General features: G+C 38.2%; 4 protein-coding genes and 2 long non-coding RNA genes across 7 annotated transcripts; 3 read left to right on the top strand and 3 right to left on the bottom strand.

Annotated features, from left to right (window-relative positions):
- The first annotated feature begins 26039 nt into the window (after positions 1 to 26039).
- LOC149922953 (uncharacterized) lies at positions 26040 to 26780 on the top strand. Its single transcript, XR_016477339.1, has 2 exons — positions 26040 to 26176; positions 26251 to 26780. It is a non-coding gene; the product is annotated as an uncharacterized LOC149922953 (long non-coding RNA).
- On the bottom strand, positions 26664 to 27791 carry LOC149922952 (uncharacterized). Its single transcript, XR_016477338.1, has 3 exons — positions 27566 to 27791; positions 27374 to 27492; positions 26664 to 27298 (listed from the first exon to the last, which is right to left on the bottom strand). It is a non-coding gene; the product is annotated as an uncharacterized LOC149922952 (long non-coding RNA).
- Positions 27792 to 32252: 4461 nt separating this feature from the next.
- LOC149922951 (uncharacterized) lies at positions 32253 to 33752 on the bottom strand. 2 transcript variants are annotated; one of them, XM_090163607.1, is made up of 7 exons: positions 33621 to 33752; positions 33115 to 33537; positions 32966 to 33053; positions 32809 to 32888; positions 32658 to 32746; positions 32499 to 32595; positions 32253 to 32441 (listed from the first exon to the last, which is right to left on the bottom strand). In XM_090163607.1, the coding sequence occupies exons 2-7, from the start codon at positions 33286 to 33288 to the stop codon at positions 32292 to 32294; spliced, it is 678 nt and encodes a 225-aa protein (XP_090019733.1). In that variant the 5' UTR covers positions 33289 to 33537; positions 33621 to 33752; the 3' UTR covers positions 32253 to 32291. The 2 variants fall into 2 exon arrangements, with proteins under 2 accessions (XP_090019733.1, XP_090019734.1); XM_090163608.1 differs by lacking the exon at positions 33621 to 33752 and having other exon boundaries at positions 33115 to 33541.
- A 57712-nt stretch (positions 33753 to 91464) lies between these two features.
- On the top strand, positions 91465 to 137077 carry LOC149922950 (uncharacterized). Its single transcript, XM_090162723.1, has 6 exons — positions 91465 to 91732; positions 134607 to 135293; positions 135815 to 136084; positions 136152 to 136332; positions 136395 to 136534; positions 136666 to 137077. Exons 2-6 carry the CDS (start codon positions 134669 to 134671, stop codon positions 136932 to 136934), a joined length of 1485 nt encoding a protein of 494 aa, XP_090018849.1. The 5' UTR covers positions 91465 to 91732; positions 134607 to 134668; the 3' UTR covers positions 136935 to 137077.
- A 444-nt stretch (positions 137078 to 137521) lies between these two features.
- LOC149922949 (uncharacterized) lies at positions 137522 to 138894 on the top strand. Its single transcript, XM_090163560.1, has 2 exons — positions 137522 to 137764; positions 137841 to 138894. Exons 1-2 carry the CDS (start codon positions 137762 to 137764, stop codon positions 138789 to 138791), a joined length of 954 nt encoding a protein of 317 aa, XP_090019686.1. The 5' UTR covers positions 137522 to 137761; the 3' UTR covers positions 138792 to 138894.
- Positions 138895 to 139401: 507 nt separating this feature from the next.
- Positions 139402 to 142404, bottom strand: LOC149922948 (uncharacterized). Its single transcript, XM_090163208.1, has 3 exons — positions 142321 to 142404; positions 141117 to 142257; positions 139402 to 141055 (listed from the first exon to the last, which is right to left on the bottom strand). Exons 1-3 carry the CDS (start codon positions 142321 to 142323, stop codon positions 139617 to 139619), a joined length of 2583 nt encoding a protein of 860 aa, XP_090019334.1. The 5' UTR covers positions 142324 to 142404; the 3' UTR covers positions 139402 to 139616.
- Positions 142405 to 144179: the final 1775 nt, after the last annotated feature.

Raw genomic sequence — 144179 nt, 5'->3', positions numbered from 1 at the left:
ATTATTGGTAACATGGATAAATTATTGGTAACTTGGGAAATTATTGGTAACTCAGGAAATGATTGATAACTCGGGAAATTATTGGTAACTCAAGAAATTATTGATAACTTGGGAAATTATTGATAACTCAGTAAATTATTGATAACTCGGGAAATTATTGGTAACTCGGGAAATTATTTATAACTCGGGAAATTATTGATAATTCAGGAAATTATTGATAACTCGGGAAATTATTTATAACTCGGGAAATTATTGATAAACGATAACTTTTCTAATAACAATCAAGAGATATATTGTTATGCGCTATTTTGCATACGGCAGATTTCAAATTAATGTACAAAAAATTTCGGCAGTTATCGCATCATAAGTTATATTTATATCCACCATTTTTCAAAATGGCGTCGAATTATTATTGGAAAACCCATAGGTCTAATTAACTCGGGCAGATAATGAAACGTAGAAAATTTCTGATTAATCAACGAATATTTACGGAACTTATCGCACGATGAGTTTTATTGATATCCGCCATTTTATAAAATGGCGTCGTTTTTCTATCGAAATCTAAAAATCTGTTTACATCGTTCAGATAATGTAATGTAGAAATTTTAAGATTTATCGGCGAAAATATATGGCAGTTATCACGGCATAAGTTTTACAAATATTATGTATTATACCTAAAATTTCGACGTATTTATTTAAATTCACTCGAGTTCACACAAAAAGGTTTTTATTCCCCCCTATTTGTCCAAAGTAATCCAAAAATATTAAATTTACAATTTTTTTTTTAAATAATTTTTTTTTTTATTAATTGAAGTTTTGCACAGGGGGGGGGGGGACCCTTAGGATTTGTCGTTTTCGCATGTTATTTTACATTGACTTTTTCTTATTTTATGTTGTCAAAAACATTTTTGGTTGCCATGGCAAAACGGAAGCCCAGCGTAACTTTTCCCTTTAACGGGTTTCATGTTACATCTAGGTCTAACAATCCCCCAACTTTGAACCAAATCGGTGAGAACCACCCTGGGGTCTCCTTGTAAGTCATGATATGTATTGGCCTATCGTTCCAGAAATACTACTGGTTAGATATTTAAAGGGAATATAACCTCTGGTATTTCTGTCGCCCTCCGAGGATTCCAATATTGTCCGCTATCTCCCATAGCTTTTCACACTTGCGGCGCTGATAATCGCTGATTGTGAAGGGAATAAAGGAAATTGATGGGGTCTTCCATAAAGAACGCGTTGGAGATTCTATTCCGGCTATTCCCTTTAATACATACATATTTTCTTTTGGTTGAGTTTTTTGGGAAATCTTTTATTTTACATGGAAGCTCGTATCGCATTCGACGCTGTCGGTTTAGCGTGGATTTTCTCATATATTTATTTTCAAGCATCAACGGAAAGATTGCCAAACGCTTTAGGCTTATGCATATATATGTTTCGCGATGCTGTGAAACACTTTGTGGAAAATCCTCTGGACCTCACGTGATCGGTGTGAGATGGACAAGCCGTTAACTGCCGTCTCTTCAGCCTAGTGCCATGGGGCCCACGAGGGGTCGAAGTGTGCAATAACTGGTGGCTTTACCGGGGAGTCGGGGTCCGGCTCTTGTAACCCAGCACGGGCGGTGGCGCACTGGGAGATGTTAGTTCCGTCCAAATGGTCCTATATCCACCTCCGACTTCGGTCCGGTGTGGGCTGGTAACTGGGCTTCGGCCCAGGCTAACGGAGAGGGGCCGGGCAAACTGGCCGTCTCGGCGGATTGAGTTGCCTGCTGTGGGGTTGCGGGCCTCCGTAAGAGGGCACGGCAGACCCATCTCCCGGCCTTTTGGAGTTCCACCGGGATATCCGGTGCCAGCTGTGCCGGGTTATGCGGGCTGCTGTGTGCCCGCCGTTCCCCTTTAGGCGCTCCTTCCAAAAGGCTTGGCTGTCTACCTTTCTAGGTAGGGTGTCGGCTGGCGTTGCCAGAGCATCCACTCTTATTCCCACTGCTGTGTGCGAAGTGGGGGCTGGTCGACCCATTGCTGCACCTTCTGCTGGGTTGAGTGGCTTGCGTCAAGGGCGCGACCATCAGTAGTGGCTTTAATCGTTTACGTTTTAAAAGTCGAATGTTGAAGAATACAGTGAGATATGGTTTCTAGAGCGAATTATGGTGTCAAAATGTGTACCACGCGCAAAACAATGGACTGGCCCGACAAGACCATGTAGCGCAAAACAGTTGGCCCGACTGCAGCGATTTTCGTCAGGGTGACCGGCAGGGCCGGACTTAGAGATCCTGGGCCCATAGGCAGATAAGGAGTCTGGGCCCACTTTTCACGCGCTGCATTTACTCTTATCTCCGGAACTAGGCAGCTAGGCTGTGCCTGAATTTCCAACAATCGTCGACTAAATGCGCGATAATTATGCAACATTGCGATTTAGGGCTGCGTCCGTAAACTGCCAGGCAGAAATTTTGGTAATTTTAAAACAAAGTCTTCTACCTAGGAATTTCAGCAATATAAATTACGATGTATATTATAGATTTATGCCTTGAATACAGTAATTACGGTCACTGGAGGGCCCCTTCCAAGGATGGACCCATAGGCCACAGCCTAGGTTGGCCTAGGTGGAAATACGGCACTGGTGACCGGGTTGGAAAACGGTTATATTTAGTCAAACAGCTGGCCGACTGATAAATTTAATCTCGCCCGACTTATAATTTGCCTGTTGGCCAATCACAAAAATTTCAGAGATTTTATAGTCAGCCCTATAAGATGTTTCAGTTTGCCGACCTTAAAACATCACTTTTCACGTCGGGTTAGAGTCGGCACAGTAGGGACTTAGCAGTGCTACGTCACAGTTTTTTTTCAATAGTTTTTATCGTGGGGAGAAAAATATGACCACAATGGCGGCCATGGCCAAAGATACGGAGTGCCAAGTCTCTGTTGGGAAAGCCGTCATGACTCTTAACCGACTATCAGTCCCTTAACCGACTACAAACCGACTTTGCTTTGCTACATGGGGAGAGGGGGAAGCCGGTACAAATTACCGGGGCCCGTGCAACATAGGGGTCCTGGTTTGAACAAACGGAGTATACTTATCCCGCGTTTGAACAAATGGGGTTTACTTATCCCGCGTTTGAACAAACGGAGTATACTTATCCCGCGTTTGAACAAATGGGGTTTACTTATCCCGCGTTTGAACAAACGGGGTATACTTATCCCGCGTTTGAACAAACGGGGTATACTTATCCCGCGTTTGAACAAATGGGGTTTGCTTATCCCACTTTTGAACAAATGGGGTTTGCTTATCCCGCGTTTGAACAAATGGGGTTTACTTATCCCGGGTTTGAACAAACGGGGTTTACTTATCCCGGGTTTGAACAAATGGGGTTTACTTATCCCGCGTTTGAACAAACGGAGTATACTTATCCCGCGTTTGAACAAATGGGGTTTACTTATCCCGCGTTTGAACAAACGGGGTATACTTATCCCGCGTTTGAACAAATGGGGTTTGCTTATCCCACTTTTGAACAAATGGGGTTTGCTTATCCCGGGTTTGAACAAATGGGGTTTACTTATCCCGCGTTTGAACAAACGGAGTATACTTATCCCGCGTTTGAACAAATATGGTTTACTTATCCCGCGTTTGAACAAATGGGGTTTACTTATCCCGCGTTTGAACAAACGGAGTATACTTATCCCGCGTTTGAACAAATGGGGTTTACTTATCCCGCGTTTGAACAAACGGGGTTTACTTATCCCGAGATTATCTCCGAAAACGTATAACTACACTCCAAATAGAAATTGTTCAAAGCTGAACAAAAACATTTGCTTAGGCCTTCCACAATGAGAGCACACATTTTCGTGCAACTTTGAACGGAATAGGAAGGATACAACAATACACACCAAAATGGTGTTCAAACTAGTATCAAAAGTATTAATATGAAAGAAGTAAGCTACATGTAGAAATGCGTTTTAATAATAACAAGGTGTTTCTAAGTGACTACGCCTATTAAAAAAGGGAATTATTGAATTGATTTTTTTATTCTTCTAATGCCATAAGAAATTACAAATTTAACACCTTGTGAGGCGTTTGGGAACGTATCTAGCTCATCTCCGTGGTTTTTTTTCCGAATTGTATCAGAACACTTTCCTCAAAGACAGCTTCCAAATCGACAAACGTCCACGGTGGTTGACATACGCTTAAGAGAAACTGGAAAAATACAACCCACGGGACCTGTTACTTCAGAAGGAGACGTTCCAGAATACGTGGAGGAACAAGTAATTACTATCTTCGAGGATAATCCTACGACAAGTACGAGGCAAGTTGGAGGTCAATTGCGAGTCGACCATGTAATTGTCTGGCGTATCCTTCGAGGACACCAGTACAACCCATTCCATTTACAAAAGGTTCAATCTTTAATAGAGGTCGATTATCCAAGACGAGTACAATTTTTTCAGTGGATTCAGGAGCAGACTAACGACGTCAATTGGTTAAGTACGCTCCTGGTTTCTGACGAGGCTAATTTTTCCCGTGACGGCACACCACTATTCCTTATTCCCAGTTTCTCCGTTTACGTAGAATTTGCTCTTCAGCTGACGACTTTAATAAAATGGCTGCCGACATGAGGGACTCTTTCTCGGCAAGGGGTTTCTCTGATACTGTCTCGCTGTCGGCCCTTAACAGGGTGTCCACTGTCTCCCGGAATGAGGCCCTTGCCATCAACTAAAAGAAGTCTACCAATGAGAGGCCATCGGTAGTTCTAACATACCATCCTCAGATGTGTCGAATCGAGACATTCATTCGGAAACATTACCGCCTTCTACAACTGGACCCCAACACGAGCAATATTTTTACTGAAGCTCCAAGATTTGTCTTTAGCTCGTTGCCAGGCCAAGATTCTCGCGTGACTGAGGAGGGTACTAAAGAATGAAATCGTCCCCGGTGCAACACTTGCGCGTTTTTGTCGTCTGACCTTACCGTCCATGGTCCAAGGCGTGATTTCAACATCAAGGGGGTCTTTAAGCTGCACGACTGCCAATCTAATCTACGCTCTCAGCTGCAAGGTTTGCGATATTCTTTACATTGGTGAGACTAAGAGGGGGCTCGCTGATCGATTCAGAGAACATCTCAACGACATTAGAAAGCCTGCAGGCTAAGAACTACATCACTAATCACTTTAACACCACGCATACCATCAATGCCGTCTCCATTCGCGTCTTGCGTACAACTAATTTACCCACCAAGCAGAGGCGTGCTGAAGAAAATTTTTCATTTGGGTACTGAGTTTCCCTCCGGTTTAAATGATAAGTTGGTTTTTAGGTAGTTCGTTTTTCCTGTTTGGTTTTTCGCGTGTGGTCATCCCGGTGGGCGTGTTTTTCCCGCTAGCATTCGAAATTGTTACGTTTCCGTCTCTATCAATCGACAGTGGTTTTTTGTCGCTGGTTTGGAGTTTTGTTTGCAAGCATTTGATGTTTTTTTTTTTGCCTCTCCCTTTTTGGTATTTGCTTCCCCCCTTCAGTTTCTCCCCGTTTCCCCTTTTTTTACATCAAACTTATTGTGATCATCCTCCTTTTTGACAGTCCTTTTTAGTAGGTTTATTTTTGTGGGTCACGTGGTAATTTTCGCGTTTTTCTTGTACTTTCACCTTGAAGGCCTATCGACCGAAGTACCACGTACCGGTAAAATTTAATAAATAAATATATTTTAGTTTCCCCAAACGTTGTTGGTCTTTTTTAGCTCTTCGACCGTGTTCCTTGTTACCTTTAGACCAACGGTGGTTCTCATTTTGTAACAATACATGTAACCTCTGAGAAACCATATCTGCACATTAGCGTGTTTTTCAGGCCGATTTTTAACGGCCAATTACTTGTAATTGTTAAAACGCATTTCTACAAGTAGCTTACTTCTTTGATATTAATAACACACTTTTGATACTAGATTGGTTTTTTATCGAAAAAAATAAGAAACCAATACTTAGTAAAAGGAAACAATTGGGTCCCAGGAATAATAGACACAGCACATTTGCGCGTTTTTCGACGTTTTGTAGGCCGATTTTTGACGGCCAATTACTCGGATACGGTCCTTGTTACACGCCTGAAAATTTGTGCCAGACTTCTCTGAAACACCCTGTATAGAGGCGACCACGAGTTTAGTAAATATGTATTTAAAAGGATTACTATAGAAAATTACCAAAAAAAATTAGGCCATATGTAATACTCGTACAAATATGGTAACACCAAAATACGGGCCTGCGCACGAAGCCTATACTGCACACCTCCTTTTCATTGTCAGAGCGTACAACTACCAACACAGGTGTTCAAATTTGCACACCCTTCGAACGCTATTTTCGGAGAGTCTATCTCCAGTAGTAACGGCGCTCTTGGATCGGAATTTATATTTTACCTAGGCCGTGACACCTAGGAGCAACAAACACAGCACCCCCCAAACCCCCCCCCCTCAAAAGTCGTGGATTTTCTGGTGTATAATTTTCATTGGTTAGACGCTTTAGCGCCTGCTGCCGTCGGAAGGGAAAAATTCGGAAATTGTCTTCCCCCTTTCCGTAAAACGTTCAGTGTAAAGGCTCGTCCAATGAAATTTGTACACAACCTTTCGTTAGCGTGTTTAAAAGCTAGTTGCGCCCTCCTTGTGTTTGTTGCCCCTAGCTGACACTGGCTACAGACGAGTCTTTCCCATACATTAGAGCTCGGCTGGAAAACGTGTAGGGAAAACTTGTAGAAGGTGTAGGCTGTACGCATAAAGGTACGTCTACAATCCTACAAGTTCCCCCGTTCACGTTTTCGGGTGCTGGCTTAACCTGTCTTTTTCTTTTTTCAAGTTTCTAAAGGATAAAGATCGGTGGATACGCGTTTATATTATTAAGACTAAAAGCGCTTTAGTTAAGACCTATATTAAAAAGTAGGTTGCAAATTATTCGTTACCGCCTTAATTTTGTTATTACGCGCTTACGTTTAAAGTATCCAAATATAAAGTTTCGTTACTTTCGGTTTCGTAGTTAATTAGAAACAATTAGTAAAACGCCGAAACAATTTGAATTTTGGTGTGGCGATTGACGTCATAGACTACACGTTATTTCTCATTGGCCGCTTTCCCCAACATAGAGCTGAGGCTTGCGTATAAAATGTAGATGCTACTGATTCTGTGGTCAAATACGAAAAATCACCAATAGAATGGGATTCTACTACTGAATTTTGTACGTTGGTGCTTACACGGTTTTAAAAACACGCGCTCACGCTTACCCTTTAGAGCGCGAGATAAATTGGAATCGCCATATTATCTAGCAAGGATATTACAAGAATCATCGTGGTAGGATAGTGGGGACTATATAATCTTCCAGATGCAGTGGGAAAAATTCAAACAGAACCACTTTTTTATTCCTATTTTGTGGCTCAAAAATTTAAAAACCACAAACTTAAGAATAAATCAACAGTATACAATACATACATGTTAATCATAGAATTTACTCTATTCATTTCACCAATGTATGTTTTATGAAACTTAAAACTAAAAATAGGCTAACAACATATTCATCTGTGAAAACAATTTTTTCGTTAATGAATATAAAAAAAACACTTCCAGAAGCACTTAAAATTACATCTTAATATTTACTGGAAATTAGAAAATACAAAATATAGTTATATATCAGGTTATCTAATCCACAAGCGCTTTTTCAACCATCAATGTTTTGTACTTTTAAGGTAAAAAACAGCGAAAGACTTCTTTTGATAATATAATTGTACCAACCAATTCCACCTAGGCGTTTTATGTATTATCCTATGCCGTATCTATGCCACCTAGGCGTTTTATGTATTATCCTATGCCGTATCTATGCCACCTAGGCGTTTTATGTATTATCCTATGCCGTATCTATGCCACCTAGGCGTTTTATGTATTATCCTATGCCGTATCTATGCCACCTAGGCGTTTTATGTATTATCCTATGCCGTATCTATGCCACCTAGGCGTTTTATGTATTATCCTATGCCGTATCTATGCCACCTAGGCGTTTTATGTATTATCCTATGCCGTATCTATGCCACCTAGGCGTTTTATGTATTATCCTATGCCGTATCTATGCCACCTAGGCGTTTTATGTATTATCCTATGCCGTATCTATGCCACCTAGGCGTTTTATGTATTATCCTATGCCGTATCTATGCCACCTAGGCGTTTTATGTATTATCCTATGCCGTATCTATGCCACCTAGGCGTTTTATGTATTATCCTATGCCGTATCTATGCCACCTAGGCGTTTTATGTATTATCCTATGCCGTATCTATGCCATCTAGGCGTTTTATGTATTATCCTATGCCGTATCTATGCCACCTAGGCGTTTTATGTATTATCCTATGCCGTATCTATGCCACCTAGGCGTTTTATGTATTATCCTATGCCGTATCTATGCCACCTAGGCGTTTTATGTATTATCCTATGCCGTATCTATGCCACCTAGGCGTTTTATGTATTATCCTATGCCGTATCTATGCCACCTAGGCGTTTTATGTATTATCCTATGCCGTATCTATGCCACCTAGGCGTTTTATGTATTATCCTATGCCGTATCTATGCCACCTAGGCGTTTTATGTATTATCCTATGCCGTATCTATGCCACCTAGGCGTTTTATGTATTATATCCTATGCCGTATCTATGCCACCTAGGCGTTTTATGTATTATCCTATGCCGTATCTATGCCACCTAGGCGTTTTATGTATTATCCTATGCCGTATCTATGCCACCTAGGCGTTTTATGTATTATCCTATGCCGTATCTATGCCACCTAGGCGTTTTATGTATTATCCTATGCCGTATCTATGCCACCTAGGCGTTTTATGTATTATCCTATGCCGTATCTATGCCACCTAGGCGTTTTATGTATTATCCTATGCCGTATCTATGCCACCTAGGCGTTTTATGTATTATCCTATGCCGTATCTATGCCACCTAGGCGTTTTATGTATTATCCTATGCCGTATCTATGCCACCTAGGCGTTTTATGTATTATCCTATGCCGTATCTATGCCACCTAGGCGTTTTATGTATTATCCTATGCCGTATCTATGCCACCTAGGCGTTTTATGTATTATCCTATGCCGTATATCTATGCCACCTAGGCGTTTTATGTATTATCCTATGCCGTATCTATGCCACCTAGGCGTTTTATGTATTATCCTATGCCGTATCTATGCCACCTAGGCGTTTTATGTATTATCCTATGCCGTATCTATGCCACCTAGGCGTTTTATGTATTATCCTATGCCGTATCTATGCCACCTAGGCGTTTTATGTATTATCCTATGCCGTATCTATGCCACCTAGGCGTTTTATGTATTATCCTATGCCGTATCTATGCCACCTAGGCGTTTTATGTATTATCCTATGCCGTATCTATGCCACCTAGGCGTTTTATGTATTATCCTATGCCGTATCTATGCCACCTAGGCGTTTTATGTATTATCCTATGCCGTATCTATGCCACCTAGGCGTTTTATGTATTATCCTATGCCGTATCTATGCCACCTAGGCGTTTTATGTATTATCCTATGCCGTATCTATGCCACCTAGGCGTTTTATGTATTATCCTATGCCGTATCTATGCCACCTAGGCGTTTTATGTATTATCCTATGCCGTATCTATGCCACCTAGGCGTTTTATGTATTATCCTATGCCGTATCTATGCCACCTAGGCGTTTTATGTATTATCCTATGCCGTATCTATGCCACCTAGGCGTTTTATGTATTATCCTATGCCGTATCTATGCCACCTAGGCGTTTTATGTATTATATCCTATGCCGTATCTATGCCACCTAGGCGTTTTATGTATTATCCTATGCCGTATCTATGCCACCTAGGCGTTTTATGTATTATCCTATGCCGTATCTATGCCACCTAGGCGTTTTATGTATTATCCTATGCCGTATCTATGCCACCTAGGCGTTTTATGTATTATCCTATGCCGTATCTATGCCACCTAGGCGTTTTATGTATTATCCTATGCCGTATCTATGCCACCTAGGCGTTTTATGTATTATCCTATGCCGTATCTATGCCACCTAGGCGTTTTATGTATTATCCTATGCCGTATCTATGCCACCTAGGCGTTTTATGTATTATCCTATGCCGTATCTATGCCACCTAGGCGTTTTATGTATTATCCTATGCCGTATCTATGCCACCTAGGCGTTTTATGTATTATCCTATGCCGTATCTATGCCACCTAGGCGTTTTATGTATTATCCTATGCCGTATCTATGCCACCTAGGCGTTTTATGTATTATCCTATGCCGTATATCTATGCCACCTAGGCGTTTTATGTATTATCCTATGCCGTATCTATGCCACCTAGGCGTTTTATGTATTATCCTATGCCGTATCTATGCCACCTAGGCGTTTTATGTATTATCCTATGCCGTATCTATGCCACCTAGGCGTTTTATGTATTATCCTATGCCGTATCTATGCCACCTAGGCGTTTTATGTATTATCCTATGCCGTATCTATGCCACCTAGGCGTTTTATGTATTATCCTATGCCGTATCTATGCCACCTAGGCGTTTTATGTATTATCCTATGCCGTATCTATGCCACCTAGGCGTTTTATGTATTATCCTATGCCGTATCTATGCCACCTAGGCGTTTTATGTATTATCCTATGCCGTATATCTATGCCACCTAGGCGTTTTATGTATTATCCTATGCCGTATCTATGCCACCTAGGCGTTTTATGTATTATCCTATGCCGTATCTATGCCACCTAGGCGTTTTATGTATTATCCTATGCCGTATCTATGCCACCTAGGCGTTTTATGTATTATCCTATGCCGTATCTATGCCACCTAGGCGTTTTATGTATTATCCTATGCCGTATCTATGCCACCTAGGCGTTTTATGTATTATCCTATGCCGTATCTATGCCACCTAGGCGTTTTATGTATTATCCTATGCCGTATCTATGCCACCTAGGCGTTTTATGTATTATCCTATGCCGTATCTATGCCACCTAGGCGTTTTATGTATTATCCTATGCCGTATCTATGCCACCTAGGCGTTTTATGTATTATCCTATGCCGTATCTATGCCACCTAGGCGTTTTATGTATTATCCTATGCCGTATCTATGCCACCTAGGCGTTTTATGTATTATCCTATGCCGTATCTATGCCACCTAGGCGTTTTATGTATTATCCTATGCCGTATATCTATGCCACCTAGGCGTTTTATGTATTATCCTATGCCGTATCTATGCCACCTAGGCGTTTTATGTATTATCCTATGCCGTATCTATGCCACCTAGGCGTTTTATGTATTATCCTATGCCGTATCTATGCCACCTAGGCGTTTTATGTATTATCCTATGCCGTATCTATGCCACCTAGGCGTTTTATGTATTATCCTATGCCGTATCTATGCCACCTAGGCGTTTTATGTATTATCCTATGCCGTATCTATGCCACCTAGGCGTTTTATGTATTATCCTATGCCGTATCTATGCCACCTAGGCGTTTTATGTATTATCCTATGCCGTATCTATGCCACCTAGGCGTTTTATGTATTATCCTATGCCGTATCTATGCCACCTAGGCGTTTTATGTATTATCCTATGCCGTATCTATGCCACCTAGGCGTTTTATGTATTATCCTATGCCGTATCTATGCCACCTAGGCGTTTTATGTATTATCCTATGCCGTATCTATGCCACCTAGGCGTTTTATGTATTATCCTATGCCGTATCTATGCCACCTAGGCGTTTTATGTATTATCCTATGCCGTATCTATGCCACCTAGGCGTTTTATGTATTATCCTATGCCGTATCTATGCCACCTAGGCGTTTTATGTATTATCCTATGCCGTATCTATGCCACCTAGGCGTTTTATGTATTATCCTATGCCGTATCTATGCCACCTAGGCGTTTTATGTATTATCCTATGCCGTATCTATGCCACCTAGGCGTTTTATGTATTATCCTATGCCGTATCTATGCCACCTAGGCGTTTTATGTATTATCCTATGCCGTATCTATGCCACCTAGGCGTTTTATGTATTATCCTATGCCGTATCTATGCCACCTAGGCGTTTTATGTATTATCCTATGCCGTATCTATGCCACCTAGGCGTTTTATGTATTATCCTATGCCGTATCTATGCCACCTAGGCGTTTTATGTATTATCCTATGCCGTATCTATGCCACCTAGGCGTTTTATGTATTATCCTATGCCGTATCTATGCCACCTAGGCGTTTTATGTATTATCCTATGCCGTATCTATGCCACCTAGGCGTTTTATGTATTATCCTATGCCGTATCTATGCCACCTAGGCGTTTTATGTATTATCCTATGCCGTATCTATGCCACCTAGGCGTTTTATGTATTATCCTATGCCGTATCTATGCCACCTAGGCGTTTTATGTATTATCCTATGCCGTATCTATGCCACCTAGGCGTTTTATGTATTATCCTATGCCGTATCTATGCCACCTAGGCGTTTTATGTATTATCCTATGCCGTATCTATGCCACCTAGGCGTTTTATGTATTATCCTATGCCGTATCTATGCCACCTAGGCGTTTTATGTATTATCCTATGCCGTATCTATGCCACCTAGGCGTTTTATGTATTATCCTATGCCGTATCTATGCCACCTAGGCGTTTTATGTATTATCCTATGCCGTATCTATGCCACCTAGGCGTTTTATGTATTATCCTATGCCGTATCTATGCCACCTAGGCGTTTTATGTATTATCCTATGCCGTATCTATGCCACCTAGGCGTTTTATGTATTATCCTATGCCGTATCTATGCCACCTAGGCGTTTTATGTATTATCCTATGCCGTATCTATGCCACCTAGGCGTTTTATGTATTATCCTATGCCGTATCTATGCCACCTAGGCGTTTTATGTATTATCCTATGCCGTATCTATGCCACCTAGGCGTTTTATGTATTATCCTATGCCGTATCTATGCCACCTAGGCGTTTTATGTATTATCCTATGCCGTATCTATGCAACCTAGGCGTTTTATGTATTATCCTATGCCGTATCTATGCCACCTAGGCGTTTTATTTATTATCCTATGCCGTATCTATGCCACCTAGGCGTTTTATTTATTATCCTATGCCGTATCTATGCCACCTAGGCGTTTTATGTATTATCCTATGCCGTATCTATGCCACCTAGGCGTTTTATGTATTATCCTATGCCGTATCTATGCCACCTAGGCGTTTTATGTATTATCCTATGCCGTATCTATGCCACCTAGGCGTTTTATGTATTATCCTATGCCGTATCTATGCCATATGGGTTTCTCCATTTTTTCATGGCTTTCGCGAATAAGGGATAATAGTTATTAAGTCCCTCATTCAGCTATAACTACACACTAGCATATGACGGAAGCATCTACCATTTCAAGGCTTACAAAACATATTACGTCCGTATTGATCGAGTAGTGATTTCTCTAATTATATACTTCCAATCTCTATTAGTGCATTCAGAGCCCCTTTGGTCACCTTGTGGGTTTTTAACAGAGGCGAAACGGTTAATTATAACTTTCCGGTAATAATTAGTTTGCTTCCGACGTTCATTTCTCAGGAAATATTAGGTTGTGTTTTCGAATATAGTTTCCATTACCAACAGTTATCTGAAAATCGTGAATAATTATGTGTAAATAAAATAAAGAACTAAATTAGTTAGAAAACCTGGAAACCAAACATGTCCCGATCGAGTGATAGCTTTTGTCTTAGGTCGAATTAATCAACAATTTTCGACGAGCCGCCAGACGAACTAAAAAAACGCGTCTGAATCTTGTAGACAGATTGCCGTAACGTTTTCCGCGAGTTGATCCCGACCCAGTTGATGAATGATCGTATTCAGTTTTTTCGTTCTTAATTAAGCGCGTGCGAGCGGACAAGTGGCGTAGTTTGACTCCTATACTTCAACCCGCAAATCACGCGTTATCCTATCGGAGGTTTTTTGCCTTGTATTTCACGGTACGGCGAAAATTCCCCAAAACTGGCAACGGAATATTTGGGAACACAAACCAAATAAATAAATAACACGTAATAAGATATCCCTGGTAAATTATCTAGGCTCGACCCCTTTGCCGTAACTCTCGTTCCGATTCGCGCTCGTAAAAGTACTGTCGAAAAGGGTTCGGCCAACAGCGCCGTATCTTCGCGAAGACAAGGGCTGAAGTGGCCTAACGACCGAGCCAAAGTCACAAATGTCCGTATATTGGGGAGCGAAACTGCGCCGTTGTTTGTCCGTACGTGCTTTTGCCTAACAAAATTGCTTCTCGAATTTGTTATACTTCGCTCTGGCCGCAATTTTTTTCTCTCTCATCGTCCGAACGTACGAGTACCACGCGGGTTGTTTCGCCCCCGCATCTATCCTACGTTAAAAAGAAAGCCGCGTTCACACATGCCAGGTTGCGACTGCTCCCGCAACGTTTGTATCCCGCGAGGGGCAGGTCACTTTCATTTTGGGTGCGTCTTAATCCACAGATAGTGTATTCTAAATTATAAACAGTCCGTGCTTAATCATAGTAAAATGATTAAATCAGGGTAATCGTGATTAAATCAGGGTAATCAAGATTAAAAAAATTTAATCGAGATTATAAAATCTAATCACGATTTAATCAATCTAATCACAATTTAAACGTGATTTAATTATTCTAATCATGATCTAATATTTTTAATCAGGATTTAATAATTTTAATCCGATTGAATCATTTAAACATGATTAAATCAAATTTAAACATTCTAAATATGATTTAAAGTTATGTAATCAACATAATCGTGACTAAAACGAATTTAATCAAAGTAATCACGGTTAAATTGGATTTAATTTTTCGAGGAGTGCGTCGTTAATCAAGGAAGTGACCTGCCCCTCGGTATCCCGTAGCGTGTCCCAGCGTTCTTTAGTTCTTTATTAGCTCAACAAAAGGTCAGAGACCCATCACGTCCAGACAGTGGGAAATGAGATATGTACAGTCAATAAGCAAAAACAATATACATACAACGAAAAAGGGTAATAAAATTGTGAAATAAAATAGCTTGAGAGATTATGGACACTTAGTCATAGAGTTCGAGATAGTTCGCCAACTCCTTTCGGAATTGAGTTTGCACGGGAAAGCCCTTAAGATGATCTGGCAAGGAATTCCAGTCCCGAATGAACGAGGGAAGGAATGAGTGCTTGCGGCACGCAATACGGAATCCCGGAGGCACCACAGACACCGTGCGGAGACCGCGGGGTTTACGAAACCACTGAGAGGCCACCACGGAAAGAGGCGCAAGGGCACCTCCGTGGCGGTGAATGACAGAGTTTACCAGAACTAGGCGCCTAAAACGACCCCGCGAAGCGAGCGTGTTCCATTTGAAATTAGTTAGAACGTTTGTCATACAAGTGTCCCACGAAAAGCCAACGCTCGCCACGAAACGAAGAGCACGACACTGGATAGACTCAATAGAATGGATCCCGCTTGCCAAGTTGGGGGCCTAGACCGCCGAGCAGTACTCCAAGATAGGAAGGACATAAGTTTTTATACCCAGAGACTTAGTGGCAAAAGAGCAATTAATGGGCCAGATGGTGCTTAATGAAGCCCAGCGCGCCCGTGCAACGTGTCGGTGATGGTGACGCCCAAATATTTCTGAGAAGTGACAACCTTGAGCGCGACATCATCGATGTGATAGACGGGCACCACGGGTGGTTGACCGGAGCGACGAAGGCAGAGCATGGCGCATTTTGCAGTGTTCAGAGGGAGCTTCCATTGTTTGCTCCATGTAGTGATGGCGTCGAGATCCCCTTGCAGGAGTTGATCGTCATGGGACGAAAAGATCGCCCGGGATAGGGCCACATCATCAGCGAAAATGTAGAGGGTTGAGACAACATTATCCCCAATGTCGTTGATGTAAATTATGAAGAGGAGCGGCCCAAGGACCGATCCCTGAGGGACCCCGGAGGAAGCAGGGAGCCAAGCAGAAGCAGCTCCAGGGAGAACTACGCGGAACTTCCGGTCACTAAGATAGGCCGACAGCCAGTTGAGAGTTTTGCCACGGACCCCATAAGAGTGCAGCTTGGCTTTCAGAAGTTCATGTGGAACCGAGTCGAAAGCTTTCCGGAAGTCGAGGAATATAACGTCAACCCGACCCGCTGCCTCCAGACCGGCGGTCCAGTCCTCAAGGCAACAGAGAAGCTGAGTCTCAGTGCTAAAACTACTGCGGAAACCATGCTGATACGGCATGAGGACATCGTTAGTAGTAAGATGTGTAGTAATCTGGGAGGCAGTAACGTGCTCGTCCAGCTTGAGGACCTGGGACAGAAGGGCTATCGGGCGATACTCAGACGGGTCAGAGGGATCACCTCCCTTCGGAACCGGGGTAACGTTAGCTGTGCTCCACGACTGTTGGAAGAGGGCAGTCAGGAGAGCAGCGAGAGCGTCCGCACAGTTTCGCAACAGGATAGAGGGAATCCCGTCAGGGCCGGGGGCGTTGAAGGGCTTGACTGATTTAAGCAGTTTCAGAATACCCTGTCTGAACCGCTTCGTCGATCAGTTTAGCAGCGATTCGTGACGTCATCGAGTCTGTTTTTGCGAACCACGAGCCTTTTTTTTACATCGTGAATTTTTTTGCGCCTAATAAACTTTTTATGCCTTTTTTAGAAGAAAATGTCTCGCAACTTTTTGTCTATTTGTTTTAAAAATTAGAATGTTTTGAAACGTCACGCGTCACTCAAATGCGTGAGCAGACGAACTTCTAATTATATTTCTATACTAGGCGTGCCCAATTTTCTTCAAAACTCGCTGGAAATCAAATGTGTAAACAAAAAGATTTCCAACGCTAAGAACCGCGGCGAAATCGAAACGTTTCCGAGGGTACGTGTGAACGTGGCTAAATTCCCTATCGTTGTCTTCGCGGCGCTAGATCCCGTATTCCGATCGGGTTGCGTGGGGTCAAAGGGGAGGAGGGAGGGCGGAAAACAAATTTCTGTTTAGCCCGCTAAGATTGCTTTTGAGAATCGGCGATTCCGCGCGGCCGTGTGTGGGAAGGAAGCGAGATATACGGGGGTAGCAAACGAGGAAAAGGGGGGCCGAGAAACGTCGTTTTGAATAAGTCGGAATGACGCCATTTGTGGCTCGAATCGCCGAATGTCTGTTTCAACAGCCCGAAAAGAAAGATTGAATTCTGAAATAACAATTTGGGGGAGCATTCGCCGCGAAATAGGCAACGTGGACAAAAAAAACACGCTCTAGCTAGTTTGAAAAGGATTAGGCTTGCGGAGTTGGGGATAAACAAGTGGTACGTGTTAAAGTTACGCTTTTAGAAATCTGGTGATTGTTATTTAAAAGGGCGGCTTATCTTCACCGGTTTTTTTAGAATCTTTATTTTATAAGAAAACTACCTCAGCACTCCGGTGTTTAACTAACCGCGTTCAAATTTTTTTTTCAGTTTGTTACTTGTAGTTTCTTTAAATACATTTTCGGGTGGGTGGGGATTAGAAATTTTCATTTGTTACACAATTTCATCTATTAGTTTTCCGTTCGTTAAAATAAAATAAAAAACAAGAAAAAATTATTATGTTTCGCGGTTTCCAGATAATTTTAAATTTCTACGATTAGGACTGCTGGCGCCATCTGGTAGGACTCCCGGTATTTAAAAAATAGACTTCTAATGGCGTTACCTCGTGAAAGACGGGCGTCTATATCGCACACCCTGTTTCACTTTTTATTGGCTGGTTCAATTCGTCTGCTTAAATTAGATATCGTCCCACATTTATCATTTTCAAACTATATTCAACAAAGGTAACTAGAGATAAGTTTTTCTACAAAATGTTTTGAGTTTATATTGGTTTTGCGCTGGTTGCAGCCTACTTCCACTTTGAAGCTCTCTGGCGCTCTTTAAACTCATCGTAGGGAAATTGGAAAAAAACAGGCATACTTCTCAACTCACCCCCTACAACTCCTTCAACTATTTGCATAACCTTTTGAAACACCCTGTATAACCCCTAATAGATAAAAGAATTTGCAAAATGTTAAAAAATGAAATGTAGGGCGCTAAAAATCATCTCCACATATAATCGATTTGGGTACATTTGTTCGAATTTCATTCGTCCGAACGGTGGTACAAATGTCCGAATGATCATTTGTCCGAATGCCGGAAAACAGGATCGTATGTCCGAAAACGTATTTCATTTGCCCAAAAAATTTATCACAACTTTTGTTGGTGATTTAGTCGTTCAATTTATGTTAACTTTACTGGCGAATTTCATTTGTTCGAATAATCGTTTGTCCGTTTTTTCGAACATTAGGAATTAGTTGTTTTTTTTAAATATTGTTAATATAAGAAAATAGTAACATTAACGTGAACCTAACCTAACCTAACCTAATAGCAGCAATTAAGAAAAAACAACTTGAACAAACAACGATATTTACAATGTAGTTTTTTATTTTTTATTCTTGCACTAAAAAAAATCCGGACAAAAAAAACAGCAATAAGAAATACTAATTTAGCGACAGAATTCGGACAAGTGATGCTACCGATTCGGACGAATGAAATAAACAAGTTGTCCAATTCGAACAATTGAAACATTTGTTATTTCGGCGATTCGGACGAATGAAATTCGAACATTTGTTCCACCGTTCGGACGATTGAAATTCGAACATTTGTTCCACCGTTCGGACGATTGAAATTCGAACAAATGTACCTACCCCATATAATCATTCTCCCGACAGTAGAAATAATAAAATTGTAGTCATGTCCGACTTAAAAGAACATTAAATCACTGTATAAAACAAGTCGTAATTACTCGTACAAAGTAAAATCGTAAATCGTATAATCTAAGTGGAAATTATCTTCGAAAGAATAATATTTTTTGTTGGAAATATTTTTTGTTAATTTTCGTGGACCATCTTTATCTTGGGGTTCCATAAAGACGTTTTATTTTTAGCAGGCTTAAGGAATGAAAGAAGTGGCCTTCTGGTGCGCGTCGGCTCCCGCGTGTCTTCATTATTTTAAAAGACCAAAAGAAAAACACTTTTCGGTGTAGTCGAGTTTCTCGCGGACGTTAGAACAAAAGATGAAAAGAGGCTTTAGCGAAGAAGGAGAATATCTTTTTACCCCAAATTGTTTTTCTTGAATAGAAACCAGGAGCTTCGCTAGCCTGTACGAACCTCGTAAGTTGTTTCCTCCTCGAACAAAATGTTGAGAATTGCGTTTCTTTCGTAAAGATACTCTTCGGCCAGACGATCTGGCATTTCTTTATTATGAACCCGCAAAAGTTTTTAACTCGACCACTGAGTTTTTACTCACTCCCCTTCCCCCTTTTTTTGGTGGACTTAAAATTGAGATCTTTTTCCCTTTAATTTTTATCAAAACGATCTTCTATTTTCGGCTCAAATTTTGGTTTGTATGGCAGTACGAAGTAAGTTTCAAAATAGCATTCGTTGTAAAACTACGAGTTATAAATATTCTTTATTAAGCTTATTAGGTTTTAAATTTGATAATAAGCGTACGATTGGGTGGTATCAGAAGTACATAAGATGGTAAAAAATGTGCCATTAGATCGTATCAGGAGTACATAATATGACAATAAATGTGCCATTATGTGGTATCAGTATTACATAATAAGATAATAAATGTGCCATTAGATCTTATCAGAAGTACATAATATGAAAATAAATGTTCCATTAGATCGTATATATGAAAATAAATGTGCCATTATGTGGTATCAGAAGTACATAATATGAAAATAAATGTGCCATTATGTGGTATCAGTATTACATAATAAGATAATAAATGTGCCATTAGATCTTACCAGAAGTACATAATATGAAAATAAATGTTCCATTAGATCGTATATATGAAAATAAATGTGCCATTATGTGGTATCAGAAGTACATAATATGAAAATAAATGTGCCATTATGTGGTATCAGTATTACATAATAAGATAATAAATGTGCCATTAGATCTTACCAGAAGTACATAATATGAAAATAAATGTTCCATTAGATCGTATATATGAAAATAAATGTGCCATTATGTGGTATCAGAAGTACATAATATGAAAATAAATGTGCCATTATGTGGTATCAGTATTACATAATAAGATAATAAATGTGCCATTAGATCTTACCAGAAGTACATAATATGAAAATAAATGTTCCATTAGATCGTATATATGAAAATAAATGTGCCATTATGTGGTATCAGAAGTACATAATATGAAAATAAATGCGCCATTATGTGGTATCAGAAGTACATACTATGTTAATAAATGTATCATTACGTGGTATCAGAAGTACATACTATGTTAATAAATGTATCATTACGTGGTATCAGAAGTACATTATATATTTTACGATTTTAAATATTAATCTACAACGTAAAAATGACACCTCCAACCTTCACGTCATAGAGGAAGTTTTCAATGAGAGTAATTGTCATGACAAAACAAAATTTATCGCGTGTATTACTTCGCCTGACGACGTAAAATGTAGAAATTACACTCCGTAGCGATATTTACTTATTTATGAAGCATATTTTCCCGATGAAATATTTTTATGAAAAACACTATACGATATATTTCCACTCGCATTATTTTTGTTTCAAGCTTAGGAAGACCAATAAGAATATATTACAAATTAACAGGTTAATGTATACAATTAAGTTATTTTTTCTTATATTACATGGTATATTTTGTTAAGTTACAGAGTTCATAATTTAGAACAGTGGTTCCCAAACTTTTTAAATGGAGGAACCCTTTTTTATCGGAAAAAATTCCACGGAACCCCTAATGGGTTAAATCAAAATATTTAATTAAAAATGAACAAGAATTAGAACTTTATATTTTTTTCCCAAAAGGGTCTACGGAACCTTTGTAACCATTACGCGGAAACCTTGGTTTTTATTATTAAACCAATGGCATTTATTGAAATTGCTCAAAATTTTTAAAGCCAGGAAGATAAACATGTTAACAGTCAAAATTACCGTTTATTCCCATTCGACCGAAATCCCATTCGACCGAAAGAATTTTAAAATGTAGCCCAATTGGCGGGGTGATTTGGTATTTTATTTATAAGGTATGTACTATCGAAGATCGATGTTTAGGTTAGGTTAGGTTAGGTTAGGTTAGAGTTGGTTAAGTTTACTATTTCAGTTTTGGTTCAGTTACTTTTCTTGACTAGGTGAAGATAAAAATATAATACATGCTCATTCCATTTTATTTTCAAATAAATGCATAGTACAAATATATTAAAAAGGCTTATTATTGATGTATAAATACCCTCCTTTATTAGCTACCCGCTCCATTGCAAACGACTTCAGTAACTAAATTGAAAACATAGCAAAAGCCAATTTATATAGCAGCGTTCGGTCGAATGGACATGTTGTCAGAATTTATAGCCCGCTGTACCGGTAAAATCAAGAAACCACACCAGCGGAGGCCTATCATCAGAATGCTCTACGCCAGCGTCCACAAGCCCGGACAGGTGACAAAACCAGCATGGGTAGCAGAACCCCACTACTGATGGTCGCACCCTCGACGCAAGCCGCTCAACCCAGCAGAAGGTGCAACAATGGGACGACCAGCCCGCCACTTCGCACACAGCAGTGGGATAGAGAACGGATGCTCTAGCAACTCCGGCCGACACCCCACCTACAAAGGCAGGGAGCCAAGCCCTTTGGAGAGAGCGCCTAAAGGGGAACGGCAGGCACGCAGCAGCCCGCATAACCCGGCACAGCTGGCACCGGAGAATGGGACACATAAAAGCGTTTGGTCGAATGGGACACATAAAAACCGCACGTTTCGGCGGAATTCGGTCAAATGGGACACCTCAAAAACCGCCTTCGGTCGAATGGGATTTCGGTCGAATGGGACTAAAGCAAAATTACAGTCAGAGATTCCAGCAGTATAGACCGGTTTCGTCTTTTTGGGGCCCATCAAAACCGTGTAAGAACTCTGGCTTTTCTCGGAAATCTGCCAAATATCCAGTATGCATAGGGTACGTTCAGTAACTCATTTTTAAAACAAGCGCGCTTACAATCGTGACGTCAGAAGTTGTTGAACGACCTCGGTGAACCGAGATTTTGGTTTCATTTTAATATGGCGGAAGAAAGGGAAGAAATAAACAAAGGCTAAACTTTAACTTACTATTTAATAGTAAAACCAATTTATAAATAATTATAAATGAAAAAAATTTCATAATCAGTCATTAATAAACAAACTGAGTAACTCTTCCCATCGCTGTCAGTTAATTTTGCCATAACAACCTAATTTGACGCCATTCACCAAAATCGTAGCAGAATTTATAGCAAAAGCAATATAATAAGAAAAACAGCGCACTTTACGGAATTCATCGGGCTTCTGAGCCGATGACTTCGATTCGTAAGCGCTGATAATCATTACGTCACAACCGGGGGTTCGAAAAGTCGTTCAACAACTTCAATCGGCTCAACGCTGGCTTAGATGACTAGTTATTGAACGTAGCCAAATAGTTGTATATTTTTATTAAAAAAAATAAACTTTGATGTAAATATTGTAGGTATTTATTTACTGTTGATGTTCACACTAATACGCAGATAAGAAGGGATAAGACCGTTTTACAGGGGTACCGCCATTGTGTGTACATTTTTAATAATCTACTTGTTACTAGATGGCGCCATCAGTTTACAATCCGAAATAACAAAAATGATAATATCCGCGAAAGTCTAATTTAAATTGTGGTTATTTAAAAGCTGAAATTTTGTATAACTATATTTTCTAAAATATTTTATATAAACTTTCAGCTTGAAATAGCACTTAAATTATATAATAAATATAAAAATTTAATTCTTTTTTTTTTTTAATTTTGCGCCAAAATATCCACGCTGGCGTCATCTAGTGTAGAAATACGAAATTAAAATTTTATACTCGATGGCGGTTTCTAAAAGTTTGTTTCCCTGTATGTAATATGCGAATTGGTGTATTCCATTTCATTTCATATACTTCCAGTGTTATTGAAGCGCAACAGAAACAAAACAATCGTGTAGACTAGAATATGGGTTAATTTTAGCCAACCGGGAATCGAACGAAAGTACATAGCCGTGACTTGTATACAATTCTTCAAAACATTCTAGGAATGTTTCCCACCGATTCTCGCTGCTTGTAATTCGGCGGCAATTAATGCGCGAAGCAGTTTCTTAGGAATGGGGGGATCTCATTCCACACCTCGCGGGTCTGTCAAAATTCCTGTTTCCCCAAATCCAATGAAGACTCACTCGTGGGAACCAAAGCCTCGCCTACGAGACTGGGATAAAAAGGAAGCCCAAAAAATGCGTCTAATTCCATACGTGTCCAAGAGGGTAACTCGAGTTCTTTCGGAGTTTTCAAAGAATTAGGAAAGTTCCTTCTAATGAAGTCCCGAGGGAATATTTCGATACCCTGACTTAAAAATGCCTTTCAAATGATGATGATGATGACTGGCGAGAAAAGGGGAACAGTCCAGGAGGGCGTATAACGTTGCCCCATAAAAATGAAAGAAATGAACGCTAGCCCTTACTTACCTTTCACGCCAGTCGGAAATTGGAATGACTAAGGAGTGAAAAAGAACGGCCATTTTTAAGAGTGTCCTTATTAGCTAGCTATCAAATGATCCCCTGAGAAACTGACTCTGTCTTCGGGAATGGCTTTCCTGTCGACATCTAGCGGATTCTGGCACCTCTATGCGTTTAATCGTGCGAATGCTATAATTTGGAGAGAAAAAATTCGATTGTTAGTTACTGGTGCGGTTGTCAGGGCCGCTGAACCACGCTAAAACAATCATTCGGGAGCCCCGAGAGAACCGATATTACTCTAAATAACTTCACGTTTTCGGGCGAAAGGGTTTATTTGAGCCTGTTAATTTTATTCAGTGAGCCTACCTTTGACGGCGGTAATAAGGAGCTGAAACTCGATGAAAAGTGTTATGAAAAATAGATAAAATATAGACTAAAATTAACAAATCCTTTCAGCATAGCTGAAAGTAAAAATGAGTTAATTTTCGTTAGGCTAAAAATTTATAATTTTATTACTTCCGTGCGCGTATAGAAACCAAGACAGTGCTGAATATGAGGAATTAAACAGGGCTGCGTACAGCAACTATCAACGGAGAAAAACCGTTGAGTTATCGTTGAGTTCTTTTAATCAACGCTACGTCACAAAAATCTAAAAGTTGTTGTACGATTTATAGTTCGCTGACTTAACGAACAAAATATCGTCTGCTACCCCTCCTTTAACTTTGTCGAATGACGTCACGACACCGATGAGCAACGGAAAAACCATCTTGCTCAGCCGATGTTTCCGCTGAGTCTCCGATGATCAACGTGACGTCAAAACCGGCAAGTCAAAAAACCCGTTCAGCAAAAAACCGCTGACCGTTGAGCTCAGCGCTGAGCTTTTTTAGTGTTGTTGAACGCAGCCCAGGTTAAGTCACCCCTTGAAAACGGGTACAGGGAACTTGCAAGAACATAATAGGCTACGAGCTATCTGTCAACTAAATATGTGAACGACTTTTGAATTTCTATGTTTGTAGGTTGAAACTTTCGGCTGTTGCGCGGAGAGAATTTTGAACGAGCAGACAGCTTTCATATATTACATTTAAAACTCGATCGGTAGGCGGCGATACCTTTGACCAAAATTTAAACTACGCACGAGCCCTATAAAGCTACTTTTACACTCCTGCTCATTAGTGCAGGAACATTTTTTTGACAAGTATTTATTTACTTATGTATTTATTTCATCTTGATGCTATATCAATCTTATATTAACAGAAAAAATAATTAAATATATAAAAAAATTGTGCAATAAGCAAGCCAATTTATCTTCAATTAAGGCTCGGGTATAAGTCGCTACCCGAGAACTTGCTACATTATCTCGAACTAGAATGAAGCCGATTTTACCCCTTGTATTTCAATAACTATAGGGCGTATCAAAAATAATACTAAATAGTGATGTATCGTTTACAAGGTTACAGGCAGGGTTGGACATAAGGCACTAGTTACGGCATTTGACTACTAAAATAAATGCTCTGACTACTAAAATTAATCGAAATCTAGATATTCATAAATAATGGCGAATATGGCGTATCATAAATTCATCATTCATCAACGAGGGGTAAGACACTCTTCGAACTCGGTGTACACTGCCGTACCTTTGACAGTGCTAAATGGAACTCGCGAACTCTTGAAAATATATACCTTTAACAGTGCTAAATGGAACTCGCGAACTCTTGAAAATATATACCTTTAACAGTGCTAAATGCGCGAGCTCGGTGTACAGATTATCAGAGACTGTCTTGCCCCTCGTTCATCAACCCCATTTTATTTCAAAAAAATGTGATCGGCGAAAGTCATGTAACTCAAGTGATAATAATAAACTATTTTTATTCTGGCGGGTAAAGCAAAATATTGGCTGTCCTTCTTGTTTTTATACCCCCGTCAGTGGCTACTAACGTAAATTAAAGGGGCTGGAAAGTGGGGTTTTGAAAAACGTCATCCGTGACGTCATTAACGAAATTTAGAGCGTAGAACTACTTTTTCTCAAGTTCGCTAAGACGTAAACAGGCACCGCTGTGTTGGGAGTTTTGTATGACGAAATCCAGCGTGGTCTTGGTTAGTGTTAGCTGAGCTCGTAGGAAGTTTTCAAATTTCATTAATCTTTATTGAGATTTAGTTTAGTGAACAACAAATGTTTAACGAAAAATTCATTTGAGTGATAAGGTCTTTTGGTAGTAGTGTGTTCGTAATTTTTTTTAATTATTATTTACGAGTTTCATCGAATTTTGTAAAAAAACGCTAGATGAATCGAAGCCAATTTCTTAGGGCCTTGGTTTAACTGGAGCATTTTGATAAACCTTAGAACTCAACCACAGTTCTTTTGCCTTTTCCCACTTATCTAATACACGAATGAGTTTACGGGGGGGGCTGGAAATTTTTCTGCCATTTTATAGTTTTGAGTCACTTCCGCTTCGTACTTCCGGAATAGAAAGCTGCTCAGTCCAGGTATATTTTTAGTCTTTGGTAAATTCTTGGCGCCTTAACACTACGTGCTTGTTCTTTTAATATCCTAACAAAAATTGATGTAAAAATCGCTTTTTTTAAAATGTCGAGGGTATGTTTTGTTGCGCGTTGTCGTCAAAGATCCAGTTTTAATCACGATGGCAAAAAAGTAAGTGTTTCGATTAAAATAAATAAAATTTTCGTATGGAAAGACTTTTCTAACTTAAGCCTTGGTTTTTTTAGGTTACCTTTCATTCTTTACCTAAAGACGAGATACTGAAGACTAAATAGCTAAGAAATATTCACAGAGATTTGCAATACTGTAGAATAACTAAATCTAGTAAAATCTGCTCAAGACATTTTATCGTTAGACTCTGAAAGACCACATTTAAAAGCTAACGCCATTCCATCAGTTTTTGATTGGGATAGCTCCATTAATGTTTCACCTATTCATAACAAATCCTCAAGCAATTTTCAGCCTAAGTCTAATTTATCACCTGGAAAAGTCTCTATAAGCGTTGAGTGTTCAAAATCAGCTTCAACGGCTAAATTCTCTTAAGAGCGTTGAGTGTTCAAAATCAGCTTCACCCGCTAACATCTCTACGAGAGTGAATTCTTCTAAATTAGTTTCACCCTTTAATGACTTTACATGCGTGAATACTTCCATAGTGGTATTTTATTATTTTACACGTGCTTTATTTTCTCTAAATTTATATTTTTACCGTGTCAAAAACTATTGATCTAATATATATTTATTATTTTAAAAATGGAAATACATTTCAATTTAAATTTACTTGAATTATTTGATATTCATCCTCGGGAAGTGGTAAATAGTAACTCGTTAACTCCCAAATTGAGCTGTTTCTCTGGCTAGGTATAAAAAAATTAATATTGTCTTTGGCATATGAATCTGTACGCATTACATCCACAGAGAACTTGAAATCAACACCATATCCGACTAATGGTATTTGTAAACCTAAGGTAGACCCGCTAGGAGCCCTACCAAACTGTTTTTTTCCATCCTAAAGTGGTATAATTTTGTTCTAAACTATCGGAGAATGAACTATGACCACAAAGGCCTGATTAAAGCTTTTTCACTGCGTCGTTCAATTCAGTTTCAGTTCTTTCTCCGTATCTACGAGCTTCAAATCGACTTTTAATATTGGGCGTGGTGTTATTTTCTTTAGGCGCTCCCCAATTGACATCCCGTAGCTTTAGTGGCTTTACGCTTTTTCCTCTGGACCTATTCCATTTCTGTGGTAACTCAGTGCATGCAAGCGCTGGTGGTTTTCTTTTAAAAGACACAAAAGTCTTAATAGAGCTACTATATGGTTACACGTTCCAAGCTTTCCGGCTTTGCACTCACATGCTCCATCAACTATGCGTCTGGGCTGAGTTGACATCGCAACCATCGGAGTGTAAGGTTCTAGCCTTTTGCGTTGGCTTCTAAAGCATTTTGCTTTGACATAAGCGACATTGGTAACACTAAAATAATGATATTTCAAATAAATGTAACGCAAATGAAATTTCTTTAAAATGATATACACATGATACACACCTGTTAAATGAGGATTCAACAGTTTCACTGTTCACATAACTTTCGATGGCAAACTTGTAACTCCTCTCGAACTACCATTTGGTGATATTTATTTTCGTAATATGCTAAAACATTTTCTACCGAAAGCTTTGGTATCTTTTCTAGCGATTTCGAATAACCGGTAATTGGAAAAATTAAGCGATTTTCAATAAATTCAGGTACTTGCTCATTTAAAACGTTCCCTAAGCCTTTGCTAGAAGTAATAGTAGAACACAAACTCACGCCCGCCGCCATTTTGTATATTACCGGATTTTCGTTGTTGCCAGGCAAATTTTTTGAAACGGAAATGGGTCAAAACTTTAAAATGGCGTGCTAAAAATTTTGGCCCCATTCTCTCATTCGTGTATTCACCAACACGTATCATCACGTTTCCGTTTTTTATTTGAATTAAACTCGTTCATTAACTTCATTATAATTAAATAAATATGAAAATACTAGAACCAAAATCACGTCTACGAAGGCCCGAATATCTTAGATCGCGTATGAATACCTGTCACTAGTCTCTCTCGGGTCGCTCCTCACTATTTTCAAAACATATCCGCCAGAGCCAAATTCCTCAAGCGGGGAAAAAAGAAAATAAAGAAGGGTCCGGATTTTTTTGGAGATACCACGTGACGTCACTAGACGATTTCAAAACCCCACTTTCCAGCCCCTTTAAGATAAGGAGGCTCACTAGTCAGGCTGACTACAAAAAAAATATCCTCATGTCACAATTATATGATTTTATTAAAGGTAGAATTTCGGTATCGATGTCGCATTAGTGTTCACCATAAAGGAGTTAAAATGATTTTGTTAAATCTCAAAGTTATGCTTAAAGGGAATATAACCTTAGGTATTGAGTGTGGAACACCAACGTTTGCAGCTCTGGCCGCTCTAGCCTTTCACTTTAAAAATGTTTGGCGCCACTGTACAGGGATATTTGAAAAATTGAAGGGGTCTTCCATAAAGATTGCTTTGCAGGTTACATTCCCTTTAAAGGGAGTATTACCTCTAGAGGAATTTAAGGGTGAAATTCCTTCCCCCTACTCTTCCGAGTGAGGGGGGGGGGATATAGGAGGATTTTTGGGATGATACATACATACATTTTATTACAAATGGTAGGATATTTCCTAACGACTTCGGAGTTTTTGTAGGCGATTTCATTCTGTTGTGCAACGCGTGGTCTTTTTCTTCGCGCGCCACGTAGTGTTTTAAGCCTTATTTTGCTGAAACTTTAAGTTGACCAACTTTTTTTAATAATTAATTAATCGGAGATTATGGACTTTGACATAAGTGAGGGAGGTTGCGTCTGTAAAAAAACTGCTTTGGTAAAAAAAAAAGTAAAAATCCATGCTCCTGTAAAATAAAATAAAAAATGTGCACAAACACGTGGCATGCAAATTCATGGAAAAATAAGGCATAGGCCTAACCATCTCTTCTCTAATCCAAACCTTTTTCGGACAGTTAAATTCATCCAAAGCGGACAATAAATGAATTCGGGAATTGCCACGAGCTTTACACAATTTATCGCGCTTTAGTTTCTTCTAAGATTAGTATTTTCCGATCGCCGTTTCCAATTAGGAACGTCGTTACACGGAGAGACGCCATTTTAAAATCTTGCAGCCGGGCGGTCGAATTCCAACTGTGTCCCCAAAAATCCGACCCGAGTAGGGGCGAAAGTCGAGGTTTTATTGGGAAATCATTCTACTCTTGGACTGCAGAGCCTCTGGTGTATTTTTTAATAAAGCTTGGTAGACCCTACTAAACACCAGAGGTAATACTCCCTTTAAGATATTATTAGCTTAGGTTTGAGAAAATTTTCTTTTGCTATTTTCTCTCTAAACATTATCTCTCGGCTCGCTCTAGTAGCAACCAATATAAAAATCTGCCGGCAAATGACGTCAATAATAGGCACACAAGAAACGCAGTGAAGCCTACCCTTAAATATAAAAACTTCAATTTACCAGTGAATATTTATTTTTCAATCAAAATCATTATTACCATTATTATTATCATTATATATTTATATACCTCATGCAAAAATCTAATACACCAAAAATATTCTGACACTATCCCTGTAAAAGAATTGGGTACAAAAAAAAGAAACACAAAATGAAGAGAGTGGCTATTAAAGGAAGTGCCTAGTTCCTTACATAAAATTGATGTGTAAAGTTTACCGATAATATATATTATAACGATGTAAACCATTTTTGGTTCAAAATTCATAAATATCAACAGCTAACACAGTATAAGTTCCACCATTTATTTCTTTAAAATCCGCGGATAAAAATAGAATACCAAACATCATTTCCCCTAATTTTTATGTTGTCATAAAAAAGCTCAAGAAGAGTATATAAACTGTTATTATATTATTAAGTATTGGAAGACCGACTAAAGAGAGTCAACGGGCGGCCGGCGTGGTTCTGTGTGATCGACCTGTGAAGGTGATAAACTGAATAAAAAGAAGTGATCCTGAAGATTAAGAGACGTAAGACTACCCTAATGCTCAAACCTCTGGGCTGCATAGTAATCGCAGCTACAGAGTACATGTGAGGCAGTTTCCTCCTCAGCTAGACAAGCTCTGCAAATCGGGTCATCGCTGACCCCAATAAGAGTTAAATGTCTGTTTAGATGGCAATGGCCTGAAAGTAGGCCAATAACAATCCTAATACTAGCCCTAGAGAGCGAGAGTAATTCTCTGGCTCTCTCCCTAGAAGGGCCAAGAGCAAACTCTTTGGCCTGCCTTTGACCCTCAATCTCAGACCATTGTCTGAGTTGACGATCTGACATAAACTTGGAGATCAAGCCGCGTACAAGTCCCCGGGAGATGGGGAGAGCAGGTTCTGGCCCAATGAATCCAGCCCTCGGATATATGCCCAGTAGATTATCAGCAGCAGAGGGCAGAGAATATCATTGCCCTCCTGTAAAAGGATAGGAAAAATCCCATCCGGTCCCGGGGACTTAAAGGGTTTAAATGACTTTACCGCCCATATAAGTCTAGAATGCGTGACGACCTTATTCGCCACAGCCCAATCTTCCCTTTTGGTTCGATTGATCCTCAAAGGGAGAGTGTCAGTGCCACCATTACTGGTGACCTTAGAGTCCGGATCTAACATATGTGTCAGAGTGTCCTTACCGGACGTGGAAAAACTACCATCTTTCAACCTAATGGTGTCAAGATGCTTAGTATTATCGTGTGCCAAAATTTTCATTAGTTTGGCCGTACTGGGAACATCCACTATGTTCTCACAGAAGTCCCTCCACGAAGCCTTCCTGGCATCGCGGATAGACTTGTGGTAGGTGGTGAGGGTGCGTTTATAGGCATCCCAGTCACCCCTTTGCCCTATTAAAGAGTCTACGAGTTTCTTTGCGCAGCCTGCCAATCTCGTTGTTCCACCAAGGAACTAACCTTGACCGGTTGGCAGGCTTTGCCCGACAATTGCGGTGATAGAAGTCGATAATGGACTGTTGCACGCGATCAACAGCCAAATCAAAATCCAACACCGATGACAGCCGTGGCTTATCACCCTTAAGGAAGAAGCTTAAGTCTTCCCTGTAACCGGACCAATCTGTGCCCCTAGGGTTACGAATAGCGGTACAAGCCCATACAGGTTTGACCAGAATATTAAAGCAAATGTGTCTGTGATCCAACAAAGACGGTTCGTTAGACACATGCCAGTTCTTAATTTTGTCTGCGACATTCGCTGTACACAGTATAAGATCAATGACCTCACTTCTGTTAGAAGTAACAAAAGTTGGTACATTGTTCCTATTCAGAATGTGAAGTCTGGTACTATCCAGATATTCCATTAAGTCATTACCACGCTGGTTGCAGTCTGAGCTGCCCCAGATTTCATGGTGAGCATTAGCATCACATACGATGAGCAGCTTTCACCCGAACTCACACAGTAGTTGACCAAACTGGCCATCCCCTGCCTCCCCACCACCGTCCAACGAGGTGATGAGTTTTACCGTGGCAATATCCCTAGAAGTGTACGTTGAGAGCGGAAGGGCATGAAGGCCCTTGTGTATCAATGCACAAGCCCTGGGTGTAGCAGAGTTATAATCATAGAATATATTACCTGCATTTTGGAGGCCAAGTATCTTCCCATTGGCAGTCCATGGCTCCGGTATCAGAGCGACATCAAAGCTCTCCTTGGTAAACCAGCAGAGTACAGCAGAGGCTGCCTTGCAAAGGTGCAGATTAATCTGCAGCACCTTCAAATTCATGTTTAGGTGGGGTTAACTTCGTTGCAGACCAGTTCTGCCAAGCCGTACCGAGGGGTAGATGTGGAGGCCACATCACTCCCACCGGCCCGACTAGCGTCCCCAGCCTGCCCCCCTGTTACTCCCTACATATGAGCAGCCTCCTTGATCTCGTCGATATCCGACAAGTCAATAGCCTTAAGGTCCTCTGCGAGAGTTTCCTCCCCAGATTCCCCAGTGGCTAGAATCTCGTCTTCCATCTCCGAGACCTCAGATTATTCCAAATCCGGCGATGGGCCCTCCAGGTTGGTCGGGTCTTTTGAGTTGTCCGTGCTAGGATCTAAGAGTAGCTTGAAGAAATCCCTGTCCAAGCCGGTCTCAGCTCTAAGACCTGCTTCCCTGACGGCCTTGACCGACTCTCCATCCATCTTTAATATGTACTTTAAACAAATAATAATTGAATAAATGTTTTTCAACAAGCTGACTTAAAAGCAATTTTATTTTAAAAATATATGGGATTAAACTGGTTCTTCTTGAGCTTTTTACGACAAGTGGGGCAACATTTTTGTCTCTTGAAACAATTTTTCAAACACATATCACAAAACAAATGGCCGCAAACAGTAGTAACCATTTGTCGACTTGAGTTTTTAACCTAAAAGGAAAAATAATTTGCAACATCACGATGTGGGTAAATGTTTTAAAAATTTACATCTCTCGAGTCATCTAAGCAAACTGCACACTCGATTGAATCCATTGACTTAGGATTTTTGACATTGGTCTCTTTGGTTTGTTCCTTCCTATTTGCCCTAAAATATGAATTATAAATGAGTTTTTTGATCAGATTAGTTTATCAAATATAAAGAAATACCCTTTCAGTGAAGTTTCTATGCAAACCTCTGGCAAATCTTCATCAGATTCTGGTGATAAAGTAACCACATTTGTACTCTCACTGGCTACCTGAAATAACAATACCATTAAAATTTGCACAAGTCCTAAAATCTAGACCCAATGAAATTTACCATCACCACTTTAGTAGAAGGGTTGGGAGTTTGTATTTCGAGGACTTCATCATCTTCTTTTAGGTCAATGCATGATGGTTCTATCAATAAGTAAAATTATATTGTAAGCCATGATAGCAACAGCATTCCAAAGATGGAAAGATAACTCTTAATTTACCATTTGTTTCACCCACATCAGCGTTATTATTGGTCTGTCTAGTCCTAGCAACCTCTCTTCCAGTTGACCTATGCGTTACAACTGTTGCCTACGTATTTAAATTTGATTTTGCAATTGTTAAACATTAGGCGTATTAAGAAATAACATACAATACACTTTTGTGTTATAGAATCTCCCACCATTAATTCCCTAAAGGACCATGTTATGGTAGGGGAGTAATTATTCGGTACACTGCGTTCGCTGGTCCCGGCAGATGTTGAAACATCAGTAGCAAGAGATCGAGTTCTAATCATACCTGTGGTAGTAGGCGCGGTACGTTTCATTTTATAATGTATCAAAAATCATTAACTTTTCATTAAACTTCTGTAGCCTATTAGTTGCTTTCTCTAGCCAACTTAAACCAAAGGATGATGATACTGATAGTGATGAGACTCAATCTGACAACGGACTCAACATCGAATGGAGATTTGTTTTCCATTCATAGCATGGAGGAACAAACTACTATGCCGGAGAAGAAAAGCAGGCGCGAACAGCGGTACAATTGACCTTTGTGTGTAGTAGAGTGTCGACACCTATGTATGAACGGAAAAACTATAGCTTTATAAAAAATCCGTAATGGCTGTCCTAAAATATGAGTCGTTAAAAGCCTACGAACCTGGCGCCTCTAGCGGATTTTCGTGTCGTACTTCGAACAATCGGCCGATGCTAGAGGTATCGCATTTAAATTACCTCTCCAGAAGTAGTTTTTTATTCCATACTAACACGTTGTGATTAATTAACCTACACCTGCATATCACGTCTGTCACATTGACTATTGAAGAAATTTCAGGAATACTTTTCGGACTATTGACGGATTTTGAAATGACGTTTTAGCGCGCGACACTACAGGTACATGTCTTGGGCACATAGCCTTCTTTGCGTACTTTTTTGACCATAACATGTAGAGGTATTTTCACGCGCAAAATGAATTTTAAAAGCCGTCAATTGTGGCTAAAATAGACGTTTTGAAATATTTGTCTGTAATTCTGTAGATAGGGTCAATCCATGTCAAATCACCCCAAACCGCAGTCCACCTCCTCCAATTTTAGTGAAACTTTCACCAAATTTAATTCCCGCCTATATATTAAGAAATCTAAATTTCAGATCCGTATTCGAAATAGCTCTAGAGATACGGGCTTTGAAATTTTCCCCTGGACGCGGTCGTAATTTCAAACCTTTAAAAAAATCCCGTTTTTTTACGAATTATATCGGAAGTAAACAGTGACGGCGATCCCGTGGGGGCTCTGGGGCTCGTGCCCTAATAGGGAAAAACAAGAGCCCCCACAGACTAGACCCGTATTAAGGCATGGGCCCCCAAAAGGTCGCCAATACGGTACCTATATAAGAAATGCGTTGGAACGTTTTATCTAGAAAATAATCAGTATCTCAATTTGGCGGTTAAATTTTGAATTGCGTGGCTCTAGCGGCAATTAAAGGAACTAAGCAGGTGCGAATGAAATGCATTTCACCATTCCGCAAGGCCTATACTGCGGTTACGAGTTTTCACATTTCACGCATGCTCTAAATCGGGTCTACGTGACAAATGAGGACAAGGTGAGAGCATGTAACCCTTCAGGTTCATTTTCCCCCGTATACTTATTTTTTTTTACTTTTTCTGTATTTTATTTACTTTTGTTTTTACGTTTTCCCCGCACTCTTGACCCTCTAAATTTACAGTATTTGTTAAGTATTCGTAAAGCCCCATACGTCAAATTTCTTAGAATTCCGAGCTCTATTTAATGAAACTAATCCCCGTGTTAAATATAAATTTAATTTAATGATAAACTAAAAACTTAAATAACTTTTGAACCATACATACAAATTAATTATTGTTTATACGCCTTATAGAACTCGATCAACCCCACGATAAAATATAAAATTAAGATAATTAATTAAACCATTCTCTCAATATAAATTATAAACTAAATCCCTGCCTTCGGCAACGTTAATATTAATCCCTCGCTAATGAAAGTGTTTTCTCTCGGTCACAAGACCGTGTTGCAATACATTCAGCGAACTTTCCCAGCCCAGATTTTCCCTAAAACTTTCCGAACTAAACCAGTAAAGCTCCCTCAGCTTACAGCGATCCCATGAAATCATTTCAAGTCCACAGGCTTCATATTAACTACCAGGTAGCGATAACCCAACAAAAGCGCTCGTTTTCCAAGGCCGTCGCCACAGGGTCAAGAGGGCGCCCAGACGTTTCCGCTTGGAGACAGAAAATCGGGAACCTCGAGACTCTCTGGCATTTCCCAAGCGACCTTTCGTAAATCGGACAACGTCACCACCGCATGACTAGACACGAGTCTTAAATACACCAATGACCTAAGTAAAATGGGAGGTCACCAGCTGCTTTTTGTTTCAACCCCGCCCCCCAATAATCGGAACAAAACCAAGAGAGAGAACGGACAGAACGGTAGAGAACTGGAGAGAACTCTGCTTTTGGCAGAACTCGACAGAACTCAACTTTTACCAGGAAGGAAGTCCACCTGCATTATCCGGAGAAACCATGTCGAAATAAATATAAAATAATGTGCGATGAAGTCGCGCTTAAATATTAATTAACCCTCAATGCAAACCACATGATCGGAACAACCCTCCATGATTGCCTAGAAGACCCACAGCCAGGACATTCCGACCGGAAGAGTATGAATCCGGGAAGTGTAATGCCCTCAGCACCCTCGAATCACCTGTTGATCACCCAAAATCTAGACGTTCCAAGGGAAGAAAACCAGATGACCGAGACCGATTCCCTAGCCTAGCCGGACATTTCAGACCGAAACCCGAAGTACCTACGCCCCCGTCAGCTTGTGAAGTAAAAGAATATAGGAAGAAACCCGCAATCCGGCCGCCAAACCGTAGACGAGTAAATATAGAGAATTAAAGAAAAGTGTGAATAAAGAAACGCGTAAACAAGCAGCCCCCAAAGACGTCCCGTTCTGTGAAGTGCTTGTGTCGGGCATCTTACGTAAACCGAGGAACGAGAAAACCCGTAAACGGAGAGACGACAACGTAGCGGAGGACACCGAAATAGATGATGAGTAGAATTTCCATCATAACCCCACCCCCCATTGTAGAGTACCCAGGGTCGAAATATGAAGTAGCCAGTGAAAGTAGAGAAAAGTTTTAGAAAGAAAGTTTAACCCCACGCTATTGTTCGAGAAAAAGGTTTAAAGCAAGCCCCCTCGAGGTTGAGAGTTTATTTTGCTTCGTGTATTTATACAGTTCGGAATATATTTTTTAGTTCGCATTGTACCCTTGTTGTAGCCATTTTTGTTTAGTTTTATTGTGAGTTAATATTGCTATTGTGTAATTGTCGAATATCTAATTGTAGTAGTTTAATTGTAGTGTTTATTATTTAGTGTAAGTGTATATTAATTTCTGTTCCCTCCGTCCTTCGAGCCCAAGATGCCTGAGAGTAGGGATATAGGAACCGATCCCATAGAAAATAGTAAGATATAGTTTCATTAACAAATTTAAGGTCAAAGAGTGTATTTTTAGTGTTTAAATTCCCCTCGTATATTGGAAAAAGCTAAAAGAACCATAGTAGAAATGGCCTAACCATCACTAGAAGCAAACTAAAATTATCCCCTCAGTTCCTCCCCGCAATTTTGTTAATTTGTTTTGTATTTTAGTGTTATTTATAAATTTGAGTGTTAAATAAAGATTTTGTGATTGATTAACGACAAAGGGTTTCCATTCTGAATTCGAATCTCAGATTTAATTCACTCCACGATAAGGCCACAACTCGCATTTTGTCGCCATCTTCCCCCCCGCCTTGGTGAATTAATATCTTTGAGCAAGGGCTAGGAATATTTCTGTGAACAATCAATACTCACGATTCATTAAAATTTCCTTAAAAACCTTACAAGCACTCCGCCCACAGCTTTGTTTATATTATTTCCATCTTGTTCGAGGTTTTCATTGAATTTTTTTATTTTAAGTTTATTTTTGTGTAATTTAGGACTGTGAATAAGAAAAAATCAACCTGCTTTGCTAGCATCGTTGAAAGGTAAAGTATCTTCTATTTATTTTTATTGAAAATTTGAAACTTACAGCTAAGTGTTAGTATTGACGGACCTAGGAATTTCAAGCAAGCTGAGTTTTATTTAGCTGTCCTAAATTAAACTAGAGATTAACGTGATTTTATGTGTTTGGCAGGAAACGAAAATGAAGAGAACGTATCCAAGTGGACACGAAAAAAGGAAAAAACTCCAGCTTTTCAAGAAAGCCTCGCTAAATGCAAAAAGCTTACAACTTTTTTCACATCGTCAGGACATTCTGAAACATCCCAATCATCATGCTCTTGTGAATCATAAATTGGAGAAGAGCCTCTTCTCCTCTCTTTCGAATATGGTAGGTCTAGTGGCTAGGTATTGAATTGGCCCTAACATGTACATGTTATTTAGCAACAAAATGAAACATCGTCAACCAAATTAAACCTCATTCATAGCAGTTTATTCTGCTAACTTACCCACTGTAAGTAGGCAGCCTGCCTAAGGCAGGTACCTAAGTTCATACACAGGGGCTGGCAATTTTGACTCAATACAACTTATAGTTTTCGACTAGTCGAAACTTTTATACACGTCAAAAATTCGAGTCACGTTAAGAATTCGGCATTAGTTCGGAATTGTGTCGCTTAAAAACGTTTTTGACTAGTCTCGATATGTCACGACTAAATCTGCGATGCCCTACAACCAATCACAATAGTGGAAATTCAAACTACCCAATCGCGAGCGATGTAAATTTCGGTCGCTTAGCTCGCCAAATGAATCACAATACAACGGAACGAGACATGTCAAAAACCTTTTCACCATAGGCTCGATCTCAACGATTAAATCTGCGACGAATGTATTGTTCCTTTATTAGTTCCGTTTTTTCGCCTATAAATCTACTACTGCATCTTCTGCTGGGACGTCAGTATGATATCGTTTTTGGTAGCAGACGATTCCTTTAATTTATAGAAAGAGTAACATAAATAATAGTGATAGGATTGGCAACTTCATAGACAAAAAGATTTGAGACGTAGGCTTCGAATGATATTGCAAAGTAAACAATATTGATATTCATTATTTTTTTATTGAAACTGGAAATAGAAAGGGTACGTCAAATCTCAATGGGTTGTTTTCAATAACTATCGATATTTTACCAAAAGATTCTTTCAACATGTTAGATTTTAGAAAGCGAGCTTTATAAACAGCTGCATGTTTAAATTATTTCCACGGTGTTTGTAAGACCGGCAAAATAAATGCTGCTTTCCAATTTCTGTTAGATTTTTTGAAGACCAGAGGTAGTGTGTGTAAAAACAAACGAGTATAAATCGTCTAGCGATGTTTTGGACTCGGGCATTATAAGCAAAGAGTATACGAAGTGCGTGAGCTAGATATCACAGTTGGGATCGGCCAATGAATTGGTCGCCACAGAGAATGGCACTCCGAGGATCGATGAGACGGGCATGTACTTTACGACTTACGGAATCGTATTACCAATCTTACCTTACTTGGAGTACCGAGGAGGTAAGTGTCTTCGGTACGGGAGTATTTGATTCCTAGGTAAAGTTATACGCGCTGCCGAAGAATAACACGCCGCGAAAGATCAGAATTGCTAGCAGACGAATTGTACATTGAAATTCTAAATATTATTTTTATTAAATTACGAGAGACCAGAAGAAAATAGGGGAAGTACGTATCTGTAGCTTTGAGCTGTAGAAGGCGTCGTGTGACCCACGAAAACACCTTTTTACGCATAATTAACCAAAATGAAAAAGTAGTTCCACTTTTGTTTTGTTTCAACACGGCGATAAACGACGAGAGTAAAGACGCCTTAGCTCATTTAGCAGATAATGAAAAGGACAATATGTTACGATTGTTCAATTTGATAAAAATTTATTATTTAAACGATGTATTCATCCGCGATTTCCCGCCAAACCGTTCTGGCGCGAAAATTCGTGAAAAGTGACGCCTTTCCAATGCTGACTAGAAGCGTACTTCCCCCTATTTTCTTCTGGAGAGACGCATTTGATGGGAACCGGGAATATTGGCTAACTCAGGTAATCCCTTGCGTCTGGGAGGCAGAGTTTGGGTATGGCCGTATGAGGAGAACCACCAATCCCTCAACGGGTGATCGGAATACTTCCGCCACGGGTGTCCCCACCCGGGCCACCGCTGTCCCCACGTATCGGCCCTTAATGGGTCGCAGTGTGAAATAACTGGTGGCAACAGAAATTTAAATCACTCCCTCTACCCTCCTCCCAGAATTTTGGAAATTGGCGAGCCCTTTCACAGCGCAACGTAAGAATAACTATAGGTACCTAAGTAATTTATGATATTTTATGTATTTCTTTTAGCTGCCACACATTCATCTAAGTTATAGAGGCGAGCTCAATGGATACCCCATCGTGATCGCTGCTTGAACCTAGTGAGGAGGATGTAGCCAGTATTGCCCTGGAAAGTGTAGATCCTGGAGTCCAAGTAGCTAAGATACACGTATATTTAATAACTTTTAAGCCATATACGTATAGCACCTCTCTGACTTGTTCCGTTGAGCTAAAATATTAATTTAATTTAATATTTTTCCAGATTCACCATCACCAGATCCCGGAACTTATGAAGGAGATTCACTTTCCGAAGAAGTTCGTGAGATATAGATTCCGAAGGGGCCATCATTTTTTCAGAACAAAAACAGCCACAAAATTTGCTGATTCTGAGAAAAAGATTTAAACTGAGAGCCTTCGGTCACAATTGAGTTCTTTTCGGTTTCATTTTAGTTTTTCGGTGTAGTGGATTATTGAAGATACATTTTTCAATCAGAATCATTAAAGGTTCTAAAAAATATAAAGAATTGAAGAACTTTTTGGTTTTTTTACTTACCATTTTTAAATGCAATAAGGGAAAGTCTTTTTTTAGTGCTGAGACAGACATATACAAACGCAATGCCTTGGAAAACGTTACTTTAAATGGTATACTTCATACCAAATTAGGTATGAAAAGGAAAAATTAAAGTGTTGTTGGCTATTCATCTGATGAAAAGATGTTTTTTGTAATGTTAAAAGTTGTTAAATGTTGTTAATTTTCCGGAAAAATAAAATGCGTAAAAATTTCCAGAAAATATACCGGAAAATTTTCCGATTTGCGGAAAATTTTCCGCAAATAGGAAAAATAAAAAATTGAAACATAAATTACTTTTAAGGGTTTTTTTAATTTTTTAAACTTTTTATCGATATAAAATGTCTAATATCAGGTCTCGGTCATTTTCCGGAAAATTTTCCGACTTACAACTAATGCAAGCGCTTCTGTTGCACTATCCAGAGTATACGAGACGTTGATTACTCAGGATGGTGCAATTGAATCAAATGCAAATTTATAGATATTGCTAATATCAAAAATCTTCACTAACGGTTTGTTTCACCACGAACCAGTAAAAAGGTGAATTACGTTAAATTTTAACCTTTTTAGTCCAGCGCGCCATCTATGGGCGATACCGGACATTGTTATTCATCCTAGTAATTTTGGGAGTGGCACTATTAGCTACTTAAATATGGAAATCTCTAAATTGATAAGTAATTTTTTGTGTCGAAATTTTAGTCAGCTAAATCAATGTAGCTTTTTTGAAATTTATAGATCGGTTTACAATTTTTAACGGGCAAAGACGACTTTAAAGGGGTAAAATTCATCCGAGGTAACGTGGTGATGGCGTTATTTGTTAGTAGATGGCACTCTGGTAGCAACATGACGTCATAATTTTGATTTTCAACAATTGGTTGAAAGTTTTCAGTTTTTAGTGGAGAACGGTTTTGTCAAGATTTAAAATACAAAATTCCCTTCCCTGATTGGATAGATTAAAATTGTATTATAGCGCCATCTATGGCGGAGAGTTTTAACTACTGTTAAAATTAATTGTTAATTTAAATTACAAAAATTATATATTTTTAATAAGAATTTAAAGTACTATAATTTAGTAATTAATTAATAACTTTTTAGAACAGTTAATTTTTCATAAACTTTATAGTGTCGCCGTCTACCTCAAACATTATTAAATAGGAAGGTACCTCGTGTGGATTTCGCCCCTTTTTGCATATTTTCCTGTAGGCAATATGTGAATGCGTCTATAAACACGCACGGTTTGTGCGGATGAAGTTAAATTATGAAAAAGAAAAGGTTGGGGAAAATGACCAATACGGTTCGATTCAGTGATCGCTTTCCGAAAATGGAACAAATCGTCGAAGTGGGATATTCCACCAGCGTTATTAAAACCCGTACCAAGATTAGAAGAATTAAAAGAATCTGCTAAAACTCCAAAGTTGATGGTAGCTGCCTCAACATGCCCATCAAACATTCAAACGCAATCTCCCATTCGGTATTAGAGGTTCTTTTTTGTTTTAATCTTTATTATTTTTTATTTATATTTTTGAAATTAGATAAATTTAACTGAGCAAAAAAGTATTTCAGTACGAAACGAAGAGGTTGATGATGTAATCGTTTTTTTATTCATTAAAATTTCATGTTTTTCAAGAAAGTTTCGTTTCTCTAAAAAAAAATTATTTGTAGAAACTGTTGGGGAAAATGATCAATACGGTTCAGTGATCAGTACAAGTGGTCAAAGTAGGATATTTCACCTGCATTATCAGAACCCGTACCAAGCCTAGAAGAATCTGTAAAGACATCTAATGTAGTGGCCTCAATTTTTTCAATTTTTTTTTTTAATTTTCCATTATTTTTGACAAAGTTCCTTCCTCAAGCCATTATCTCCTTTAGTATTCTCTTCTCGTGCAGTTTAAAAATTCATTAGTAAACGCGTCTGTAAATTTTATTTGCAGTTCTTTAAACAATTTTGTAGCTTCTTCTACATAAAGTAAATCCTTGGTGCACCTTAAGAAAGTCTCTTTCAATGTAATTTCATTTACTCTCTCTTCTACGCATCTGAAATGTTTAGACAACTTTTGAAAGTTAGGGAAACTATCACAAATTTTTTGGTACCATTCGAATATAGTCTGATTACTCTGGAGCTTTGAGTCCTTAGTTTTTCTGGGTAAAACCTCTATGAACCCGCGATAGTCGACTTCCACTCTGGCGGGGAAATAGTATTCATCCGCCTATGAGTCTATAATAATAATAAAATAAATTTATTTCAAAATATTTCTTGACTTAAATATTAGGTGAAAATATTATATTTATGTTAGGGAAATTTGGAGGGAATTTCTAACATTAAGATGGGGGATTGGGGAACAAGGGCGTATCCAGGATTTTATTTCAGGGGGGGTTTTGAGGGACAATTTCAAGGGGGGGGGGTGCTGACGCAAGTTTTACTGATGTTTATTAGGCACCCACCCCCCAGTCATCAGCATTTCGGTGGGGGGTTTGAACCCCCAACCCCCCCCTTAAATACGCCCTTGTTGGGGAATCTTTTGGTTACTTAATATAGAAAACGGAAATTTCAAATTTATCAGCTCTAGTGAAAGAGGATTTCCTAGTCGGATTTTCCAAGCGCCAGTATTCTCTCATCGATTACGGCAGACTTTTTGTCCTCGGAAATCCGCGTCATCTCGCGGTAACACTTTCTAGGGTTTTGTGATTTTAAAGTTTAAAATATATTCAGAATATTCATTTCTAAATTGTCGCATTATTACGATTTTCTATTTTTGGAGTATTTCGCGGTGTTTTATATCTATTATATATTATGTCTTTTTACATAGATGTCGCTGCGGACGGTTTAAAAATCTTGATTACGCCGCTAATAAGGTGAAGCACGGACAGGCCCGTAGCCAAAAAAATTTCGTTAAGGGGGCAGTAGCGTATTGTGAGGGGGCACATTTTTTTTCGTTACCTAATTTCGAAAATTAACATAAGTGGCGCCGTGAAATGTTTTTGGTGTTCAACAAAAACACTTTTTATTAAGAAATAAAATAACGATCTAAACCTTAGACAAAGACAAGTGGTCCAAAAGCAAAATTTCTACGAATAGAAGTTTAAAAAACTAATAAAGATGAAGGGGCAAATAACATTTTTTAAGTGGGAATGGACTAAATTGAGGGGGCAGGTGGGGGCAAATTAAAATTTCATCTGAGGGGGGCGACATTTATGCCCACCCCCGGCTACGGGCCTGAGCACGGACCAAGTAATCCAAGAGGACTTACTGAGCTGGTTTAAAAATAGGACGCGGGACATCACGGCATCTATAAACTTTCTGTCACTGAGTCAGACTCAGTTTCTGTCCACCTAGCCATAGTTGAACGAAATTCTTAACGCGTTTCCAAGTGACTCACGTACAACAGGCCACTTTTCTCTTAAGGCCACACCTACCCTGTCAAAAACTGCGAGTCCCATTTGAATCTTGGTCCATGCTTAAGTTGGAGAATCCCATACAATCGCCGAATTACAAAATTAATATTTAACTGGGCGGTTTTAGGATTTAAATTTTAATCAATAGTTGAAAGCCACACTAAATAATATATTAGCGCGCATTTTGAATTAATTAGGAAACGATTGCGAACGTGAAATCCAACTAAGCGAGTGAAATTGGCCGATTAGAAATTAAACCATTCCCGTCTCAACGTGAGCGTGTAGGCTTACAAGTCTCGACAATGCGTCTGGAAAAGCCGTGTCGAAGTTCATTCGCGAGGAACTTAATTTCCCATTATAGTTATTTCTTTAAAATAAAATTTATAAAAAGTAAAAATTATACTATGTGGTTCTTACGTCACAAGACACAGCTTTATTAGTATATTTTTCGCGCGATCGATTAAAAATGTTTTTATTTGGTTTTTAAATAAAATTAGTACCATCTAGGGGTGCTGTGCTTGTTGCTCCTAAAGGTACCATGAAGTATCCGTAGTTGTAAGATTTTATATTTTAATTAATTACTAACCATGGTCAAGAAATTAAACTTGTACGAGAATCCATCTTTAAATTTCTAAAATAATTATTAGAAAGTGGTTAGCGCTTTCGCCTCGCAGCAAGAGGAGCCGGGTTCGATCCCAACTTGTGGCACTGGGTGAAAACTCGGAACTTCTCCTTCGGCGTTGAGTTTGCAAGTTCTCTCACCACTGGTTTAAGAAAATATTTTTCCGCAAACGGCGCTGAAAGCCAATTCCGCTGTTTTTTAGCCCAGTGAAAACCAGGCTTTACAACACTAGTTCAAAATAAATGCCGCAGCGGGGCTGCACGTAGATTTCATATTAATATTAAATAAACTTAACGACGCGTATTTTATCAACGGAGTTACATTTTCGGAGAGCCAATGATCAAATGAACAAGGGAAATATAAAGTAATTTAGTTTCTATTCCGAAAATCTATTGGCAACTTAAGCTTGTTTTCGACTAGCGCGCGTCATAATGTTATTTTCTTTTCGCGCGTAAGAACGTTTGAACGTTTCAAAGCTGAGAAACGCGCCAGTGGAAAACAAGCTTTAAGGCTCATTTTCATGCTCGCTGGTAGCGGATAAAAATCATCAAAATTCGCATCCGCCACTCGCAAGCGTGAAAATAAAGCTAAAATATCTGTTTGAAACAGATCGACGCGGAAAGTCAAAAAGTGTGTAGCGGAAGCGGATTTTGTCGATTTTAACTCGCTACCAGCGAGCATGAAAATGGAGCTTTACTCTTTAATATCGCGCTAGAAAGCGAATAGGGATAAAGCGTTGTACGTTTAGTCTACGCGTAACATTTCTACACCTTCTCCATATCTTCAAGAAATTCTTAGAAATCTTATATCAATGCTTAGAAGTTTAGATATAAGTAGATTTTCAAAAATTACCAAAAGATAGAAAGACAGCGGTAACAATGATGAACGCGTTTCCGAAAGCAGATTTTTCAATCTGATCAAATCTCACCCGTACCATCCATCCGAAAATCCGTCTACAATCATGTAAAATATCGTATATTTTGGAGCGCGATGATGCGATCGTAGAAGAGAAATATGCCACTAGCAGAAAGCTCTCCCATTCTGCACGATAGGCGCCCGGATCTCCAAAAAGCACCGGTTACGTTATCTTCGTTGATGTAATATATCTATAGACTTTTATATTCCTCTTGGCGAGTGAATATCTCGGGTTTGGTCGATATTACGTAGCTTAGACCCGGTATTATTTCGTCTCTTCTAGTGCCGGTTCTTCGGGGTTTAGCTTAAATCAATAGCATCGATCGAGTTCGAAGTAAAAACTTTTCGGATAATATTCTAATATATTTTTCCTCGTCTGTTTCTTGAAAATAATACCCGCTGAATTCCATAACAACCTATTTCAATATCTTACTTCACAAACGTATCGTATATTTGGAGTTTTAACTCTCGCATATATTGCTTTTGTTGCATCTTTATTTGATTCGACTTTTCAAGTTATTACTTTTTGGAAAACGTAGTTTTCGCTGATTAATTTATACTTTTATAACGTACATAGGATTATTAAAAATATTGATTTAATGTCGATTTACAGGAAATTTATTATTTTAAACGGGTCATTCCTAGAGCATAATCTAAAACCTTTGAAAAACGTTTGTTCTTTAAAAAAAATTCACCTCCCGGATATTTGCACATTTTTTTATAAAAATTCACTATCTTTTAACCAAACACGTTTGTTATTTTTAACTTAATTAATTTAAAAAAAATTCTGCAACAGTAGAAGAGCACCTAGAAACGACACAAAAATTGTTTTCTTCCTAAAAGGTATCAATAGGTCTTTCTATAAAATAAGCTATGCTTGCTAAACTTGTTTTTATGTAGCTCATTCGTCACGAAATACGTAGAAGTTCAGTTCAGTTCATACTTAAAAACAGGGTGCCTCGTCGAATTAACTCTTTGATCCAGGACTCTTCGTAGTGAAACGTCATCGATACGTCACCCGTGACGTAGTAGCAACATCAAAACAAGAAGGCCAATGTTACTTTATAGAAAGGCCTATTAATTTTCTTGCAAAACATTTGGTCAAGCACCTAGAAAATATATTTTTTTCTTTGAAAATTGTCATTTCCTTTCCAAAATTTATTGGTAAAAATTTTCAATTAATTTTCTTCTTACACTTACATAGAAGCGAAATTATTATTTTTAATTAATTTGATTAATTTGCTGTCTACACTAGTAATATACCCTCAAAGTTTTCAAAGAAATTTCCCTGATTGAGCAAATTGAGATACCCAATACCAAAGGTATTACGATCCAGCTTTTAATTTACACTCCGTTCTAAGAACCCAAGAGACTCTTTAATTTAATCTTCCTAGTCTATTTGAAAATATGATCCTTTATCCAACTGCCTCGTAAGGAGGGGGGAGAGAATGTGTTGCGGGGAATCATTTTTCAATCCGTTTCCGTGTATCGATTAATCGGGCGGAGAGAGAGATACCAGTGAGTCCAAAACGAACTGGAAAGTAGATCCCCGAAATGAAAAAATCTTTTTCTTATTTCAATTATCGTAATCCTCGTCCCTTCCAGCCCAACCAAAAAATAATACTCTTGTAGATAAAAAAAATATATATAACAGCTCGAAATTCAATTATTTCGTTTTTGGAGCATCAAACTTTTCAGTCTTTTTAGTCTTTTTATAAACCACGGGGTTCTTATATTTTCCGATTTTTTCGTCTCGAGAGGATGTATTTGGATTGAGGAAAGATTCGAAGATATTAAGTTTTTAGTTTTCTTCTTGAAGTTATCGATGATGAGGACATACTGTCACTGTCATTCGTCGAATTGCAATTTCTTCTTTTCCGAAATGTAAATATACCGTTTACCATATCAAAGGTCACCACCGAGGAGCTGATCATCCTTTGACTATACTATAAAGAAATTACGTAACTGTTTATACAGGGTTGCCACAAAATTTTCAGATTCAAATTCCCTGTTTTCCCTGACCATTTTAACAGATTTTCCCTGACTTATTAAGGCCAAAATATTTCTTTTATATTTTACTTTTATCAGAAGTTAATAAATTTTTTCCCTGATTTCCCTGTTTTCCCTGACGTGTAGCAACCACGTATAGATTTATCATTAACAATGTCTGTGTACTCAATTTTATATACCTGTGTACAGATTTTTAATACGTGTTTAGCCATTCGGTCATGGCGAGTCCTGGAAGGCAATTCTGTAAAAATCAAAATTGACAAAAAAATCCTGATCCGTCATAAATGAGAATGCGCGTGTGCGGAAGAGGCTGCTATCGAAATATCAAACCATCGATAGTATTGGTCGAGTTCAAAATCGTGGCGGTCTGTAATGCCGACGTTTGTGATTTTAATGATATGTTTCGACATACGGTCGATGGTGCCAATTTAAGTCTTGGGCACCAAAAATAAACAGGTATTTTACGTCCACTTAAGCATTTAGTTTATGATTGGACTCAAATACCGGATTAAGCGTGACATACTGCCACCTAGGAGCAACAAACACTAGGAGAACGCAGCTAGCCTTTAAACACGCTAGCGCAGTGTTGTGTACAAATTTCATTGGACGAACCTTTACGCTGAACGTATTACGATCGGGGGGAAGACAATTTCCGAATAGTATAGTTTGACATTTCGATTGCATTGCCATTTTTTATGGATCGAGATTTTTTTGGTCATTTTTGATTTTTACAGAATAGCAATTAAATTTTCAAAAGGTCAATCATGACCGCTCATTTATTGTTATTTAGTAGGTTTAATTTCCGTTTTAAATTAATACTTATCGCTTCTGTTGCAAAATTCTGGTAGTGTAGGGCCAACTTATAGCTTTGATCAAATTAATTATAATATTTTAAATTATTACAACTTAACTATTTCAAAATATCATAACTTTATATACTGTTTTAGATAAATGTTTCAAAATATCACAATTTCAGTTAACGTGTGGCTTTGTAAAAATATCAACTTCTTTTATAAGTTTATAAATTCAATAAAAAGTGATATAAACCACATTGACCATGTATGAAAAAAACACGTTAGTTTTCTATCTTTGTAGTATTTTTCAATGTTTATGTTAATTTTCTTGGTATTATCGTCCTTGGTATAGTAGTGGTAGATTTCGCCTTGGGCACTAAGGGGCTGAATATATATCTCGGAAAATCAGTTCGGTGATCATTTTTGCTATACTTATTGTCACTATGTTACTTATGGTAACATATATTTTTAGTCTCGTTATAAAAGAAGTAAGTTCCTGATAGCGGAAGTGAAATTTTAACTCGGAAATGACCCTTTATGGTGCGTGTTGCTAGAAATGCTATTAGTGCTTGATCGTGTCGTATTTTTAGCTGACGTAAGTAAAAGTGTCTCTGCCGAAAGATCAAAATGTTCAATTTCCTTCGTTCTGTTCGTCTTACGCGGCTAAATACGTGGTGTATTGCCTCGACAGTTTTGCGTCCAGAAATGATATCAACTTTTTTCTGTTCTACTTTTTTTGCAAGCCGTCGTGTATACAAACCTGTAAAGTCTCGAAATATCAGGAATTAGTGGGTTGACGAAAACATCTAGAGAATATCAAGGAAACTTCAAAAACATAAATAAGAATATTTTGTTGCGAGGATTGAAAACGAGTGTGCTAATGCAGAGGTGCCCAAAATTGCAATTTAAAAAATAGCTATTTTGAAGGTACTGCCTTATACAAATTCGATTCTGCTGGCCTGGCTCTAGGCTCAGTGGAAGTTGATTCGTTCAGGAGATTGTCCTCAGTAACACATTGTGTAAGGTTGGTATGAAGCGTGGGCATCATTTTGGCACCAACCTCCTACTCATTGTAACCCGGCTACCTGAATTAATTGCTTTAAAAGTAGCTTGATGACTTCTATAGGTGGTGTCTTGTGTATTAGCCTAGCTGATTATTATAACTTGATCGAATACTCAGGGCAGTGCAGATGGGGAGCAGGTGGGTCCAAATCCCTGGGGACCGATGGAAAAAGGCCCACAAACACGCTTTAGGGTCCAATACGATAGGGGCCCGTCACATTGACCTTCACCACCACCCTTCCCTCTTCGAAATATCAGTTAGAAGGGCTCTCAACGATATAATTTGCCCCGAGGGCCCAAAATGTCTCTACACTCTACAAGGCCCTGCGAATACTAAATCGAATATTTCATTTGTCGAATCGAATAGACATTGAAAATGTCCGCTAATATTCGTTTTTCCGGATCCAATAGTTGAATATCTGAAAAGGGCGGTGGAAAATATTTGGTATTTCAAAAACTTTGCAAAACATATGTGGTAAAGGCTTAACTTAATTACTTGGGTATTTTTCGTCCCTTTGATCTGCATATAAGTCAAACCCCGTTTTAGAGCGCCAAGTCTATAAGTATAGGCAAGAACACGTAATCATAGCTTTGGCCCGTCGTGGAGCCTCCTAATCTATATTTTCAAAATAAGCCCCGCCTTTTTATATTTTCCGCCTGTAGTAACTTAAGTAACCAAAATAATAAGCGGTCTAAGAACTACTTAAACTAACTAAAAACCTACTTAAAAACCACTTAAAACCAACTCTAATTTCGTTTAATGGAGGACACTTAAATCCAACTTAAAGCCAACTTAGAGTCAACTTGAAACTTAATAACGACAACTTAAAGCCAACTTGAATGTAATTTTCTGTATATGTAAGGGTTCGCGCCTTCTTATAGAAGTAACAATAGTGGAAGAAGACTCAATAGCTCCGCCTCTTTAAAAAAAATCGATTAGGAGGCGATCCAGCAAAATTTCCTTTCCTCTGTTCTTGGTACGTCTATGGGTTCTTGGTATAGGTGCGCTGCAGCTGGTAGAGACCACGAAAGGGCTCGCTGAGTTAGTCTACAAGTAGAATTATTGATAATTATGATTTAAATCCTTAAAATTTCATAATGATAAGTAACTTTGGCGTTTCAACTTTATATTTTTAGTTTAAAATTTGTAATCCTAACAAGATCTTTGAAGTAAGCAATGGAAAATATTAATTTTAAACTTCGATCTGAAATAATAATACTTTGATTTCGGTCTCTAAATTTATATAGATGACTGTGCTTGGAGAAGCCATTTTGATGTTAAAGGGAGTATGAACTATGATCAACGAATTTTACACAAGGTTTAACTTAGGCTAGGAGTAATTGGCGCTAATTACGTTAAAAACCAGTCCTATCGCGTGTTAGGAGAAGATTTTTCTATTTAGTTCATACTCCCTTTAAAGAGATATTTGTAAAAAAGAAAATTAAAATATTAATATTAAATATTAAAATATTAAAGTGATTAAATGACAACATCGATTTTCTTTCGCAATAACAATTTGGAGTCGATTATTTTATAACATTGTTTAATACTTTCAGTATTTAATTAAAATATAGTGAATATTGTAATTTTTCATCTCAACAAACCCAGAGATTATTGCTAAGTTGTTTAATTTCAAGTGTCGGGCGTGTTAGTACTATCCGAGGGGCAGATCACTAGCATGATTATTAGGTAACCCTCAAATGATTAAATCGGATTTAATCACGATTGAAATGATATTATCGTGATTGAAATGGTTTTATCGTGATTGAAAGGATTAATTCGTGATTAAAATGATTAAATCGTGATTAAAATGATTAAATCGTGATTAAAATGATTAAATCTAGATTAAAATGATTAAATCGTGATTTAAATGATTAAATCGTGTATAAATGAATAAATCGTGATTAAAATGACTAAACCGTGATTAAAATGATAACATCGTGATTAAAATTATTCAATCGTGATTAAATTGATTAAATCGTGATTAAAATGATTTAATTGTGACTTAAATGATTTAATCGTGACTAAAATAATTTAATCGTGACTAAAATGATTTAATAGTGATTAAAATGATTTAATAGCGATTAAAATGATTTCATCGTGACTAAAATGATTTAATAGTGATTAAAATGATCCATTAGTGATTAAAATGATTTAATCATAATTAAAATGATTAAATCGTGACTAAAATGATTAAATCGTGACTAAAATGATTAAATCGTGATGAAATTTTTAATAATTGAATCATGATTATTAGGCCCCTCTAAAGCTTGGTGATTTGCCCCTCGGTACTATCAGAGATCGACGTGTTAAGGTTTGTAAAGAACAAAGTGTGTTCTTCGTTAGATTTATCCGTGTAGCTAGCGTATTTAACTGTGAATAAATGAGGTAGTAAGCTATATTTTTCTCGCTTCGAGTGCCGGAAGCCCTAATTATATAAGTTAAGCTGCAGTGCACTAAATAAACCCCAAGTCTCACCTTCCCACTCTGTAGCTTTGCATTTATTTTTAAAGAGTGTAGATTTAGTTGTAGTGGAGTGGCAGAATACGCCTGTGGCTTTTAGAGGATATTACGCAAAATCCCAAGCGCCCCGTCAGGTTTTAAAATTTAAATGCGTCTAAGCTTTGAATAAATAAGGTGAAATCGGTACGAGAACGCAAGGATAGTCATATTCGATGAACCAAGTTCTCAATAACCATCTTACTTTATTAGATTCGTTAATGCATAACGCGGGTCCTCCGCGCAGGAAGCTACTAATTAGGTCACAAAAAGCAGATGATCTCAAAAAATTATAAAGAGCTCCGAGTTAACGTGAATATCTTTAATGCGGCTGGGGTGGCCGTTTCGGAGGAACAAAATTCAGCGTATACATCAGCCTCAAAAACTGCGAAGTGTTAAAAGAGAAAATATAGCGCCGAGGATGTCAAAAACCAAACTGACAAGGAGTCTAGGATTAAAGTGACCATCTTCTAATGCGACAGCTGTGTCAGCTTGTAAAGACCAAAATTCTACTTTTATATCACCCGAGAGACAAAAGACCAAAACACGAAGGATGGAGGATGAAAAGATGGAGGAGATAACAGAAGGGGAAGAAGGAAGGATAGGATAGGGTAGGACAAGATAGCATAGGATTGGGTAGGGTGAAGTAGGGTACACTGAGAGAAAAAACCGTAGTTTTAACAGGACATTTTTACATGAAAATATGATGCAACACGTTGACAGAATAGTCCTGTAAATATTACCGGGTTTTGGTATTTTTTAAAGAGAATATTTGCAGGAATAACGTGTATTCTTTAAGAAAGGTATTTACCGTAAAAAGTACCGAAGAGGTACGTAAAAACCTTTAGCACACTTTAAATCTGTATAAATTACAAGGAAAATGTCTGTGAAATGGTCAGTGCATATTGCAAAATTAACATAAATATAATGCTCTCGCTAAGTAAGTTAGCTTACGTTAAAAGTACAGTTTGATGTCGTAAATACGTTTTATGTAATTGAAAACTGTATGTTTTACATATATGGGAAGCTGAAATATACATGTTTGAAGGGAAAAATTCATTAGAACTTTTAATGAAAAATCAATTTTAAATATTTTAGACCACATTTATTACATAACACCATAAGTTTATTTTCGCAACGCTATTTTTTAATGACAGTATGTTTTTCTCATAAAATATATTTTAAAGGTAAAAGTATACTCTTACTTTTACCAAATAATAATAAAATATTCAGTTGGAACCAGTGGCGTAGTTAGGGGGGCACAGGTGGCACGTGTATATACAATTTATGTATTTTATTTGTTTCCATTGTGTGCCCCCTCCGAAATTAAATCCCGGCTACGCTACTGGTTTTAACGTTTCATTTATTATTATAAGCGCTCACTTAAATCCCAAAATCGTCTGCTAAAACTCGTTCTTAGGTAACTAGCATCAAACACTCCTAGCTTTGTTAAACCTGGTGGTAGAAATGCGAAACTCGTTGATCCACCATAAACATGGAAATACGTACTCCCTTTAAGGTACTAATTTTTATCTCTCCGAGGGTACCTTCCTGTTACGCAGTATAAAAAAATCTCTAATATTTTATTCAATGACGTTTTCGTCACTCTTTAATCATCAATATTTGAATTATTGCTGTGATACGCTAATGTTTTAAGTTGCTGAATTCCAGGCAAAAGAAGGAACTTATTGTACTTTTGTTGACCTTTTTGTACTGATCGACATAACGATTAATTTTACCGCATACGATGGTCGACGTTTGTTCTGCACTTCAGCAGTACTACTACTGGAGCCTCTAACGGCTGGTCAGAAGCTTCTCCCGTGTTTCTAATGGGGTAACAATTTTTTTGTAGGGTGACGTCTGTCTAGTTAGCGAAGCGTATTAATAGTCTTTGCAGGAAAAATGTAGATTCTTAGATCGTAGAACTTCGTTTCTTCAAACTCTCTAACAATGTTGCCACTTCTTGGCATTTATCCAGGATCTTGGCATTTTGAGGTCGATCTTGGCATCAGGGTATATATTTTCAACACTTTGGCATTTCACCTAAGGGGTTTTTTTTGGCCCAAAGATCTTATATTATCCGTAGGATTTTCCTTTCGAAAACGTTACAAATTGGGATTTTACTAGAATTTATCCTATTTAAGTTGGGCTTCTAAGTCACTACGAGGCTGTGCGAACAGGGTTGGCAACCTTGCGTACGAAGTATAAGTCAAACTATAACCATAGAAATCAAAACGTAACTTCATGTAGAACGATTTTTGCAAAGGCGGAATGCCCGCCGATTAGAACCGTAGCTTTGTCTTTACTAAAACAGTACTTCCAACTGTATATTTTACACATTCTTCAATATAATAAACATGAGTACCCGTAAATTATACAATACTTCCAACTGTATATTTCACACATTCTGAAATATAATAAACATGACTACCCGTCAAATATGCAGTACTTCCAACTGTATATTTTATATATTGTTAAGATAAAAATAACATTTAGACCTTTTACCTTTAAATATAAATAACCTTTGTAAATATATTTTTTAATAAATTGTGTGCCCTGTTCCGAACCCCCCGCTGCGCTCTCACTCGATATAAATAGCCAGTGTAAATGGCGATAGGGCGGAGAGTACCGACGCCTTCGTGCTCAAACGATTCAATCCCTAGAGACAGGGCCTGATGTCCATGTTAGTTTCACGGGTACGAATGCGGTTGGTAACAAGATCACAGGGTTCTTCACAGTTAAACTTAGACACCATCTCATAATTTCTTAACAATATTCTGCAATGTAATAAACGTGACTACCCGTCAAATATGCAGTACTTCAAACTGTATATTTTACATATTCTTCTATGTATTAAACGTGACTACCCGTAAATTATACAGCACTTCCAACTGTATATTTTACACATTCTTCAATATAATACACATACGAACCCGTAAATTATACAATACTTAAAACTGTATATTTCACACATTCTGCAATGTAATAAACATGACTACCCGTCAAATATGCAGTATTTCAAACTGTATATTTTACATATTCTTCAATGTAATAAACGTGACTACCCGTAAATTATACAATACTTCCAACTGTATATTTTACACATTCTTCAATATAATACACATACGTACCCGTAAAATGTACAGTACCTCAGACTGTATATTTCACATATTCCTCAATATATTAAATATATCTTCCTGTACAATATACGGTAATTTGAGCTGTATATTTTACAAATTCATCAATGTAATAAACATAACTTACGGTAAAATATACAGTACTTCAGACTGTATATTTCACATATTTTTCCATAAAATACAAATAACTGTAAAATATACTGAGGGGCGAACTGTAGTTTAAACATTTTTAGCTAGAAACTGTACTATAGTGTATGTAAAATGTATAGAGTTACCTACTGTTATGTTTACATATTGTCCTGTAACAACAAAAACCTCTACCGTAAACTTTTAAATGTAAAATCTACATTTTGTTTATGTACATAAATTTCACGAAAAGATCCAGTTCAATCTACAGTAACGACATGGACACCCGTGGGTCCAAAATATACCTGTAAATTCGACAGCATATTTTTCTCTCAGTGTAGGTTAAGATACTATAGGGTTTAATTAATTTGTACAATAAGGTTAACTTTGCAAAATATATTTAAGTAGATTGTTTTAAACAATTTTTGTATTTCTGGTTAAATATTTCTTTAATCGTTTTAGATGGATCCGGATACAGTCCAGATATCCCTTAAAAATCTAAGCGAATCTAAGCTCAAATGTCTAATAAATAAAGCATTGCCCAACATATCATCAGACGATATTGAGAAAGTGTCAGCCGTTATTATGCATTTGGAGCAGAGTGTGTTACTGATGTTTAATTAGAGTTGTTAATTTTCCGGAAACGTTTCCAGAAAATTTTCCGGAAAATGTCGATTTATTTAAATTTGCAAACAATATTAGACTAATCATGGAATTAAATATTTTTTTCAAAAAAATACGGAAAATTTTCCGGAAAAAAAGGCATCGGTCATTTTCCGACTTGCAACACTAAATGTTTTACATATAATATAATCATATTTAGAGAGTAACGGTAATAGTTCTTAGGTTTGTGGAGCTATAAAGTCAACATAACATCAACAACGAAGGCACCATTCTCGCCTACTTTATTGCGTCTCCGCAAGTGAAGACCAGGTTCTGTCGAGAGATCCCTCCAGCATCATCACTTCCATCCTTATCGAGCAACGCTTCATCAAGCACTCCACGATGGCGATATGGAACGACGCTTGGAATTTTGCAATTGGCTTAGTATTATCTACGACGATAATCCTGCTTTATCAATAAACTGTTGGTGTCCGATGAGTGCTCATTTTCCAGAGATGGACCATTCAACCGACAAAATAACCACGGCTGGAGCGATAGGATTTCCTCATACCCATGAAGCCCAATTTCGTCAAAGCGTTTGGGCCGGCCTGATTGGAAATCGATTAGTTGAACCACTTTTCTGCCACATCTTATGAACAGACAGACTTACCTAGCCTTGTTGCAGAACGAACTAGCCGACGCATTATACGACATTCCATTGGCAGCGTAAGATACGCTTGGTTCCAACAGGACGGAGCACCCCCACATCAACCTCGAACGGTTGTGGATTATCTAGACGCGGAGTTTCCTAAACGATGGATTGGATGGAATGGTCCCATTCGATGGCCTCCAAGGTCCCCTGATTTAACGCCGATGGACTTTTTCCTGTGGGGTTTTATCAAGGAGAAAGTATACCAGAGGGCAGTGACATGCCTTGATGACTTACGGCGGAGAATAGCTGGAGCGTTCCCGATATGATCCAGCGCTCATTTCGGGATATGATTCATTGAGCTCTCATATGTATTCCAACGGAGATGTCATTGAAATTTACTTGTAATTTTCCAACTCTTTTCTAAATAAAATTATTATCCTATGGTAGAAAAAATACGTTTTGGAATTTTTGAACATAAAAACAAGTGAAACTCATTCGAGTTATTTGGTTATTAAAAAGGTATTGCTTCCTCCTACCAACTTGTTTTTCTTCACGACCTCGTATCTTAGTGAAAAATAGGCTAATTTTCACAGATAAAATGTTATTGTAGGTTTTAGAGTATGCGCTACAAGTTTATCATTGAAACTTTTCCTCTACCACTTAACGTTAAAAAAAAATTAAAACCTTGAAAAATGTTTTGATTTTTCTGAAATTTACAAACTAAAGTGTTTGCTGTTTAGTACATGATTGTACATCTTCCCTGATAATTTTGAAATTTTAAGAGAAATAGTTTTTGACAAAAATGCACTGTCCGAGCAATTTCAGACACAATGTATTTATCTTGTAAATGTTTCGTAATTGGGTCTTGTTGATGGTACATACTGAAAACTGTAAATTTTACAAGGAACCAAATATAATATAATATATACAAGTTGTTTAACGGTTTTTACAGACATGTTTTGTGCTATTTATACATAAACAAACAGTAAAACGTACAAGAATTTTTAGAAGTTTTATAATTTACTGAATTGTATAATATACAATTTTTAATTGATTACATTACATGTAACGTATTCGTATAAACTACAGTATAAATTTGCGCACATTCCTGTAAATATTACATGGCATTCCTGGCTACTATACGTCCAGGAAAATCCTGTAAATTCTACAGAACATTTTTCTTTCAGTGTACTAGGTAGGATAGGATACAGACAGTATATGATAGATTAGGATACAGTGGGATACGATAGAATAGAACAGAATAAGATAGGGTAGTACAGAAAAGGATTGGTAAGGTAAGGTTAGCCTAGTTTAGGGTAGGGTATGTGCCATTCGAAATAAATGTTTATACATTGTTTTTAATATTATTATTTCAAAATATTTTTAAGTTTAACCGTATTAGGGGCCCCAAATTCTACTCTGCACAGGGCTCCGAATAGTGTTAATCCGTCCCTGTTTATGTAGGATGAGGTGCGATGCAACTAGAGTACGGTATGATAGGATAAGGTAGGATGTCCTAGGATAGGTTAGACTAAAATAGGATAGGGTAGGTAGGATATAATGGGTTAGAATAGATTAGGGTAGATTAGGGTAGGGTAGGGTATGTTAGAGTGGCATAGGATAGGGCAGAAAATGATTGGATTGGTTATGTAGGACAGGGCAGGAGAGTGAGGTGTCATAGAATAGGGTGGGTTAGGATATGTTATTGTAGGTAGAGTAGTATTTGATAGGTTAAGGAAAGGTAAAAGGGATAAGGTATGATAGGCTAGGCTCATGCCCAAAATTGAATTTTGAGATTGACCGACTGAAAACTGAATTTTGGAATAATTTAATCTTTAAAGAGTAAGTGAATACATAAACTATAATATTGTTCCATAAGTGTGTCACTTTTGGGAATATTTTACTGAGAGTTAGTAACGGAGTGACGTCATCACAAGAAGAAAATCTCCCCCTAGCGAGGCGCTGTCAAAGGTTACGTGTGACGCGTTAGCAAGCGGACGCAAAACGGCGACGTAGCCCGTAATGCAGTCTGTCTTGTGAATAGCTCCCAGTAAAACTTTTGCATGCGAAGAATAGGAAGTGTCACACTTATGTAACAATATTATACTCTTAAGGTGAATACCATATTCCTCATCTTTCATAAAGCATCATCCGTGAAAGAAATGCCACAATAAAGGGGAGGTTTAAAAGATATTTGCTTACACTTAATAATTCGATTGAACACCAAATCGAATATTTATTTAATCGAATCGAATAGACCTTGAAAATGTTTGCGAATGTCGATGATGACACATGGTGTGATGCTGCTAAGTCCGTTTTTAGGTCACTTATTGCAGAGATTATTAGGCCCTAGCGTGTTTTGGAATTTCCTAAAACAGTAAACTAAGACCAAAAGTAGCATAAAACCCAAAAGTGTGTCAGAACGGTATATTAGTTAATGAGAGTTTGTCGCAAAGTAAACAAGTTGGCAAGCCAAAATATACCTCTCCTCGGAAGAATTGTCCCTAGTGGTATTAATTTCTCGAGATAACCCTTAAAGATATATCTCCGCAATTTAGAGTTATTTGTTAAAAATGTTATCCCCGTTCTATCCCGCCCGGTATAAAATTTTAATTATAATTAAAATAATTGAGACGAAACGACCAATTTTAATTTATTCAGAATATCATAAGTTAAGTAGTTACAACAGTGAGTTAGACGTACTATAACAATGCACAATTGAATTAAACCCTTTTTACAGTACAAGTTTATCAGTTGAATATAATACGAAGCAAATTTTAATGAAAGAAATATCTAACGATTGTTCGCTTTTTGAATTATAATTTTAACGGAATCGGGCCGATTTTAATTAAACGATAGTTTATCGAAACTTTGTTAAAAGAATATTCCCTAAGGCCGCGCGACAAATTTACGAGAATAATTTCCCGTCGCCGTTATATCGCAAATTTAGTTGATTCGGGATTGCCAGAACTTTAATGTTGTGGGCGAGTGATTAGAAATATAAAATGGCAACCAGAATTATGCAAAATTATAAATGTTTATTTTTATTCAGAACAGTCTATGGAACGTTCTAGATTTAACTTTCATCAATAACCCAACAATATATATCCCTCCTACGTAATTGTACAGAACTGGTACTCAAGTGTCTAAGACTAGATTTGTCTTAGTTCATCGTGATTGAAAAATAAACCAAATCATACTTACACTTAAGTAAATATCATAAATTATACTGAGTAATTCTAACTAAATTCAAACTACCTTGTCTTAATTAACAGCTGAGAGCTGTTCGCTACTAAATACTTCCAATATACTTAATTAGCCTCACAGGTTGAGTTGATAATTTCAAGGGTATAATTAGGTTATTCCAATTCAAAAAATAAAAACAATCAATTTTATCTTACAGCTGACTTGAGTTAGTTCACAATTACTTTAACACTTTCAGTCTTAAACACGCACTGTTCATACACTTAAGTCCATTCACTCACGTTCCAAACGCGAAACACAATTTAACTCTTTTCTTGACCGAAGACCGAACATACTAATTAAAACCGCAAAGTGACCTCATAACTTTTGACCGACACCAGGACCCCGTCCTGTAGTAGTTCGTCTGACAGCCAAGAACTAAGAAAGACTAAATCTTCTTTAGTGACGGCAACGGCTTTATATACGTTTATTTGGCGTTTTATAGACCCGTCAAGATTTGACTAAAGTTCGAAAAATTGAAGCGATTATATTTTTTAAACGGTTTGATTGATAGTTCTCCACACGGTGGCGCTATATTATTACTTTGATATAGTTTCCGCGGGAGTTTTGAATAATTATCATTCAATAAACAATATATATAGATATTGTATTAATCCGTTTAGTTCATAATCATAATTTTTCCTTTACTTGAATATTTTCCCTAAGGAAGTCAATGGCTCGGCGGTGAACTATCCGCATTGTAACAATGCGACCCGAGTTCAATTCCTGATCGCTATCAAATTTTACATTAAAATACTAAAATATTTAATTAAATATAAGATTAATATAATCTATAAATATTTCATTAAATATAAGATTAATATAATCTATAAATATTTAATTAAATATAAGATTAATATAATCTATAAATATTTAATTAAATATAAGATTAATATAATTTATAAATATTTAATTAAATATAAGATTAATTTAATTTATAAATATTTAATTAAATATAAGATTAATTTAATTTATAAATATTTAATTAAATATAAGATTAATTTAATTTATAAATATTTCAAATGATGTAGAATAAATTTTAGTACCTAACGTTATAACTTTGTAAAGGACATTCGCCAAAGCTGTTTTTTAGAAAAACACCGTAAATTAACAAGTGTTGGTGGCTGAGTGGTTAGAGTACATCTCTTGCACGAGGCAGACCCGGGTTCGATTCCCGGCCGGCGCCCAAAAATCGCAAATTGATACTAAGACGAATACCGTGTACAACTGGTGGAAACCCTGCCATTGGACGTTGAGAGGTAGCATTACACTCAGCACTCGGTCCGTCCCAAAGTCAGTAAGAAGAAGTTGGAGAGAAAACGCCCATACAAACACAACAGCCTCAACAATCATGACACAAACTCAACACCCACAACAGTCGCAACACGAACTCAACATTCACGACCTACAACATAACAATAACGTAATATCCGGTGAGCGTTGATGAAGAAAGACTAACCAAACCACATCCAACCGCAAATTTATCCGTTAACGCTCACCGTCACACGGTGGTTTTGCCAACCCTTCGAGGAACTGCGAACGCAAAAATATCGAGAAATTGCGTACACAATGATTAACCTTTGCACGGATAATGCGAACGCGTTCGCAGGACAGACACACAGACAGACAAACGGACAGACACGGTGATTGTATAACCCCTCCTAGGGGACTTTGTCCCCTCGGAGAGGTAAAAAGGGGGGTCGGCAAATACGTAATCAAAATCGAGGTATTCCAGCGCCGCCGAGTGAGGCGTTTTAGAACGTATGTCTACGGGTGAGTAAATCGAAGAGAGAAAATCGCGCCAGACTATAGACTAAATATAATGTTGCTAGTATTATTCCAACCAGTAGGTTATGTAGTCTATAGTGTGACTAGGTCTCACTAGAAATTTTAATAGGCGCGAAGGTACAGCTGACACACTTTTGGGTCTTATGCTACTTTTGCTAAATATTCGATTTGGTATTTGACGTAGCTAAAACAGCAAATATTTTAAATTCGATTTGACACCCCAAAAATGGTTTTGGGCACATATCTAATATAGACCTATTTGTTTTTTTGTTAGGTGGCATGAATGGTTCTAATTCGCACAAGATGAAGTTAGTATTAGAAAGAATACACTAACCCTCAAGATGTTTTTAGCTTTATAGGGAGCTCGTAATTTAAGTCAGCGGTTTTGAAAAGGTGTTCCGCGGAAGGGTCACAGGGGTTCCGAGTATTCGCAGCGCGGCCATCTTTGTTTGCGTCAAGAGTATTTTAAGATAAGTAGAAAAAATGAGTTGGGGTTCCGCCAGAATTAGGTGGATAATTTAGGGTTCCATAGCAAAAAAAATTGGGAACCGCTGATTTAAGAAATTGAGAAAAGCCCACTATAAGCTTTGGTAACATTATTGCCTGTTTTAATGGATCTACAGCTTTCAGGCTCTATTTATTATTTCAGTATATTTTTTGCGTGGCTATTATCGGACGCGTATGCATCTAGGCGAAAAAGCAGATGTTACTTACATATCATAGAAATCAATATAAGCTTTCCCCTTGTCGTTAAAAGTAACACCCGAATTATTAAAAGTTTTATAAAAGACTGATACTTCATGGAGTATCAGTCTTTTATAAAACTTTTAATTTCAAAATAACCATGGAACAAAATTTTAAAATTTATAACACCCTAATTTATATACAGGGTGTTAACTAAAAACGATACAGGTTCAATAACTCAAAATGTGTTTTAGCTAGGAAATTTCTATGACCTTGAACTATGTTTTCAAGGTCATTTAAAATTAATCTCGAGAACCATTAAATATACAAAGTTGGTTGCAATTATAAACGTGTTTCCAGTCATATTTTAGGACTAAATAGCTTTGGTTCACCTAATTTGACCAATAAAAAGTCGAGGGAGCTTAAGACGAAACCCGGTAGGTCGGGATGGAAATAATATACCAGAAACCCGGTTGAAGGGCTAATCACTCGAAAGGTACTCATGCTAGAGTATCAAAATTTGCTAGACATACTCATCTGGTAGGGGGTCTTTAGAATTTTTAAACTCGGATGACCTTTAACTCATGGTTCAAGGTCATTCAAAGTTTATATCGAAAACCAATGGATTTAGAGAAATGGTATTTTTAAGCCAATATGGCGAATCGATTACTGAAACACTCTTAATAATGGGTAAGATTATTTTTAACATGTACGTTTGACAAAAACCCGATTCACACCCTTCCACGAACTCCATCAGTAACCGTGATCTAATTAAAAGTAAATTTGAAAACGTTTTCGACAAAATATATCTTGGTTCTTCGATTTACTCATGCCCTCGGTCCGCGTAACTCTCCTCGGAGTAAAGACCACACGACCTTCCATTATATTGGTAAACCTTAAAAGCAGCCCACTCTCCAAAAGAAAATAAAGAAACCGCGCTTTTCTGTGCCCTTTTATATTCTGATATTTCTTTTTTCCCCATCGATGCTCTTAGAGTATAAGTGCCCTCGCCCTTTACTCGAAAAACTAGGATTAGCTCGCGCTTTTGCTACGCTACCGCGGGAACAACCTTTACCTCTCGCGGTAGCTTTTCGATCAATTATTAGCTAACTTAGTTCTTAACCGCGGTATCAAAGAGTCCGAAATCCCCGAGTCTCTCTCGTATCGAGCCTAATCCATCACTCCGCGGCGCCCCAGCCTCCGAATGTCGTCCCGGGGTGACGTTTCCCCCGCGATCTCCAGCGCCATCTAGGAAAAAGGCCAACGTCCTTAGCTTTTAGAATAACCAAACAACGAGCGGCTAAAAAAATGCTCCCCTTCCGTCGTATTTTTAGATAAAAAGAGTAGCGGAAGTTAAATGAGTTCGTAAAAAAAGGTATTTTTTCACAACCCTTACGTAAATAAAAGGACGTTCGGGACGTACTTCCCGTCAGGAATCCATACCTCTACTAGGAATGCTTATCGCGGCAGATTTTCGTCTCCATGTGGCTGACGGTTTTTTGACGTCACTATGTTAAATTAACAAACAACAACGTGAGAGGGGAGCGCTTGCAAAGGGGATTTTTTCTCTCGTAGGCGGGGCCAAAGCCGTCAGAGTGACCTTACCATACGCCCGGATCAGCATTCGAAGTTGAGGTATGGATTCCTGTTCCCGAACATATACCGAACGAGCAGCTTTTCCATTACCGTTTTCAGATTTATCTAGTTGTATCGCAAAAGTAATCTCTTCTTCATAGTTTTATGATACCGATAAGTTATAGTATATAAATATATGCGTGCGTGCGTGCGTGCATTATAGGCTGGTGTCGTCTGCGTTGTGTAGATCATCAAGAGCGCTATACAACGGCAAATTGACATGGCATCACAGGTTGAAGTATATTCGTTTCACCACTGCACCAGTGCGCGCATGCGTTTTTCGGCTTCCCGGCTAGAAATGAAATATAAAAATATGGCCGAATGACGTCGAGAAAATACGAGCATTCAGGCAAAACGGGTTTAATTTCTAGTCAAATTTAAAGATAATTCATAAATAATACAAAATCTAGTTGCAAATTGAGTTTGTGCAATAAAATAATTAGCGATTTGACCTGTATGTAATTGTAATTTTGTTATTTCTGGCTATTTCGTTCACAATTCATCGTTAAGACTTGGATGCTTTTGTATATATACGTATTTTGCTTTTAGAACATTTCGTACAGCGAAGGGGTTGCTGTAATGGTTAAGAACGCGCTTTTACGCTAATGGATGAGATTTCGAATCTCGCTTCCGCAATTATTTTTTATTAGATTTTTTCATTTTAATTTCACTTTCAGTTTAAACCTTTTCTCTGCTTTTTATATCAAATAATATATATTACTTAAATTAATCGAATAATATTACTTAAATTCCTCGAATTCATTCTCTTGTCATTTTAATTCATTTTGGGCTCCCAACGCCATCTTGTTACAAAAAAATAACTAAGAATTTTGGAATTGCTGTATTTTTCACTTATAATTATTTATAATAGTATTTAATTTCAGTAGTATTTCCAAAAATATTGTTAAAAATATTAAATTACACTCTTTAAACTAAAATAACTACTAACAATAAACAATCTGAGCAAACCAGCACCCACACACGGGTACACGATTCATATTACAAAAATTTATTTTTCTTTAATTGTTCTATAAAGGGTGCTCTTCGTGTTCTGTATTAGGCGAAGGAACTGTAGCCGGTAAATGTTCCGAGTATAGAAAGAACAAGATGTCGGAGACATTTGGGTACGCGCAAAACCATTGATGTTTTGAGTATATATTGCATATTGAATTAATTTTAAATCACCAAGTACATTAATGTAATAAGCGTGATATCTTAAAAGTTACTCTACATTTCAGTCGCACTGTCTTTTAACATAAATAGAGCACCTAAGAGCTACTTTACCACAAAGAAAAATCCATTACAACACTTTCTCAATCACCCTGTCCCTTAAAACTATTAGCTCATTATATTTTAAACACAAAGAGCTACTTTTGCCACACAGAAAAATTTATGACAATAATAAACGCTTTCAGAATCGCCTTGTCCGTTCATAAACGTACGCTTTCTCAAACAACCTATCTACTCATAAACGTACGCTTTCTCAAACAACCTATCTACTCATAAACGTACGCTTTCTCAAACAACCTATCTACTCATAAACGTACGCTTTCTCAAACAACCTATCTACTCATAAACGTACGCTTTCTCAAACAACCTATCTACTCATAAACGTACGCTTTCTCAAACAACCTATCTACTCATAAACGTACGCTTTCTCAAACAACCTATCTACTCATAAACGTACGCTTTCTCAAACAACCTATCTACTCATAAACGTACGCTTTCTCAAACAACCTATCTACTCATAAACGTACGCTTTCTCAAACAACCTATCTACTCATAAACGTACGCTTTCTCAAACAACCTATCTACTCATAAACGTACGCTTTCTCAAACAACCTATCTACTCATAAACGTACGCTTTCTCAAACAACCTATCTACTCATAAACGTACGCTTTCTTAATCATCCTAGCCATTCATAAACGTACGCTTTCTAAATCACCCTATCTACTCATAGACGTACGCTTTCTTGGGGTAGGTACATTTGTTCGATTTTCATTCGTCCGAACCGCCAAAATAACAAATGTTTCAATTGTTCGAATTGGACAACTTGTTTGTTTCATTCGTCCGAATCGGTAGCATCACTTGTCCGAATTCTGTCGCTAAATTAGCATTTCTTATTGCTGTTTTTTTTAGTCCGGATTTTTTTAGTGCAAGAATTAAAAATAAAAAACTACATTGTAAATATCGTTGTTTGTTAGTAAGTGGGAATTGCGTTGAATGTTGTGGATATTTTAGGTTAGGTTAGGTTAGTTTCACGTTAATGTTACTATTTTTTTATATTAACAATATTTTAAAAAAACCAACCAATTCCTAACGTTCGAAAAAACGGACAAATGAAATGACATACGATCCTGTTTTCCGGCATTTGGACAAATGATCATTCGGACATTTGTACCACCGTTCGGACGAATGAAATTCGAACAAATGTACCCAAATCGCTTTTTTAATCACCCTGCCCATTCATAAACATATGCCTTCCCAATCACCCTGTCCCTTCACATATTAAATTAAATTTTTATAACGATAGCCTGCCCATTCATAAACATATGCCTTCTCAATCACTGTCCCTTCACATATTAAATTAAATTCTTATAACGATAGCCGGCTTTAACCTTAGACGATTGTACCCTCGAATGGTTTTAATCTTTCGCCACCGTGGAGTTGCAGATAAATAATACACCGCAGATAAAATACACAGCAAACGCTAACAGCAGTGAAACAGCACCATGCAAAACTGAAATAAAGCAGTAATTAGGGATAAAGTAGACCTATTCACACCAGCCAACATTTTTACAAAACATTGTTTAGTCAAAACGAGTAGCAAACAAAGTTATTTCGTGTGAATGCATAAAATTATTCCGCACAAACGCTTATGTTGGCCAAGTTTTTGTGACAAAATATTTAATAATAATTCCTTCTGATTACGCTAAACTAAACGATAATATTAATATTAAATACCTTTATTAATATAATTTGACATATTTTGCAGTAGAAGAGGTATTTGTCTAAAGAATTTCGGTTAATTTTGTTATCCGGTTCACGTGTAAAATCACGGCAAAAATTCGTGGAGGGTGTGAACGAAAATGAAGTGTTTTGCGAAACAGAGTTGAAAATTAAGCTCACCGACAAAGTTTAACCAAAATTTTGGCACCCGTTAATAGCGCTTAAATGTTCCGCATACGATCGTTCTTCCGTTGTTTTCCCTTAAGCTCGGAAGAATGGGGAGGAAGACAACGGAACGGGCGAAGGTATGACGTAACGGAAGTCAACCTTCTCAAAATAGAGAAAAGATAATTGCACCCACTGACTTTCAAAATCAACCTATTTAAAAAAGTCGTTCAAATTTCAATTTCGTCAACTGGACTAAAATTTTCCAACTTTAGAAAACGTTATGGCAACATGGTCTCCCCCTGCCAACCTCTAATGGTTTCGCCCATGTCCGCTATCCTCCTTTAAATAGAACATCGGAGACTAAGCATCGCGACGGAAGATTCCCTGACGGGGGTTCGCTATGGCCAGATAGACACGGAGTAGAAGATAGATTTGCTTAACATGTTGTACAACAAGCGCGCTACAGTCGGACGGGTTTGCCGCGGGCGTTTCGTATCTCCTCCGCTCCTGTGGCTCTTGAGTTTTCCCAAGCTGATTCGGGGAGCAAACCCCAGAGCCTTTTTTAGCCGAAAGCCTCCGAAATCACCCGGAAAAATATCAAGAATAGAACTTCTAAGGCCACGAATCTCCTATACTTAAATATAAGATTCGCGTTGGTGCAAATCTCCTTCCTTCTTTCTCTCTCCGAGAGAGTGTACCCTGGGGTTTCCTCCGGAGCATCCCGGCTTGAGACCGTGTGTGTACTTTCCCTCTATTCGGGTCTAATCATGTCTCAAATTCAACATCAGTGCAAACAACGAATTTCGCTCGAGCAATTCCGCTTCATATCCGCTAAGAGAGAGAGCGAGCGCGTGCAGAGGATATGGTCAGGATGGGATTGAAATGTTTTTCGACGATTTTTTTTACGTATTTTTCTTTCGCTGTGTATATTTGTACCTCCTTTTTAGACGCGTACTTTTGATCCATAGCGTTTGGCCATCATATTGCTTTTATTTTGTTCGCTGTGTAAAGGCGCGAATTTTTCTATCTCGTAGCGAGCTAAAAATCTTCGTTCACCAAGGCATAAAATAACCATTTCCCTATTAAGCCCCATTTTCATGCTCGCTGGTAGCGGATAAAATCGTCAAAATTCGTTACGAGATAAGTATCCATCTAGGTCAAGGAGGTCGTGAATTTCTCACTAATCTGCGAAAATGTAACCGCACCATGGATCAAAATTGACCGCACCTAAGTTAGGCATTAAACCCGATAATTTTACATTTTACATAGTTAGGTGGCCTAACTATGTAAAATGTAAATTGTAAAAGTATAGTGTTTAGTTTGTTTACACGTTCTTACAGTAAGCCCCTTCCCACTAAAAGAAATCAAATCAGCTAGGTATCTCATTGGTTCCCAAAAACTGACATTTTCTACGTTATTGAAACATATGCTGGTGACCTTTGCCCCGTCTCGTGTCAGGAGAAAACTGGTATAAATAAATTCTTATGCCTAAATACATTCTAGTGCCTAAATACCATCTTGTGCCTAAATACATTCTTGTGCCTAAATACCATCTTGTGCCTAAATACATTCTTGTGCCTAAATACCTTCTTGTGTCTGAATACATTCTTGTGCCTAAATACATTCTTGTGCCTAATTACATTCTTGTGCCTAATTACATTCTTGTGCCTAAATACATTCTTGTACCTAACTACATTCTTGTGCCTAAATACATTCTTATGCCTAAATACATTCTTGTGCCTAAATACATTCTTGTGCCTAAATACATTCTTGTGTCTGAATACATTCTAGTGCCTAAATACCTTCTTGTGCCTAAACACATACTTGTGCCTAAATACATTCTTGTGTCTAAATACATTCTTGGGCCTAAATACCTTCTTGTGCGTTATTACATTCTTGTGCGTAAATACCTTCTTGTGCCTAAATACATTTTAATGGCTAAATACATTCTAATGCCTAAATACATTCTTGAGCCTAAATAAATTTTTATGCCTAAATACATTCTTGAGCCTAAATAAATTTTTATGCCTTATTACATTCCTGAGCCTAAATAAATGTTTGTGCCTTATTAGTTACATTCTTGCGCGTAAATACAATCTTGTTTCTTTATACATTTAATGAAATTCTTCTTAAATCAAACGATTTAACAGACTACGGCGAGCTGCTAGGTAGCGCTACTGTCAAATAAAAGGGTTGCACTTCTTCGAGTGCAGTTTCCAAAGCTGTATCTCGCTTTGGGAATGAAGGGCCTATCACTTTCGCGGTTGAGTGGATGGTTCTCCCGCGAACAAGTAGCCGCTTGGTAATAATGAAAAGGCCTTTCTAATTATAAGTCCTTGGAAACGAGATACGGCTCAGACTAATTACAGCTATGTTTTCGACTCCCACTATTCTCTAAATCTTCGACGCTAGAAATTGACTCTCGAACCCTGGAGGGACCATCGTCCTGTTTCTCCGCTCGCGGACACGGTGGCCGATCCTCTCTTAGCCCGTCGCCCCGTGTTTTGCTGTAATAACCGAAACATCTCGTTCCTTTTTCGCCTTGTTGTACCTTTTAATTTTGAAAAATGTAAACGATGAATTTTACGATGTTGAGTGTCAGAAACATTTACAGCTCCTAATTCTCCTCTCTCTGCGGACAACTTCATTCCGCCTTAATATTCGGGGGTGTTAACGCATTTTCGCTCGAGTCGTAATATTGGTAAACGAATGTAGCCTTCAGGGACACAATACGGCTTATTCCGGAAACACGACAATTAAATGTTTTAAAACGTTACGTTCGACAATTTTGCAATGCGAAACGCTAATTATTAAACAGTTTTAAGGGCAATCATGTCCACAATTCCACACGTTCTCCGGATACGTTTTTCTAGAGCGGACTTCTTCTTAACAGGCGATCTGAAAAACCATTATGTAGACCTAAGAAAGAACTAACTAAGAATTAGGTGAATATGCGATGCAATTAAAAATTATTTTTTGAATTTTTTGTGTTTTTGGATTATTGGTTGACCCAGACTTAAAACATTTTAAAACTTCTACGTTTTAGTCAGTTTTGTACTGCTCAGGTTGTTTAAAAACTTGTTGTGGTTAACGGTAATAGTAAAGCCCAGTTCACACTATGCAATTAATTGGGCCACTTAATTGAAACCAACTAATTGTAAGCAAGAAAATTGTACAGTGTGAATAGAAAAAGTTGGAACAATGGTTACAATTTTTCTGATCACACTATTCAATTTTCTTGCTTACAATTAGTTGGTTTCAATTAAGTGGCCCAATTAATTGCATAGTGTGAACTGGGCTTGAGTGTAGGGAGTGGGAGCAGTTGGATCGCGTGTCATGTAAGATGTGCCACCACCCTCTTACGCATTGCAACCCGTTAAAGCCGTTACAATTCGCTAGTTGACGTGCACTTGGGTATTAGCCTAGCTAGCTGATCAATGCCCGAAGAACTAACCAATTCCTTAAATTTGTACATCGATTACAGCGAGTACAGCCTTTGGTAGTGCTTAATCTGTAATCGATTACGAAATCGCTTTAGTACAGTCAAATATACGGGCTTGTACATCGATTACGGATAGTGAACAGCCAAAAATAAACCCTAATTTGCACTTATTAAAATAAAATCATCTCGGCCACGTCAACTATTTTGAATATGTTAAAGTTTCAAAGCATACAGGGTGCTAACTAAAAAATGGACCAGGGCGAATATCTCAAAATGAGTTTTAGCTACGATTTTGAAATTTTAGGTTGTTATAGAGTGCTCAGGGGTCAACCAACTATGAAAATTTCAATGACCTTGAACCATGTCTTCAAGGTCATTCGAAAATTAACTTGGGAACCGTAAGAGCTACGAAGTTAGTTCCAATTCGAAAGTTGTTCCCCGTCATATTTTATGGTTAACTAGCTTTGACTCGATCTGATTTGCGAAATAGGAAGTTGAGCAATGTTAGGCCAAAATCAAGAAGGCCGTTAAGTTGATAACGTGTTAAAGACGATGTTCAACTGATACCTTTAAAAGTACTCTTGTTAGAGTACTGGAATTTGTTAGACAACCTCATCGTGGTTGAGGGTCTTTAATTTGAAAATTTCAGCTCCCAAAACTCGTCTTCTACACGTTATCAACTTAACGACCGTCTTGTTTTTGGCCTAATATTTCTCGACAACTTATTTCGCAAATCAGATCTAGTCAAAAATAGTTAACCATAAAATGTGACGGGGAACAACTTTCTAATTGGAACCAACTTCGTAACTCTTACGGTTCTCAAGTTAATTTTCGAACGACCTTGAAGGCATGGTTCAAGGTCATTGAAATTTTCATAGTTGGGGGACCCCCTGAGCGCTCTATAACAACCTAAAATTTCAAAATCGTAGCTAAAACGCATTTTGAGATATTCGCCCTGGTCCATTTTTAGTTAACACCCTGTATAGAAAAAAATTAAGCATATTTGGTACAAAAAACATTTCGAGTCTAGCTGTAACTTAGCTTACTCGGCCGAGCATTATGCAAATAATAATCTCGATGATAATTGTGGGACTAATTTTATACGGTTTTAGACATTGGTGATGAACGTCTGAGATGATATGTTCTATATCATTAGCTCGGGTTCTGAATGGTTGTCTCGCGCGGCCTACTTTACTCAAAGCGCTCTTAATGTTCACTCTTGTATTTGCGCAACTTTTCGGGTAGCGACGATAAAAAAGTATCTGGAACTATAAACTAGCCAAAGGTTTATAGCGACTGCACCGTATACTTGCCACCGAAAGAATCTTGCCTTTTTTCCCTCCTCCAAACTTTCCGCGCACCTTATCTTATACGGCCATGTCGTTTAGGCAACTCCCCTCTGTCGCGGTTTATAGTCCCAGATTACCGAGTATCACTCGCTAAGTCGGGTTAAGATACGGCGTGTCTCACCCCGAAATATCTGGTTAACTCGACGGTACGTAGCTCGGAAAACGGACCTTAGATGACCGGCGTGTCCCAATTTGACACTATACCCGTAGCCATCCATCAGGACGTAGACCGTCCCACGCAATTACGGGGCTCCCGGCCGAAGAGAAACCCCATCTCTGGCCCAGCGACATAAACCTGGACGACGGTCGCGATTTCCTACGTATCCTTCTTAGCCTCGGCTTCCCTATCGATTGCTAAGCCACGAGTCTAAAGGGGTTACGTTACGAAGTTGGGACGGTGCTTCGACTAGATCGTCTCCCGATATCCAACCGTTTCCGTCTTAGGTCGAAGGTAGTTGACTGCTATAGCGGACGACTCTTTCTCTACAGTCTCCGGGAGCTCATTATTAGCCCGAGACCTTTTATACTTGGCCGAAACTTCTAGTTGTTACCTCTCGTCGTCAACCGCGAACGAGTTCCAAGCCACTTAGAAGCCTCTATAGTTGGAAAGGTCGTAGATATAGACCCGGCGCTGAAAACTTCCAACCCCCGAATGTCGCCTACTATGCCAAGTTAAATTGTCACGAGTCGGGAAAGAAAGTTTCGAGGCTTAGCCTAACTTTGATCTAGCTATAGACACGCGCTGGGCATAGATAGAGGGGAAATTATGTCCCGCCTGTTTCGGACAAGAACCGTCCGTGGCCTTTCCACTGTTGGAGGGTGGTTATCGGGATCTCTCGTCGCTGTCTGTGCGTGTTTAACACACTGTTTATATTAGACTAGAGATACGAATCGGTAAATTACCCTGGTAACAGTAATTTACAATTTTCTCAGGTAAATTACGAAAATGGTAATTACCCTGGTAATTACCAGGGTAATTTACTGTGGTAAATTACCATGGTAATTTACCATCGTATTCGTGATTCACTGTTTCTTTATTTCTTTGATCTTTCGGGCTAAAATGTACAAAAAATACGTCGCACAAGATTACAAAACTCTAAACCTAACGTTATTCGCGTTTAAGTGTATTTTTGCATCGGTTAATAAAGTAATTTCACTCCAGCAAACACTAGATCATAGGCGTAACGCACTAACTCTAAGAGCTAGGCACCGATGCGCCACGTAGATTCGTTTTGGTAGCGAATTTCCAAGGAGTCGAAGGCCGTGTTAGAATAGTGTGAAACGTTTAATAGGAAGAATACTTAATTACTTATGTCTAGCCCTGTTTAAGAAAAATCACATTCATGATTCATCTGTCGTCTGCTAAAATGCTAATTTTATTTTCACTTGGTTATTCCGAACATCTGCGTTAGTTTAGCGTTACTTCGAAGTAGTCTTGCGAAAGAATATAGTATTCTTTCTATAAAGTTTTATTTGGTAAAAATGGGTAAAAGAAAGAAAGTAGACCTAGTTATTCAGAAATATTTTGAGCAACAAACGGTGAAGCCCGGTAAATGCAATTTGTTTACAGAATAAAAGCGTTTCGTCTTTGTATTCCTTGTTTTAATCTAAAAAAAACCTTTTTAAAAAAAATAAAATTACGGTAATTTACCGCAAGACGGTAAATTACGCTGTGAATTACCGCGTCATTTACTGATTTCCTAAATTATGGTAATTTAAGAACTCTATATTAGACGAGCTTCGTTTCGGTCTAATTGGGTATTGGATATTTAACGACTTTGTAAACATTACCGTTACATATCCGTCCACATCACGAGGCTTTAAAAACATTATTTTTCTACCCAGCTTCGTTTTGGTGGAGGAAAATCATTTGCTCGTCCTAAAACGGCTATTTTTACGTAGTCGTTAAATGTCCAATACCTAAATAGCCCGAAACGAAACACGTTTCTAATAAGAGGGATCTAGAGTCTCCGGAGCTTTGGTAATTAATAGTTCAGCCATTACAGGGTGGGATCCGTTTATTAAATGTTTAAACAACAAAGAAATAAATCGCGCTTTTTGATTATACGTGTTTTTTTGTTAGTTTCCGGTAATCGTCAACGTACTAAGGACAGTTTGTGTAAAGAGAAAAACAAGTTCAAGACCATTTTCTCGGTTTTATACTCTTGTTTAAAGCTTTTGTGGGGGTTGATTTGTTGCGGCTGAGTGCTTTCAGGCATTCTTTACGATGGTAGCGAACTCTGTCCTTCTTAGTGGACTTAGCTCAGACTACATAAAAACTTCTATTCATCAATTGGAAGAGTTTAACCGAGAAAAAACCAGCTTCCTCCAAGGCTTGTTTCTTGGCCTCTACGTTAAGTTCCTTCTCCATTCAACTTATAGCAGAAGGCTAAAACCAGCCATTTATAACCTATCTCTTACGAGATTAGTACCTTCGCAGTCTCGATTTCATTGGTAGAAAATGTCCGTCACAAACCGGTGATGTGTACACCCATAAGTGTAACATAAGTGTGACACTTCCTATTCTTCACATGAAAATGTTTTACTGAGAGCTATTCACAAGACAGACTGCATTACGGGCTTCGTCACCGTTTCGGGTTAGCTGGACTTTGACACCGCCTCGCTAGGGGAGATTTTATTCTGGTGATGACGTCACTTCGTTACTAGCTCTCAGTAAAATATTCCCCAAAGTGACAAACTTATGGAATAATATTATAGACTTATATTATCACGGCTCAAACCTTAACGCGTGTACTACTCCACCTGACTCTGTAAAATTCATAAATTACACCGCGTAAGGATATGTACAGTCCCGATCAAAGGATTCTGGCAGTTTTCTCTTGGCAGCCATTTTGTTTCTATTTTAGGTAGAGAAACGAATGCGGGCTTTTTAAAAAAGATTGCTTTCACGAAAATAATATGCAGTTAAAAATAATGCATTAGCTCCATTTCAGCACGGGCAAAGCCGGAAATAGGAAAACCCCTTCAAAATGACGTCACATTTTGCAAATCGGATTCGAACTTTGAAGAAATTGGGACGACGAAAAACATGAAAATAAACCCTAATTTGATTTTTAAAGGGGAACGGCCAAGCTTTTCCAAATATGGCCTTATTTCCGTATCAAAAGATTAACAAGACGTTCAATATATTAACACGTACCTTTTTTTGTCTTGAAAAAATAGCTTTTGGCCCAAAAAGTTGAAACGAAAAATAACGCCAGGTGTTTGGGTTTGAAGTTTCGCCGCCATCTTAGGGGCTGCCGCCAGCGCCTCAAACCCCGTATGAGCGATTTGCGAACTATCCTAACTTTTGAAATCGCGCAATTTAGGCTTTAAAAGTCTCTTATAACTGGAACGCGCCGTTCGTGCAAAACAAATTTTACGTTGTTTTTCTGTCTCACCGACTTCTCACCAGGTGTCGCGGCGGACGCGCTTTTCGATTTCCTGAAATTTCTTTATTTTATTAAAAATTAACCACTCAATATTTTTTGATGCGGTTTTCGCCATAAATTTTAGTTTTTAATTGGCTATAGGGATATCTAACTGGTTAAAGTTTGACCGTTCCCCTTTAAGTGAAACCAAAGCAAGCGTGCAAGAAGGTAAAAAATTATCGTCCGAGACTATGACATTTTTTGCTTCACCCCAAATATTAGCGTCGAAAGGTCATAGAATTGTGCTCTTCTAATTAATGTAAGGATAATGTTTTAGACTTCAGCTTGGCTTATCCAAAGACAATTTTGAAGTTTTATGAGCAATCGCCGTGCCTCGAGAATGAAAAGTCGGCTATTTATAGGAGATAGCGGAATTTAAGAGTTAAATTGTTGGTCTTAAAAAATATCGCTGTGACGCCAAAGCAATCACCGTCTACTACCGCGTGTAGCTGTGTAAAATCTTTAAATCATATATTCGTGGTGTAATAATTTTAAAGGCTAGCTTCATGATTAATTAATATTTTTCTTCCAAAACGTCTTTGGAAAATCAGTTGGAGCCTGCGAAGATACGTGTTTCACGCGAAAATCTTAGCAGTATAGAAAATTGCATACTTCTCTCGTAAGATTTATATTATTAACTTCTGCTGAAACGTATAATTTTATTTTGAGGTACCATTTTATATTTCTATTAACCATAACAAATCGTAATATTTTTTAAGTCCTTCTAGACCATATTGATAAATAAAAAACCCCTTTGCTACAAGTGCCGGCATCAGAAAAACAGGGTCGTTAAAATGGTCGTAAAAATACGCATAGAGGTCTTGTGTCTCGGAAGAAAACGCGTTTAATGAGCTAATAACGCCGTCAGATGGCGGTGTGCGAAAAACAGAAAGGGAACGGGAGGGGAAACTGGATTACGTCTTATAAATTTAGCTTCGTATAACGCCCCTATTACGGAGCGCTTTTTTTTCGCGTCCATTCGTTACGCCTTGCCCGAAAGTCTAAGCTGGGTTACTGGGATACTGCCATCGAAAGTGCTAAGAAGGTAAAGTTTCTTATAACTTAGCTTATCCCGGAGCTAAAACTAATCTTGAGTCTTATAACTTTACCTGCGCGAAAGTGTTCGAGAAAAAGGAAATAGGCCATCCCCAGAAGAGAAGTGTTACGACGCTATAAATAGTATGTCATAAACAAGTTATGGTGTTTTTAGCAAGGCCCCGCCATCGTTCCGGATGGTTTTTTTTGTACGTCTAAAATATCGCGAGTTGCTCCGGGCTTACGTGCTTCTAGCAACCGCCTATAGCTGTAGTGGTAGCGAAGGAACATGACGCCAGTCAGGCTGAGTCAGCGTGAGACAACTGTTTCCTCGTTGCATGGATTAATTCATTAAAGAATGTACCTTGACGCGAATAAAAACTCTGGACCCAACAAAACTTCACCATGGTTACGAACAGAAATATAGCTTGGGATCCACTTCAACTAGATCCATCGTTATCACGGTGATGGAAAGGACTTATGTAGAACAAATAGAGAAAATATAGAAGAGGAATAGTGGCTCTAAGTTTTAAAATGTGTCTCTAAAGCTTGCGGTGTCCGCCGAGCACTTCCGGTTAGTCGAATCTTAAGTCATAAGATTAGCCAAGAAGCCCACCATGCCTCTCCCAACTGTAGCAGATCTGGCAATATAGAGTTGATTTGGCGAGATTGAAAAACTTCCGCTAGCACCCCCTTGGCTCAAACGCCAAAAGAGTGCACCAAAACGGGCCTGAACATGGGGACCCTGATTACAGGAAGTTAAGAGGTCCGAGACGATATATCGAACCATTTGGAATTCCTCTTATATATGGAGATTGCCGATATTTCACGCGTTAACCAGCGAAGAAAATTAAAGGCCAACTCATTGATGAAATTTCCCGTTTTAGCAAAGCTGGTTGGTTAATATTTTGTCAGTGAAAGCCGACATGACTCTTTTGGGGCTGCGCGTACTTGTTCCTTTTTCGTTCGGCGTTCTTATACGAGCCTCTTTGGGATAAACCAGAAATGGCTTTTATTACGGACCCAGGCTAGTCGTATCCTAAGCAACCAAGAACTTAAGTTATACCCGTCGTCTTTTCTTCGTCCCACTCGGAATCTTGACCTATGGTCGCGCGCGACGTCGGAAGAAAGTGTTACCACCACCCTCCCTTCTTGTTCACCCCCTTCATCCGACTTCCCGCATTGCCCGAAATCCTCGAAATTCGCTTTTATAGATAATCGATGGACTGTATTGCCTCGCAATAAGATCAACAGGGAATGGGCGCGAATGAAAGTGGAACGTAGAAGTCTTCTCGCGCTATGTTCTATGTTGTTTTATTATTATAGTCGTCCGCTTTTCCCAAGTTGACTGTGACCCCACCCCCTCCCCGTTAAACCTTTTCGAAAGGTCACGGTGTCTACTCTCTTGTACCGATAAAAAAAAATCCCACTAGATTTTTAGAATTTTTTGTTGGGTTTTACAATTTTACTCTGAGATATTCTAGGAAGGTCGTTCAGATTTAGAGAATGCACCACTTCAGAGATACGGTGTGTAAAATTGAAAGATGAACCTTCGCAGGCTCTAGGCACTTTTCAATGGGAGATAATATTCATCAAACAGTGGATGTGCACACACCATAACGGCTGAGTACTTACTGCTCATCGATGATATTTTCGCACAATGTTTTCTCTCGAAACTTGTTTTTTAATACGAAGGTGAGTGTTTCAAACGTATAACATTAGCAATATAGAGAGAGATAGATACTTTTATCGTAAAATATATATATTATTTACTTCTGTTAATGCGTAATGTTTTGACCACCAATTCTGCGTTAACACAAGTGAGCGTACTCAAGTGTCATATTTATAATGGTGGTGTGGTGGAGTGGTTAGCACTTTTAGCAGCAAGAGGAGCCGAGTTTTCACCCGGTTATCTTCAGTAATAACGGCTCTAGTGAGATCTAGAATTTTGGTTTTACCGGGGGGCGCAGGATCGCTCTCATATTCAGTACCACCCGCGTGAGTGGGGTGGCGGAGTGGTTAGCACATTTGCCTCACAGCAAGAGGAACCGTGTTCGATCCCAGCTTGTGGCACTGTTTGAAAACTCGGAACCACTCCTTCTGCGTTTAGTTTGCAAGTTCTCTCCTTGGGAGCTGTTGGCTCACGCGGAAAGCCCTTAATGCCACGCCAGCCAACAGCTTCCTACACCTATTATATCCGTTAACATCAACAACATTTTATGGAAAGGGAAAACCGAATAACTCGGGGAAAAACTAATTTAACCAGTGAGGAGAGAACTTGCAAACTCAACGTGGAACGAGTGGTTCCGACTTTTCAAACAGTACAGAATCTGAGAGTGGTCCTGCGCCCTCCGGCAAAACCAAAATTCTAGATCTCACGAGAACCGTTATTACTGAAGATAACTATTCTTTTTCAGTCAGAAACTCGTTAGAAGGGTCGAAAGTAGGGCCCGTTAATTTGTAGCCCATCTCACGTCGGGCCTCGTCCTGAAGTGCCCTGTTTAATTTGCAATTCCCGGCTCGTCATTTTCCCTTCTAACCGAGTAGAGTGTAAATATTGGATTTCATTAAAAAGTTCTAAAAATGTCTTCATTCGCTAGTTTCCGTACCATAAAAAATTCCGATGAGCCACGAGCTGAAAGCGGAAAGACGAAGATATTTGCTATTAATGAAACTGTCAGAAACAAAAATGACGGACGCGTGGGTGAGGCGCGCGTTTGACGATGGATTTAGCTGACCTTAATACCCTGTTTTTCAACGCGCGAAGAGATAGCCTAGAAATTGAGCGAAAGTTAATTTGTAACTCCCCGTTACGAGTACAGTCGTAGGGGTTCGCGTTATATACCTGTCACTCATAAGTCATAATCATTCTTTTTTTTTACTCTTTCGAAACTCAAATATTGTCGATCTTCTAACCCCTTAAAAATTTAAAATTGCGACGGAAAGTCGTTGAAGGATGATGAAGGAGAAAAATAAATCCGTACTAGAGAAAATAATTCCCATTCCAAGAGAAAGAGAGTTTTTTGGCTTTTTGAGAATGGCGAGCTTGATGTATATTTCAGCAGAGACACAACCCGCGGATTCGACGACGTACGAAATTGATATTTATATTTGCGCCAGGGACCCCTTTTGTTAGCCAAGTAGCCATCCCGAGAACAATGAAGGACAGTGCCCCGTGACGAGATGCCCGTCGTTTCCCAAGCTCCTATGAAAGTTACTTTTTACATACACCAAGGCTTAAGCTTCTGAACGGAGATTAAACGTTACTTTCTTAAGTTTCATCAGAGGTTTAAAAATATAAGATAAGTATCCACTTACAACGTAAAGATGAAACGTGTACCTTCGCACCTCTCTACTGCAGTGCTGCCAGTGAAGAGGGAGAAATCAAACAATTGAAAATACTACCCAAGAGTCTTCAGTAAGTCATTCCTCATTTGGAAAGCGAGACCATATTGGTCGTAGTATATTATGCGGTTTTAATCAGGGGCGGACTGGCGACATTTCCGTCACGTGCGTATTGTACCAGCATGCTACATATGCCCCACAAAAGCAAAATTTCTTCTATGTTGTGTCGCCCACCTATCCACATGACCCGGTTTTCATTCATCAAGGGAGTGTTTTCGCCACTTGGGACTAGAGAGCTGCAATTGAGTCGAAAACCTTTCCATTCCAGCTCGTTCCCGTGGAGCAAAATTCCATTCTCATACTATTCCGGTTCAAAACGTCGTCTTCTATCCATAAGTATTCCATTTGACAGAAATTTTATAATCCCCATCCATTTCCAATATTCCCGAAATTTCCATTCCCGAATCAAAAACTTTTGAGCATTAGACAAATTAATATCATATTATTAAATAAAAAGTATTACGGTAACCTTTCCGCTTGTGTGACTAAACCAGACTAGCCCAAGCTAGAAAGAAAAGGAAAACCCATTCCTATCCATTCCCATCCATTCCCGATCTGAAAAATTACATTACTATCTATTTCCATCCTTAAAGTCCAATTTTCGATCCATTCCCATCCCTAAAGTCACCCTATCCATCCATTCCCATCCCGAAAGTCAATTTCCATCAATTCCCATCCCGAAAGTAACCCTTTCCATCCATTCCCATCCTTAAAGTCACCCTTTCCATCCATTCTTATCCCGAAAGTTCCCTTTTCCATCCATTTCGCAGCTCTCTAACTTGGCCACACGGAAACCGCTACGGTAGTTGATTGTGTGACTTTTCATCTTTGCTGAGTTCGTTGGCCGGAATGAAAGTTCTGAAATTGAGCCGGAGAAAGTACATTTAAGTTGAAGGTAGTTCTCCGCTGCGTACACGTATATATTTTCGTAAGCCCTGTAGTTTGACTGGCCACTCAACGACTTGTTCCGTTTTGCTTTATCTCGTTACTTCTCTGGGCTATCATTTGGAGAATGTCCTCGCCGGCAATAGAGAAAAGCCCAGATACATTTATTTATTTATTAAGGGAAACAAACTGGGAGCGGCAGTTTTCCTGCAGTCGCCAAGACTTCACCGTCTGTCTGCGGTCTCTGACTTTCCTCGCGCGGAAGTGATGAAGAAATATGTCTCTACAAGAAAAGTGACTTAAGGTCTTATTTACCCGCGTACAAACATTACCGTAGATAGTCTTCTTTGTTACGGTTCTTTTTTAGATTATTAAGTTTCCTCGCGCGGTGACCTTCGAGCTAGTTCTTCCGTCGAGCTATACATTCAAATTCGAATCACGACACGAAACGCGTCGCCTTGTTTCAGCCTGTACAGGGTGTCCACTAAAACATTATCCAGGCCGTTTTCGTTGGGAATTTGATAATTTCGGATCGCGTAGAAGGTTATTAGATGATACAAAACTCAATGACCCTAAACCATGTCTTCAAGGTCATTTAAAATGTATTTTCAGAAGCGTTATGTTTGGAAGGTCGGTTTCAATTCGAAAAGTGTGCGCCATCACTTTTTAGATCCAAATTGATTTCAACCGACCTACTCAGAGCTTAAGTTAAATAAATTTTTATTTCGATAATTAGTCCCAATTAAATAGTTATTATTATAAAGTAACGTGGACTTCTTGTTTAAATGTGGCTCTTACGTCAGAGTCTTTGACAAGTCTACGAGCGCGCGCTAAATTCGCGATGAATTTCGTATTTTCTAGCGCCCGTGCAAATCTTATACTAATAAAGCAACCACTTTTTATTTTATAAACTCAACTATTGAATAATCTTCGCAATTATTTACAGTAATTTCTCAGCTCGCTATTGATGAAATAATTAGGTCCTTTGAAATAAATTTGGATCGAAAATGTGATCCTTTCTAATAAGAGCCGAATCTATAAGCCCAACGGTTCTCGTGCTATTCGATCTAAAAATATTAAATTCCTGTACTATACACCCGGTATACAGGGTTTTAACTAAAAAACGATGCAGAGCCAATTACTCAAAATGTGTTTTATGTAAGAATTTGAAATTTGCAGGTTACATAGAGGGTGCAGGGGGACATTTGTCAATGAAAATTTCAATGGCCTTGAATCAGGTCTTCAAGGTCAGTCAATGGGAAGCCGAGAAATGTTATACCAAAACCATAAGGTCGTGTGTGGTATTCTAATCAAGACACGACATTTAAGGGCTTATAAATCGAAAACTACCAGATCTACTGGATTTATTTCAATTACTTATTTAGTTTCTTTTGTGTTTAAAACATTTAAACTAAAAAGTTAATAAAAATACGCCTTAAATCAATTAATTAACGTTTATTTTGGAGTTTTATTGGTTTATTTACCTCGGGTAATAGGTAATTTGACTTAAAAAACCTTGGTGGGTATTTTTTAATTGGAACCGTTCTCATAATCCTAATGGTTCTCGAGATAAATTTTGAATGAAATTGAACTAATGTTTGAAGGTCATCATAAGTTACAAATTTCGAACTCCCCCACTCAGTTTAGAGTGTCACGACAATTTTGATCCATTAGATCTGGTAGTTTTCTATTTATAAGCCCTTACATGTCGTGTCTTGATTAGAATACCACACGACCTTATGGTTTTTGGTCTAACATTTCTCGCCTTCCCATTAGATCGGGTCAAAGCGGTTTAGACTTAAGATTAAACGTAGAACACATTTCTAATTGGAATCATTCTTCTAATCCTAACGGTTCTCGAGATAAAATTTGAATGACCTTGAAGACCTAGTTCAAGGTCATTGAAATTTTCATTGTAATTTGTCCCCTTGTACCCTCTATGTAACCTGCAAATTTCAAATTATTACATAAAACACATTTTGAGTAATTGGCTCTGTATCGTTTTTTAGTTAACACCCTGTATATTTTGAATAGTAATAACGGTTAAAGAAAATCTTTGTCTAGAACAGACTTCTTCCTAGTAGTTCCACTTCCATTACTTCCCCCAGCAAGTAATAACATCATATATTATCCTTGGTGGCGACTATCTCTGCCCATTTTCCGGGAATGAGGCGACTCTTCTGTTTACCTTCATAGCGTATACATTCATTGCAGCCAGCCAAAAATAATAATTTAAAAGTCATACTTTAGTCTTTACCAAAAGAAAGGTTTATGGGTCTTACGTGGTCGTAAAAGCGCGTTTTAAGAGACGAAAAAAGGGTTGGATATTCTGTCGTCGCAACGGCCTCGTGCAATTTTAGGAGACTTGAGGGAGTCGCGCTTGTAATTGCATTGAATTTATCTGTCACTGGCTCCGTTGTCTGAGGTGATAAATAAAAATTATAATAGTTTTTACTCACTTTTTACTTGGTTTCTTAAATCGCTCGTGAACAAAAGTACTTAATATTATACCACTATAAAAGAATATTAACTAGAAATTACATATTTATTTAACTATTCCAATTAAGGTTATTTGTAGAGTTGTAAGTCGGATAATTTTCCATGGGAAATTTCCCGCTCGGAAAATTTTCCACAAATTACCGAAGCCTTTTTTCCGAGGGGCAGGTTACTTCCATTTTGGGTGCGTCTTAATCAAAGTAAAATGATTATATCAGGGTAATCAAAATTAAAAAATTTAACCGAGATTATAAAATCTAATCACGATTTAATCAATCTAATCACAATTTAAACGTGATTTAATTATTCTAATCATGATCTAATCTTTTTAATCAGGATTTAATCTTTTTAATCAGGATTTAATCATTTTAATCAGATTTAATCATTTAAACATTATTATAATTCAGATTTAAACATTCTAAACATGATTTAAAGTTATGTAATCAACATAATCATGATTAAATCGAATTTAATCAAAGTAATCACGGTTAAATTAGATTTAATCGGGGTGCGTCGTTAATCAAGGAAGTGACCTGTCCCTCGCTTTTTTTCTGAAAAATATTCCGTAATTTTTGGAAAAAAATAAAGGGGATTTAATTCAATGATTAGCCTAATATTATTCGCAAATTTAAATTTCGCGGCATTTTCGCCTAATTATTTCGAATCAAAAAATAAAACTAAACCTTTAGAAATTTTCCCGCATTTAATTTTCCCCAAAATTAACAACTCTAGTTATTTATCAATACCGCTATAAATAGTATTTTTTACGGAAATAAGTTTTGTGCGTGAAATAACATTTTCGTTGCATGTTAAAGGGAATAAAACCGATTTATTTTATTAATATGGGCGTTGCTTGTGGGTCGTAACAAGAGCTTGGTCTTAACAATGGGCGCCACGTAATTTTGGGGAATGGAATAACCTAATGCAGCCCTAAAGCCGAGATTTACCTCCCGCGTCGTTCTTAATAGTAATAAAGCTGCCAGTGATATATTAGACTAAAACGTACCCTCCCGCAAGAAAAAAAAAAAGTCTATATATCTGCGAAGAAAGGCGCCCTTATTTATCGCTTTTCTTTTCAAAGGACTCCGTACAAAGTCCCAAGGGTAGTTTTCCTTATTAATCCAAATCTTACGCTTTTTTAGACCTTACGCTCTACACTTTTTCTACGTAGATAAAAGTGCTATTTTAGATATTGTTGTTGTTGCTGTGGTGCCAGAGAAATTTTTAAGGGATCTTTAATAGCGGCAAGGCCAGTTTTTTTACTTAACTGGTTCTAGATGGCTTTACACTGGTTCTGTACTGGTTTAACACTGGTTCTGGATTAGTCTAACACCGGTTCTGTACTGGTCAAACACTGGTTCTGGACTGGTCTTACACCGGTTATGGATTGGTCTAACACTGGTTCTGGACTGGTCTTACATTGGTTTTGTACTGATCTTACACTGGTTTTGTACTGGTCTTACACTGGTTTTGTACTGGTCTTACACTGGTTTTGTACTGGTCTTACACTGATTTTGTACTGGTCTTACACTGATTTTGTACTGGTCTTACACTGGTTTTGTACTGGTCTTACACTGGTTTTGTACTGGTCTTACACTGGTTTTGTACTGGTCTTACACTGGTTTTGTACTGGTCTTACACTGGTTTTGTACTGGTCTTACACTGGTTTTGTACTGGTCTTACACTGGTTTTGTACTGGTCTTACACTGGTTTTGTACTGGTCTAACACCGATTCCAGACTGGTTTTGTACTGGTCTAACACCGATTCCAGACTGGTTTTGTACTGGTGTAACACCGATTCCAGACTGGTTTTGTACTGGTCTACCAGCGATTTTAGGCTGGGATATTGACTGTAGCGTAGCTAAGATTTTGATTTAGGGCGGAGTGAGCAGTTGACAAAATCTACATACGTATCAGGGTACGTTCCACCTACCTCCCCCTCTTAACTCTAAGCTCGCCACAATTTCGCCTCCACCTCTTAACTAGATTAAAACATTTAAACATGGTGCAGTAAAATATGTCTTTTATTGGCCCATGTTTAAAGGTATCGGAAGAATATTAAGTTTCAACTTTGGAAGCCACGTTTATAAACAATACGACTACCAGACTATTAAATCTGGTATTTAGTAATGGAAGTTTATCGTCTATAGCTTACGAAACGCGTATCCATCTAAGCTTGTAACTTTGCAGGTTAAAGGCAGTTTTTCCAATGGGTTCGTATTTCCAGAAATTTCGCGGTGGCTACACCATATCACGTTTGAAAATTTATGGCGTACATTACAGCGAATAAATTGCCTAACGATTAAAAATGTAGTATTTATATTTCCTTTTTTGAAACCATATTTTGACGATTTACTTGCTGTAGAAAGTCAGTCTTTGATGTATTTCGCCTCGTATTATTTTGTCTTCCAAAATGTATTTCGAAAAATCAGCGAGCCAACATTTTTGCCAAACTTTGTTGCTCAGCATATATAGTTCCTAGAGTTCACGCGATGAAAATTATTTAGTCTACTTCAAAACATATCAATATATATACCTAAATTTAATATTAATATTATAATTTAGTTCTGCGTAATCAAAAGGTGGTCTACAAAATTATTAGATTTAAATATTTAGAGTTAAGCCTTGGTCAGAAAAAATAGGCGTTTTTTAAAAATAGGCCAACCAAAGCGTTTGTGTGGCCAACACGATGTTTTCTCCATTCGTATCAAAAAGTCAAAATTTAGGCCAGAGATTCCAACAGTAGACCGGTTTCGCCCTTTTGGGGCTCATCAGTGTGTTGAGCAAAAATGTTTAGCAAAAATATTGGCTCCTGCGAATAAGCCTTAGCCTTAGAGAGATGGAAACTATATCTAAGAAAAAGATAGCACGCTATAAGTCTGTCACAAAGATATAACTCTACCTCGTTTGTCTCCTTTAGAGTATGAAATTCACGAAGGTCATTTGTTTTAAATACCAGAACGTGACTGGCGCGTGTATGCCTTCGAAGTTTGTTGGTCTAAGGTGGATCTCGTGTCCTAAACGACTAGAAGATTCGTGGAAAATTCTTGTTAATAGTGTAATCTAATTAGTAACCGCGCCCCTAGGACATACATACGGCCCTTATAATTAATAGTAATAATGTCAAAAGTACCGAACTTCTAATTACAGGTAGGATATGAACTTTCACCTTTAGTTACTAGAGAAAAGACTCGAATTCTTTGTGGCGCTTAATCAAGGTTCTATTTCGTCGCGGTGACACCCGAGAGCCTCTTTTAAAGGGAATATAAGGTAAGGGTTCGCCGCGCCCAATTATATGCCCTTTGTCGACGCTGTCAGCCGCGTGTCCCCTGGTGGTGAACGAATAGAAGCGCTCAATTTATGGCTTTGCGCGAAAACGTCTGAAAGGCGGGATGTGAAATGTTCGAGAAAGAATTGGTTGATGCTCGAGCGAGAATTTGGCGCATTCGCCAGCTAGGAGTCATCGCTCAAAAAGTGACACGTCCAAAGACGACCCGGCTATTGACCTTCCATCTCGTGCAAATTGACCCCGGCACAACACGCCATTGACGTACGGCCTTCTCACTTTCACTGATCCCTCAATACTGTTGTTTCTATTGATTGTTCGAACTTAGAAACTAGTTTTTAAGCTCGTTAGATTGTTCTAAGAACTTGTAATATATTAATATTGTTAAATCGTAAACTCCAAAATGTTCGTGGAGCCAAGTAGAAAAGCCATTGTCCAATTGATCGAATCAATCTGACCTTTGCTTCACGTGATATAAAAACACGTATCTTTCTCTCAACCTATCTCACGTGTACCTAATTTAAGGCCGTATCTATTTCCAACAGTAGAAGTATTGAGTATCTTCGAAAAGTTAAATAACCTTTATTAACCTAGAATAATTCAATCTTCAACCACGTTTTCCGTAAGCCTACTAACTGCCTTCGATGGCCTATTGATATATCTATTAAGTGACTAATTTGGTCATTGCAAATAGGAGAGATGAAAAAAGGCCAGAAGAAGAGTGAATAGAATAGAATAGAAGAATATACTGCTTTTATTATTTATTTTTTATTGAATTTTGCCACTAGAGGTGGAAAAAACCATGGAAGTACGATTTTCCATACAACAGAAAAACAATAGGTGGAAAAAACCGCGGAAAAATCTAGTTTTTTCCTAGTAAAAACCGCGGTTTTTTCCACCCTTGCCAAAATTGTGCCAACCCTGGTTCAATCATGAGGTCATATTACTAGGAGTTCGTTTAAGTTAATATATAATTATTTATTAAGTAATTAAAACATTGATTAAAAGTATTAATCTACTAAGTATAGTGTTGAAACAAATCGAGGGCTAACCACTCTCTGAATATCTGTACACCGATTACAGAAATATGAAAAAGAACTACAATATACTGTCAAGTGCTGTTAATGCAATTAAAATGCAAATTAATGAAGTTTTCAGAAACTCAGGTTCTAAAATAAATGTGCTTTGGATTAATAAATTAATAAATATATAAATAAATTAATAATCCAAGGGCAAATAAAAAAAGCAGGTTTACTGGAAAAAATAGTTAAAATTCAGGTTGAGCTTCTCTGGGGCATCTACAAGATTGGGGTCTTTGCAGATTCTTTTGAGCCTAGGCCTAACTTTTCTAGGCTTGGTATGGGTTTTAACCGAGCGGTTTGACCATAAGCCTATTATAAGGTCTAGGCCAAATTTTTGACGATCACATACCCGTTATTAAGAGGTAGGTATTCAAAATCTGCACCTCCTAGTGCTTATGTTCTCAACAAGGAATTTCCCCAAATGAATTTCGCGCGTTGCATGATGATTGCGCAGAAGGCGTGCGCGAACGTTTTTAAACTTAGAATCACGCGGGAGAAATCCCCGCCGCCAGCCCTTAGCACCGTAGCCAAGGCTTAATCACAATTTTATCTCTTTCAAACTTAAAAATAACACATATCGTTGCAACATGATTCATCAGACCCTAAAACTGGCTTTTAGAAATAAGATAACTTGTTTCTGAAGGTATTTATTTTGGAAATTTGAGATTTAGACGCGTTTTGTGTGGCATTTATCAACCCGAGTGCGGCTAAGATAATATTTTTGATGTATGAATTTTTAAACAGAAGATGTCACTACTGTCCTATCGTCGTACGTTAATTTTCTTATCTCCAGGACAACGCTGTTAATATGGTACCTATGGTAGACCTTTGCTTATGGGGACCTTATGATAGGCTTATGGTTTTAATAACGCTGGTGGAATATCCATCCCACTTCGACACCTCTGAACCGTATTGGTCATTTTCCCCAACCTTTTATTTTTCTAAACTACTCATTATTTAACTTCATCCGCACAAACCGAGCGAGTTTATAAATTTCAATAAAGCTACATTGGGCTGACTAAAATTCCGACACACAAAATTCCTTCTCAATTTAGAGGTTTTCCATTGGCTTAAATACATATGTTAGGAGCCAACTGTCTCTCTTTTGGTTCTCGAAGTTTCCATCCGTTTTACCTTCGTAGACTGAACTTAAAGGGTCATCTTTAAAGATATAGATGACCGAATCAACATCTTGGGCTACAAGTGGGGTATTAATGACCCCTTCTTGACTAGACGTCAAAGTTCATCATGAGAAGAACTCTAAGTGTTTACCAAATGTTTTGAATTATACCCGCTGGACATAGGTTACTATTTTACAAAATTTCCTGGCATCCAAAATACTATTTTACAAAATTTCCTGGCATCCAAAATACTATTTTACCAAATTCCCTGGCATCCAAAATACTATTATACCAATTATAATTTTATCTCGCCTAGTTTGTGACGTCATGGACTATGACTATTCTGAATTTTTACCACTGCATCTGGTTCCCACTATCCAACCAAAATAGCTCTCGTAATATCCTTGCTAGATAATATGGCAATGCCAATTTAGCGATCGAGAATTTATCATTAAAATCAAAACTAAAGTACGATTTAATCATACTAATCATGATATAATTTTTTTAATCAGGATTTAATCATTTTAAACAGATTTAATCATTTTAAACAGATTTAATCATTTTAAACAGATTTAATAATTTTAATCAGATTTAATCATTTAATCATGATTAAATCAGATTTAAACATTTTAATCAGATTTAATCATTTAATCATGATTAAATCAGATTTAAACATTCTAATCATGATTAAACGTGATTTAATCAACTTAATCGTGATTAAATTGAATTTAATCAAAATAATCACGATTAAATCGGATTTAGTCTTTTGAGGGGTGCGTCGTTAATCAAGGAAGAGACCTGCCCCTCGGTTCTTCATCACTTTTGGTAGTTTGACAGATTTATTTTAGTCAATTTCCATTGATTTAAGACGATTGTAGTCAAAACTTATTTAATTTAAGTAAATATTGCTCTTTTTATCCAATTTCGTTCATTTTAGTCAATACAATTAATTCAACACGATTTTAGTCAATTTCATTTATTTAACCCCAATTCCGGTTATTTAACCAAATTTTTTTCATTTTATTCAATTTTAATCATTTTTAGCGGCGATTTTGGCTGTTTTACCCAAATTTAGTCTTTTCATCCAAAATTTTATCATTTTACCCAATTATAGCCGATATTAGTTGTTTTAACACAATTGCACCCAATTTTTGTCATTTGGACGAATTTTGATTATTTTACCCAAATTTTATCATTCTACCCAATTTTGGTCTTTTTTACCCAATTTTGGTCAATTTATCCAATTTTTGACGATTTTAAAAAAAAATTATTTGACAAAACCATATTTAGGTCAAATTTGGCAAATATTCCTTTATTTTTCAAAAAAAAATTTTTTTTTTTTTTTAAGAAAAATCATATGTATTTTTTTAACAAATTTTTACAAAATAGCAAAAAACACCCGTATACACATTATGGTAAGGAAAACAGAACGTCTTCCAAAGAAGAACCCGACGGAAAAGTATCCAGAATTGAGGCGGCGTTCCCACGTTCGATAGCGACTGCTATGCGTTGAATGAGAAACACACCCGTCAAATGACGAATCTTCCGACCGATGGCATGAACCAAACCGAGACCCTCCTTGCCAAATGAACCCAGGGTTTCGACCGCAAATTTATTGAAATTTTCTCAATTTTACCCAAACTTGATGAATTTCATCCAAAATAGTTCAAATTTAGCATTTTAGTTGAGATTTGAAATTTTTTTTTTTTGAATTTTCGAGAAATTTTCACCGAGAAAATCCCATGCTTTTTTCAATGCAGATTTTTTCATTTTAAGTTGTCAAAAACGTTTTCGGTTGCCATAGCAAAACGGAAGCCCAGCTTAACTTTCCCTTGGTGAAAATTCATGTTACCCCAAGGTCTACATACCCCCGAGTTTCATCAAAATCAGTGATTAACACCTCGTTAGTGTACCTACGCAAGGTTCCTGGAAAAATCTCTTATGGTACCTATACGTACATTAATTTTCGTAAATTTGTAAGTTCTGATGTAAGGGATGTACATGCGAAGTACCGAAGGAATTAATGTAAATTGATAGACTGGAATTCAGTCGTAGAAATAAGTAAATAACCACTCATTTGTTAAGTGTTATCGGTACACAAAAAGTTATCATAATTAGTTTTAATTTTTTCGTCGCGTACCCATTTTACCTAAAAATTGCACCACTTGCTTAAAAAAAATTGATAATTAACGTGGTCGGATTTGAAAAAAATGTGGTGGAGGGGGCCCCATAGTTTGGGGGGGGGACTCCAAATGGTTGACCTACCTCCCCAAAAATCCTGGCGCCGCTACTGCGGATAGTCCCCGAACCTTTTACCTGCAGTTGTCAGAGCTCCGCAACGACCTTGAAAGAAAAACCGATCGCCGATACCATTTGAGTAAAAACTCTCTGTATGTGGGGCTTCCTTACGGCAATACGTGTCCAGACTGTTCTGATTTGCCAGTTCAGAGGTCCAGTCCATTTGCGCTTAATCTGGAACCCCTTTCTCAACTTTCTTACGCCACTCGCTTTAGCCCCGGCTCTGTTAGTGTCCTGGCCGTAAAGTTGGTCTAGGTAGGTCATCCTTCGAAACCATTTAGTTGGCGTTCCAGTCAGGTATCTGTTGTCAAATACCCGTGTTGCCAATCTGTCCTGATCCATACAAAGGAGTCTGCCTAAGTAATTGAGTTTACTTTTTGCCTTACGTTCTCCGAAGGAGGACGACGGTAGTTAACCTTTCACGCAAACGTTTGATGAAATTTCCTCCTACCGCTGTCAGGCCTACCCTATGTTGCAGTGAATGAATGAATGCATGAATTGGTCCCTTTTTACATCAATCTATTACAATGTGTGTTTTGTTTCACATTTTTAAGATTAAAAAATATATACCAATACAAAATTAGAAAACACATAAACGTAAAATTAAGAATTTTAATCAACACTACAATTAAAATGAAAATTAAAATTGAAATTATTATTCTTATTAATTATTATTATTTTTTTTTAACTTTTCAGTCGGAATATTGTTTACGATAAATTTTGATGTGGTGCAGTTCGTTCAGGTATTCCTCCTCGAGCACCTGTCACACTACCAGGCCTTAAGAATGTCCTTGGTGGTTGCTAGATAGAGGGTAGTGTGGTCCTCGCGACCGGCTCAGAGTTACGGTGTCTGGTATAACTTCCTCTTGTGGGCAGAGTGGGCAGGTGGGCATGAATGAATGAATATTTATTAGCTCAATGTAATGTACAAATCCCTTTTAAAACATGGACGAATCCATTTCTGGATCCGGGAGCGCACCAGTGTCCAGGGAGAAGTAAATTTACAGGGTTTGACCTACTAACGCCATCTCTAGTATCTATGTAGATCTACGTTTAACCGTACTGCGCCGTTAAAAATAACGAAAAGAAATGTTCGACGTAAAATAATTAAATTAAAGCATTTTAAAGCCAGTGGGATTTCAAGCTACGGTTATAATTGAGGAAATAATAATTAAATCTGGTCGTACAACATTTGAGCTTGTAGCGACGAGCGAGGAGAATCATATTGACGAAAGCGGGCGCTGGAAGGATTTTCAGCGAACACGGCCGGGGGGGGGGGAGGGTCGTCGTCGTTATATTTGTGCTATAAGACACATGTTGGAATAGCGAACGATATACGCGTCCAATCGAAGGGAGAAATCCGGGGACACGCCTCTTTTCGGGCGCGACGATAGCGACGCCACCTAGCGGCGGTCCGAGGAACCGAGCCTCGTCCCAATCTGCTCTCTTCGTCTTTCAGTTCGAAGATTCGAAAGGCGCTGTCTGGCTCGTCTCCGAAACTAGTCTTTAAGCCGTTTTTTGTCGCGAGAGACCAGACGATTAGTTCTGTTTATCGCTGGTTCTTTCTTTCCGTCGCGTTTCCAACTTTACCCGTTGTATTACTTTCATCCCCGTTCCAGGGGTTGTTTACGGTCTCGTTACTTCGACGTTTTCTCAGTTTTTGGGGAAAGAAAAGTCAAAGAGAATGTCGGTAGGCGTTGGGCTCGCTACAGGACCTTGGAACAAGCGTAAAGTGAGACTTTAAATCTATTAAACGTTTGTTTTTAGCAGTTGAAACCCAGCAGTTCGTCGTTACTTCGTAACTAACCTTACTGTTAAAGGGAGAAATCCTATCGTGGATAAGTTACGAAGTTGCGAACGAGCGTCTCTTTTCATCCTAGCGAAAGCACGTTGCATTTTGCCTTTTTATGTTTGGTCGTTTTTTTTGCGTTGTCTGTTTTCGGTCGCGTCAGCCAGTTTCTCAGTTTCTTCGCTCTGATAAAAGAGGGATATAAATCTCTTCTTTCTTGCAAGGCAAGATGAATTGTTTTTACCCCTACCAAGACGCTGTTTCTTCTGGTGGTTCTATATTAACTGGGATGGCTTTGGAACTCTATCCGTTCACTCAACTTCGCGGCCATTAGTTTCGCGTCCCTTAGAGTTGCATTTTCTTTTCATCCCTAACAAATGACTTTATTTGCATACGCTTGTATGCCAAATGTTCTTAAGAAAGGATAAAACATAGTTATAAAATCGCTGCCCAACTTTTTCTAAAGGGAGCCACAGATTTCTTTAAGAGGCCATATTTTCTTAAAATGTTTATCAGTACACAGTATTAAATAATAATCTTAATAGTGAGGACGGTAGCGAATCAGACTGTTGGGAGGTGAAAAACTGACTTGGTTTCCAAAACTGCCCGATTCGCGAAATGTTAGCCGAAACTATTATATTAGAGAAAACAATTTGTTCTTAAAAAAGTCCACAACTTTCAATTTCGCCAACTATATCTCATTCTCCGTTACGTGAATTCGGGTTGTATTTGCATCATTTTAATACATAATCAAGAACCAAATTGATCGTGGATTTGGTACTTGTTGATTAGATTATGTTTAGTGGATGATGGGTTTTGAATCAAAATATGTAAAACAATCCATCTTCCGTTAAATCAAGACTCCGATTTTCTTTGAGATTGCGAATGTTATTCAAAAGTATATAATATTATTTTAAGCAACCCCGGATAATGCAAATTCGGAGCGTGATGCTTTCTCGCATTATATTTTGTGAAGATAGCGACCACCCGTAACGATATTTGACCTCCCCGTTTGTCATTTTCCATAATCAACAATTCACCGAAAGCGCCGTTCCCACTGCCACGAGTCCCCCTCGATTCTCGCTTCTTTGTCAGACTGAGATAGTTGCCAAGGCGGCCAGTGGTAAAACGCTAAATCCCCGCGGCAGAGCGAACCAGACTTATAGCGCATTTTTTATCCATATATATTAACGATCATTTTTCGAAAACGATTTGGTTTGGAACTTTGCTATCGCTTATTTTCCTCCCTATAGATCAATAAAATTGAAACGCGAAGGGTCAGCTGGCGGGTCAGCCAAAGGCAGTCCGAACTCTATTGGCCTTCGGAGGGAACTCTCGTCTGACCTTCAATTTAGCCGTAGATAGAAATAAGCTATCATATAAAACGTTTTGTCGCCTCTAATGCTTTTCATATCTCGCTGGAAACGGGGGAGCTACGCTATTACGAGCCGCACTTGTACACTGGCGCTCCGAGCGGGGCACGGTAATGAAGGAGCTGGGTATCGCATGCAAATTGACCATTTATGTTCTAGTATGTTCAATTTGATGGATTGGCCTTAAGAAGAGTCGTCTCCCCAGCCACCCAGCCACCCTAACACCGCGCTAGCTCGTTATTTTTACAGACCCCTCTTGGCATTCGTTTCCCACGGGTCAGCCACCTCTGAACCTTTCTAAAGCAAAATCACGGATTAGATGGGGTACCGCGTCCGTATCCCCTGAGACTTCGTATTACCAGAAGCGTATAATATATCTCTGGAAGATGAATATTCATCACCAAGCGATAGAGACCGACTGAAAAAATGTCCCAACCAAACCAACATACGGGGAACCTCTTTCGAGCAGAGACTAAATATCATCTACAAAAAGGGTTACTCGCGGCTGAGACTTTATCCCGGGTTTTCATTCACGTAACCACCACTGCTTTTGCAGTTAGCGAAGTATACTTAAACATTGGTCAGTTGTTGTCTAGGGGTGTGAATATTTATTGGCTTATACTAAACTGAAAACGAGGATTCGAGAGTACCAAAATATTTAATAATAAAAATAAAAAGTAGAATTAAAATGAAATGTTACGAAAACAAACATAATTGGACGTACTTCCCTTCGCGACTTAAATACACTATTAATCGCGCAATATGTATAACACGCAGCAAATGGGACACCAGGGATTATTTACATTATTCATTCGTCTCAACTCTCTCGTTGCACCACGACCTTCTCCTGTTTTGGAGGGAATTTCGGCCCTTTTTCTAGGGACCCTCATCATGTTACCATTCTCAAGCTAACTACACACAACTCGCCCACGCATCTTTTTTAAATGAGTCCTTTACGCAAAGTATAATTTTAGTGGCAATATTTGGTCTCTATTGGATTCATGGTGCACTCTTGGATGCAGTGGCGTACTTTTAACTGTACTAAATTTCCACCCCTTCTAGACCCCTCTTAATATTCACATACTTCAACCCCCCCCCCCCCCTTGACGAATTTCTGGCTACGCCACTGCTTGGATGTCCGAAGATCTAACGTCAACGCGGTTTACAAACATCACAGATGGGTAACACAAGATGGGACGCAACAGTAAAACAACGCTTAAAATTAAAAAAATAACACTGGTAATGGTTCTCGCATGGCACTCTCAGTCATAAAAAGGGGGTGACTAAACGCGGTTACAATTAAAAAAGAACATTTCAATAAAAGAATAGAGAGAAGCTTCGCTATCTTGGACAAAGACTTGCAGCTGCACACCAGCCCATAAACTCTCACTCGGCGACCAGCGCCTTTGATTCGAGCATCTGGAATCCATTACGCGAAAAGTTATCCCAATGAGCTTATGCCTACCATAAATGTTTTTATATTATAGAGATATAGAAACAGATTTTAGTTATAAAACCATTTGGCAGCTAATTTTAGCGCTACAGGTTAAATATGCTGATGAACGTGGCAGCCCCGCAAAAGAAGGAAACCATTCGATTGCCAAGGCTTAGTTTTAAGTCCTAAGTCAAACCTTATAATTTCAAGAAATAATTTGACGCAAAGTTTTCTTATTTAGTATATTTTTTGATACTGGTTGGTCTCTGCGAAAAATGATAATTATATTGGTAATCTCTCAAATTTTTTACGTTGTGGTGCGGAAGATTTGTGGAAAATATCAATACCTCAGCGGCCAGCGGCAGCAACTCAACTTTGCCGTGTTAAGGTCCAGTGAAAACTGAGCTATCTATAACTATAAGTCTTAAAGTTTGTCCTTTTATTTATTTGTATGTAATGTTCCTAATAACTCGAGAACGGTTAATTTAGCTTTGAAATTTTAACTCAATGTTCAGGGCCTAATTTCAAACTAAACGCGCCTAATTCCAAATACCTGACATGGTCATTAATCTAATTCAATTTTATTTTTATTTTACTCGACTTTGGACTTTCGCCTCTTTGCTTCCCTTATCTATATTTTCGGCTGGTCTCGGCTTTCAGTTTTTTCCTCGAGTTCCACCCCTTTGCTTCCCTTATCTATATACCGGGTGGTTCCGACTTGCACCGCTTTACTTCCCTTATCTATATTTCGGATCTATTTTTTTTTAAAGTCGCGTGGTCGCGCCGTTATTTGTTTTAAAACGTTACCCGGTTTGTTTTCCTCCCTTGAGTTCCTTGCGCCCGTCCCGACCTTTAAACCTTTTAAACGGGTTAGTGTGAAATTCGAAGAAGGGGAATTACTGTGAAAGAAAGGGACTTTGTAGAACGGGAGGTTTAGTTGGGATTTTTAAGTAGTTCAGGACTTTTTTTTGCTACAGCGTTTACCTTTCTTACGTACAAATCAGATATAATTCATTAAAACTAAGACCCGGGTATTAAAGGTATTAAGGTGGGGTGGCGGAGTGGTTAGCACTTTCGCCTCGCAGAAAGAGGAGCCGGGTTCGATCCCAACTTGTGGCACTGGGTGAAAGCTCGGAACAACTCCTTATGCGTTGAGTTTGCAAGTTATCTCCCCACTGGTTTAAGGGGTTTTAAACCGAGATCTTCGGTTTCCCCTTCCATAAATAAAAACTTGACGAGGTTAACGGTAATAGTTAGTGTAGGGAGCTGTTGGCTCGCGTGGCTTGCAGGGCTTGCCACCACCCTCCTACGCATTGTAACCCGGCCACCTGAATTAAAGGCTTCAAAAGTCACTCGATGTCTTAGGCCTAGGGTGGTGCCTTGGGTATTAGCCTAGCTGATTATTATTGTTATTAGCTAGTAGTTTATAAACGAGAAATTATATCTATGCAGTGTAAATTTTACATTATATCGTCAAGCTGTAAAAAAATGTCCCCCTCGTTGTACGCTTCCGCGCGAAAATCGCTCCCATTGGAAACTGCCTCGAGCCCGCGAAGGCCCACGTTTCTTTTGTGAGAAAAATTTGTGTTATTGCAACGGATAGGTGGAGGGAGGCTTGCGCCTGGAGCGGAAATGAAGGGGAACTGTCGGCTGGCAGTGCGTGAAGGGAAACGTTACCCAGAAGTCCTTGCGGTTAGGTATTCTGGAAGGCCTTCGGCGTCGTTCGTTACGGAAGGAGGAAAGCCTACCCTAAAGGTACGCAACTTGCCTGTCCATGCTTCACTCCTGCTTCACTCCTGCTTCACTCCTGCAAGGGTGGCTTAAGTGTTTGTAAATGTTGCAGATGAGGGTGAGGGCTCTCTACCGAGAGAAGTAATATCAGAAGCTTATAATATATCTCTGTTGAGATAAGTATACGTGTAGACCATCAAAATGAAACCTGAACCTTCGCAGGCTCGACCCAGATTCCATTGCGAGCGAATTTCCCGCCAAACCACTCAAAATTTACCACCCGTGTAACTTTTCATAACCATGTCGAATGTTAAAATTACACTGCGTAGAAATATGGATTTGGGTACATTTGTTCGAATTTCATTCGTCCGAACGGTGGTACAAATGTCCGAATGCTGGAAAACAGGATCGTATGTCCGAAAACGTATTTCATTTGCCCGAAAAATTTATCACAACTTTTGTTGGTGATTTAGTCGTTCAATTTATATTAACTTTACTGGCGAATTTCATTTGTTCGAATAATCGTTTGTCCGTTTTTTCGAACATTAGGAATTGGTTGTTTTTTTTTAAATATTGTTAATATAAGAAAATAGTAACATTAACGTGAACCTAACCTAACCTAACCTACATGTAATCTAAAATATCCACAACATTCAACGCAATTCCCACTTACTATATCCTGACCAAAAAAACAGCAATAAGAAATACTAATTTAGCGACAGAATTCGGACAAGTGATGCTACCGATTCGGACGAATGAAACAAACAAGTTGTCCAATTCGAACAATTGAAACATTTTTTATTTCGGCGGTTCGGACGAATGAAATTCGAACATTTGTTCCACCGTTCGGACGAATGAAATTCGAACATTTGTTCCACCGTTCGGACGATTGAAATTTGAACAAATGTACCTACCCCGAAATATGTACTAAATCAATAAATAATTTTCTCGATGTAATAATTTTAGGTTGAATTTCTCTCCGAACTATGTTTTTTTACGTAATAGATATCTTATAACTTCAGGTAATACTTTAACAGAAATTTAAATTATTTTAAGATAAAAATTTCAATTTTTAAAATATTTTTAATTACTTTTTGTTCTTAGTTTTATTATTGACCATATCAATTTTAAAAGTTATTTAATTATATTAGTAAGGGGTATGTGGTATTTGTTACATAATTTAGGAATTGTGGTCTTTTCAATTGTTGCTCTTGGTTACGAGTGGGAGGAGGAGTGTCGGGTAAATTGATTTTATGCCTTACGTCATTTCTGAATAAAGATTTTAAAGAAATTTAAAAAAAAAACTAGAAAAAGTAAGGTACTTAAAATTTAAAATTCCATCTGTAACATGAGATATTTGAAGAAATAAGTTACACTGAACGAGGCTTTAACTTTTAAACGTAAAATTTTATCTGACACTAAAATAATGAAATAATTGAAATTTGAGCAGATATATGAATTATTATATTTTTATTATATAATTCGCATTCAAATCCTACGAATATACAAAGATCACGGTCAAGCACGTAGATATAGAAAGTCTAAGGGGGGGGACGGGTTATAACACAACCAGATTAAATCGCGAGCGCAGCAAGCGCGAAATGTTTCGTTAGCAATAACGCATATTTAAAGTACTGGCTAGACTCGGGACGAGTGACACTGATATTTCCGCACGTGTATCAAACGAAGTTTTTTAATACATTTATTAATATATTTAATATATTAATATATTTTACTGTGCTGCGTTGCGGATATTTCAATTCATTTTTACGTCTTACTGTTTATTTCTTAATGTTGCGCTCCTTTCGTAAGAAAGGAATCGAGTCCTAAGGGGGAGTTTTGAACCCCCTAAACCCCCCCCCCTTATATACGTCCTTGATCACGGTGCCAAAGCCGAAAATGTTTAATCAAACCCCAACTCTTCGTAATCAAACTTCCTCTTGATTTTCAATCAAACCTTCAGAGGTAAAAGCTTTAATTTCGATATAAATCCGTCACAGCGTTTGTTTTTGATAATTTGAATATAATATACGTTAGAAATACCGTGATTACTTTATATAATGAGCGTTTTAGACCCCGACGCCCGCGAAATTTTGACCGGTGGCGGCGTTGAATCAAAATTTATCGGCGGCGTTTATATGAAATTTTGTTTTCATTGTAGGACGTTTAATCAATCCCTTTTCTAGGACATTCGTTGAAATGTGATAAAGGAAGAGCTAACATTTTTGTTACAGCTGCAAAGAGACTGATATTAACGGTAAATCAGGTAGCCCTGTTTAAAAATATTATAAACCGTCGGCGGCGCGCCGAGAAAACATCGGCGGCGTCGGCGCTAAGAAATGATCGTCGTCGGCGTCTTCGGGGTCCAAGGTTTTTAAAAATCGTGCATACACTAGTGTTCGGAATTGTTTATTCATTATCCAGAAATTTTCCGATTTATTTAAAAAAACGTTGGTAAAACGAATATCACTTTAACTTATTTAATTATGTTTTTTACGCAACCAAGCATTAATTTGAATAAAAGTGGTATTTATTTAAATAATTTGCAATTATTTTCGACTACTCCTACGCATTAAAATAATTGAAAAAACAAAAATACCACTATTGCGTAGGGAAAGGATAAAAGTATTTAATTTAAAATACGATTACACGACATGTTTCGAAAACCATTCGGTTTCATCGTCAGATTTGCTAATGGAGAAATTTACAAATATTCATAAATCTATCAGCCCTAGCGGAACATGTCCAAAACAACCCAAATCACGTTATACAATTCGAAAAAAGCAATATTATCTGTAAATTGAACAATTATTTTAAACTAAACTTACGAGAGTCGTTGGAAATTCTGTACGAAAAGAAACAAAATGAGGTTTTCAACAGAGATGACGGCCCAGGTAGTTTTTTAGCTGCATTATGGAATTAAACCCCTACCTCCTCCCAATCTTTATTGTATAACTAAAACCCCTCCCCCCTTAAAATAGTTTCCCTCATAATTTTTAATCTTTAATTTTTTGTACCCCCTAGCGATAGATTTATGAATATTTGTAAATTTCTCCATTAGCACACCTGACGATGAAACCGAATGGTTTTCGAAACATGTCGTGTAATCGTATTTTCAATTAAATACTTTTATCCTTTCACTACGCAATAGTGGTATTTTTGTTTTTCAATTATTTTAATAATTGTTTGTTTTATTTAAATAATAGGTTTATTCACCTTCGATTATTTAAACATTTTACAATTTTTATTCAACTATTGGTTATTTAAATAAATATTATTTAAATATCGCCGAGCTTATTTTATTCATGGATAAAAATTAATCGACTGCCGAACACTACCATACACTACTTGCTCGGGGTCTAGAGCGTTTCGCGCCAGTACAAAGATGACACTTGGCGCCATCTTCCGTCAAAATAGGGTGTAACGGCGCGTTCCATTTCATCGTAACCCGACATGGAATGGATTTGACCTAAGCAAGCGAAACAATGATACGGTTTTTTTAAAGGACGTATTTTAACAGTGAAGATTAAATTGGTAACGGCGCTGATCGCGTACTACCGGATAAATTATCCTCATCAAGTGCCTGCTTGATAAAAACGTGCGGCGATAAAGGGTTAAAGAAACGCCGTTAAATATCTTCTTCATTCTCAAGGAATTTAATTTCGTCGACATTCCTCGACGTGGAAAGCGAGGCTCTGCTCTGTCATTAACCGCCGTTGTATTTGCTGCGGGCGCGATTGTCCGCTTCGGGACGCGTTTTTCCTTCAAGTGATGCCGGGATGGGATGGGAAGGAGCTCTTGTTGCGTAAATGAGGAGTGACTCAGCGTCCTGTCTGCCTCTCGCTATCCGTGTGAAAAAAGGAAATGGCCAATTAACGCCGGGATAATATATTCTTTTCTTTCTTTATTCGTCTATGCGAATCTCGTACGAATTAACCATTGTGTAATTTGCTGTAACAGATGAAAATGAAGCTTCTTCATTGTAGAAATTATGTCCCATTTTTTAACCGCAGTCGAACGAAAACGGTCCGTTTTTCCCAGGGCTAATTAGGGGCACTTAAAATGTCTTCTTTTAAAGGGAAAATAACCTCAGGTATTTGGTGTGGAACACCAACGTTCGCGGCTCTGACCGCTCATTGCTTTTGGCTTTGAAAATGTTTGGCGCCACTGTACAGGGTAATTTGAAACAAGTTGGCAAGCCAAAATATACCTTTCCTCGGAAGAATTGTCCCTAGTGGTATTAATTTCTCGAGATAACCCTTAAAGATATATCTCCGCAATTTAGAGTTATTTGTTAAAAATATTAACCCATTTCTATCCCGCCCGGTATAAAATTTTAATTATAATTAAAATAATTGAGACGAAACGACCAATTTTAATTTATTCAGAATATCATAAGTTAAGTAGTTACAACAGTAAGTTAGACGTACTATAACAATGCACAATTGAATTAAACCCTTTTACAGAACAAGTTTATCAGTTAAATATAATACGAAGCAAATTTTAATGAAATATCTACAGAGGCTTTTTGGAATTACTCGCTTACGAAATACTTGCCGCATCTTTAACGCTCATTTTATTTCAACACTCGCCCTTGATGAAGATACCGTAGATATCTGGTAGTGGACGACTCGTTCACTTCCTGTTGACGTTGTGACGCATACCACATGAAAAAGACCAATGCCGTCCAATTTCCAATATCATATAATGACTCGCACACCCAAGAAATCATTGACTGCGTTAGAAATCGTAGATATCCAAATATCCACACCAAATGTATTTACAAGAAGCAAAAACCTTACCATCAACAAAGCACAGAGAGCCACTTGACTAACCGCCAGCTTTTAAAGCAATTAACGTTAAATTATCTCCTTTGAATTAACAGAACTATATATAGGTCGTTAAGAAAGTGGACCACCCACAGGGTCTACCCTTTAACCCTCTAATCTCGGCTGACTGCGCTAAAACAAGATTTAACCTTTAAAAAATACCAGATTAGGCCTTCATAAATTCATTAATAAAAAAAGACTTTATTACCTATTATGCTTACGATGCCTGTCTTAATTTCAGTGGATCTAAGCAGCTATCGGTGGTTCTGTGGTAGAGCGCTCGACTGCCAAGCCGAATGGTCTGGGTTCGAAACCTGGGTGGCGCATTTGTTTTTAATCAATAGAGAAACGCTAAATTAGAATTTCTTCGATGCAATAATTTCAATTTCAATTCTATTTCAATTAAACCAAAATTTCGTACTCTATTAAATACGCTTCCGATAAAGCTGAAGGTCTAATTTTCAATAAGGCGTAACAAGTGTCGGTGGTTCTGTGGTAGAACGTCCGCCTGTCAATCAGGAGGTCTCGGGTTCAAATCCCGCCCGATGCGATCGCAAATTGATACTAAGACGAATACCGTGTACAACTGGTGGAAACCCTGCCATTGGACGTTGAGAGGTAGCATTACACTCAGCACTCGGTCCGTCCCAAAGTCATTAAGAAGAAGTTGGAGAGAAAACGCCCATATAAACACAACAGACTCAACATGCACATCCATCAGAACACAAACACAACAAATTCAACACTCACAACCTACGCATAAACATTACAAAAACGTAAAACACCAAACCGTCACGACGGTGAGCGAAAAAACACCATCCAAACCAAACCGCAAATGCATCCGTTAACGCTCACCGTCGCACGGTGGTTTTGCCAACCCTTTGAGAAACTGCGTACGCAGTGATTACACTTTGCACCGAAAATGCGAACGCGTTCGCAGTCCTGACAGACAGACACACCCACAGACCCACACACAGACCCACCCACAGACCCACCCACAGACAGACACGGTCGTTGTATAACCCCTCCTAGGGGACTTTGTCCCCTCGGAGAGGTAAAAATGAAGGAGTCTTCCATAAATATTGCTTTACAGGACAGTTATATTCCCTTTAAGCTAGCTAGTTTAAACTAAAATTCCGGAATGGTTCGATAGCACTAGCGAGTTAGCTTGGTGAGACGTACGTCTCCAAAATAATATATTGACCAGAAGTTCACTTGGGATTAGTTATCGTACGGTGGCACGAAAATCTTTAAGTAAAGTTGGAAACTGGTTTTCAGAAGTAAAGTCTGAAACGTGATCGGGGTGGGGTTCGAGGTCGGGGTAATGTTATCCCCGTATAAGTAAAGTTGAAAACTGGTTTTCAGAAGTAAAGTCGGAAACGTGATCGGGGTGGGGTTCGAGGTCGGGGTAATGTTATCCCCGTATAAGTAAAGTTGAAAACTGGTTTTCAGAAGTAAAGTCGGAAACGTGATCGGGGTGGGGTTCGAGGTCGGGGTAATATTATCCCCGGATAAGTAAAGTTAAAAACTGGTTTTCAGAAGTAAAGTCGGAAACGTGATCGGGGTGGGGTTCGAGGTCGGGGTAATGTTATCCCCGTATAAGTAAAGTTAAAAACTGGTTTTCAGAAGTAAAGTCGGAAACGTGATCGGGGTGGGGTTCGAGGGCGGGGTAATGTTATCCCCGTATAAGTAAAGTTGAAAACTGGTTTGCAGAAGTAAAGTCGGAAACGTGATCGGGGTGGGGTTCGAGGGCGGGGTAATGTTATCCCCGTATAAGTAAAGTTAAAAACTGGTTTTCAGAAGTAAAGTCGGAAACGTGATGGGGTGGGGTTCGAGGGCGGGGTAATGTTATCCTCGTATAAGTAAAGTTAAAAACTGGTTTTCAGAAGTAAAGTCGGAAACGTGATCGGGGTGGGGTTCGAGGTCGGGGTAATGTTATCCCCGGATAAGTAAAGTTAAAAACTGGTTTTCAGAAGTAAAGTCGGAAACGTGATCGGGGTGGGGTTCGAGGTCGGGGTAATGTTATCCCCGTATAAGTAAAGTTAAAAACTGGTTTTCAGAAGTAAAGTCGGAAACGTGATCGGGGTGGGGTTCGAGGGCGGGGTAATGTTATCCCCGTATAAGTAAAGTTAAAAACTGGTTTTCAGAAGTAAAGTCGGAAACGTGATGGGGTGGGGTTCGAGGGCGGGGTAATGTTATCCTCGAATAAGTAAAGTTAAAAACTGGTTTTCAGAAGTAAAGTCGGAAACGTGATCGGGGTGGGGTTCGAGGTCGGGGTAATGTTATCCCCGTATAAGTAAAGTTAAAAACTGGTTTTCAGAAGTAAAGTCGGAAACGTGATCGGGGTGGGGTTCGAGGTCGGGGTAATGTTATCCCCGTATAAGTAAAGTTAAAAACTGGTTTTCAGAAGTAAAGTCGGAAACGTGATCGGGGTGGGGTTCGAGGTCGGGGTAATGTTATCCCCGTATAAGTAAAGTTAAAAACTGGTTTTCAGAAGTAAAGTCGGAAACGTGATGGGGTGGGGTTCGAGGGCGGGGTAATGTTATCCTCGAATAAGTAAAGTTAAAAACTGGTTTTCAGAAGTAAAGTCGGAAACGTGATCGGGGTGGGGTTCGAGGTCGGGGTAATGTTATCCCCGGATAAGTAAAGTTGGAAACGTGATCGGGGTGGGGTTCGAGGGCGAGGTAATGTTATCCCCGAATAAGTAAAGTTGAAAACTGGTTTGCAGAAGTAAAGTCGGAAACGTGATCGGGGTGGGGTTCGAGGTCGGGGTAATGTTATCCCCGAATAAGTAAAGTTGAAAACTGGTTTGCAGAAGTAAGTCGGAAACGTGATCGGGGTGGGGTTCGAGGTTGGGGTAATGTTATCCCCGAATAAGTAAAGTTGAAAACTGGTTTGCAGAAGTAAAGTCGGAAATGTGATCGGGGTGGGGTTCGAGGTCGGGGTAATGTTATCCCCGAATAAGTAAAGTTGAAAACTGGTTTGCAGAAGTAAAGTCGGAAACGTGATCGGGGTGGGGTTCGAGGTCGGGGTAATGTTATCCCCGAATAAGTAAAGTTAAAAACTGGTTTGCAGAAGTAAAGTCGGAAACGTGATCGGGGTGGGGTTCGAGGGCGGGGTAATGTTATCCCCGAATAAATAAAGTTGAAAACTGGTTTGCAGAAGTAAAGTCGGAAACGTGATCGGGGTGGGGTTCGAGGTCGGGGTAATGTTATCCCCGAATAAGTAAAGTTGAAAACTGGTTTGCAGAAGTAAAGTTGGAAACGTGATCGAGGTCGTGGTAGTGTTATCCGCGGAAAAATACAGTTGGGATGGGACGTGATGGTGTTTGAGTGCCACTTCGATAAAATTATAAATTTACAACCTATTATAATCAGCTAGGCTAATACCCAAGGCACCACTTTAGGCCCAAGTCATCTAGCGACCTTTATTGCCATTAATTCAGGTGGCCGGGTTACAATGCGTAAAAGGGTGGTGGCAAGCCCTTCATGCCACGCGAGCCGACAGCTCCCTACACTAACTATTACCGTTAACCTCTACAAGTTTTTATGGGAAGGGGAAACCGAAGAACTTGGGGGAAAACCCCTTAAACCGGCGGGGAAAGAGCTTGCAAACTCTACGCGGTAGGAGTAGTTCCGAGTTTCGCACCCAGTTCCACAAGCTGGGATCGAACCAGGCTCCTCTCGCTGCGGGGTGAAAGCACTAACTAGTAACCACTCCGCCACCCCATCAAATTATACTTCAGAAACTCGTTAAACAAATACAATTTCTTAAACTTAAATCGAAAGAAAAGAAAACTTACATTACTTTAGCTGAAAAATATCAGAAGTTATTTATATTAACTTCTTAGCTAATAAATATCGCAATTTGCGTTGTTCTTAAGAACAATCAAGAATAAAATCAATTTTCCACAAACAAAGGGTTTCTCCTGACCAAAAAGTTATTATGATGAAATCGAAGCTTATTCATTCTAATGAGGAGGCGGGGTAGAAAATACTCGTAACGAAATATTGTAGAAACGAATGTTCTTTATAATCTCTGGCGCGGCTAGAAAACACGCGATAACTGCCGCCGATTCCCAAAATAAAACTCTTTCGACGAATGAATTCCCCGGGCTGCAATCTGAGAAAAGGGGCGAGCTGACAACGGCGGAAAAGGGAACTTACCAAATCCTTCTATAGCTGGGATGGCATCTTTGGCTGGAGGCTTTGCAAATGTCAAGGAACTTATTTCGCGGATATCGATCTCTCAACTTTTTTCCAAAAATTTATATTTTTCAACGCTTGAATGGCGGAAGGCAGCCGAAAACGGTCAAAAATATATTGTGAAACTTCAGAACGCTGACTCAGGTCGAATTTTCCACGCCGACCGCTGAGAGATCTCGTTAATGTGGGGACGAGAGGGGCCTGATTTGGGGGGGGAATCAACCCTCGCGCCGAAAGGTATATATCTTCATTAAAGTTAAAAGGAAAACCTCCCACCGACCGCGTAGTCCCCCCTCCCCAAATCATTGTCGCTTTTCAACACTGGCAATTTCTGCCTCCAACGTTAGCTAGACGTTCGTCGCGATATCATAACGTCGAATCAACATTATTTTTCTTTAAATGATCCATTTTTTTCCACTCTTCGAAGGCTATCTCTATTGAGAAATCGCACCCTCCCCTTGTCAATATTGGCAAATTCCATTCACGCTCCAGAGCTGTGTCGGATCGGTTTTCCATTTCTAATTTAGATTACACCACGAGAACAATCTCTCCCAGATGTATCTCTAAGATCTCTGAGCGTGTTAAGTTAAGTATCAAAACTTTTATTTGTTTGCTGTACAGTTTGGTACATCCCCTTTTAAAAGGGTTTCAAACTTCGAATACATAGACGGAACACTATAATTCCCACTTCGAAGGTCAATCTCTTTTATCTCTATTTGTTGGCTGAATGACTACCAGTTGACGTTGATACCGATAGATAACAATAAAGCGCCTTTGAAATCTCATATTTCAAGATAAGTACTTTACTAATTGTAAAAAGCAATTTTATATTCCCATTCAATAATTTGTCATTATTTTGCTGAAATAACCAACATTTTTCATTATGAAAGCGTTTTAATTTTCAGTGGGCCTTGGTCTCAATCAGAAGTTAGCCAGCAACGAGGTTTAGAGGGCTTTTAAAGGGAGTAGAAACTATCTCGAAAAATATTCTGCTTCACCCTAGTTTCTGTTAAAGGGAGTATGATCTTAAAAAAATTAGGGTGGGTAAACGAATTTAGAAGATATTGGCGCTAGTTAATTATGTTGAAAACCAATCTTATCGCGTTATAACAGACGATCTATCGATTTAGCTCATACTCACTTTAAACGTGATGGCAGAAAATTTAAATTAATTGATTTTTTAATTGGAAGTGACATCACAACCAAAAAAAATAGCGCTCTAAAATAAATAAAAAATTAGCAATAGGTTTAAGGTTTTAAGGTTTAAGGTTTTTTTTATTTTGCCGTCTCTTTATTTATACCAATATCATAAGTGTATAATATTGTAACATAAGTGTGACATTTCCTATTCTTCACATGAAAAAATTTTACTGAGAGCTATTCACAAGACAGACTGAATTACGGGCTTCGTCGCCGTTTTGGGTCAGCTGGCCTTTGACACCGCCTCGCTAGGGGGAGATTTTCTTCTGGTGATGACGCCACTTCGTTACTAGCTCTCAGTAAAATATTCCCCAAAGGGACAAACTTATGGAATAATATTATAGACTTATATTATCACGGCTCAAACCTTAACGCGTGTACTACTCCACCTGACTCTGTAAAATTCATAAATTACACCGCGTAAGGATATGTACAGTCCCGATCAAAAGATTCTGGCTGTTTTCTCTTGGCAGCCATTTTGTTTCTATTTTAGGTAGAGAAACGAATGAGGGCTTTTTAAAAAAGATTGCTTTCACGAAAATAATATGCAGTTAAAAATAATGCATTAGCTCCATTTCAGCACGGGCAAAGCCGGAAATAGCAAAACCCCTTCAAAATGACGTCACATTTTGCAAATCGGATACGTCGTCGTTTTGGGTCAGCTGGCCTGTGACACCGCCTCGCTAGGGGGAGATTTTCTTCTGGTGATGACGTCACTTCGTTACTAGCTCTCAGAAAAATATTCCCCAAATTGACCCACTTATAGAACAATATTATAGACTTATGCAATACGCATCGATTCGATATATAACATCCTCAAGATGACGACTTGTTGAACTCTAATTAGTTTGCATCTTCGTCCAATTTCAATTATAGGAATAATTTGGACGTTCTAAACGCCACGTTACGAAGTTGCAATTGACGATTAAAAATCATACAAAACTCTCCCTCTCTCTCTGGCAGCCCGTTTTATCCACTTTCTCATTTTCTGTAATCAGAAAATTTTGGGAGCGAAAAGGACTTGATGAATAGAACTGGTCGTAATTGCGTTAGAGTTGCGCTCCACTCGTTCATCATTGGTTCGTGCGGCTCCTTTGAACAAAAAAATGAAGATTTTTCTAACGGCGGCAAAAGACCCGGGTGAGGTGGAAGCGCGCTCGAAACTATCAGCATCAGCCGCCACTCTTTGACGAGAGTGTCGAGTTAGAATGACGTCGTTGAAATGAAGGCAGTTTTGCCGCTCCGTGGAGCGAAATGTTCTCCCTATTTAGCTCCGCCGCCGAGTCAGTCTCCCCCACTGCCGCTTTCCCGCACAACCTCGCCCTTTTCAAACATTTCCCCCTTCTCCCGTCATTAATCTTCGCCCCTTTTCGCTCCACATTTAGACGAAATAATATTCCTTACGCTTAGTTTTTTATACAGGGTGTTTCAAAAGGTTTTGAAAAAATTTTAAGGAGTTGTAGGGGGAGTTGAGAAGTATGCCTGTTTTTCCTCATTTTCCTACGATGAGTTAAAAGAGCGCCAGAGAGCTTCAAAGTGTGGCCTACTAGCCCCGGGAAGTAGGCTGCAACAAGCGCAAAACCAAGCAGCAGGGAAATGCGAACAATAAAGTTTGGGTTCGTGTGATAGGTAAAACAAATCGAAGTAACTAGCGTAAAAAAGTCAACTTAAACAGTATTTAAAGTCCCCGCTGCTTGGTTGTTCGCTTGTTGCAGCCTACTTCCAGGGGCTAGTAGGCCACACTTTGAAGCTCTCTGGCGCTCTTTTAACTCATCGTAGGAAAATGGGAGGAAAACAGGCATACTTCTCAACTCACCCCCTACAGCTCCTTCAAATGTTTGCATAACATTTTGAAACACCCTGTATACGTATCTGGCTTTGAAATTCATGCCTAAAGTAAAGAGGTAATCGTTAAAAAAGTCAACTCTCAGTACAGTTGTTGCGTCGGTTATTGCTTTAAAACCAGCGCTGTATTGGATAAAAAACCTGAATTATAGTGCTCGGAATTGTTTATTCATTATCCACAAAATTTCCGATTTATTTAACAAAAGTTGGTAAAAAGAATATCATTTTAACTTATTTAATTATGTTTTTTACGTAACCAAGCATTTATTTGAATTAAAATGGTACTTATTTAAATAATTGTTCGTTTTGTTTAAATAATAGGCTTATCCACTTTCGATTATTTAAACATTTTACAATATATATTCAAATATTGGTTATTTAAATAAATATTATTTAAATATCGCCGAAGTTATTTTATCCATGCATAAAAGTTAATCGAACGCCGACCTCTACCTGAATACCGTATCCTTTTCTCTCCTAATATTTTTGGATTTTGTTTACTTTTTTCCCATTAATTTGGTCAACGAGTAATACGAGATTCAGTTAGAAAAAGGTTTTTACGACATTTTTTAGTTATCCAGTTTTTTAATAAAATATTTCGACAAGAGACTCGGGAAAAAATAAAAGGGTTTTTGTTACGCCCACGAAATTAATTAAAGTTACTTTTATTTGAAAAAAAATTAACACAAATTTTAAAGGCACAAAATATACCCTACTTCAACGGGCAAAAATACAAAAAAATGGTTTAAAAAAAGTTAAAAAACTAATCTGGAACTTTAAAAAAGAACCATTCTGAAAAGGAAAAATTCAGTACGTGGTTTTGAATACGCTTTTCCATTGTTTGAAGTAAAATTTGTTGACTTGTATGAAAGCCTATACTTGGCAGGGAAATTTTTAAAAATTCGTATAAATCCAACGTTTTTCTAAAAACATCTCCGGTATTTTGGTCCATTTTTGACTTTTCCCCCATTTTCGCGGTTTCTTTAATACTAAAGGGGGCTTATGGAGAAATCGAATTGTCATTTATGGTAATATATTCTCTAGAAAACGTCTTTTTGATCGAATAAGGCTTTTAAAAATTCAGAACGCCACCGATTTTATTAAATAACCGTAAGAGAGGAACGTTGATCGCCTTTTAAAGCGCTATAAGCTATTTTTATAACGAAATGACTAAATGACGAGCTACTTTTTAGCGATAAAAGGCGTTAATTCGCCTTTTCGAAGAACGTAAAAAAGTTCCTTAAAGCAAGTGTCGTCTCTAGGTGAAGTAGCTCTTTTTTCAACAGATGTCGCTAGCGTCGAAATCAAAACAAGATGCTGAAGCTACATTCTAACCCAAAAGGCGGGACATAAAAGCAGGGAGTACAGAACGGGAGATGAAAAGAGGGGGGTTTTTTGTTTTTGCTGCAATGAGCTACACTTCAGCAGACGCCTCTGCAAAATACGGGACACCTCGACTATTTAACGCCATCTATTATCAGCGGCCATGCGGTTTTTGTTGAGAAATTCAAATTTCACACGTGGTGAAAATAAGCAAGGCCCTTTGTTACATAAATCGACTTTCAAAAGTCAAAAGAAAAAAAATTGTAATTATTTTAACCGATCTTATAATTATTTTATATCATTTTATAAAATTTATTGTTCTATTTTAGGGAATGTGTTTAAAAAGGCCATGTTAAAGGCAAACATGGGAAATATATTAGCCAATCATTGCAAAGGCTTAAGGTTTGAAATGTGATACAAAATTATATTTACATTGTTTTAAGTTGTATTGTATCCTAAAAATGAAACTCTTTACACAAGAAACATGGAATATTGCCAGTCGTAAGATAATTTAAATATTTACAATTAGGATCTACGTTACCTAATGAAAGACAGCAGCATCCACTTCCTCCATAAACAACAAAGCCACAAAAATTAGGTAGATGGCGCAAAAAGCCGTATCTTGTCCCGTATTTTGCCAACCTTTCCACCCACCCCACCTCGATTCTCTGGCTTCTTGGTTGAGAACCCTAAAAGATCTGGCAAAACGACTCCCGTTCTGTACTCCCTGATAAAAGTATGCTTCGCGTTGATTGGCTAGTTTGTAAATTTGTCAATAACTTCAATTATAGTAATTGTTTACAATATATTTTATATGGGATTTATAATTTAGGTTAAAGTTCACTAAGTAGACTAAGTAGAGTAAAAGTGGTCTAAATATAATACTCTATAATGGCTCTCTGACGACGTTATTGTTTCGCTATTTTGAATTTTAGCTTCCGTTCCCATTAAAAGATGGCTCCACCATGGACTAATTAACACAGGGACACCCCGTTCCCGAATATTTGCTTCGGGCGATTGTTAAATGTGCGCTCTGGCGGTATAGTTAAGAACTAACGGAAAACTAGGGTCAAACGGGGATGAGTAAAGGGGGTGGGGATGGACTAGCTTTATGTACAGTTTCGTTTTTCGGATTTAAATTAGTTATAATTGTCCATGGATTAATCCATGAATTGTCCTTCTTAATTTGAACTAAATAGAAAATGATTTTTTCTTCATAAACGTATGAAGCGATGTTTATTTCTCCACTTAAATAAGGGAAAAAATGAATTGGATGTCGATTTTGTTTTTGGTAAGTGTTTACCAAGGCTTAATAAACAGCCTTTTTATCGCTATCAATTTCAAAATTTAGCTATTGTAATATTGATTTTATTTTGTAGATGATGATGATGATTTAGGGTTTAGAGAATGGTTTAAAAAAAACTCCACTCATATGCTGTATCTTTAATAACTTTTACAAGATTTACAGAGTTTTTCATTTTTCCCAATAAAAATATAATCTAATGCTAAAAAACGATCATAAAACATATTATTGCAGCAAAAAAAGACCGTTGTAAAACCTGAGATAGAACCGTCTGCTACTTTTTCAAAATTCAGAAGTGATATTAAAACTACTAGATGGCGGTAGCCGTTTCCTTTTTGTGACGTTTTGACCCGAGTAAAATTCTGTCGGGGGGAATAAAAAGAGGAAGAGCATTTAACAAGAGTCTTTCGGAGCTCGGAGCTCCCTATAGGAATAATATGGGAACGGGGTGTCCCTGTGTTAATTAGTCCATGGCTCCACGCTCTCTACGAAAGTATTTTTTTTTCGAAGATTCGGATAGATTCATGGCCATCTCTAATATCAGGGGCCTTTTCATAATACAGGTGGCAATGATAGAGCCGACAGTTGCTTTAAGGGGGAAGAATACAGTAAAAGCCTCTTTTTCGTTCAAGCTGAACGTTTCTGTTTTAACAATTACATAATGAATTATATTTGTCTTATTAGGCTGAACCTTCCTCTAGTGCTTAAAATAATTTTGATAATTCTAATATTAATAGTTAACGAGATGTAAGGTCCTAACTAAAGGGTAGTTTGGGCGCTTGCCCAACTTGTTTAGCTTCGGGGGGGGGGGGTCCGAATTAAAGCGTAATAACTTAATTACTTTTAAATTTAAAATTGTCAAAATTATTTTAAGCGCTAAAAAAGAAGCTGTTCTACACTGAAATATTAATTTTATAAGTTAAAATACAAAATTAAAAGAGTTCAGCTTGAAATAGCGCGAAAGTAGACAATGGCCACTGTAGTCTTCCCCCTTAAAAGGGTTTCGCTTTGGAAAGTGTCCCGCAAAGGGGCAATTTCGAAACAATAACCCCGGCGCGACCAAACATCGTAAATCTGTTCTCCGTTCGACGGGTTTCACTCTGCTAATAGCGAGTCGCGCTTTGAATATTGTTATGTTCGTTACTATGGCGACCACCGACATCATTCTAATAATGATCGCGTATAGGATATTTGTCGCCTGCGGACAAAAAAAAAACGTGTCCTTCGTCGTGCTCCCGAATGACATCGACCAAACCCAGTCTCGTCTCGCGAAACTATACTTGATTTCGACACGCTTTTCAACCAGGTGTTCGACATCTTCACGGGGCGATGTACCGATAACAGCGTTCTTTATTTGGAAATCCGTATAAACAAGCTTTTTTTATTTAAAACAAATGTGCCAATTTCGTAGCTACCTTTTTAAACAGATCAAATATGTTTAAAGAGTTAATTAAATACATCCGAAAGGTTAATTAAATATTTCAAAAGTGTTAATTAAATATCAAATATGTCCCAACAATTATTTAAACGTAATTATTAAACATTTTGAGGAAATTGTACAAAATAAAAATATAATCATTCGATTTTTCTTGTACAATATTTTATAAAATTGTGTCTTAGCAAATTATAATATTTTTGTTAATTAAATATTAAAGTTCACATAATTTAACATTTTGGTCACCAGGGGGTAATTTGCGCTAGTTACGTTAAAAATAATAGTAGCTAGGGTAAAGCTTATTTGATCATGTATTATTCCTAGTGCTCGACAGTCGATTAATTTTTATCCATGAATAAAATAAGCTCGGCTATATTTATATAATATTTATTTAAATAACCAATAGTTGAATATATATTGTAACATGTTTAAATAATCGAAAGTGAATAAGCCTATTATTTAAATAAAACAAACAATTATTTAAATAAATACCACAAGATTTTATTCAAATAAATGCTTGGTTGCGTAAAAAACATAATTAAATAAGTTAAAATGATATTCTTTTTACCAACGTTTTTTAATTAAATCGGAAAATTTGTGGATTATGAATAAACAATTCCGAACACTATGTCCCAAACTAAATAGGATATTTCGAAATAGAATACACTCTTTTTGAGTACGTCCGAAATCTCACCTAAGTACTATTTTAAATACTTTTACGGAATTCCTATAATATATTCTTATCCTACACTCGGATACCGTAGCATCTACTTATCGTATACCAAGTCAGAACGCACCCAAAGCTAGGCACTCAGTGGTTCTCCGTAACATCCCCGTCCTACTTTTAACAAACCTTAGCTTTCGTTGACGTTACAAAGTCCCAGTAAACGTACATGTGGCTACAACTCTATTGAAAAATGTATTCGTACTTAGTGGACAAATATTATCGCGTACGGGCGTATTTATAATTCTCAACGTACCACTATAGTTATTAATTCGGCTGGCCCGAATTAGCCCATTTACAAGCTGTTTCTCTCTATCGTTCTAGAGTCGGAAGCGCCCTCGGCCGTGTGGTACGTGCCAGTCGGAATATTCCCCTTTCGTTTGGCCTCGTCGAATGACGTTGTGGTAAAGCGGAGTAATAGGCGCTCTCTTAATACCGGACAGCCCGTTGGAAGGTGGCGGCTTCCGGGTCCTCCTTGGTCGGGACTGTCCGGTAACCCGGGGACTAAGTGGAGGATGGCGGGAAGTGGCTTAAGGCCGGCGCGCGAGACAGTGCAGAGTTAACAAGCTTCGTCCCCCGTGGAGTATACTTTCCCTTATGGTCGGCTTTGAGGTTTAATATCCCATCCGACTGCGGCAGGATACGCGGCGTGGTTGCCTCGCGGAAACTATTAGAAGCGACTTATCGTCGAACGTGACTGGCCGAGCTAAGGCCGGGGGCCTTTCCGGAGCGGTCTCGCCCGGTATTGGCCCCCGGAATTTAAATTTATGCAAATTTGTGTTTGTAATCTATCGTTGTTCGATACGCGAACCTGATGCATTTTCAAAATCTGCGCCGCGAACTTTGCCGTTCCGCGAATTAAAATTTTAAGCTGTCCGTATTTTTGGTTAGATATACCGTTACAAAATAGCCCTCGTTAACTTTTCTGACCAATTTGGATCCATACGTCGGTTTCATGGATTACAGCTTCCTCGGTAATCGTAAATCTCAACGGTCTTAGAGACCGGTGACGTGTTGTTTGGTCGCCAATCTCCGCTGGAAGATCTGATCTCCAGTCTCCAGGATTCCCATCTCCGCCCCTTCTAGGGACTTCCGGTTTCCAAGTAGCAAACCCTCAGAGGTCGGAAACTGGAGGCCGGAGCTACCAATGTATATTATCAACAGTTGCGTAGCTAAGTCCTTCGCACCGCCCCACCGCGATACTCTTACGAAGGCTTAAGCCAATATCTATCCCATATATTTCGATATGAATTTTGGGGCCCCGCTGAAGTTAGGGATCCTTCCCCGTATTGCTCTATTTACGCCACTGGTTATCAACGTTACTTATCAATTTATTTCAACATTTTCGATTTCTGGTTCAGTCAACGTGTTAATATGAAATCTATCAGACCAAAATTATCAGCTCATTTCGCCCGTTGCAGCTTGCATAAAAAAATAAAGCTGTTAGACAAAAATAAGCTTACGATTATGACTCGGAAATGGCTCTGATGGTGTGTATTAAAATCCCTCTTATAAAGGGCGAAATGGTCCTTAAAATGGCCCCAATTGTACGTATACAAACCCTTCCCAAAGAAAAGCGTTTCTTTAAAACTTCGAACTCGCCCGTTCGGAGTTGACGACATGGTGAAACTTGTGGTCGATTTAGATAGGACGGCTTAGTGGCTTTGAGGATTTCTCTGAAATGAAGGTCCCTTCGCGGTATAAACACTGACACCGCAGTTCATAAATCTGCGGGATTTGCGCGCCCACCGCGAGGAAGAAGAGGGGACACAGACAGTCGTTAGCCAGCTAATGGTTCGGACCTATGACTTTTTGTCTCGCTTTTTTCCGCTTGAATTGAGCAAGGGACCAGCAAGAGAGAGTGGGAGGGGGCTCGCTTCTTTGGACGTTCCGATCACGTCGATTCTTTCCGTTACTTTGGCTCCTTTCTTTTACTATGTGTGGCGAAGGTGGCGTGACGCGTGATCGAGGACACGCGTAGCTTCCTCCCAACATCCAATCAGGGGTAACTGACCAGTTCCGAAGAATCTCTTTGAGACAAAGAATGTCCAGTTGGGCTCACTCCGGCGTCGCGTGAAGGTCCTTTTTTCCCCGATATCTCTCCTTATCTCCTCCAATGTCTCCCATTTTTACTCGCAATTTCCCAACTATTTGTACAGCGCTTACGAAACTAATGTAATTACGCAGTGGGTGTAGTTAGTAGTGAGAACTCAGCGAGATTTATTTTAAGCGATGTTAAGTTAAAAAGAACCACCTGTGGACTGCATTGTAAAGGATGATAAAATTGGCGAATAAGTAGATAAGTCCATTATGAAAAGGGATAATTAAGCTAAACCCTAAACAAAATTGAAGAAATTTAAAAACTTACTATTAGCTCGTACCAAATAGGACGAAACCGGTCTACCGTTGGAATTTCTGTCTATTTAATTTTATTTAATTTTAGACGAGGGGCTAACCACTCTTAGAAAGTCTGTACACCGATTACGCCGGATTACCACTGCCAAAGGCAGGGACTTCAAAGATTACGCGTAATCCCATTAGTACAGTCAAAGGTACGGCTCTGTACACCGATTACGCGGAGTGATCAGCCCCTCGATTTTAGATTAGTCCATTAACATTGCGTATATACTAATCTCCACCACTCTCCCCCTATTCGGCTTTCCGTTGCTATGCAACTCGTTTTGACATTTTTAATGTTTAGGCTTAGTTTCTCTTTTCGGTGTTATAGTCGCAAGCCAGATTTCCCGCACGGTACTGACGGGTCCCAAATAGGACGAAACCGGTCTACCGTTGGAATTTCTGACTAATTAACTTAATTTAGTTTTGCACTCGCAGATCTATTTGGTCCGAGTTTCGCGATTTTTGTTCGCTCGAAGACCTATCGGTACGAGCTATTTGTAAGTTTTTAAATTTCTTCAAATTTGTTTAGGGTTTAGCTTTATTATCCCTTTTCTTAATGGACTTATCTACTTATTCGCCAATTTTATCATCCTTATTTTAAACGACCATCTCTGTGTGTTCCTTTAACCAAGTTTCTTGAATTTTTTCAAGCGTGTCAAAACGTGTGTTGTTATGTATTTCTTGAAAATGGTCGACATGTTTCAAAATAAATTAGTGTTTTGCATATTTTCTAATAAATAGTTGGAAGTTTCATTTAAACCAAGGAATACCTCTGCGTGTGGTGCCATACCAGAGTGATTGAGAAAAATCATATCACCTCGGATAGGAAAATTCCTGCGTAACCACCAAAATAAATTCTCATTGTTCTAATAAATAGGTTTAAACCGTACAAATTGTGTAATTTCACTACTTTATTTCTAAATCCAAGTAAATTTTTCACGTGTATTTGCATTTCTTGCGATTTTCGAAAAAGCTTTTCAACAAAAATATTTAAAATAATGGCAAAAGTATCAATTTTTGTCTAGTTTTAAAAAATATCGTAATATTTTTTTAATATGTTTAAATATTTTTTAAATTTATATTTTAACGTACCTGTATTGCAACAAAGTTAAAGATTTTGGTAAATACAATAAAGAAGGTGCCATTTAGCAATTTTTTATTTTACACTAGTGGTACCCTAATTACACTCAACTTGAAATGAGATATGAATATTTTTCAACCGCATAAAACTCCCGAAATGGAAATTGAAATATGTCTTTATTAAATATCGTCCATATTGCCAAATACTTTAAAATTAATGAACCATTCTATGTTCTAGCTAATGCCGCTAGGTTCTGGTACGCTATAATAGCTTAAGTCTCTTGTTTCCGCGTTCCTCTCAATTTATGACCGTATAAATCGTGTTATCCACGCTGTACTCGGCGTTGTTCAGTCTGGCTCGTGTACGTGGATGTAAGAGCCGATTGAGGCGCTACAATCAACAGCCTGTGATTTAGGAAACAGCTAGAACTAGATATTATCTCTTTTCCGATTTTGTATATTACTTCGCAGATTACTTTCGGACTATCGAGTACGCTGAGATAGGCTTACGAGCTAGACATCAATTTTATTTTGGTTTGTTTTGGCCTGGAAGAAAGCGTTGTTATATTCGTTCTTGATTATCTGGCGTTTGGGCTCGACGATATCCTGATGGACTCTCGCTTCTGATTTTGTTCTCTTCTTGCGCGAACGCCCTTTTGAAGATGTTCGTATTTTCCCTTTCGTTTTAATGGATGTCAACAATTACCTTAGTGCAGCTTTGATCTTGAATATGTTCAATGTTTTTCTGTTCTATAGATAACGTTCAAGGTATGTGAATAACTAGTGTCATCCGCCTTACCTGCCTTAGGCTGCCTACGTGGATTTTCTGAACCAGCTAATATTCTGCACCAGCTAATACGCTTTACACTAGCTAATATTGTATAAAGTTTATAAACTAACTGATATTCTACACTAGTTAATATACTTTACACTAGCTAAAACTCTGTACCATTTGATATTCTTTACACCAGCTAATATTCTTTACACCAGCTAATATTTTTTACTTCAGCTAATATTTTTTTACTTCAGCTAATATTCTTTACACCAGCTAACATTCTGCACCAGCTAATATTCTTTACACCAGCTAAAATTCTGCACCAGCTAATATTCTTTACACCAGCTAAAATTCTGCACCAGCTAATATTCTTTACACCAGCTAACATTCTGCACCAGCTAATATTCTTTACACCAGCTAAAATTCTGCACCAGCTAATATTCTTTACACCAGCTAAAATTCTGCACCAGCTAATATTCTTTACACCAGCTAACATTCTGCACCAGCTAATATTCTTTACACCAGCTAACATTCTGCACCAGCTAATATTCTTTACACCAGCTAATATTCTTTACACCAGCTAATATTCTTTACACCAGCTAATATTCTCTACATCAGCTAATATTCTTTACACTAGCTAATATTCTTTACACCAGCTAATATTCTTTACACCAGCTAATATTCTCTACATCAGCTAATATTCTTTACACTAGCTAATATTCTTTACACCGGCTAATATTCTTTACACCGGCTAATATTCTTTACACCGGCTAATATTCTTTACACCAGCTAATATTCTTTACACTAGCTAATATTCTTTACACCGGCTAATATTCTTTACACTAGCTAATATTCTTTACACCGGCTAATATTCTTTACACCAGCTAATACTTTTTACACCAGCTAATACTCCTTACACCAGCTAATATTCTTTGCACCAGCTAATACTCTTTACACCAGCTAATATTCTTTACACTAGCTAATATTCTTTACACCGGCTAATATTCTTTACACCGGCTAATATTCTTTACACCGGCTAATATTCTTTACACCAGCTAATATTCTTTACACTAGCTAATATTCTTTACACCGGCTAATATTCTTTACACTAGCTAATATTCTTTACACCGGCTAATATTCTTTACACCAGCTAATACTTTTTACACCAGCTAATACTCCTTACACCAGCTAATATTCTTTGCACCAGCTAATACTCTTTACACCAGCTAATATTCTTTACACCAGCTAATATTCTTTACACCGGCTAATATTCTTTACACCGGCTAATATTCTTTACACTAGCTAATATTCTTTACACCAGCTAATATTCTTTACACAGGCTAATATTCTTTACACCGGCTAATAGTCTTTACACCAGCTAATATTCTTTACACCAGCTAATATTCTTTACACCAGCTAATATTCTTTACACCAGCTAATATTCTACACCAGCTAATATTCTTTACACCAGATAATATTTTTTACTTCAGCTAATACTTTTTACTTCAGCTAATATACTTTATCCAAGGTGATATTCTGCAACGGCTAAAATTGTTTTGTATATTTTCGGACAAATTATCCATATTCTGACGAAATTAAGATATAAAGTTTTTGTAAGTCATGAATACACGTAGGTCTAAAAACAGGCCTACGCCAAATAGATTCCGATCAGTCCCTCTTGTTTCGTGTTGTAAAGACGTTTTAAAACTTCATAATAACGAAATCCATTAGTCCCGGACCCAAAAAACCTCAATGACCACAAAACTTATATAACCGCAATAAAAGATTAACGTAAAAAAAACTTATTTCTTTAAGCAATACTGTAGACTTTCTATTTCAGAGGAAATATTCTTCAATAATTCCTTTTCCCTCGAGTCGCTATCTTCCACTCTCTTTCCGAACCATTGAAAAATCTCGGTACGTTTTGCTCGGTTGAATGTGGCAATAGGATCTTTATACGGACATTGGGTCGTCCGCTAACCCGTTCATGAGAGAGACGCGTGGACTGCACCCTGACCTTAATATTGACACTCGCTACGGGGTGGTGGTCTTCTATTTGGTGCGTATCACTGAGGCTTTTCAAAATCATGTAATATTCAACGCTTGCGAGGTCGAGATGGCGCTGAGGGGAAAGAGCCCGATTCCATCCCCAAATCAATGAATTATTTACCGGTAAAAATATATACTTGGCTTCCGCGCCATAGTTAGTATTATTATATTGCTTTTTTTCCCCGTACAGCATTAGATGGTTAATGCCTGTAGTGCCATCTTTGGGAGCATTGTGTCGCTACTATTTTCTCTTTTGATCTTTTTTCTTCGAGATCCTCTTTTCTAGATAATTTTTAGTTTCACAACCAAATATATTTTGAGTGTAGCTATTGTTATAGCCATAAAGTGAGGTTGTTGTTGAGGTTTGTCGTCGTCGTTATTCTCATCGTTTCTAATAGCATCACTTAAAATTTGCTATAAATTAGCTACTTTGTTAATATGGGACACCAGAAAATTGCGCATTAATTTGATATATCTGAAACCGTTATGGCAAGAAATGTAAATGGTACTTCAATGAAAAGCCCTCATGGTCGTAATATGATTTGGTAATTCGAGGGAGCAAAACATTGGTCATTTGATATCTTTTATTGTAACGGAATGGCACTATGGGGAATGCTCTCCCAAAACTAAATTCAACTTTTAACAGTAGAAAATGGATAAGCGATGCTGAAATAAGCCTTTCTATAAAGTCATTACGCTTGCCGAACTGGTTTTAATGTATCACTTTCGTCACGAGACACGTAGGAGCTCAGTTCAGTTTTGAAGGTTAGATCTTTATAAAAAGGGCTACTCGTCGAATTTTAATTGGCTATTATAGTGAAACGTTACTTCTACGTCACGAGTGACGCGCCCGATACATCTAAACAAGAAGGCCAATGCTACTTTATAGAAAGGCCTATTCTCTGCAATATGTTCTGACTTATTATTATTATTATTATTATTATTCTTTATTGTGTACATTAGAATTATTACATGGTTTCATAAATAAACAGACATACTTCATATTTCCGTACACTTGCCCTTCTACAAAAGCAAAGCTTGTATGTAGTGGACACAATTAATAAATAGTTAAAGTGAACAACAATGGATGTCACCAATCAATCAATAGCCTGCTAAGGCTCACCTTTCTTTATTCCGAGTACACAGCTAAACACATTCGATGTGAAACTTATATCAAGGCTGTGCCGATTTGTTTCTTTTGTAATTATTACTGTTCGAATATTTAAAGATAATAGAATCATTTCATCTCATTTTTATTTGAACTTCTGAAAGCTATAGAACGTTATTGGTTAATATTTGACGTGGTATTAATATGCTATTTAGTTAAGAGGGTAGGTTGCATAAATAAAGATGTATGTTTTTATTGTTTTGTAGTTTTAAAATAAACAACGTCACTGTCAATCAGATAAAGTTCACGCAACTGTAAACTGCTTATTAAGGTGAACGTCGACACGGAAAATTTCCGTTAGCCCTAAAGCTTTATAACGGCGCCAGTAAGCACCAATCATTACGCGCGTTAGTGGAATCTAAGCTAATTAATTTTTGAGCTTCTGAAAACCAGCCTTTAATCCGCTATAAAATTATTCTTATTTTGCTTCGCCAGATTCTCTGACTATTTTTACCGCGTTGTTGGCTAAATTTAAAAATATTTCAAAAGCGTTCCTTAGAATTATTCTTTTGGCCAAATCGAAAAGGATTTGGGCTCTTTAAAATCCATGAAAATTACGTGCTAGAATATTTTTAAAAATCTAACTTTTTTATTGAAAGATATTAAATTTAAGCTTCTATTATTGGGAAATAATTGAAATTTATAAATTGGGTTTTTTTTATAAAAGATATATTGAAAGTTAAAACATGAAGATATTGTATAATTCCTTCGCGCAAGGAAGTTTAAAGGGAATACAACCTGCAAAGCAATCTTTATGGAAGACCCCTTCAATTTTTCAAATTTCCCCGGCCAGAGCCGCAAACGTTGGTGTTCCACATCAAATAGTGGAGGTTATATTCCCTTTAATAATACACTAAATGTCACGAATATAAACTATTTAAGAAGCTAAAAATTAAGGTGCAATTTCTAATGTTACGAATTGAGAAATTTACATACGTATACCTATGGAATGAAGGCTGACTCAGATAACGTACTCGCTCCATGGTACACTAAAGTCGGCAGCCATTCGATATTAAATCTCATTTGTTCTTTTTTAATCGTCTAATTACGTGAATTTATGCTTAACTAGACTAGTTACGTTAAGAACATTATAAATTATCCAAGAAATTCAGTATGAAAGTTAATCTGGGTTTCTAAAATCCAATTTCGGGTAAGTCAATTTTTTTGCGGAAGTCAGGCAATGAATTTGAATGTATACAAACTATACATTCGACCTAGTTTAAATCCCCCATCCTTCAGTTCCGTTTCTACAAGTGCAATCGAAACACGATGCCAATGAATCTCCAGACATTCCAAGTAGATACATTTTTAAACAGAATCTTACAGTTTCATTTTCGATTTCAATTTAGAATGTCTTTAGTGCATTAATTGTACTACAAATTAAGTAACAAAAAATAATAAGTGTGACAATTAGGAAAAATTATTACCAAACTGATTTTCAGAGTTATTGCGCAATCAAGCCTTAGTTCAGCACAGTGTGTCTAAGGTTAAATATATTTCGACCAATGACGATAATATACCCAGTCGGTGGGTCAGTGCTGAAAAAAAAAGGTTAGGTAAGCAATGTTATGATTGTAGAAACGTTTAAGGCAGTTTATCGCAAAAGGTGTTCCGCGGAAGGGTCACAGGGTTTCCGAGAATTATCAGAGCGGCCATCTTTGTTTGTGTCAAGAGTCTTTTAAGATAAGTAAAAAAATGAGTATGTGGTCAAGAAAAGCTTAATGGTCTAGCCTTGTACTCAGAGATTTTTCTGAAGGCATCGACTTAAATTTTGTTATCAATTAATTCATTGACAGATAAGATATTAGAAAGAACACTTTTAAAAAAATATATAGTTAAAAAGATTTAGAACTGTGCATTTTCTTGCTTAAGTTTTAAGTATTCTAATTTTTGGATAAATAATAATTCCACCCCCCCCCCCCCCCCCCCAGGAATTTTTTCCGATCGCCGCCGCTGAAGGCCGTTTCAATAGTTGCCCTCGATTCAAAATGTTTGGTAGGGACATTATCTGTGTCGTACTTAAAAATTGTTAGTGCTAAGTGTTCTAAGTACCTTAAAGGACAGGGTGATTTAAAAATTGTCCTTAACAAATCATCATAAAGGAATTTTCTTTGTTCTAAGAAAACTCTTGTTAATGCTTGGTGCGCTAATTATTTTAGCTTCGACAGGATGGTTGAACAAGATACCTTTTATGGTAAAAATAACTCTTAATTTGTTATATTGCACTTATTACGTTAATGTGCAGGGTGTAACATGGCCACCTGAATTAATGGCTTGATGACTTAGGCCTATGGTGGTGTCTTGGGTATTAGCCTAGCTAATTATAATTGTTCATTTTTTTAAATTAAGAAGTTTGTACTCAAAACTCTGATTACATCGATCGTTTTATTAGAAATACCGCTCAGTTTCTAGCTTGTTTGTTTCATATCCGATATACTAATTAATTGGTCACCATATGCATTTGACACTCTCCCACCAAACAATGCGTTTATATTGAATATTTGTGCGTCGTAATAGGCTTCGAACTTAGGAAATATAGCGCCATCTGCCTTAATATCCGTCAACTAAATATATGAAGAAATATCAGACAATGTTTTCAGTTGAAACTTTCGGCTGTTGCGCAGATAGTATTTTTAACGAGCAAACATCTTTGATATATTCGATTTAAAACTCGGTCGGTAGACGGCGATATTTATGACCAAAATTTAAACTACCCACGAAGCCTGTAGCACGACAAATGTTTCCTGTATGAAATTTAGAAATGTGGTTTAGCCTGTCAAAATTATTTACATCGACCATTTCGCTAATAGCAATATTAATAAAGTAAAGGTTCCCGCGTCAATGACGTTACGGAATAACATTATTTCAATTTCAAAGAGTTCTATATCTCAAACAAATTGTACACGCAAGAATCGGTCACCCAGCCGTTAACTGTAATAAAAGTAAAGTAGAGAAGTTAAAAACTGTCTAATTTTGGACCTAAAACGATCAGGGAAAAGTGTGAGAATTTAATGTGACTATGAATTGGTGACACGTGCTACCATTTATTACGAGTACTATGACATGATTTTTAAACTTTAAACTTGTACTTTCTCCTCGAAAAAAAGACAGAAACAAACATAACGGCTGCGTTGGAGAATCTACCTTCGTTCCAGGGCCGGATTAACACAATTGGGGCCCTGCGCAGAGTAGAATTTGGGGCCCTTAAAAAAATTCAGACTTTATTTTTTGACTTAAAATAATAATATATAAAAAAATAGAAAACACATTAATTTCGATGACGGGGGCCCCTTAACCTCGTGGGCCCCCTAACCTCACACTTGGCACAGCTTTAATACGGCCCAGCTTCTTTCCGTCTTTTTTAACGTACCTTTCGAAGGCCAAATTAGAGACAAATAGATCTTAATCTTTCGCCAACTTTCTCCGCTGGGGGGCGGCAGGGTGCTGATAGAACAGAGTCCAACGTCGCTAATGACTAGTTATTAATTAGCGGTGTTGAACTTTTGCGCGCTCGGAAACAAAAATGATCGTCCGCTCCCAAGTAGAAAGTTTCCCATTAATTAAACGCCGCAATCGGTTCTCCGAAGCTCCCCCTCGCGGCTAGTCTTTTATTAAACCCCCTCGCTCCGGTTCCGCTGACAGAAACTGTACCCTTTTTGAAATCTTTTATCTCGTCGCTTGTCTACTTGATCGAAACGATTATTTTTTTTTTCTTACGGTAGGAAACATTTTTTTTTTTGCTAGCACCGTTCGTCCGTTGAGTCGGCGATGTAATAATGACCACCCGAAAACGTCTAAGGTTTCGCCTTTTTTATGGCCTTAATGACACAAATGACAGCGAATCGATTGCTCCTTTTTTCATCCAGCTAGATGACAGCTGGTATTTACTGACCCGTTTGTCGAAAAATGACTGGCCGTTGGTAAATATCAGCCTTGTTCCAGTGCAAAGCCGATATTCCAATATTTATTCGTACATATATTTACTTCGTATCCATTTCGTGTAAATTTATTTAGAACTCTTTGTATTATATTTATCTACGTTATTTTTAAGTTTCACTCACAATGTCAGTTCAAATGTTTGGAAAACGAGTTAATATTGATATAGGCAAAAACGTCGATTAAATATTAACGATTAAAGATATTCTAGCATACGTATTTACGAGAAAATTACTCAATTAAACTATATATATATGACATTTATTTTTTATTCAATTCAAGTTGCTGATATTCAACCAACAAAAGCATTTGTTTTAGCTAACACGTTGGTGAACAATTTTTTATAAAAAGTTGGTTCGTATGAATAGTTTCGTAGCATTGGGTGAATCCTCGGAACCACTCCTTCCGCGTAGAGTTGCAAGTTCTCGCCCCACTGGTTCAAGGGATTTTCCCCCTTCCATATAAACTTTTAGAGATTAACGGTAATAGTCAGTGTAGGGAGCTGTTGGCTCGCGTGGCATGAAGGTCTTACGACCACCCTCCTACGCATTGTAACCCAACCAACTGTGTAAGGCATTAAAAGTCGCTAGATGACTTGGGCCTAGGTGGTACCTTGGGTATTAGCCTAGCTGATTATTATTATTAATTAAATTTCGGTTGATGTTATAATACAAGTGGTTCGTATAAACAACTATAGGAGTCGGTAGAAAATACGATTTTCCGGAAGGATTTTCAACTATTTTGTAGCTATATCTCAAAGGCAGTGTTACCAACCAAATGTATATTATCTTAGTCAGTGAAAAGGGAATAAGGAAGGGGCGTGAATTAATCAACAATAACAATATTTGTCGATCAAAGCTATGTCGTGATTTAATTTATCTGTAAAATCTAGCTAAGCGGCCGGGATAAACGACCCTATTTTGTTGTCGCCGATTCGCTTTCCACTCCGATGACTCGTCTATGCATTCGAAGAAGATAAGCAAAGCCTCGCGAAAGTTTTAGCGTCGACTTCGCGTCGCTTCGACAGCCCTGTCAAGTTGGCTTGACGAAACGCTGTGGAAATATAGTCGTTCCCGCGTACAACGGCGGCGTATAGCAACCGTTTGAAGTGAGGAGGAAATTCTTAGGGGCTTTAGGCGGGGAAGGTCGCTATCAATAGGACAGGGGTGCTCGGATCCCTACTCGGTAACCCCGAAGGCTTTGGACCAGGATTTGCATTAATAACTAGGCATCTATATGAAAGAGATGCCACGAATGACAGCCCGTCGCGCTGTAAAAGATGGCTGAGAGGAAACCCGACTCGGAAAGAGCTTCACCCGACAGTACAGCCTTAGTCTTCGGGGTGGGAGTACAGGCTGCGTTTCTACTGGTAGAGTTCGTTCTCGAGTGGTGCGGAAAAGCTTAGGCACACGGTTCGCTTCTGAGCGTTGCCAGTGGATAAATCCGCTCGGACGGGTGCCGGCGTTTTGGAGCGGAAGCGAAACCCGAGAAGGAGTACTTCCTTCCGCCATTATTTGCTATTATTGTCCTCTAGAAATCTTCTAATTAAGTTTCTAATCCCGGGTTGTACGTAAAATCAGTAAACATCGTTTTCGGTTGCTTAGCTGGTCGAGTAATATCTTTCAGAATGGCTTATTTCAATTTCAACTTACGAGGAATTCAGGTTTATTCCACCCATACAATTATAATAAGAAAATAATAATAAACCCTAGCAGGGTTCGTACAAAAGTTTCGGAATTAAATTCCCTGACATTTCCAGGATTTCCCTGACCAAATTGCCAAATTTTCCCTGATCATTTTTGTAGAGTAAATGAATGGTTTGAGGAAAAAATATTTATTTGCCTGATTTTTTTAAAATTCCCTGACCTTTTGGGAAAAATTTCCAAATTCCCTGACTTATCCCTGACATTTTGGAATCTTTTCAAATTCCCTGACTTTTCCCTGACCTTTTAGAAACCTCTTAAAATTCCCTGACTTTTCCCTGACCATTTGGAATCATTTTCAAATGCACTGACTTTTCCCTGACCTTTTGGAATCATTTTCAAATTTTCAGTCTTTTCCCTGACATTTTGTAATAATTTTCAAATACCCTGACTTATCCCTGACATTTTGGAATCATTTTCAAATTCCCTGACTTTTCCCTGACCTTTTAGAAACCTCTTAAAATTCCCTGACTTTTCCCTGACCATTTGGAATCATTTTCAAATTCCCTGACTTTGCCCTGACCATTTGGAATCATTTTCAAATTCCCTGACTTTGCCCTGACCATTTGGAATCATTTTCAAATTCCCTGACTTTTCCCTGGCCTTTTGGAATCATTTTCAAATTTTCTGACTTTTCCCTGACCTTTTGTAATAATTTTCAAATACCCTGACTTTTCTAGGTTTTCCAGGTCGTGTACGAACCCTACCTAGGCCCAAGTCAGCTAGCAACTTTTAATTCAGCTGCTCGGGTTATATCGCTTAGGAGGGTGGCATGCGAGTCAACAGCTATTAACACTAAGAATTACGAACTACCTTTAAGAGTTAGGATATCAAAAATGATATCGACTTTATGGCAAACTATATCAGCTTATTTAAAAAAAATATTTACATCAAAATAATCTAGTACACTATAGTATAAATGTTAACGTTCTTAGCACCACCTTCAACCAAAACCTTGTCGTCGCGTTTAATCTAAATAATGAGGGCCATGTCGAAATGTCGAAAGTAACAAGTCCCTAATTGGCTGCGGTGGAAATGTCGAAACTTTAATCAAGTTGAAAGGCCGTCCGGAATCATTCTTCGGCTCATCTAGAAACGTCATAATAGAAGCAAAGGGCACCTGGTCACAGTGGCGCCTTTAGGACGGACTGAAAAGCCTTTCTAATTCAAGTCGGGGGCTCTGTTAGAAACTCAATTCCTTCGGTTAATAGTTTTCTGGCGTGGTCCTCGAACGTCCGCCTTCTCCCTGTTTTCGGTCGGCTCCCCGTCTAATCAGTCTGGCCCTAATCTATTCATTAAGGCGAGGTGTTGCTTCGTAGAGACGACTCCACCCCGAATACGCCTCTCTCCCGGAAAGAAAATTACGCTCCCAAAATAACGTGAGTTCAAACTATTTCATTACGAAATACCAGGTTACGTTGTGGGTAAATTAGCGTCCTTAATTCGACTATACGCCCTACTAGGCTGCTACGTACTATACAGATTAAATTTCTCCTAAAATGCTCTTAAAAATTAAAATGGTCCTTAATTAAAATAAATAATGATGCATTTTTAAGGTTCAGAAATTTAATTTGACTACACCCCAATTCATTCGCTATTAGAGAGGTTAAGCTACGTCTAGCTAAATTGGGAGTGCCGTCAAAGGCTATTAAAATTTCCGCCTAAACATTCAAAGATATTTTGAAAAGAAATTGGTTTTAAAATTAGTTGTTCGTTAACGATTAAATGGCTAATATTTTTTTTATTTTCTGGGATTATCTTCTACAAATGTTAATAGGGCTGTGCGAGTATTCGAACATCATCGAGTACTCGGCATTTTTGGAGGTCGAGTACTCGATCTCGACTTCGAATAGGTAATTGGGAAATACTCGTCGATTATCGAGTACCAAAATATTGTATAGTCGGGTACCCGATTACTCGAAAAAGCTGCTCTAATCGTAAGTTTAAAGAGGGTTTTTTACAACTTTTTGGGGTGGACATAATAAACGGCACCTACAAATAATGTTATCAAGTTTTGGTTTTGGTTTGGAGTGTCACTTCACGAGCTCGGATGTCGGCCGGCGCTAAAACTCAGGAGTCTTAACTTCCTAAGCAATATACGGACACACGGTACATTAATAATTTAAAAAAATTATATTGTATTGTTATTTTACTATTAATTACTATAATTAGGCTAGTATACTAGTCTTTTACATCCCACAAGTCACTATAATGTTACTAAAGTTGTGAAAACTGTGGTTCATTTAACTTAAAGGAATATTTTTCATCATTGAAAGTTAGTTTATACTCATTTTAAATTTAATTTCCTAATTACTCGAATAAAAACAGCTCCTAATCAAGTGTACTCGGTAACCCGACTCGTTAAAAATGTTACTCGAGGTTTTTCCTGAATTACTTGACTCGAATAAGAGAAAATTTCTCCTTAATCAAGTACTCGATTACTCGACTCGACTTCAATATTACTCGACTCGAATACTCGATGAAAAACATTTCGTAATTGATACCCGACTCGATTGTCTAAATCCACACAGCCCTACTTTTCTACCCTAGTATTTCCATTTCCTTTTGACCCTGACCCGTAGCAACGTAACCTTTGTATTTTCTACGGAATAAAAATTATCTAAATGGGCGACGTAAGAAAGCCAAATACTGAGTTTTACTTAAAAAAAAGGTATATCTACTTTGTTGATAATGTCCGGTAACCAGGCCTTTTCCCGAAGGCAAAGAGCTCTTAAAACCCTTTCATTTTGATCCGCAGCAATCGGGGGCTTTCGGAAATGGTAGGAAGTAGTTTGAGGCAGGCTGGTCGCGGTGGGGAACTGCCGAAATTACGGGCGCGGCGAGATAAGTCTCTCTTGTTACCGCTTAAGCGTTCCTCTTCGCCGGCAGAGGATGGAGAGCTAATGAATTAGCGCGGACCCATTCGGTCCCAGGTCGGATTAAGGGCTTCCACTATCCGTTTCCTCTCTACGTCTTCTCTCCTTGAATGGCCCTCTTAAGCTTTGGCACTCGCTAGCGGACACGAAATCTCTTTTTACCCTAATGTCTAGAGCCTTTGTCGATTAGCTTATTTTTAAACGTTATTCGTACCTCTCAATCTCTCGCCACCTTTTAATCTATCATGAAATATAGCCGTGAAAAGCCTTCTATTTATAAAATTAGCATATCGTTGAAATTTTTCATCGGTAGCGTCTGGTGTTGCGTCTTAATGTAGGCGGTTTATGTAATTACAATAATTTTTAATTTATCCGTGGAAGAGCATTTGCATGCCGGTTATTGCTCCGACACTCCGCTTATTTCAGGCTCCATCTTGATTTTAGTTTTAGAGCGGCATCTCTTGATAGTAATACGAAACATTACTCATAAATATTATATAAATTAAATAATATAATATATTATTTTTATAAATACGTAATTGTTTGTTGTTTTAATATATAACATACTAATTACATTTCATTCTTATTATTTTGTTTTTTTACTTTTATAAATATTGTAATTTTAATCATTTATAAAAAGTAGTCATTTTAGATTTAGCATTCTCGTTACAGTATTTTCCAAAAGTTTGTTTAAAATTACTTGCTATTTGTAAAAGTTGTCATTGTTAATACTTTAAATTTCACCCCATAGATGGCAGCATCTGAGTCTTACAAATATAAAATTTAGTAAAACTACTTAGATCGGTTTTTGGTAATTACGTGAGCTGTTTTTGAATTTTTGAATATGAAAATATTGTATTTAATTTATTACTGTTAGTTTCTAAATAAGCGCTGATTTTTTAAATTTATGGTAGTTACTTTTTCCTACGAATTCTAAAATATTTCCATGTCTCTACGATGTTTGTTGGGCAACATTTAGTTTAGAAAGCTAGTCACTGAACTCTCTAAATTTTAATTTGTAGTACATGGGTATCAATTCAAATCTAAAATTTCAACAGTTTAGAAGACTACTTTATTTCAATTCAGTTAAGATAAATTATTTAAATTCAGTTAAGATAAATTATTTAAATTCAGTTAAGATAAATTATTTAAATTCAGTTAAGATAAATTATTTAAATTCAGTTAAGATAAATTATTTAAATTCAGTTAAGATAAATTATTTAAATTCAGTTAAGATAAATTATTTAAATTCAGTTAAGATAAATTATTTAAATTCAGTTAAGATAAATTATTTAAATTCAGTTAAGATAAATTATTTAAATTCAGTTAAGATAAATTATTTAAATTCAGTTCAGATAAATTATTTAAATTCAGTTAAGATAAATTATTTAAATTCAGTTAAGATAAAATTATTTAAATTCAGTTAAGATAAATTATTTAAATTCAGTTAAGATAAAATTATTTAAATTCAGTTAAGATAAATTATTTCGAAAATTTAAAATGAAAACTCTAAATACTATTATGCACAGTTTGCCAAATTGGATCCTTTTACGGGAAGACTTTTTTGTGACGTAAAAGCAACATTTTAACAAGTTGGGCAAGACCACTTTTTATTTTATAAAATCAACTATTTCCAGAAGCCTGTTTTTACGATTTTTTAGGCTCTAAATTGAATACTTATATTTTCCAATAGTTTAATATTTTAAAGCGTGTAAGAACGAATTTCAAATTTCTTCCACCACATTTAACAAAAGCTAGAGGTGATTTTTTTTATCTTACGCTAACAATTGATCTAACGGTAGTTCTATAAAGTACAATTTATTACGCTTTGTCAGTCCTTAGCCACGTTATGATCTATGTGCAAATCAGCCTATCATTAAAGAACTTAGCGTTGTGTGAATAGGAAGTGTCAAACTTATTTTTATTATGTTACTTAGGGTACTACTAATAAATGCAATGCCCACCCGAAAACGCATTCCTTTGAGTTTTCGCCGTAGATAAATATCTAGCTTCCTATGGAACATTACTCTGGTAATTCAGACCTTCACATTCCCTTGTATATATTTAGGGGTGATGTAGTGCCGAGAAATCCCGTTGGGGGCCGCTCAGGGAGTGGATGTTTGGAGCGGTTGCGGGTGATGAGAAGAGGAACTTGAAAGTCTTTGGGTTTTTGGTCGAGGGTGCGACAGATGGCTTGATAGCGAACTAAAAAGAACCGTTATATATCGCCCCTCTCCCAACGTCACTCGACGATTCGGCTCAAAGGTGGGGTGAAGGGTGACAACTACGCGTAGAACGGTTGCGGTAAAGGCCCACTAACGGACGAGCATTCCCTTTTCAACGGAAGGGCTCTATTGTTGAAGGTTTTCCGCTTTCCATGTATTAAATTTTTTTTCGTCGCGAAGTAAGAGTACCTTATCGGAGAACTCATTATCGCGGTTCGGTTTGGGGGGACCATATACCCTTGAAATGTTTTACCTAAAAAAATGGGAGAGATAACTGAGAGATAGGCAAGTGTGGGCGAAGAAAAAGTTCATTGTTGCACTCTTTTTAAGGATAATATTTGGGAGAGACTTTCCGGGTTTTCTACTTGATGATCGAAAAAATATTAATCCCCTTGTAGTTTACACTACTACACATCTACCCTCGAGCTCGCAAAACTGCTCTCTATCATGTACAAAATAGATATGTCAAATCTCGATTTAAATTGTGTTTCTAGGGTTTTTTCAATTATCTTGAGGCAAATCTATATTTTTACGTGTATATGGTACCGTACGTAAATCTAAAAACCAATACTTGTAGCTAATTAAATATTTGGTCTATTTTTGACCTACTAGCTCCTGTAGAAGTGTTCCACGTGCATTGCACCAATGTTCAGCGGGAAGCCGTCTACCGCGATTTTCGCCGAATTTCGCTTTTTTTAGCGGAACGTCAACGCGTTTATTGAATACCATTTTATATTTAATAAATAAATAAAGCTTTAATTGGAGATCTTTTAAGTATAAATACTTGTTTACAAAAGAGTCCGACACATACAAATTAATTTAATAAATTAAATTAAATTAAATAACAATGGAAGCAAAATTGGGAGAAAAGACTACAAATTTAGGTTAAAGAGATAGTGTCAGAATTTTCTACGTATATGAAGTTTTTTCATCAATTATTGAAAAATATAGTAAAGAAAAATATAGTTATAAAACATTTGGTATAAATATAAATATTCACGATTAATTTAAAATTTTAAAATAGAAAGATAGCGTAACTTTTTTTTTATCACATACTGTCTACGTCATAGATAGGTTGATGTTTATTGGTTGCTACTAGAGCGAGCTGGAGATAGAATTTTTAGGGGATTACAGGAGGATATTTTACTCCCATCGCTTTCTTTTGATCCGAGTTTCCCGCTTTCGCACGCTCTAAGACCCTCATTCGATGGAAAGTAATGGAAAGATAAGCCACATTTGTTGTTATAATTACTGCAGGAAGGAACTGCGCAATACACTGTGGCGCCCACGTCTTCGGTGCTTTCGGTGGCATCTTTCCGTAGAATATAAATATTGTTATAATGACTACGTATAAGAAATAATGATATAATTTATAAGCAATACTTTGCTATCGATTTTTTCTTCAATTTCTACTTTGAAAATAATATTTTTACACGTAGCCGGCTCGTGAAGTCGTGATTCGAGAATCTCGAACCGCGTGGTCCGCGAGAAGAAAGTCAAAAATCGCGCTTACAAATCCTCTTCGCGATAGTAGAAAAGGACTACTGGAAATTCCCCGCCGCTCGAGCGCGCCGAAATCGACCAAACTCATGACGTCAACAATCTGTAAAGTTTTGACGCGGCTATTGAAATACCATTATTTTACATTAAAATTTCAACTAAATACTAATTGAAAGTGCTAATATGTATATATATTCTGATTCCGGACTTAAAAATCTATCATAACGTGTAAGCCAAAGAACAAAATTTTAAATTAATCTGAGTTGGCACTATCTCTTTAATTTCATAATAATGTAAAATTTCTTTTTTAAAACTGTGGAGGTTTGGGGTAGATTTATAAGTAATTAGCAAATTGTTCCATAGCGAGGCGCCTTTAATGCGGACACTAGATTTAGAGTTCTTAAAAAGTTTGTCAATATAAAAATTGTCTTTTGCACCCCTAGTGCACAGCTTGTGGGTCGGGGAGGAAAACCAGCCTTGAATATTGGGGCTGGGTTTGCCATCTCACGATTTGGGGAAAAAATCATAAATTTGGATTTCTCACTATTGAGACAAAGTCCTTTCAGTTTGAGATTGTTATTTAGTTTAGGTTGTTTATGTCAGCATTCGCAGTAAGTTGATTTAGATTGCGGTTAATTATAAATTATAAAATTTGATTGATTTTAGTAACTTTAAAGAAACTATATGTCATGGTCAGCATTCGCAGTAAGTTGATTTAGATTGCGGTTAATTATAAATTAAAAAATTTGATTGATTTTAGTAACTTTAAAGAAACTATATGTCATGGTCAGCATTCGCAGTAAGTTGATTTAGATAGCGGTTAATTATAAATTACAAAATTTGATTGATTTTAGTAACTTTAAAGAAACTATAAACTGTTCTGAATCGTATATGTGACTCACCGACTCTTATTTCCTTCAGGTTTAGCCTTAAATGTCATATTATTTTTAAACCTTGACCCTTGCCTCTTAATATCAAGCTTAATTTCGAGAAAAGAGCTTTGACATTGGCTTTTTTATATATATAGCGGTGGTGGCTGGAAAGGTCTTTTCGCGTCTAACGTTCTTTTCTGTCCTGACCGGCGCTTTTAAAAACAACAGCCTTGAAAATTTCCACTTAGAAAAGCTTTTACCCTCAACCAGCAGTAATCCGATTAGGAAGGAGAGGGAGAGGAGAAGGCCCGAAGAGAAGCTGTTAGTTTCTTTTCATCCCATCCGCTTTTATCCAGCACGAATCTGCTTAGCTTTGCGCGGCTTAAGAGAGGTAACGCAAAAAAACGAAATGGTGGAAAGTCTTATGGGTCTGGGACCCTTAATAATATTTTTTTTTTCTCATAATCTTTATGGTATAAAAAATACTAAATCCACTTCACGTAAAAAAAACTTATAATTAAATTCGATTTAAAAATATCAGTTAAAAAGATCTTGACAAATAATAATAATAATAATAATCAGCTAGGCTAATACCCAAGGCACCATCTTAGGCCCAAGTCATCAAGCGACTTATAATTTGCCTTTAAACAGGGGGCCAGTTCACAATGCGTAGGAGGGTGTTGGCAAGCGAGTTAACCTTTATGTTATTTTAATTTTTTATTTTGGAAATACACGTTTGCTTTATATTTGCACGATCAGCTAATTTCGTTGGATTATCGTTGTAGTCGGTAGATTAGTATAAATAATGGTATTTTTTTGATGTTGTACAGAATTTTTCGAAGCGGCGATGATGGTGACGAAAGTCGAGTCTTGATCGAAGCCACGCCCGAAAATGTCCCGCGCTGCGACGGCGACGGCGGTTCGTCATTCGCTGGTCTTGTCCTGCGTCCTCTTGATGGTCAGCGATTTCTGGTTGCTGCGGTCGGTCGAAGCGGATCGGGGCTGCCCGTCGCGCAAGCTGATCCGGCCGTGCAGTTGCCAGGAGAAGAATAAAGGCTTGGACATTTCGTGCGAGCACACCAGCTTGATGCAGTTGCGCGAGGCGCTGGAGCAGTTCGGACAGATGAAGGAAACGATCCAGTACCTGAAACTACGCAACAACAACCTGAGTACTTTCCCGTCGTACCTGTTGGACGGCCTGTACATTCGTCACGTCATCGCGCTGCAGAGTAACGTTTCGAGCATCGACGACAGCGCCTTCCACGGCTTGGAGGATAAACTGGAGTCTCTCGATCTGTCGTCGAACTCCCTGGAGCAAGTGCCGACCAAACCGCTGGAAATTCTCTCGTCGCTTCTCTCGCTGAATCTCAACTATAATCAAATCGCGATTTTGCAAGCCAGCGCTTTCAAAGGCCTCAGTTCCTTGCTGCGGCTCAGCCTCTTCGGAAATCGAATTAAGTTCATCGATAATTTGGCCTTTGTCGGCGTCGGGGGAAATTTAACCAGACTTAACCTAGGTGCGACCTTTCGTCATTTCACCTTTTCGCCTCTACTCCGTTTACCCCCCCCCCCCAACCCCCCTCAGGACGGCCAATACCGTCTTTAATATTTCTACGTACGGCGTTTTAGGCGTTAAACATCCCGCTTAATTGTCATTTAAAAATCTAGTTTATACTTTTAACAATTGAATTTAATTAGACCCTTTTACGCCTACCCTTTTCCAATGCTATAAAGTTCTCGATCCGTAAAGTTTACGCGCTTTAAATATAAAGTTACGACTTAAAATGCAACTACTAAAAACAAACCGTAAATAAACACCTCGGTAAACTAGGATTTGATCAGCGATATTTGACCATAGTTGCGTTTAAGGTACAAAATATCGACTTTATGATTTATTTCGGAAGAAAAAAAACAATAAATATTTTTTATTTTGTCACTGTAAGATCCCAAAATATTTGGTTTGTCTTTTTGCACGAGTAACGTTTCTAAACTTGAGTATTTAGAGGAAAGAAATTAATGATTATTTGGTGGTACGAAGGGGGTAACCAACTGACGTCCGTTCCATCGCAATCGTTGCGCAACTTGACGACGCTGGCTCGTTTACAACTTCAGGAGAACAACATCGGGGCCGTGCTGTCGGAGGAGTTCAAAGGAATGGGCGAAGGCTTGGACGTCTTGAACATGGCCACCAACCAGCTGCAACGTCTGCCGGCCAGATCGTTCTCCAATCTTCGCGTCCTCAGCTCGTTGGACCTGGAGGGAAATCAAATCAATTTTATTGACCCTCACGTTTTCGAGGGAATCGAAGGTTTGTTGCCGAGTGCTTTCTTTCAAATGGTTCTTTTAACCTAAATTCATTTCCCCCTAAAAATCAGGTACTTTAGAATGGCTGAAACTGGGGGACAATCGTCTTCACGAAGTGCCCACTTTGGCGCTAACTAACCTTACTAAACTGCGACAGCTGGATTTGAGAGGAAACAACATCTCCCAAGTGCCTGAACACGCTTTTAGACCGTACGGCGAGAGCCTCAAATTCATTTACCTTCAGAAAAACAGGCGCGTCTTTACCCTGAATATTGTCGATTTGGATCGATTTTAATTTGGTTTTCTGGAAATAGCATTACAATCATCGAGCAGGGTGCGCTGGATAATTTAAATTCAGTCGAGTGGATGTACTTGCAAGAAAACTTGATGTTGAGCGCTCCGTACGACACGTTTAACCCCGTCGTTGATACTCTTCAGGTTCTAGATCTTCACGGTAGGAATTCAATTACTATCCTTTGTATTCGTTTGCCTTAAAAGTTGACGACTTCAATGACGTACGCGGAATTTTGGTCGCGTTCGTTAGATTTGAGTTTTTCCTGATCAATTTTGCCTTATCCCCGTCAGCTAACCCATTTCACTGCGACTGTAAGATGGTCTGGCTCCGGAATTGGATGTTGGATAAGGGCGCCGAGGTCCTGAACCTTCCAAAGGAGACAAGGTGCCACTCGCCCACCAAATTCAAATACTTGTCCGTCAGCGAATTCGCCGACACCCACGAACCTTGCCCGTCTTTCTCTTCGGAGAACACTCGCAGATCCAAAGACTGGTTATTATTGTCCATTTCTCTGGCTTGTACTACTCTCTTTGTACACTCTTCGTTGTCCTATGGTTAAATCTCGTTGTTTAATTCGAACGATAAAAGAAACAAGTTTTTTCTTCTATGAATTTTTGCGTATACAAACTACAGGAGTATTCTCCCCCCCCCCCCAAACAAAACTATATATATATATAAATACATTTTGTAAATACATATCATAATAAAAATAACTAATTATTGTGCTGTTAATGTTTACCTTATACCATTTTTAACTTTTATATATCATTCCTAAAGGTTTGTTGACGTCTAACCAAGTATCAGCGAATGGCAGTCTTGTTGATAAAATATTGAAATCCATGACTAATAACGCGCGCTAACAATGAAAATCTCTGACGATAATATTATCTGATACGGGGCTTTAAATTAGTTTCAATATTGACTGATATACAAAGAATCAATGTCTCGTTTAATGCGTATTCGCTTTGGTAATTAATATGGAAATACCGTTAATTAGAGACGATTTATGTATGTTTCGGCCTTTTTTTTTCACCCGGCTTGAATTCCGCCGCTAACAAAGACAGACTGATTGCTTAATGAAATATTTCGATTTGCGCCGCCCTTCGCTTGCCGAAGATTAGAAGCGTCATTATCGCATCATTTTCAAACGATTGGAGCGCAAACAATCGCTTCGACGCTTTCCAAAAGAGAGAGAGACAGATAATTCCAAATCGTGTCTCCTGTTTTACAGTCCAGCTCGGCAATGCTATTGGGCTGCCCCTTAGTACAAACGCGTACGTGTTACGATTGGAAATTATTGAATTTCGTATTCCGAGATCCGAGTTAGGCCTTTGTTTCTCGATCATTAGTCTTCCTAAATAACGTTCTAACTATATCACGGCTGAAATGGTAAGTTTTCAGAATTGTTTAAACAAAGTTCGACGAAGTCCCAACGATACTTCAATACCATTAACGTTTTCTCCAGGACTTCCAGTTCGCGATAATCTCCTTTTTCAGTACGCTACTTTGCGTTCGATCTTCTCTAATGACCCGAGACGATTTCGACGCGAATCTATTCGCTCATCAAGTACGAGTCGGTGTCACGTTCGACGTTGACGGTGCTAACGTCACCTGGAAGAGTCCATCGGCTCTCGAAGATCGTCATATCTTTCTGGTGGAATTCAGGGAATTGAATCCGGCTCTCGAAAACGCTAGTTACGTCAGAATGTTATCCGAATCAAACTCCAAGTACATTTATAATCTACGAGAGGGAACCCAGTACGTCGTATGCGTCCACTTGGGAAGAAACGGCGGAGACAGGTTGATAGATAACAATTGTTTCGTCGGGATAACCCTTAGTCATTCGGTTAATTCCCCTTTTATCAAACAACCTCTTTTCGTCGTAATCGTAGGCGTTTTAGCATTCTTGTCGGGTTCCATTTTGGGTTTCGTAGCGAACGTTTTCGTCAGTAAAGAACGAAGGAAGGAAACCTACCCCGAAATCCCACTGCGGCCAGACTGGACGCTACCCATTCCGAACGATAGGAACTCTAGCTTGGGAGCGGCATCGTACATCACAATCCAGGATCCGATTATCCAAGCCAATCGTAAGAAATCTCGGTTTGTGAAGAATGAAAACGTACAGCGGGGAATGCGACCGCAACAAGAAACAGCCGCCAAGAATCTAAGGAGTCTATCTCTGCCTTCTATTCAAAAAACTCACTTGGCCAAAGCGCTAAATACTACCTTGGATTCTTTCTCGGAAGAACCGGATTACGAGTCGATCCAGTACAGATCCAGCTTGTCGAGTTATACTTCCACGGTGGTACCGGGCTTTTCCAATTCAATTACCAGACACGTGTCGTTTTACGAAACGCGTGATACCGGGCTTTTCCAATTCGATTACCAGACACGTGTCGTTTTACGAAACGCGTGATACCGAAAACGATACCGTACAAAGTGAACGTTTATGAGAAAGTTTTTTATTTGTATAAATATATCTCAATACATTCGCCAATTTTAATATAAGACATTTTTCAAAGCGTATTAAATATGATTCCTTAAATATTTAATTTATGCATTAACTCTTTAAATAAATTATTGCTTTCTTCAACGTCGGAATTTTTTAAGCTGTTTTAGAATACCGCTTACAAGGAGACATCCCGAAGTGTAACCCACCGATTTTGTTCAAACTCGGGGGATTGGTAGACCTTCATGTAACTTGAAAAATCCTAAAGGGAATTTATTCAATGGGCAACCGTTTTGCCATGGCAACGAAAAATGTTTTTGACAACAACAAATGGAAATTTTCCCATTGAAAATAACATGGGATTCTGACCGATTCCTAGGACCCCCCCTGTGAAATATTTTAACAAATTTAAAAATTTCGAAAATGCCAAAAATAGAAAAAATAGATAAAAATTGACAAAAAAAAAACATCAAAATTGATCAACTTTTGATCAATTTGAGGTCAAAATCCCATGTTATTTTCAATGGGAAAATTTAATATTTTGTGTTGTCAAAAACATTTTTCTTTGCCATGGCAAAACGGTTGCCCATTGAATAAATTCCATTTAGGATTTTTCATGATACACGAAAATCTACCAATCCCCCGAGTTTGAACAAAATCGGTGGGTTACACTTCGGGATGTCTCCTTGTTAGTTAAATTTATCACATTTAGCTACATCCACTTATTCCACTCAACCAGTGGATGTATAAATACTTTTCAGGATAGTCTCTAGTCCTTCGCTAAAAAGTTACCTACGAGTATTCTCTCTCTCGTACACCAGAAGTATTCAATGATTTTTCAAGATCCTTTTGTAGATTCAATCCCCGGTTTTTACGTCTTCGCACCGTAACTCCTAATTTTTGAAAGAACTCTCTTACGCAAAATTCCCTTTGTAATTCGTTCAAGCTAGCGCGGATTCTATTACATTTCTGGCCAGGAAGCGACTTATTAGAAATTGCCCTGAAGGACTGTAACTTGTGAACGAGATTCCGGGGAGGGAGCGACTTCATACTAATATTCCCCGAACGGAGAGATTCGGGGAAAAACTTTCCGGGCCCGATCGACTCGTAGAGGTGTATGCTACCGTCGGTGATGCGTAAATACCCGTTACTATCCAGAGTGCCACCGTCTAGGCGCGTATAAAACTTTCTGAGATTGGCGTAAGACGACTTTCGGCCTACTCTAGGAATGGCGGTGCTTTGCTTGCCGTTAATCACGAAGAAATTTCCGGACGGAAGCTTTTGCACGCTGATGTAAGTATCGCCACTTTGAGCCGACGTCCGTCTGGGAACAGCCGGAGGACCTCTGAGCGATCTGGGAACTGGGTAAAATATTGGTGGTTTTTCTTTGACTCGCTCCCTTATTTGGTAGGACAGAAGGGCTCCGACTATAATGACGGAGACAAAGGCAGCTACGCCGATGTAAATAGACTGGGTATCAATCAGCTCCGTAATCGCCTCTTTCACCGGTGGCCGACCAGGCGCGCTCGCCCTCGAGGACACGAAACAGTTCCCGTCGAGAATGTGGTACGGAATATCCGATCCTATGTCGAGGCAATTGACGCGTACGTCAGAACCTTGGGGAACCGCGTACGAATAAGACCCCTCCGAAGAATCGACCACTACCTCGGTGTAGCTAGTCTCGTTTACGTCTTTGTGTTTAATTACAATATTCCGCCATCGTCTGGCCGTCTTTTGGGCGTTCCACGTTAAAGTGACTACACTGTCGTTAGCCGTAGTTTCGTTTTCCATTAGAGACTCTTCGAGAACAACGCTCAAATTCAGAATATTCAGCAAGTGATCGTATAATTTTGAAGGTATTTCCGTTGTAATGGGGCTGGTCAGCGATTCGCTTACCAAAGTCGAGGCGTTGGAACCCGATGTATCCGGGGTCGTTGTCGGATATTCACTAGTGTTTAGGGAAGGTTTTCCCGTGGATATAGTGGGTAGTGGCGTTTGACTAGTGGTTGTTGAGGATGTCTCGTTTATCGAAGTTGTAAAATTGCGCCACATCGTTTCGGATGTTGTATTTGACATCGTCCACGTAGTACTCGTTACCGTTGTAGTTGGACAAAATTCAAAGTTTTCAAAGGGTACGTCATCTTGGCACGTAAGGTTTTGAAAATTCGATTTATTTGTGTAAATAATGTCTTTAAGCCATTGTAGGTGACAGGAACAAATGAACTTGTTATCTGTAAATAATTTAAATTGATGTTATTCGTTAAATCAATTGTAAAGTACGAACGCGCTTACTGGATAGCTTGAATATGGCCGGTGGTTTCCCGGCGAAGGAGCTTTTCGGAAAACTTCGGATGACTTCTTTGTTGTTACTGAGGTCCAGCTCGGTTAACGACTCGGGAAAACAGTTTTCCGGTATTTCCGTGAGCTCGTTGTATTGTAATAATAACGAATTGAAACTGGAGTTGGAATTCAAACTGGTTCCGATACTCCTTAGCTTGTTGTGAGATAGTGAGAGGTACTTAGTATTCCCGGGGAAAATCACAGACGCCACATCCGCAATTTGGTTGTTATCCAATTCGATTTTGGTCAGTTTCTCGCAATATTTGAAAAACGTGTCCGAAACTCTTTTGATCTTGTTTGTTGCTCCATCAAACAGTTTCAAATTACGCGTAGGCAATGTTCCTCGCAGTGATTCGATTTGATTGAACCGAACGTACATGGATATTAATTTCTTAAGATTACTTACGTCGGGTAATTCTTTTATTTCTATATTACTGAAGTCGAGTACTTCTAATTTGGTTAAATTCGCTAACGACGCGTTCGCTATATATTCAATCTCGGAATCCCTCAACGCCAACGTCCGTAAATTCGGAAAACGAAATAATATTTCATCGGAGTTACTCTCCTTTCCTTTCACATTAATTATTTCCATTGCCGTCAGATGTGGCGCTTTCTCTACGTCTTTTAGAACTTCGTGCACTTGACTGAAGGTTAGACCGTCCATCTTGAATTCAGTCAGTTTGTCTAGTAATGGCTGATAAGATTCCGAATCTGTAGTCGTATTTGTAACCGCCAGACCTTCTTCTCCCAAATTATAATTTCTGCATTCCAAAATCACTTTGGATTTATTATTTTCCTTTTGTTCTTGATTGCATTCGCAGACAGAACCGTTCGCTGCCAAATTGAAGCTAGGAATCGAACATAAATCATCCGGTGGAATATCGGCTTTGGTCCACCAATTTGAACTGTCGATTAAAGTCGACTGGCTCGTGTCATCCGGCTTGGACTCGCTCGTGTCATCCGACCATCGCTTGGTCGTCGAATTACCGTCTAAATAGTAGTTGTACATCTCGCTGACGCCATACACGGCTTTCGACTTGCAGCCGTCGATTCGAATGATCAGCAGGCCGATGTGTAAGGCTACTAGAAAATTCTGCGTCGACAAAATCGGTCAGTTAAAATGGTACTTTTAGAGCGGCTTCAACGAAATACGTACCATTATACGACGACGTCTGTGACTAGATGTTGGGTGTCTGATGACGGTCTTCCGTAGAGAACGCGTCTTACAATTCTAGGTTCGCCGAGTCGAGATACCTCGGTTTCTATTGGACAGTGTGGGGGAATCCTGATTATCACTTTGACAACCATGCCACGCTACCCCTTTTATCATCGTAAGCGTACGCCTTAGCCTTACTATCTAATATTCGCTTCAGTCTATAGCTAGAGCTTCGAATTCCTTTCCTGGGTTTAATGGTTTTGCCATCTCCGCCTATCGCTCGCTGCAAACGCCGATAACGATCCATATGTCGAGCCATTATATTTCGTATTTGCATGTTTCGAGATATTTTTTTTTGTAAACCGAAGCTTATAATATAGCTCTCTCGACAGAAGTATCCCGCTAGACTTCGCAGGCTCGACTCGAATTTATTTATAAAACATACTTTGTCGATGTAATAGTTTTAGAAACTTACTATTACCTAGGAGCAACAAACGCAAGGAGAACGCAGCTAGCCTTTAAACACGCTAGGGTAGTGTTGTGTAAAAATTCCATTGGATAAGCCTTTACGCTGCACGTTTTACGGGCGGGGGGAAAGACAATTTCCGTATTTTCCCCTTCCGACGGCAGCAGGCGCTAAAACCTCTAACCAATGAAAATTGTACGCGAGAAAATTTACGACTTTTGACGGGTTGCGTTCTCCTTGTGTGGGGTGCTGTGTTTGTTGCTCCTATAGCTATTACACGACCTCGGCTCGAAACGTGTTCGATAAATTATACCATGAAAATTTCTCGCTTATACAAATATGTCCTGGCTCTCTGTAATCTGTATTACTAGGCACATAACTGAACCGATTTTATTTAAGCGTCTATTAATAAGTTAAATATTTTCACACCCTCTATTTTTTCTTCCGCAACGGCCCTATGGAAAATCGACGTAAACCTACGTATATCAAGGGTATGAGATTAGTTGTATACTTATCTACTGTACTTCTGGTCTAACCAAAATAATCTTAAGACCACATAGAAAATCATTAGCGCTAAATTTAATATTTGGTTTGATTTAGAAAGCGGGCGTGAAACATCAACGTTTTCGACATTTGTTTTAGATAAGACGCCCCCCCCCCCTTCTTTTGACGCTGAGTACTTGTTTTCTCGTCAATCTATACGTTATTTGTATTTAAAATGATTGTTTTATCGCCATTTATTTATCGTATCTCGCGTTCTTTCGAAAAGGTTAAAGGATTATCCAGATTTATTGATGAATTAAATCTGAGAGAGGGGGTTACATACGGGGAAAAGAAAAATGGGGGAGATTCGAATTCAGAATGGAAACCTTTTGTCGCTAATCAATCACAAAATCTTTATTTCACACTTAATTTTATAAAAACACTAAAATACAAAAATGAACAAAATTCGGGGGGAACTGAGGGGATAATCTTGCTTTGCTTCTAGTGATGGTTAGGCCACCTCTACTATGGTTCTTTTAGCTTTTTCCAACATAAGAGGGGGAATTAAAACAGGAAAATATACACTCTTTGACCATATATTTCTTAATGAAACTATCTCTTACTATTTTCTATGGGATCGGTTCCGGTATCCCTACTCTCAGGCATCTTCTTGGACTCAAAGGACGGAGGGGATAGAAATAAATATACGCTTACACTAAATAATAATAAACACTATAATTAAGATACTACAATAAAACAATGGCAATATTAACTCAAAAAAAATGATAACAACGAGGGCACAGCGCGAACGAAAAAGGTCTACGGTTTGGCGGCCGGATTGCGGGTCCCTCCTATATTATTTTACTTCACAAGCTGAAGGGGGCGTAGGTACTTCGGGTTTCGGTCTGAA

Source organism: Leiobunum rupestre, chromosome 11, assembly GCF_980474605.1.
Source record: "Leiobunum rupestre chromosome 11, qqLeiRupe1.1.hap1, whole genome shotgun sequence".
NCBI classification, from domain to species: Eukaryota; Metazoa; Arthropoda; class Arachnida; order Opiliones; family Sclerosomatidae; genus Leiobunum; species Leiobunum rupestre.
The sequence above is the reverse complement of the archived record's forward strand: the minus strand, read 5'-3'. Positions and strand labels throughout refer to the sequence as shown.

Excerpts from the sequence above, each read along its gene's own strand:
- LOC149922951 (XM_090163607.1), bottom strand. The coding sequence starts at position 33,288 with ATGAAACGTACCGCGCCTACTACCACAGGTATGATTAGAACTCGATCT. Across the intron at positions 32,747-32,808 it reads CTTCTACTAAAGTGGTGATG|GTAGCCAGTGAGAGTACAAA; the intron begins GTAAATTTCATT and ends TTGTTATTTCAG. Across the intron at positions 32,442-32,498 it reads GCTTAGATGACTCGAGAGAT|GTTAAAAACTCAAGTCGACA; the intron begins GTAAATTTTTAA and ends TTTTCCTTTTAG.
- LOC149922948 (XM_090163208.1), bottom strand. Across the intron at positions 141,056-141,116 it reads GGCCATATTCAAGCTATCCA|ATAACAAGTTCATTTGTTCC; the intron begins GTAAGCGCGTTC and ends AATTATTTACAG.
- LOC149922950 (XM_090162723.1), top strand. The coding sequence starts at position 134,669 with ATGTCCCGCGCTGCGACGGCGACGGCGGTTCGTCATTCGCTGGTCTTG. Across the intron at positions 136,085-136,151 it reads CGTTTTCGAGGGAATCGAAG|GTACTTTAGAATGGCTGAAA; the intron begins GTTTGTTGCCGA and ends CCTAAAAATCAG. Across the intron at positions 136,333-136,394 it reads ATTTACCTTCAGAAAAACAG|CATTACAATCATCGAGCAGG; the intron begins GCGCGTCTTTAC and ends TTCTGGAAATAG.